The 144,179-nt window shown below is 45.4% G+C and overlaps 1 protein-coding gene across 1 annotated transcript; it reads left to right on the top strand.

Annotated features, from left to right (window-relative positions):
• The first annotated feature begins 40,511 nt into the window (after positions 1-40,511).
• LOC137348050 (integrin beta-3-like) lies at positions 40,512-134,567 on the top strand. The gene is made up of 15 exons (XM_068013165.1): positions 40,512-40,719; positions 58,188-58,270; positions 66,543-66,744; positions 74,240-74,492; positions 76,868-77,030; positions 78,993-79,154; positions 81,260-81,355; positions 85,290-85,379; positions 86,465-86,599; positions 99,982-100,414; positions 112,381-112,600; positions 113,578-113,678; positions 119,902-120,021; positions 129,176-129,342; positions 130,110-134,567. The coding sequence occupies exons 1-15, from the start codon at positions 40,650-40,652 to the stop codon at positions 130,179-130,181; spliced, it is 2,367 nt and encodes a 788-aa protein (XP_067869266.1). The 5' UTR covers positions 40,512-40,649; the 3' UTR covers positions 130,182-134,567.
• Positions 134,568-144,179: the final 9,612 nt, after the last annotated feature.

The following is a 144,179-nucleotide window of genomic DNA, read 5'->3' as shown; positions in this document are numbered from 1 at the left end:
ACCCCTGGTGTGGTAAGCAACACCCAACTTTAAAATGGGTATAAAGATTGCTTTGGTTAACGTGCGTAGTGTTAAATCCACTACGCGATGTGTTTCGACCTTGGGCTACCTCACCAAGGTCAAAGCCGACCTGCTGTTTCTGCAGGAGCGTGGAATCCCACACCTCAGCACCTACAGGCAGTGGTCGCGATGGTGGTCCCACAGGCCATCGATCTGGTCAGTGGGTAATGATTCCCGTTTCTCCAGCCTGGGTATTCTGCTGCGGGGAGGCAACTTCACCATCTCCAAAGTTAAGAAGGTGGTGGGCGGTCGCCTCCTCGTAGCAGATGTAATGTACAACAACGCTCTGCTCCAGTTGATCAACACGTACGCACCGGTTCAATGCAGCGAGCGGCTGACCGTCTTCCAGCAGCTCCCGCTGCTGCTGGCGACGTCCAGGCCGGTCATCCTAGGCGGTGACTTCAACTGCATCATTGATGCGGCCGGACGATCCGGCAGTGACAACAGCAAACTGGACGCTAATAGAAACAGTAAAAGATGCCAAACTGCACGACGTCTTCAGCAAACCTGCAGACGGAGCGCAGCGCAGATACACATGGTAAAGATCGGTCGGGTCTGCCTGTTCCAGGATTGACTTCCTGTTTGTGTCCCGTGCTGTCACGGTCAGATCCACCGACATCAAGCCGGTGTTCTTCTCCGACCATTGCCTCTTACTGGCCGACTGTCACTTACAGGATGACCAGCGGGTTGGCATGGGGATATGGAAGCTCAATGCTACACTGCTAACCCCAGAGAACATTGAGAAACTCAAAAGGGATTACAAAGGGTGGAGAATCGTGAAACCCCTCTTTGAGTCTCCAGTTCACTGGTGGGTGGCAACCAAGGAGAACATCAAGAGGTTCTTTATCTTCAAAGGTGTTCAGAGGACGAGAGAGAGACAGCGGGAAATGTCCCGACTCCAGAAAAGAATGCAAAATCTGCTCCAGCTGCAGGCGATGGGGGTTAAGATCAAGGAGGATCTCCAAGAGGTGAAGAGCCAGCACGCTTCGCTCTTTGCCACAGAGGCCTCCAAGATCATCTTCCGGTCCAGTGTCTGCTCCGTTGAGCAGGATGAGACGTGCTCACGTTTCTTCTTCCAAAAGTTACAGAGAGAGAGAGCTCTGTGATCAGCAACCTGAAGGAAGAGGATGGCTCAGTAACGTCTTCGCAGTGCGACATACTAAGGATCAGCAAATCCTTTTATGCTGGGCTGTACGACATGAATTCCATGGACAGCACGACCTCCCAGTCCTTCCTGTCATCTATCACGGAGGTCTTAGATGACAGCATGCGGGAGAGACTGGACAAACCGCTAACTCTGGATGAGCTGACAAATGCCGTCAGGTCCTTCCAGACGAGTAAAACTCCCGGAAGTGACGGCTTACCGGTTGAGTTGTATTCGGCTCTGTAGGACTGGACCGGCCTAGACCTGCTGCAAGTATACGAGAGTATGCTTCTGGCCTGCAGCATGTCAGAATCCACGAGGAAAGGCATCATCACCCTCATCTACATGCGGAAGGGGGAGAGGGCGGAAATCAGAAATTGGCGGCCCATCTCACTGCTTAATGTTGACTACACGATTCTGTCCAAAGTCATTGCCAGTCAGGTCAAGTCTGCTCTGGAGTTGGTGATTCACCCTGACCAGACCTGTACTGTACCCGGCAGGAAGATCTCTGATAGTCTTGCACTACTCAGTGATACGATCACCTATGTACGGGACAGGAGGGTGGACACCTGCCTCATCAGCTTGGACCAGGAGAAGGCTTTTGACAGGATATCGCACACCTACATGATGGTCCTGCTCTCCAAACTGGGGTTTAGCAAGGGAATCCAAAATTGGATCAAACTGCTCTACACAAACAGCAGTACAAAGAACAAAGAACAAAGAAAATTACAGCACAGGAACAGGCCCTTCGGCCCTCCAAGCCTGCGCCGATCCAGATCCTCTATCTAAACATGTCGCCTATTTTCTAAGGGTCCGTATCTCTTTGCTTCCTGCCCATTCATGTATCAGTCTAGATACATCTTAAAAGACGCTATCGTGCCCGCGTCTACCACCTCCGCTGGCAACGCGTTCCAGGCACCCACCACACTCTGCGTAAAGAACTTTCCACGCATATCCCCCCTAAACTTTTCCCCTCTCACTTTGTAGTGCAGTCTCAATCAATGGGTGGGAATCAGAAAGTTTCCCAATCCAATCTGGAGTCAGACAGGGCTGTCCTCTCTCCCCGGTCTTGTTTGTTTGCTGTAACGAACCTTTTGCTGAGTCCATTAGGAAGAATTCGGGCATAAGAGGGGTGACAATCCCAGGCAGTGGAAGCACTCAGGTTGAAACCTCCCTGTACATGGACGACGTCGCCGTCTTCTGCTCGGATCCGCTGTCCATTCGCAGACTGATGAGCATCTGCGACTAGTTCAAACTGGCCTCGGGAGCCAAAGTAAATCATGGCAAGAGCAAGGCCATGTTCTTTGGGAACTGGGCTGACCGATCCTTTGTCGCTTTCACCGTCAGGTCAGACTACCTGAAGGTGCTGGGGATATAGTTCGGAAGGGCTGGGGCGTGCACCAAAACCTGGGAGGAGCGAGTAGCCAGGGTACACCATAAACTGAGCATGTGGGAGCTATGATCTCTCTCCATTGTGGGTAGGAACCTGGTCATCAGGTGCCAGGCACTCACGTTGTTGCTGTATGTGGCGCAGGTCTGGCCCATACCCCACTCCTGTGCTGTGGCGGTCACCCGAGTCATTTTCCGCTTTGTCTGGAGATCTGGACCGGATCTGAAGGGACACCATGTTCAGACCTCTGGATAAAGGGGGAAAAACGTACCCTACTTCGCCCTCATCCTGATGACCACCTTCGTGTGCGGCTGTATCAAGCTGTGCGTAGATCCCCAGTACGCAAACACCAAGTGTCATTAGGTGCTGAGGTTCTACATGTCCCCGGTTTTGCGAAGGATGGGTCTGGTCACATTGCCGCAGAACGCTCCATCCAGTTGGACCGTGCCGTACCACCTATCCTATGGAAAGGTTTGTGCAGAAAAACACCTTTGACCACCAATCCATCAGGCAGTGGTCTGCACGAAATATCCTCAAGGCCCTACGGGAAAAGGAGATGGTGGTTCCAGTCAGATGGTTCCCTGAGCAGACCGCCAAAGTCATTTGGCACAATGCCTCATCACTAGAACTTTCATACAAGCACCAAGATGTAGCTTGGCTGATGGTTATAAGAGCCCTTCCTGTCAGATGCTTCATGCATGCCCGAAATCTCACCGCCTCTGCATGCTGCCCTCGAGGTGGCTGTGGTGGGGAAGAGACGGTTGCCACCTCCTTCTGGAATGTGTCTTTGCAAAGCAGGTGTGGAAAGAGATGCAGTGGTTTTTGTCGAGGTTCATCCCAAGCAGCTCTGTAACACAGGAGTCTGTGCTCTACGGGCTGTTCCCAGGGACGCACACCGAGACAAACATCAACTGCTGCTGGAGGACTTTCAATTCGGTGAAAGACGCCCTTTGGTGTGCCCGAAACTTGCTGGTCTTCCAGCGCAAAGAGTTGTCCACGACTGAGTGTTGCAGACTGGCACATTCCAAGGTCCAGGACTACGTGCTGTGGGACGCACTAAAGCTTGGGGCAGCTGCTGCAAAGGCTCAATGGGGAAAGACCACTGTGTAAGGCCCTCCCACCAAAGTGAACTCAGGGGCTGGACCCATGGGAAACTCTTCGGGCTGTATATACCAAATATGGGTTTGCTGTAAAGTGTACATGGCTTGTAAAATGGAATGGAAGGGTTGTGAGGCAACACATTCCTTTATTGAAGAAGATTGATTTCCTTTACACTTTTTGGAATGTCAACTTGGAGCTGTTTTGAACTGTTTTGTAATGTATATTTTTACAGATTTTTATGAACGAAGTATATTTTTGGGAAAAAAAAGATTGTCAGGTAAAATCCAGCAGCAAGAAAACCAGACAATGGAGATAAAATAAAAGCAAAATACTGCAGATGCTGGAAATCTGAAATAAAAACAAGAAACACTGGAAATACTCAGCAGGTCTGGCAGCATCTGTGGAGAGAGAAACAGAGTTAACGTTTCAGGTCAGTGACCCTTCTTCAGAATGGAGATAAAATACTGAGAGCAATTTTAACCCCAATGAGATCAGGTGCTGAGTTTACTGCGCACCTGACTTTATTCTCCAGTGAAGTAGGAAAATGGAACTTAAAATTAATCCCATTATGTTCCTTTTTAAACTGGTAGAATATTTTTTCTGAGATAATGTTTTTGAACATAGAATGGGAGAGGAATTTGGACTGAAATGCTGCCGTCCTCAGCCCCTTTAAGTGTCGGTAAAGGGTGAAATGTTGGAATATTTCGAAAATTATAAATCCAATAACATCCAAATTGCCACCTCAGGTGAGATCATCAAATTGAGCTGCTGTCTTCTGCTGAAGCTGGGACAATCTGCTCTGTGAGATTTATGTATCACATTGTTCAGGCACTGAGCCACTGGAGGGAGCTGCGTAACTAAAGGGCTTTAACAGCTGCTCACAGCAATTCCACCCAGCGTGAGCTTTTATACCAGTGCAGACACATTATCCATTCTGAGTGCATGGCATAAACTTGTCAGCTTGGCTCAGTGAGTAACACTCTTGCCTCTGCTTCAGAACATTGCGGGTTCAAAGCCCACACCCAAGTCTTGAGCGCATAAGGTATTAATTGTGGTTAATTGTATGCAGGGTCTTTGTGAGTATCTTCTTTGGTCCCCTTGTCTCTAGAGACAATGGGTAAGCGGCTAGAGGTGGTCAGTGGTTTGTGGAGCAGCGCCTGGAGTGGCTATAAAGGTCAATTCTAGAGTGACAGACTCTTCTACCGGCGCTGCAGATAAAATTGGTTGTTGGGGCTGTTATATAGTTGGCTCTCTCCTTACACTTTGTCTCTTTTCCTGCCAACTGCTAAGTCTCTTCAACTCTCCTCTCGTTAGCCCCACCTTTATGTCTGCCCGCCAGCTCTGGCGATCACTGGCAATTGACTCCCACGACTTGTGATCGATGTCACAGGACTTCATGTCGCATTTGCAGACGTCTTTAAAGCGGAGACATGGACGGCCGGTGGGTCTGATACCAGTGACAAGCTCGCTGTACAATGTGTCCTTGGGGTTCCTGCCGTCTTCCATGCAGCTCACATGGCCAAGCCATCTCAAGCGCCGCTGGCTCAGTAGGGTGTATATGCTGGAGATGTTGGCTGCCTCAAGACTTCTGCATTGGAGATACGGTCCTGCCACCTGATGCCAAGGATTCTCTGGAGACAGCGAAGATGGAATGAATTGAGACGTCGCTCTTGGCTGACATACGTTGTCCAGGCCTCGCTGCCGTAGAGGAAGGTACTGAGGACACAGGCTTGAAACACTCGGACTTTTGTGTTCCGTGTCAGTGCACCATTTTCCCACACTCTCTTGGCCAGTCTGGACATAGCAGTGGAAGCCTTTCTCATGCGCTTGTTGATTTCTGCATCGAGAGACAGGTTACTGGTGATAGTTGAGCCTAGGTAGGTGAACTCTTGAACAACTTCCAGAGCGTGGTCGCCAATATTGATGGATAGAGCATTTCTGATGTCCTGTCCCATGATGTTCATTTTCTTGAGGCTGATGGTTAGGCCAAATTCGTTGCAGACAGCCGCAAGCCTGTCGATGAGTCTCTGCAGGCACTGTTCCGTGTGGGATGTTAATGCAGCATCATCAGCAAAGAGGAGTTCCCTGATGAGGACTTTCCGTACTTTGGTCTTCGCTCTAAGACGGGCAAGGTTGAACAACCTGCCATCTGATCTTGTGTGGAGGAAAATTCCTTCTTCTGAAAACTTGAACGCATGTGAGAGCAGCAGTGAGAAGAAGATCCCAAACAGCGTAGGTGCGAGAACACAGCCCTGTTTCACGCCACTCAGGGTAGGAAAGGGGTCTGATGAGGCACCGCTATGCTGAATTGTGCCTTTCATATTGGCATGGAATGAGGTGATGATACTTAGTAGCTATGGTGGACATCCGATCTTTTCTAGTAGTCTGAAGAGACCACGTCTGCTGACGAGGTCAAAGGCTTTGCTGAGATCTATGAAAGCAACGTAGAGGGGCATCTGTTGTTCACGGCATTTCTCCTGTAGCTGGCGAAGGGAGAACAGCATGTCAATGGTGGATCTCTCTGCTCGAAGGCCGCACTGTGCCTCCAGCTTCTGGAGTCTGTTCAAAACGATTCAAGTGAAGGCTTTCCCCACTATGCTGAGCAGGGAGATTCCACGGTCGTTGTTGCAGTCACCACTGTCGCCCTTGTTCTTATAGAGGGTGATGATATTGGCATCGCGCATGTCCTGTGGTACTGCTCCCTCATCCCAGCACAGGCAAAGCAGTTCATGGAGTGCTGAGAGTAGAGCAGGCTTGGCACTCTTGATTATTTCAGGGGTAATGCCGTCCTTTCCAGGGGCTTTTCCACTGGCTAGAGAATCAATGGCATCACTGAGTTCCGATTTTGTTGGCTGTTCGTCCAGCTCATCCATGACTGGCAGAGACTGGGCTGCATTGAGGGTGGTATCAGTGGCATCATTTTCCCTGGAGTACAGTTCTAGGTAGTGTTCCACCCAGCGGTCTATTTGCTTGCATTGGTCAGTGATCGTTTCCCCTGATTTAGACTTGATGGTTGGCCCAAAAGCTCTCTTAATTCCATCATACATTCCTCTATGTTTCTGGTGTTGGCGGCCAGCTGAATATGACTGCATAGGTGTTGCCAGTAGTCATTTGCGCAGTGCCTGGCTGTTCTTTGCACGGTGCTTCTGGTGGCTTTAAGTGCTAAGGATGTTAACTCGCTGGGGGCTTGCTTGTAGTTCAGCAGTGCAGTGTGCTTAGCGGCTGTGACAGGTTCCATCTCTTCAGAGTGAGATTGAAACCAGTCTGCATTCTGCTTCTCACGTTTGCCATAGGTGGTCATTGCTGAGTCATAGATGGCGTCTCTGTTGTGGGCCCACTTGGTCTCTGCATCCCCTGCTGGAGTGATTTGAAGGGCTTTTTCAAGTGAATCAAGAAACTTTTGTGACTGCTGTGGGTAAGAACTTCTGTTAGTGTTGATGCGTGGGCGGCCATCCTGCTTGGAGTGATGTAGCTTCTTTGGTTTGAGTCTAGTCTGCAGGGTCTTTGTGAGTACATATAAGGAGATACTTACTGAAACTGGGTGAAAGTTTGAGTAAGGAGCTGTATGTTTGTAATCTCTTTACTTTGTGAAATAAATGCAAGACTGAGTAAAGATTGGCTCCAGCATAATCCTTCAACAAGAAGCTTTCTGGAGTATAACATAAGGCAGCGGAGAATGGTTGCCTGAAGGTGAATGTTGGAAACTAAGAAAAAAAATTCACATTGTAAACTAAAATCCCAGTGGCTATTGTGGAAAATGGCAGAGAGCAAGTTAAATTGACAGGGTATGATTACCCTCCGATGTTGAGTCGGAATCATATGACCAGTGGAAGAATGAAGTGGATATGTTTGCACGAGTTACATCCCTACCAAAGAGGGAACAAGGTATGGCCTTGGCGTTGTCACTAACTACCAAAAGTAAAATCAGAACTGAAGTATTTTGTGAGCTGGATGCTTGTTAATTGGATACTGATGAAGGTTTGGATCTTCTAATTCTTGAATGAAATTTATAAAAGAAAGATGATTTATTAAATGTCTATGCGGCATGGTCAGACTTTGATAGATTTCAGAAAACAGATGGTTATTCAATGGAGAAATATAGCATAGACTTTAACATACTGTATTGAAGATTGAGGAAACTCAATTTGGAGATCCCTGGTTCAGTGCTAGCATTTAAATTGTCGATTGTGCTAGGGTGTCGCATATGAACAGGCTCTTAGCTCTAACTGGGGTCCATTTCTGGGATAAACACTCCCTGGTGGATTAGATATCACCTGCCTTCAAAAAAAATCTGGGTAAACAGTCATTTCTTGCTGCCTTGGTAGAACAAATGGGACATTTTGTGGTGACACAAAGAATGGAAGACACAATGATTGCCGGATTTCGAAATGGTCCATATTCTTGACGCAGGCACCCGTATAATGGAAAACTTAAAGACAGGAGAAATGAGGATGAAAGCACCTTTAGCAGGTTTGGCTATTACAGCAGAAGACAGAATTTGAACAGCAATAATAAGGGAATGAATCCCAGGAATGCCCAAGGAACTGTTAATAGGTGCTTCAGGTGTGACTCGAAGTATCATTATGTAATGAACTGCCCAAAGCGGAGAGGCAAGATCCTCAAAATGACACATGACACAGAGAATTCTGAGGCAGATGACGAAGATAATAATGAAACTGAACAAATTGTACTAGTCTCAAGGAGTTTTAGTCCTGTGATGAATGTGATAGTTGCAAATTCATTCAATTGTGCTATGTTAGATAGTGCTTGCATTTCAACAGTATCTGGAGCAGATTGATTAAAATGTTATCTGGATTCACTCAGTAGTGAGGATTGATGCAAGATTAAGGAGTATTACTTGCTTTGGGTTTGGTGATGACAATACATTGAGGTCACTAAAGAGTGTTGTAATTCTATGTAAAATAGCTGGGGTAAGCCACTTTATCAGTACTGATGTCGTCTCTAGTGAGATTCCTTTACTGTTGAGTAAACCTTCTATGAAAAAGGCACAAATGAAACGTGATATGGAGAATGATAAGGCAATTGTTTTTGGAAAGTCAGTAAATTTGCAGCTTACCCAGTCAGGGCATTATTATATCCCTTTACCAAAACCAGATGTTTCTAGTCAGAGTGTTGGAGAAGTACTAATGGCACCGGTGACAAGAATCAGAGAGAAAAAAAAGTAAGTTGCCTTAAAGTTATACAGAAAATTTGCTCAGCCTTCTTGTCAAAGATTAAAAACTCTGTTAAAGGATGCAGGTGTGATTGATGAAGAGTATACGAGAATAATAAAAGAGATTAACAAAAAGTGTGAAATCTGTAAAAAGTATAGGAGGACGCTGTGACGTCCTATTGTAAGCCTTCCATTGGCATGTGACTTTAATGAGATAGTTTAGTGATACAGCACTGAAACAGGCCCTTCGGCCCACCGAGTCTGTGCCGACCATCAACCACTTACACTAACCCTACACTAATTCCATATTCTTACCACATCCCCACCTGTCCCTGTACTTCCCTACCACCTACCTATACTAGGGGCAATTTATAATGGCCAATTAACCTATCAACCTGCAAGTCTTTGGCATGTGGGAGGAAACCAGAGTACCCGGAGGAAACCCACGCAGACACAGGGAGAACTTGCAAACTCCACACAGGCAGTACCCAGAATTGAACCCGGGTCGCTGGAGCTGTGAGGCTGTGGTGCTAACCACTGCGCCACTGTGCCGCCCCTAGATTTAAAGGTATGGGACAAAGACAGAAATATTTTCTTTCTCCATTTTATAGACCTGGCAACCGGATTTAGTCTCTCTACATAGCAAGGACAAAAGGGTGATCATAGGTAAAATTATGGAGAAATGGATAGGGGCTGGACTTGGGGAACCAGCTAAGTTTCTAACTGATAATGGAGGAGAATTTGCCAATGATGAATTCAGAGACATGCGTGAAAATATGAACATATGGCCATGAATACTGCAGCTGAAAGTCTGTGAAAGGAATCACGTGATGATCGATGAAATGCTGTATAAAATCTTAGCTGACCAACCAAAATGAAAGTTGACAACCACCCTGGCACGAGCAGTTCATGTGAAGAATTTGCTTCAGGTGGTTGGAGGGTACAGTCCTTATCATTTGGTCTATGGGCGAAATCCCAAATTACCTTCTGTGCAAAATCTACTGGCAAGTTTAAATATTAGTTGAATGTTTGAGTTGATGGCCAAGAAGCAAGGTCCATGGACTGGTAGAATGGAGTGAAAGAGTGGAGAGTAAGAAGAAAGTTGCAGTGCAACTTCTAATAGCGGGCCTGGAAGTGACTTTTGTGTCAGGAAACGATCACGTACTGGAGAAAGAGCCTCCGCTAGTGAGAGGGAGATCATACAATAGTAGTCCTGAAAGACATCAAAGTGCGAGTAGAGGCCATAGTTTAAACAGATTACACAATGAAATGAAGGCTGAAGAATAGTCTCGCAATGGAACTAGAAACTTCATGACTGTGAAGTTTTGGTTCTGCCAATAAATTTCAGGATAAAGTAAGAGAGGCAAAACAAAAGGAATTAGAGAGTTGGAGAGAGTTTGGTGTTTATTCTGAGTTACCAGATAAGGGACAACCAGCCTTGTCACATACTGAAAAAGTCCTCCCCAATGGGACTTATAAGGCTAAAGTGAGGCTAGTTGCGAGGGGTTTTGAAGAGTGACTAGGTGATACCGATGTTAGTGGACTGTCCTACAGCTGGAAAAGTAATCTTGAAAATCCTTTTAGATCTTTTGACCACATATTCATGGGAGTGTAGATCAATTGATATAAAAGACATGTTTCTGCAGTGAACTTTTCAGAGAGAAGTGTTTCTGAAACCACTCAAAGAGACAGCAGATGCAGAAGGAAAACTATGAAAACTTAAAAAATGTATCTATGTCCTTAATGATGCTTCCAGTATGTGGTATTTCTCTGTGAGATCTGTTTAGCTGAAAATTGGCTGTATTCTGCAATGTTTTATTGGTATTGTAAAGAAAATCTTTCTGGCATCTTCATGATGCACTTTGATGATTTCTTATAGGTTGGTCCTGCAGAATTTGAGAAATGTGTTTTGAGGAGGTAACAGAGAGGGTTAATGAGGGCAATGCTGTTGATGTGATGTACATGGACTTTGAAAAGGCATTTGATAGAGTACCACACAACAGACTTGGGAGCAAACTTGTAGCTCATGGAATAAAAGGGACGGTAGTAACATGGATACAAAATTGGCTGAGTGACAGGAAACAGAGAGTAGTGGTTAATAGATGTTTTCCAGGCTGGAGGAAGGTTTGTAATGGAGTTCCCCAGGGATCAGTGTTGGGACCTTTGCTTTTCCTGATGTATATTAATGACCTAGACCTTGGTGTAAAGGGCACAATTTCAAAGTTTGCAGATGGCATGAAACTTGGAAGCATTGTGAACTGTGAGGAGGATAGTGTGGAACTTCAAAAGGACATAGACAAGTTGGTGGAATGGGCAAACAGGTGGCAGATGAAGTTCAATGCAGAGAAAAGTGAAGTGATTCATTTTGGTAGGAAGAACACGGAGAGACAATATAGAATAAAGGCTACAATTCTAAAGGGGGTGCAGAAGCAGAGGGACCTAGGTGTATATGTGTAAAAGTTATTGAAGGTGGCAGGACAGGTTGAGAGAGCAGTTAATAAAGCATACAGTATCCTGGGTTTTATTAATACAGGTATAGAGTACAAGAGCAAGGAAGTTATGTTGAACTTGTATAAGGCACTGGTTTGGCCTCAGCTGGAGTATTGCGTCGAATTCTGGGTGCTGCACTTGAGGAAAGACGTGAGGGCATTGGAGAGAGTACAGAAGAGATTCACGAGAATGGTTCCAGGGATGAGGAATTTCAGTTATGAAGATAGATTGGAGAAGTTAGGACTGTTTTCCTTGGAGAAGAGAAGGCTGAGAGCTGATTTGTTAGAGGTATTCAAAATCATGAGGGGTCTGGACAGAGTAGATAGAGAGAAACTGTTCCCACTCGTGAAAGGATCGAGAACGAGAGGCCACAGATTTAAAGTATTTGGTAAGAGAAGCAAAAGCGACATGAGAAAAAACTTTTTCACACAGCAAGTGGTTAAAGTCTGGAATGCACTGCCTGAGAATGTGGTGCAGGCAGGTTCAACTGAAGCTTTCAAAAGGGAATTAGACAGTTATATGAAAAGGAAGAATATACAGGGTTACGGGGAGAATGGGACTGAGGGAATTGCTCTTTCAGAGAACCAGTGTGGACACGATGGGCTGAATGGCCTTCTGCGCTGTAACAATTCTGTGATTCTGTGTTATTAATAAGATTAGAGTAGAATTGAAAATTGAGAGTCAGGCTTGTGGGGCTTTTAAATATATTGGTTTAGATATTAAGCAGACTAAGTCTGGAACAAGCTTAAATCAACAATCCTATTTAGAGAGTGTTACTCCCATCCTGGATAATCATGTTAGATCATCACAGAATGATGATGATATATCTAAAGAAGAGACAGAGCAATTGTGAAACTTGATTGGTCAATTAAACTGATTGTGCACTCAGACTGGACCTGATGCTGGTTTTGATGTGTTGGAGTTAGTACTACAATGAAACATCTGAAAGTTGACAATGTTTTAAGGGCAAATAAAACATTGCAAAAACTAAATCTGGAGAAATGCATACTTAAGTTTCCATCCTTCGGTGGCCCAAAGAATATGAAACTGTCATTTTTAGTGATGCTTCACATGCTAATCTTGCTTATGGGTATTTGAGTACAGCTGGTTTCATAATATTTTTAATGGGTGAAGATGAGAAATGTCCTATAGTTTGGGAAGCTAAAAAAAAGGGTTGTTAAAAGTACTTTAGCTGTAGAAACACCGGCTCTTATTGAGTCAGCAAATATGGGGATCTATTTGTCAAATATTTTAGGTGAGATGCTGTACAGGGGCATACTGAAGATAGTATACGCATTTAATGTTATGTAGATAGTCATTCCTTGTGATATAATGTACACTCTACAAAAGGATTGAATGAGATTAACTTTGCTGGATTGGCGAGAAAGGAATTCTCCAAAATTAAATGGGTACATGCACATCATCAACTATCTGATTGTTTTGCAAAAAGAAATTGTTAGGGGTCCCAGAGCAGAGGCACCTCGCAATACAAAGCTTTGTACAGAATATGGAATTTTATTTTGATTTGTTTTGAAATGTTTGCACATATTAAACTGTTTTGAAATGTTTGTGCATGTTAAACTCAAGTTTTATTTTAAAAAAAGAAGGGAATCAGTTAATTGTGTTTCATCTTATGCAAATGGAAGGTGTTAATTAGGGTTACAATCACCTGATTCATTGATTATATTAATTTTCTAGAGGTATCTTTTAATTTGGAAATTGATTTTTTTTAAGGCAAGACAAATTAAAACACCAGGTTTGAGAAGCTGACAAACAAACCTAGGGTGGTTACAAATCAAAGGGTGGCCCATGTTTATTTAGTAAGGTTGTAATGGGAAGTGTGAAGACCCTAAATAATGGGAACCTCTCTGAACTTCTTGATGGAGATGATGTATCTGCAGCTGCCTCAATCAGGAGTTTAAATTATTCATATCATTTCCCAGAACAAAGAAGGTTTGAATTTGAAAATAATTAGTTTAAATTGATATCTGGGACATCCATGTGTACTGCATTGCTATGTGGATAGATGATGCAGGGGGTGCCTGTTGGTGTTTTTGATCTGCATGCTTGCTGACAGACTTATCTCAGGATAAGTTAACAAACCACCAAGATCCTGTAATGTATAGAGGAACTCTTGGGGTGGAAGTAACAATTAAACAGAAGTGTTTTATTGAGACTTATAGTTTAAAGTATTAGTCTTCATGTTCTGTTAAGATCTGAAGTTTAAAGTATACGTGTATCCAAATTGTAGTGTTGTTATTAGTGTTTTGTTTTGTTTAATTCTTGTGCAGTAAAGTTTTTGTTTAAAACATGAAATCTTGTGATGTAGTTCTTTCAGTAATAACTGGGAATTTGACTTTCTCTTTTTAAAAGTTAACAGTCCCTAACAGGATCCTAACACTTACTTGAGTATATATGTAAAGAGACACTTACTGAAACTGGGTGAAGACTGGAGTGAGGAGCTCCATGTTTGTAATCTTTTTACTTTGTAAAATAAATGTAAGACTGAGTAAAGATTGGCTCCAGCATAATCCTTCAACAAGAAGCTTTCTGGAGTATAACATAAGTTAGAGTGATGCTTCAAGTGTAGAGCTGGACCTGTTTCTGGCTTGGGTTGTCAGACTTTTCTTCGTCCTAACAGGTTTTAGAGTTCTGACTCGAAAATTACAGAAATAATGATATCACACTCAAAAAGCTTCGTTAACCAGGAGTTGCTAATTCTAGCACATAAGCATGTACAATTCAAGCTCCAGATCATGCATGGTCTTAAAAGATTCTCCAGCTCTCCCTTCACCTGCATCCATCTTGTGAATAATTCTTACTAAGTATTATTTCCTCCTAGACTTTAATTGTCCCAATCCAAATCCCTTTTACCTTAATTTTACTCCCTCTGACCATTACCAGTGTGCTTAGTTCTATCTTAATTATTTTAAAGTCAATTTCTCTATGGAGTATGTGTCAATGCCTTGATGATTTTAAAATGCTGTCTCACAAATGGAGTTAAAGAAGACAGAGCTTGCCACAGCTCGTGAGCTCTGAAACATTCATACCAGCTTCTTAAAGAGATAACACTACAACCTTGCAGTGTTTAACAGGAGAAAAGGGGACAGAATCATTCCCATATCTCCTTTATTTATCCTTCTTCTTCCTTAAACCAATTTTCAATTTCTGATGTTTGCTACTTAACCTCATTTGGAGAAACAAGTCAATGAGACATGCCTTTAATTAACACTGTGAAAAGGCAATAGCAGCTTTTTAAAAACTCTGGTACAATTAAAACAAAGTGTTTTGAAAAGTTCAAATTGGATTTCTGCCACACATCTTAGCAAACTTACCATCAAGGCTTCAAGGCTGAAGCTTATCTCTTATAAAACAAACTCTCCACTGTCTTTCACTGTTGCAAAACTAAATTTTCAACTAGTTACAAGTAACAAAATATGCTTCCAACATTGAAGCAGGGCTACTTTTAGCTCTGCAGGGTGTATACTGCTGGAACACAGTCAAAGACAGACCTTCATTCACAGGTCAGGAAGCTTCTGCATACTCGCATGCACTCTCAGAAACTGAAAACAAAATCCCATTGCCTTTCTCTTCAAAACAGACATGTTTATTCCTTTTCTCACAGCAGTTTTAACTTTTACTGTGGGTATTTTTAAACGTATTTCTTTTCCTCCTGACTATTTTCCCTAACCTAGCATTTTCTTTTATGCAACTGTTTTGCAACATTTGGCTGCAGTGATTCCACACCCTAGTGCACCATCTCTTCCTCATAATTCTTTCCCTGCCATCCTGTATGGATCCATGGATCACTGTTCTGTCTCGCACACTGGGCCATCACCATTGCTTATGATGTGTGCCCACCTCTTCCCAAGAAGAACTTTCCCTATAACCTATTTCGTAACTGGTCCAAAGTTTTCCCTTTAGTATTTGAATGTGCCATTATTCTCGCTTGGGTCCCTCATGTAGTCACCAGTTAATCTGTAAGACTTTTCTTAGTCTTAACAGGTTTTAGAGTTCTGACCTGAGAATTACAGAAATAATGAGATCACACTCAAAAAGCCTCAGTTGACCACAAAAGCTTTACTACTCTTTTACAATGAAATATATTCTATATAATGTTAATCAAACGATAGAACACACAGAAATATGGAGATACAAGGAGCTTATAACTACAAATCACCCGGGGATGGTCAGTTCCACGTTGATTGTAGACTTCAGTGATTGAGCAGATCACCTCGCTCTCTCCATCTCTCTGTTGACTGCAGTACCAAAATTCAAAAGTTACTGTCTTTTATACAGCTAAAGTTCCATCAGCTATGTTGCGGGCAAATCTTCACCTTCTGATGTTCTTCAGCTGAACTCAGCTCAGATCGACTAAGTGGGCAATTTTCTAGATATGAAGCTGAGTTATTCATTTGTTAGCTAGTAATTAGTTGTGCTTATCAAGTCTCAGGGACACTGACTGACACACATCTGCTATTCCAGACGCTCAAGGTCGTGTTTCCAGCCTTTTTAATAACTCTTCTTTGTCCTCGTCTGATAACAGTGTCTGGCTTCAATATGAGAAAAATTACTTCACTAAGACATTTCACAGTTCAACAGTTTTGAGAAAAACAAAGTGTTTCCCACCAGCCCTGCTCCTAATGTCTCTAAGCATGACAGTCAGATATTTAGTCAAGCTTCAGCATTTTATATCCATATCCCGGTTGGATAGCCGATGCAAATATCTACCATAAGCTACGGTTCTTCTTTCTAAAAATTCCATATCCTACAGGTGGTGGTGACTTTGTACAAGAGGGATGCCCTACATTGTAAATCAGGGACACTGTGATGTCCTGGACCAGCTCTGGTCACTAAAGAGAGTCAGAGGAATTTTCCAGATTTCTTCCCCTACTTTGCCTGAGTTTTTAAAAATCTGTTTTTTTGCCTCTCTCAGGAGATAACAGGGCTCTGGGTTGGGTGGGGAGTGTCTGTATTGAGGTGCATAAGGCATCACAACTATGTGGGATGGGCTGGATAGACCAAGTAGGTCTTTACCTGTCCTTCTTTTTCATATGTTCACAGTGCTGAGCGGCTGCTGCATAGTGAGAGGTTTTTTAATAATGGTTCTTGGGATGTGGGTGTCACTGGCAAGGCCAGCATTTGTTGCCCACCCCTAATAGCTCTTCAGAAGATGGTGGTGAATCACCTTCTTGAACTGCTGCAGTCCATCTGGTGCAGATATGCCTACAGTGTTATTAGGGAGGGAGTTTCAGGATTTTGACCATGCAACAGTGAAGGAAAGCGATATAGTTTCCAGTCAGGATGGTGTGTGGCTTGGAGGGGAATTTACAGGTGGTGGTGTTCCCCTGCATCTGCTGCCTTTTTGGTTGTGGGTTTGGAAGGTATTGTCGAAGGAGCCTTGGTGAGTTGCTACAATGCATCTTGTAGACGGTACACACTGCTGCCACTGTGCACTACTAGTGGAGGGAGTGAATGTTTAAGGTGGTAGATAGGATGCCAATCAAGCAGGCTGCTTTGTCCTGGATGGTGTTGAGCTTCTTGAGTGTTGTTGGAGCTGCACACATCCAGGCAACTGGAGAGTATTCCATCAGACTCCTGACTTGGACAGGCTTTGGGGAATCAGGATGTGAGTTACTCGCCGCAGAATTCCCAGCCTCTGACCTGCTCTTGTAGCCACGGTATTTATGTGGCTGGTCCAGTTAATTTTCTGGTCAATGGTAACTCCTAGGATGTTGATATTGGGGGATTCAGTGATGGTAATGCTGTTGAATGTCAAGAAGAGGTGGTTAGATTCTCTCTTGTTGCAGATGGTCATTGCCTGCCATTGTGTGGCGCGAATGTTATTTGCCATTTATCAGCCCAGGCACGAATTTGTCCAGGTCTTGCTGCATGTACGCACAGACTGCTTCAGTACCTGAGGAGTTGCGGACGGTGCCAAACATTGTGCAATTGTCAGCGAACATCCCCACCTCTGACCTTATGTTGGAGGGAAGGTCATTGATGAAGCAGCTGAAGATGGTTGGGCCTAGGACACTACCCTGAGGAACTCCTGCAGTGATGTCCTGGAGCTGAGATGATTGTCCTCCAACAACCACAACCATCTTCCTTTGTGCTAGGTATGACTCCAACAAGTGGAAAGTTTTCACTCCTTGACTTCCATTGATTTCAGTTTTGCTCGGGCTCCTTGATGCCACACTCGATCAAATGCTGACTTGATGTCAAGGGCAATCACTCTCACCTTACCTCTGGAACTCAGCTCCTTTGTCCATGTTTGGACCAAGGCTGTAATGTGGTCTGGAGCTGAGTGGCCCTGGCAGATCCCAAACTGAGCGTCACTGAGCAGGTTATTGCTGTTTAAGTGGCACTTGATAGCACTGTTAATAACACCTTCCATCGCTTTGCTGGTGATTGAGAATAGACTCAATAGGGTGGTAATTGGCTGGATTGGATTTGTTCTCCCTTTTGTGGACAGGACGTATTGGGCAATTTTCCACATTGCAGGGTAGATGCCAGTATTGTAGCTGTACTGGAACAGCTTGGCTAGGGGAACGGCTAGTTGTGGAGCACAAGTGTTCAGTACTACAGCCAGGATGTTGTAAGGGCTCCTAACCTTTGCTGTATCCAGTGCCTTCAACCGTCTCTTGATATCACATGGAGTAAATCCAATTGGTTGAAAAATGACATCTACGATGGTGGGGACCATCAAAGGGCCTGAGAAACTGGTTGAATTTCCTCAGAGCTTCCCCCGCTGCACTGCTGTCACTGTGGTGGAAATTCGGTGGAAACACCACTTACAACCCAACAAACAGTTCTGAGATAATTCGCCGTGCTAAAACAAGGTCTCACCCGTAAAGGCAGGTGGACTTTAATAATCCCAATGCGCTATTTGAAGAACGGCAGGACGCTCACAGTGGTCCAGCCAACACTCTTCCCTCAAGCACCGTTATCAAAAAATAGACCAATTGGCCATTCATTTTGTTGGAACTTGTGGAATCTTGCTGTGTTCAAACCTAGCTACTGTGTTTGCCTACATAACAACTGTCACTGAACTCCAAAGTAATTTGGTGATGTAATAAGGATCTATATCAATATAAGTCTTTTTTTATGTAGTTCCTCAGTTTTTGATTCGCTGAATTTATTCATGCACATAGGCAGTTGTTTAATCAACATCTGCATCACAGATAGAAAAGTGTTGTAATTTGATCACATGCTCTGGGACAGGTTTAAAGTTACAGCTGGCAATGTCAATAGGATGGTAAACATTCTCAAAGTGTAAACTTTTTTTTTAATTTCCAAAATATACTTTATTCATAAAAATCTGTAAAAATTACATTGCCAAACAGTTTCAAAACAGCACCAAAAAATACAAACATTGCAAGGGAGATCAGTTTCCTTCAATACTGTCATGAGTTTCTTCCCAACCCTTCCGTTTCACAATTGTCATGCCAATTACAGTTTTACATTTACAGCAATTGAGAATATTAACGATACAGTTCGAGGGGTTTCCCATGGATCCAGCCCCTCAGTTCAGCTTGGTGGGGGGGACCTTACACTGTGGTCTTTCCCCATTGAGCCTTTGCTGCGGCTGCCCCAATCTTTAGTGCGTCCCTCAGCACGTAGTCCTGGACCTTGAAATGTGCCAGTCTGCAACATTCGGTCGTGGACAACTCTTTGCACTGGAACACCAGCAAGTTTCGGGCAGACCAAAGGGCGTCTTTCACCGAATCGATAGTCCTCCAGCAGCAGTTGATGTTTGTCTCGGTGTGCGTCCCTGGGAACAGCCCGTAGAGCACAGACTCCTGTGTAACAGAGCTGCTTGGGATGAACCTCGACAAAAACCACTGCATCTCTTTCCACACCTGCTTTGCGAAAACACATTCCAGGAGGAGGTGGGCGACCGTCTCTTCCCCACCACAGCCACCGCGGGGGCATTGTGCGGAGGGGGCGAGACTTCGGGTGTGCATGAAGGATCTGATGGGGAGGGCCCTTTCACCACCAGCCAAGCTACGTCTTGGTGCTTGTTTGAAAGTTCTGGTGATGAGGCATTCCGCCAAATGACTTTGACGGTCTGCTTGGGGAACCATCCGACAGGATCCACCGTTTCCTTTTCCCGTAGGGCCTTGAGGACATTCCGTGCAGACCACTGCCTGATGGATTGGTGGTCAAAGGTGTTTTCCTGCAGAAACTGCTCCACGAAGGATAGGTGGTACGGCACAGCCCAACTGCATGGAGCGTTCCGCGGCAATGTGACCAAGCCCATCCTTCGCAACACCGGGGACAGATAGAACCTCAGCACGTAGTGACACTTGGAGTTTGCATACTGGAGGTCTACACACAGCTTGATGCAGCCGCACACGAAGGTGGTCATCAGGATGAGGACCGCATTGGGTACATTTTTCCCGCCCTTGTCCAGAGATTTGAACATCGTGTCCCTCCTGAACCGGTCCATTTTAGATCCCCAGATGAAGCAGTAAATGGCTCGGGTGACTGCCACAGTGCAGGAGTGGGGTATGGGCCAGACCTGCGCCACGTACAGCAACAACGTGAGCGCCTCGCACCTGATGACCAGGTTCTTACCCACAATGGAGAGAGATCGCTGCCCCCACATGCCCAACTTTTGTCGTACCTTGGCTACTCGCTCCTCCCATGTTTTGGTGCACGCCCCGGCCCTTCCGAACCATATCCCCAGCACCTTCAGGTAATCTGACCTGATGGTGAAGGGGACAAAGAATCGGTCGGCCACCACCGGAACATGGGGGTTGTAGAGGTGAATCGTCACCACCCGGTCCCGTTGTGACGGATGCGTGAAGAGCGGCTCCGTTGTGAGGATCGACAGTGGCGCCCGGTCCCCTTTCTCCTTGAACGCCTTCAGGAACTTGATGCATCCCGCCATGTTCCGGAACGTCACGTTGAAGTATCCACTGCTGGCGAAATCCTGCAGGCAGAAGACGTCTGTCGCTTGAAATCCGCAGCAATCGAAGAGAATTTTCTTGATGAAGAAGGTGCGATCGACCGGTGCATCTCCTTCCTTGTCCTTCACCACCACCCGAACGGTGTTGCGCACTCCCTGGCCCGAAGCTCGAAAATTGGTTATAGCCATTTTACTCAAAGCTTCCCCAGGATCAAAAAGCAATGATCATGGTCTCTTCTCAATCAAATAAGCACTCAAAGTGTAAACACATTTTATCCCTTGGATCTTTGAAAGGACAGGCCCCAACTTCAATAAGTCATGGGCAACTGTTCATTGTTGTCACCACTTCAGGGTGAACCTGCTAAGCAGCTTTATAATAATTTTTCCTCACACTCTTCCTCCTTGCACTTTACCCCCTCTCCTCTCACTCTCTTCCTCCTGTCTTTGGAGTGGGAGACTGGCCCTCCATCCATTTCAAAGGCTGTGAGTTAGAGCACTGTCCCTTTAAATAGTATGTGATGGAATGTAAAAGCATGACGTGCTGTGGTCTGCCAGTGAACTGGACTTGCCAAATGTCGAACTGAGATAAGGGTTTGCTCTTGTACGTGGTTTTCTGAGAGGTACCTCATGTTTCTAAGTTAAAATAAGCTGTATTTCTGATGGAGATAGTACTGTTAAACAGTAGAACAAATGGAAGCCGTCAAGCTAGAATGAATAAAACCAGGACCCAATTTTAAAAGGAAGGTGGGAATGGTGTGTGTAAATCTCAAATGGGGCGGTGCGCCCAGGGAGCTTGACAATGTCAATGTTCTGCTGATCCTAATGACTGACCCTCACTTCAATAAATGTACTTGGAGCCCCACCCACACCCAGCCAATGGACCAGATCCTACCCAGACCCAGCCAGCGGACCAGGTCCTACCTACACCCAGTCAGTGGACTAGGTCCCACCCGCACCCAGCCAGCGGACCAGGTCCCACCCGCACCCAGCCAGTGGACTAGGTCCCACCCGCACCCAGCCAGCGAACCAGGTCCTACCTGCAGCCAGCCAGCGAACCAGGTCCTACGCACACCCAGCCGGCGGACCAGGTCCTACCCACACCCAGCCGGCGGACCAGGTTCTACCCAGACCCTTCCAGTGGACTTGGTCCCACCCGGACCCAGCCAGCAGACCAGATCCTACCCGCACCCAGCCAGCAGACCAGGTCCCACCCGCACCCAGCCAGCAGACCAAGTCCTACCCGCACCCAGCCGGTGGACCAAGTCCTACCCGCACCCAGCCAGCAGACCAGGTCCCACCCGGACTCAGCCAGCGGACCAGATCCTACCCGCACCCAGCCAGCAGACCAGGTCCCACCCGCACCCAGCCAGCAGACCAAGTCCTACCCGCACCCAGCCGGTGGACCAAGTCCTACCCGCACCCAGCCAGCGGATCAGGTCCCACCCGGACTCAGCCAGCGGACCAGATCCTACCCGCACCCAGCCAGCAGACCAGGTCCCACCCGCACCCAGCCAGCAGACCAAGTCCTACCCGCACCCAGCCGGTGGACCAAGTCCTACCCGCACCCAGCCAGCGGATCAGGTCCTACCCGCACCCAGCTGGTTGACCAGTCTGGAGACGATCAGGGTGGGAGCAGTAGTTCCACTGTAATCAAGGGGAGGCTGGGGCTGGGGAGGCACAAAATCCCGTGTGCAGCCTGGTGGGGGAGAGTGCTCCTACTTCTCCTGGCTCTGACCGAATTAACTTTGTAAAACTTACCTTGGTCTTGTCTGACCACCCAATTCCTCCTGCCTAGTTTGAGCTATTGGACCTCAGGCAGTGTGGGACTCCCTCCAGACAGTGTGGGACTCCCTCCAGACAGTGTGGGACTCCCTCCAGTGTGGGACTCCCCTCAGACAGTGTGGGACTCCCTCCAGACAGTGTGGGACTCCCTCCAGACAGTGTGGGGCTCCCCAAGACATTTTGTAAACATCAGTCATAGCACCGATGATGTCATCCCTAGCAGGAGCCTCAGCCGACAATGAAATGGCACCAGGCAGGAACAGAGTGGCTTCAGGCAGTGAGTGGACTCAACCTGATCTTAACCCCTCCCCAGCACCATTCTCACTGGGTAAACAGGGGTAAAATCGAGGCCCACATGTTTGCTGGTCACTGAGAGAGTGGTGAAGGGATGAGACCCAAACTGTAGGGTAGAAAGAGTAAAAAGAGAGATGAAATGAATCATGAAATAGTGATTAGGTGACAGCAATCTTGGGTTTTAAAAGCCTGTTGATTGTAGAGGGGGTGGAAGGCGATCCCTCTAAAAAATTCCATAGTTTTGAGAATGACAACAAAGCCAACAACTTGCATTCAAATAGCACCTTTAACATCAAAAAAATCCCAGGATGCTTTACAGAAATGTATCAGGAGCCGCAGTGGGTGATATTTGGAGGCCTTAAAAGAGGAGGTGGGTAGGTGGTGAGGTGAAGGAGATTAGAGCATGAGGCCTAGACAGCGGAAGCATAGCCATCAAAGGTATTAAAGGATTTAGGTCAAAGGTGGGTATCTGGAGTTAGGTCACAGATCAGCTATGATCTCATTGAATGGTGGAATGGGCTCAAGAGGCAAAATGGCCTACTCCTGTTCCTATGTTCCAATGGTATGTTAAAAGCAGGTGCATGATACAGATGAGGTTACAGGAATAGGGAGGCAATGAGGCCATGAAGGGCTTCAAACACAAGGATGAGAGTTTTAAATTGGAGGTGTTGGGGGAATAAACAGCCAATATCAGTTGGCAAGGACAAATGTGATAGGTGAGCAGGACCTGCTGAGGGATAGGATTTTTTTAAATATTCATTCATGGGATGTGAACGTCACTGGCTATGCCAGCATTTATTGCCAATCCCTCCATGACGGAATGTTGCAGACTGGCACATTTCCAGGTCCAGGACTACGTGCTGAGGGACGCACTAAAGCTTGGGGCAGCCGCAGCAAAGGCTCAATGGGGAAAGACCACAGTGTAAGGTTCCCCCACCAAGCTGAACGGAGGGGCTGGATCCATGGGAAACCCCTCGAACTGCATCGGGAAAATTTAGTCTGCTGTAAAATGTAAAAATGTGTCTGGCATGACAAATGTGAAATGGAAGGGTTGTGAGGCAACTAATGATTGTATTGAAGCAAACGGACCTCCTTTGTACTGTTTGTAATTTTTGACTTGGTGCTGTTTGAAACTGTTTGGTAATGTATTTTTTATAGATTTTTATGAATAAAGTATATTTTGGAAAAAAAATTTTTTATTGCCAATCCCTAATTGCCCTTGAGAAGGTGGTGGTGAGCTGCCTTTTTGAACCGCTGCAGTCTATGTGAGGTAGGGACACCCACAGTGCTGTTAGGAAGGGAGTTCCAGGATTTTCACCCAGCGACAGTGAAGGAACGGTGATATAATTTCAAGTCAGGATGGTGTGTGACTTGGACGGAAACTTGCAGATGGTGATGTTCCATGCATCTGCTGCTCTTGTCCTTCGAGGTGGTAGAGGTTGCGGGTTTGGAGGTTGCTGCATAAGGAGCCTTGGTGCATTGCTGCAGTGCATCTTGTAGATGGTACACACTGCTGCCACTGTGCGTTGGTGGTGGAGGAAGTGAATGTTTGTAGATGGTGTGCCAATCAAGCGGGCTGCTTTGTCCTGGATGGAGTCGAGCTTCTTGAGTGTTGTTGGAGCTGCACCCATCCAAGTGAGTGGAGAGTATTCCATCACACTGCTGACTTGTGCCTTGTAGATGGTGGACAGGCTTTGGGGAATCAGGAGGTGAGTTACTCGCCTCAGGATTCCTAGCCTCTGAGCTGCTCTTGTAGCCACGGTATTTATATGACTACTGCAGTTCAGTTTCTGGTCAATGGTAGCCCCTAGGATGTTGATAGTGGGGGATTCAGCGATGGAAATGCCATTGAATGTCAAGGAGAGATGGTTAGATTCTCTCTTGTTGGAGATGGTCATTGCCTGGCACTTGTGTGGCGCAAATGTTACTTGCCACTTATCAGCCCAAGCTTGGATATTGTCCAGGTCTTGCTGCATTTCTACACGGACTGCTTCAGTATTTGAGGAGTCACGAATGGTGCTGAACATTGTGCAATCATCAGCGAACATCCCCACTTCTGACCTTATGACTGAAGGACGGTCATTGATGAAGCAGGTGAAGATGGTTGGACCTAGGACACTACCCTGAGGAACTCCTGCAGTGATGTCCTGGAGCTCGGATGTTTGACCTCCAACAACCACAGCCATCTTCCTTTGCGCTAGGTATGACTCCAGCCAGCAGAGAGTTTTCCCCCTGATTCCCATTGACTCCAGTTTTGCTAGGGCTCCTTGATGCCATACTCGGTCAAATGCTGCCTTGATGTCAAGGGCAGTCACACTCGCCTCACCTCTTGAGTTCAGCTCTTTTGTCCATGTTTGAACCAAGGCTGTAATGAGGTCAGGAGCTGAGTGGCACTGTCGGAACCCAAACTGAGCATCACTGAGCAGGTTATTGCATACAAATGCTGCTTAATAGCACTGTTGATGACACCTTCCATCACTTTACTGATGATTGAGAGTAGACTGATGGGGCGGTAATTGGCCGGGTTGGACTTGTCCTGCTTTTTGTGTACAGGACATACCTGGGCAATTTTCCACCTTGCCGGGTAGATGCCAGTGTTGTAGCTATACTGGAACAGCTTGGCTAGGGTTGCGGCAAGTTCTGGAGCACATGTCTTCAGTACTATTTCCAGAATATTGTCAGGACCCATAGCCTTTGCAGTATCCAGTGCCTTCAGTCATTTCTTGATATCACATGGAGTGAATCGAATTGGTTGAAGACTGGCATTTGTGAAGCTGGGGACTTCAGGAGGGGGCCGAGATGGATAATCAACTTGGCACTTCTGGCTGAAGATTGTTGCAAATGCTTCTGCCTTATCTTTCACACTGTTGTGCTGGACTCCCCCATCATTGAGGATGGGATATTTGTGGAGCCTCCTCCTCCAGTTAGTTGTTTAAGTGGATACAGGAGTTTGGATGTTGACACAGCATGAGGTTTGAGAGACCCGCCATTGGAGCATTGGCCAGTCTGGAGGTAGCAAGGCGTACCTTCAGTATAAGATTGAGTAGAGGACAATGAGATGAATCTTGACATTGAACATTCTAAAGTTCGTGATATTGGGGTGGAAATGGTATATAGTGGCACACCCTCCAGAGTTGCTGTGCATGGTCATTCTCATCAAAACCTCCAGGATTTAGGATATTTAGGCACGTAAAATGAGTTCTCGCTCTCACAGCCTGCCTGTGAGAGTGTACATGTATGAAAGCAGAAATTGAATCTCAGCTGCCACTATTTAAAGGGCTGCAGCAGCAAAGTTTGCCTTGGCTAGCAAGCAGAAAATGACAGAGGAATTAAATAAATGGCTGATATCATGTAAGAGTTATGGTAATATTCCATGAAAATTGCCAAGGGAATTTGGGACCAATCTTTCTTGGTGTGAAATTTGTGTGGCCATGAAATTTCTTGATACTAATATCTGTTGGTGGCCAATGGAGATAAGGCTTATTTCCACATGACCTAAAAATAAGAGTCCAGCCTTGGAGCTCTTTCCTGCCATCACAATTGAGAACAAACCAGCAGAAACATATCACCAATGTGCACCAGCACTCTTAAATCCAGTCCCGAGGTCAGGATAATAACTGGTTGGATCAAGGAGATATCAAAATTCCTGCTGACTCAGTATCTTGCAGGGTTGGGTAGTTACCCTTTGTTGCTGGTTGGGGCCCCACTCTGACTATCTTGGGGTGGATTAGGGTGGATGTGGTAGTCTGAGGAAAGGTCCTAAGGTAATGCTATCCAATAGATTTCTGGAGGATTTATTGATTCCAAGTCTGCAAACCACGAAATATGTCCTCTGGACCCAGCATTCGTATTACTCCTCCCTACAAAGCTTTCATGCATTCTTGTATTGCTTGAAATGTTTGGTGTGCACATAGCCCTCCAGCAGTGTGGCACAAATACAAGTTGCAACTTACACTTAAAATCCCTGCTTGTAGGCTAGCATTTTCTGAGTATAGAAGATTAAGGCAGAATCTAATCGAAGTGTTTAAAATGATTAAAGTATTTGATAGTTTCCCTCTATCTACCCTATTTCCTCTGGTGGATGAGTCCAGAACAAGGGGGAATAATTGTTAAATTAGAACTGCACCATTAAGGGACGATGCCAGGAAGCACTTCCTCACACAAAGGGAACTGGAAATCTGGAACTTTCTCCCCTAAAAAGCAGTTGAGGCTGGGGGTCAATTAAAAATTCCAATACTAAAATTGGTAGACTTATGGTAAGTAAGAGTATTGAGTGATATGGAACTAAGGCACGATCTCCTCGAATGGCAGAACAGGCTTGGGTGGCTGAATGGCCTCCACCTGGTTCTGTGCTCCTGCTGGAAAGTAAGTGTATTATTGTATGTGGGCACCTGGGTGATGCCCTGTGCAGTGTGTTGCTGTTTACTGTCGAGATGCACAAGAGATGGGGATGATGGGGGCAGAAAATACTAAATAAATGAATGTGTCTGAGAGTCAGAGATATTTTTACAGCCAACTGCTCTCAACATATCTGCTGTCTCATTGTTTCACAGTGCGGACAACAGCTTCTCGAATTCATGGAGCAGAGGGAAAGCATAGATGTCAGACATGTATCCTGCAGGCTGATTACTTTGCCTGGATGACTCGACAGCTGTCACAAGCTTTAACTTTCTTTTTCCATCTAATTATACTTAATCATTGTTTTGTTCCTCAGTAAGTCCTTTATCTCAAAGAAGCACATTGACTTTAAAAAGCTGTGTTTAGATATTTAATTCCAGCTCATCATTTCCCTATTGTCTCTCGACCAGAACCATCCCCTCTCCCGCCGCCCCCTCCCCCCCCCCCCCCCCGAATCCACCCTGTCATCATCAGCCATGGGGCCAGAGCAAAACAGTCCAGTCTGAAGAAATCTCCATGGAAACTGTCACTATAGTTCTTTGGTCAAACCATCAGAAGTAGGGTTACCACCTGCTTGACTTCCAGACGACCTGGATAGATTATCCCACCCAAAATCAGTATTGGTGGAAAAAGCATCAAAATTGAGTGGGAGGCTGACCACCATTTCATCGTGCTGATCTGAGTTTCGGTCTCACTGTCCCTCCAGGACTCTCACCGGCTGCTCCTTCCCTGCCCACCACAGGCTTCACCATAGGTGAAATGAATGAAAAGTTTACTACGGCATGTACTGTTCATTCTCCTCCAGTCCCAGGCTGGCATAGTCTTTGCTGTGGTCCAGTCCAAAGTTGTTGCCAATTCACTCACTACTTTTGAGGAAATTACTGTAAGGGCTGAATTTAACGAGAGGCGTCGGGGCCCCGATGTAGGGGTGCAAAGCAAGTCCCAAGTCCGCACTTGCCGGCAGCGGGACCTGCTCGGCAATTTTACCACAGGCTGCGTTCTAGTTGGCCTCAGCAGTGCCACCAGGAATGATGGTTAGAGCTGGGACTGCAGGAGACCTGAGGCCTACAGGAGGTGATTACAAATTCATGGGACCCAGAGTTGAGGAAAAGTCCTCCAGGCATATCATTCAGGCTGTAGAGGCTGCTTCCCTGTGTGCAGCCCCTTCTTTCTTCCATAAAACATTCCCCCTCAACCCAAGTTGCTGCAGGGAGGCCACCTCCATTTAGCTGGCAGCCTCCCCATGCAGTGGGGGAGGGGAGCTTGTCCCACCATCGATAAAATGCTATTGGCACCATAAAATGGCCCTAATTGGGCCTTTAATTGTGGAAATTATCTGCCCGCCTCAGCAGACAGTCTTTCTGTTTCCAGTCCCCCCATTAGTAAACTTCCAGCATCCAGTAGCAGTATCCAGTGCCTTCAGCTGGTTTTTTGGATGCAAATGCTTCAACCTTGTCTTTTGCACTGATGTGCTGGGCTCCCCCATCATTGAGGATGAGGATATTAGTGGAGCCTCCTCCTATTAATTGTTTAATTATCCACTGCCATTCATGACTGGATGTGGCAGGACTGCAGAGCTTAGATCTGATTCGTCATTTGTGGGATTGCTTAGCCCTGTCTGTCGCATGCTGCTTCCACTGTGTGGCATGCAAGTAGTCCTGTTGTAGATTCAGCAGGCTGCAACTTCATTTTTAGGTACTCTGGTGCTGCTCCTGGCATTCCCTCCTGCACTCTTCATTGAACCAGGTTTGTCCATTGGCTTGATGGTAATGGTAGAGTGGGGGATATGCGGGGCCATGAATTTATAGATTGTGGTTGAATACAATTCTGCTGCTGATGATGACCCAAAGCGCCTCATGGATGTCAAGTTTTGAGTTGCTAGATCTTTTCGAAATCTATCCCATTTACCACAGTGGTAGTGCCACACAACATGTTGTCTCCACAAGGAATGTGCGGTGGTCACTCCTGCCAGTACTTTCGACCGACGCATTTGTGACAGGCAGATTGGTGAGGACGAGGTCAAGTAGGTTTTTCCTTCTTATTGGTTCCCTCACCACCTGGTGCAGACCCAGTCTAACAGATCTGTCTTTTCGGACTTGGCCAGCTCGGTCAGTAGTGGTGCTGCCGAGCCACTCTTGGTGATGGACATTGAAGTCCCCCACCCAGAGTACATTCGGTGCCCTTGCCACCCTCAGTGCTTCCTCCAAGTGGTCTTCAACATGGAGAAGCACTGATTCATCAGCTGAAGGAGGGTGGGGGAGGGTCACGGCAGGAGGTTGCACTGGGCAAATGCAATGACAGCAGCCTCACTTCAGATTGCGGATCAGGATGGCCAAATGAGTCAGTGGAGTGTATCTGACTTCTCTATCCTTACACTGCAGGAGAAATGGTCACACAAAGCATGAGAGAGGAGTCTTTTAGGGGGTGGAGTAGCCAGCCTGCCAATCCTGATGGTGATGGAGGAGGAGGCCCTTGACATTGCAAGGGTGGCAGCAGTGTAAGCAGTTGGGGCTGGCAAGAGTTTAATTAATTCTCCATGGAAGTGCGTCAAAGCAGCTTCAAACTCTGTGAAGTATTTTGCAATGGATGTCACTTGATGTGTTGATGTTGTAATGGAAACCCTACATGCCAACTGGAAATATTAATTTCCCCGTATGGAACTTTGCCTGAGACTTTTGCTGGATATTATTACAAATAACTTTTAAAAAGCAGAACAGAGCAGCTAAAGATGGCCATGCACGCATTTTCATATGAAAAGTCAACTGGAGACAGTGGTGATTACCCTGGCTAGCCAGAACAATGGGGGTGCTCCCTGATTAAATTACCTAGAATTGTTTTGTCAATGTTGATCATCAAAAGCCATTGACACCCATTGATTTGAAAGAGCCAAACCCTCCCCCCCACCACCACCAAACAAGTATGTCTGAACAGCCTTGAATTTTAAAGATCATTGCAGAAGGTGCTGTTTCAAACAAAGAGGTAGTCACATGATATGACTGTCTATGTAACTCTGTGAGTTTGTGAATTCTGCCTCAGAAAGAGAGTAACTAAACTCCAGGGAAGGAACATCTCTCTCTCTCTCTCCAGCAAAGTCCCAGGGAAACCTCGGTGGCAGCTACTAAACCTCAAGACAACAGATCCTTGCAGTCAACAACCAGGGGACACGGAACTAGAGAAGCAAGCCCAAATTGTGCACGTGGCCCAGCAAGGACTTCAAGACTTTAACTGCAACTAGTGACACGGAGACTCAGTATATCAATTCCATTTACTACGGACTTTGCTTCAACCTCCCAACTCTGTTTCCCCTCTGTAGTCTATTTGTATGTTTGTGTGCCTCTCATGTGAATGTGAGCATGGATGCGTTGTATATTTTAGTAATTTTAACTGGTTTAGAGTGATAAGGTTAATAAACTTACATCTTTCTTGTTTAAACTCAAGAAAACCTGCCTGATTGGTTCATTTGCAAATATATATTAGAGTAACAGGAGCGAGTACTCACTGAGTTGGTAAGCTAAATCACTGTGTTAAAAGAATAAACCCTGTTGCGGTCAAACCAGAGAAGGGGCAAAAGGAGAGCCTGAGACTCCCTTCCTCACCTGGTCATAACAGAAATTTGGGGGCTCTCGCCCAGCATTCAGCATTGTACCCACAGGAAAACAAGAAACTGGAAGTGGGAAACTAAATTGATCCCAATCAAAAAAAAAGACCTCAATACAGTTTTTCTTGTGATTTGTGTTGCTAGAATACGAACATGTCTGCATCCGAAGCCAGCACGTTCCCAAGCCAGGGTGAAGTAACTTGGGATGAGTTAAAGGCACTATCTATGGAAGAGTTGAGGAATGTAGCTGGGCAGTGTGGGATTACTTTACGTACAAAGCTAAGAAATCCAAAATCCTAAGACTTATGGCCAGCCATTTTTTCCCTTGAACCAGAAGAGTCAGAGGAAGAGTTGGAATTAGATTCAGACAGGGTAATGTTACCTAAAATACAATTAGAGCAGAGGAGACTTGAATTAAAAGACAAGGGGAAAGAGAGAGAGAGAGAAGAGAAAGAAAAAGAGAGACAGGAAAGAGAAAGAGAAAGAATTTTCCAGAAGGAGCAGGAGGAAAGGGAGTTATGGTGGCGACAGGGTAACCCCAGTGAAAGCGTGGCCAATATGGAGGCAACACTTAACTCAAGGCCATGTGCTGAGCTCTTAAAATTCTCCCAATTGATCTCAAAGTTCAATGAGGGAGACGTGGAAGCATTTTTTGTAACTTTTGAAAAGCTTGCTAGACAGTTAAAATGGCCGGCCGAGAGCTGGACACTACTGCTACAAAGCAAGCTAACTGGAAAAGCCCATGAGGTTTATTCCCTGTTGCCAGATGAAAGTTCAATAAATTATGAATTGGTTAAAAATGCTATCTTCGGTGCATATGAGCTAGTACGGGAAGCATACCACCAGAAATTCTGAACCCTCCAAAAACAAGCTGATCAAACTTACCTGGAGTTTGAGAGAAGTAAACAGCTGGCTTTTGACCAGTGGTTGAGGGCCCTTAAAGTGCAGCCCACATAGGAAAACCTCAGAGAGGTGATCCTACTCGAGGAATTTTAAAACTCTCTCCCACTCTCTATTAGTTTAGTTTAGTTTAGAGATACAGCACTGAAACAGGCCCTTCGGCCCACCGAGTCTGTGCTGACCATCAACCACCCAATTATGCTAATCCTACACTAATTCCATATTCCTACCACATCCCCACCTATATTTCCTTACCACCTACCTATACTAGGGGCAATTTATAATGGCCAATTTACCTATCAACCTGCAAGTCTTTGGCATGTGGGCGAAAACCGGAGCACCCGGAGGAAACCCACGCAGACACAGGGAGAACTTGCAAACTCCACACAGGCAGTACCCCGAATTGAACCCGGGTCGCTGGAGCTGTGAGGTTGCGGTGCTAACCACTGTACCACTGTGCCGCCCTATAAAGACCCATCTGGAGGAACAGAAAGTGCAAAGAGCAAGACAAGCCGCAGTTTTGGCTGATGAGTTTGCTCTCATTTACAAGTCGGTTCCCCAGGGGAAAACCTTTCCTAGTCACACCCACAACCCCGAAAAGGATAAGAGGTGGGAAGGTGATAGCAGCCCAAACAGTCCTGGGAGAGAAAGAAAAGCAGGACACACAGGGGCCCTGCTCAAGCCAAAAAAGATATCACAGAAAGCAGGAGTGAGACCCGGAGAACTATGTGTTTCCATTGTAACAAGACAGGTCACCTCAGGGCTTACTGTTGGAAACTACGGGGAAAGCCTGTAGGGTTAATCAGGGAACACCCGACCAGTGCAGGAGAAGGGAAACTGATGAAAAGTACAGCAGAGCAGGCCGTGGCTTTAACTGCAACTGCAGCAAGACCCAGGAAAAATACTGCTGCAGGAAAATTTAATGAGATCCCTGAAGGCTATCAGGATTTTGTGTCCAAAGGGAAAGTAACCCCATACCCCTCAAGTGGGGCAAGCAAGCCCATCACCATACTCAGAGATACAGGGGCCACCAGATCCCTTTTGCTGGGAAAAGGCATGACCTTTCCCCAAGAGAGTGCAGTGAATGCGAGGATGGTAGTGAATAGTATTGGAGGGCAGTGTAGACCCGTACCTTTACATCGGGTGCACTTGGAATGCGACCTAGTTTCGGGACCAGTGACCGTGGGGATTATCCCTAGTTAGCCTGTGGATGAGGTTGACCTGCTCCTAGGTAATGATCTGGCGGGGACAAAGGTGGTAGCTTACCCCGTAGTGATAGAGAGACCGAAGGAGGTTAGAGAGACAGGGCAATGGCAGGAGACGGTTCCCTACATTTCCCCTGATTGTATAGTGACTCTGGCTATGATCAAACGAGCTCCCCCAGAGGAGACTGAATTGGCAGTACAGATACATGACCATGCTGTCTGATTGTCTGAAACTTTCTTTGGGAAGTTAGAGGATCCAGGGAGTGAACTAAATGAATCTTCCCTAGTTGAGGCATAGTAAGCCTACCCAGTATTAAGGAAGTTAGCACAGGCTGCTCGAATTGAATTGAAGCGGGGGAGTCCCTGATTGCTGCTATGTAAAGAATGAGGTACTGATGAGGAAGTGGAGCTCTCCTCACAGACCTGAGAGCAAGGAGTGAGCAGTGATTCACCAGTTATTGGTGCAGCCGAGGTACTGGAGAGAAATATTAAGAATGGCCAATGAGCTTACAATGGCTGTACATGTCAGCCCGCATAAGACAGCAGTTTGACTGGCCAAAACTCCACAAAGATGCAGTGGAGTACTGTAGAGCTTTCCACATGTGCCAGGTTGTGAGGAAGCCCCAACCTGCAGTAAAATCTGCACCCCTAATTCTTGTGTTGGCTTTTGGGAACCCTCCAGCAGAGGGCTGGTGAATGGTGAGGGCCCCCTGCCGAGAACAAAAGAGGACAGACAAGCACAGGGCTGGCAGACAGTTAGAAAGGAAGGGGATGAAAAGGACTGTGAGGACAAGTCAAAGAGGTCCAGGAGGATTCCCAAACGAAACCCACTATTGTCTGGTCAGCCAACCCTGAAATGTTGAGAAAATTAGCCCCCACGCCCTCCAACATAAATGTAGACAAAAGGAGCACCCTACCAGGGCTGCTTGACATTATTACAAATAACTTTTAAAAAGCAGAACAGATCAGCTAAAGATGGCCACGCATGAATTTGCACTTGTAAAGCCAAAGGCCAACTGGAGACAGAGGTGATTATCCAGGCTAGCTAGAACAATGGGGTGCTCTCTCATTAAATTACCTAGAATTGTTTTGTCAATGTTGATCATCAAAAGCCATTGACACCCATTGATTTGAAAGAGCCAAACCACCCACCATCACCCACCCCCCCCCCCCCAACCCACCAAGTATGTTGAATGTTCTGAGCTGAAACGATGGAGCTTTAATGGCCACAAGTGTACAGTCAATCACACCCTGCACCTGAGGGAGTTCTGACATTGAGGTAAAACCAATGGCCCGCTGTACCTGACTAGCCGCATCTGTTTTGAAGGCAATGATGTCAGATGCCCTCCTAAAAAGTGCATCCGTCGTGAGATATGCAGCTGTGGGTGGCATTTGCGAGATCCCACAGAGGTCAGCTGCTGATCCCTGAAATAAACCCGAAGCTAGAAAGTTCAAGGTCGCTGTCAGCTTGACAGTGACTGGCATAGGATGTCCCCCTGAGTCTTGAGGCATTAGGTCATTCTCCAGGAGTGCAGCTCTTACATGCTCGGGAAGCTGTTCCTCTGGCAGTACACTCAATTCCATGAGTATAGCCTTCTAGCCCCTTCTACCCTTCGACCAGCACCTCTGCATCCATGTGCGTCATATGACTGCCTTTGTTGTTGGAGCCGCAGCTCCTCCCCACTGCTCCAGCTCACCTCTTGAGTAGGTGGTCGCCATTAACATACAGTGTCAGGCACTAGGACTCAGCTGACAAACTTCTCTTGCACCTTGGGAATGAACAATTTCTCCAAGACCCTCCCAGGAATCAATCTAGTGAACCTTTGTTGCACTTCCTCCCAGGCAAATATATACCTCCTTAGGTATGGAGACCAAATCTGTACACAGCACTCCAGCTGTGATCTCACCAAGGCCCTATATAATTGCGGTAAGATGTCTTCACTTTTATAGTCCAATCCCTTTCTGATAAATGCTAACGTATTATTTGCCTCCCTAATTTTACCTGCATGTTAACTTTCTGTGATTCGTATACAGGATATCCAGGTCCCTCAGAATACCAACATTTCCCAGTTTCTCACTCTGTAAAACTATTCAGCTTTTCTATTTTTCCTACCAAAGTAGATAACGTAACATTTTGCCACATTAGGGGGAATTTTATCTCTCCCTTGCCTTGGGTTTGCAGGCGGAAGAGCATATAATCCGGTGGGATGGTGGCAGGGAGGGACCCCGCCACCTTCCCGCCTCCGCCCAAATTAAGTGTGAACAGCCTTCTCGTCCTGCCACCAATTAAGGCCCTCAAGTGGGCAATTAATGCCCAAATAAGGGACTCATCCTGCCACCACCAGTATAGGCCCAGCAGCGGGCGGGCTTGTCGCCACATGGGGAGCACATCAAGCAAACCCATACAGCTTGCTTGCCGCTCCACGGGGGGTGGGGGGTGCGGGAGGGTGGGGCAGGGTGTCCCTCGTTAAAAGGCACTTAGAGCCTCAACAAGGGGCAGGGCATCAGGAAGATGGGGCCCACTGAGAGCTACTCCTCCACCTTTGCTGCCATCCTCCCCCCACATTCCCTACCCCTCAACTCCCACCCCATGAAACCCCTCCCACTGACACTTATCTGTGGCCTGGGTCCAAGGCCTTGGGTGAGCCAGTACTGGCAGCAGCCACTGCCTCCGTGGTGGCACTGTTCAGTTAAAGAGCTGCCAGCCTCTGATTGACCGACAGCTCTCAGAGGGCGAGACTTCGGCTGCCAGGTCCTTGATCCCAGGGAAGGCCCACCACGGTCCACTTAAGTGCCTAATTGGCACTTGATTCAGCGGACCTTCCTTTGAGGAGGCAATGCGGGGCTCTGAGCAGCGCTTTTGCCAGTGGTCGAGACCCTCGTCACCCGGATAAAATCCCAGCAATTGTATTCCAATCTGCCATGTTCTTGCCCATTCACCTAACCTGTCCATATCCCTCTGCAGCCTCTTGATGTCCTCTTCACAGTTTACTTACCCACCTAACCATATATAGTCAGCAATGTTGAGTGTGTCTATAGTTCTGTATATGTGTATGTGAGTGTGAACTCCCTTTGAGTATATGTATGTGTGTATACTCCCTGTCTGTGTATTTTTGAGTGTGTGTGTACTCCTGTGTATATGTGTATGCTTCCTGAGTGTATATATGTGTGTGTATACTCCCTCTGTGTACATGTGTATGTGTGTAAACACGCTCTGTGTATATATGTGTCTGTGTGTATACTCTCTATGTGTATGCTGTAGAGGACGAGTTTCTGGAGTGTGTTAGGGATGGTTTTCTAGAGCAGTATGTTGAGGAACTGACTAGAGAACAGTCTATTTTAGATCTCGTATTATGTAATGAGAAAGGGCTAATTAATAATCTTGTTGTAAAAGAAGCTTTAGGGGTGAGTGACCATAATATGATAGAATCTTACATTATGCTTTAAAGTGAGGTAGTTCAAGCCAGGGTGTTAAATTTGAACAAAGGAAATTATGAAGGTATGAGGGGTAAATTGGCTGAGGTGGATTGGGAAAATACATTAAAAGGTATGACCGTACATAGGCAATTGATAGTCTTTAAAGAAATATTACATAGTTTACAGCAACTATACATTCCTTCAAGGCACAAAAACACCAAAAGTAAAGGCAGTCAGCCATGGATAACAAAGGAAGTTAAGGATTGTATAAGATTAAAAGAAAAGGCCTATAAAGTTGCCAGAAATAGTAGTAAACCTGAGGATTGGGAGGATTTTAGAATACAGCAAAGGAGAACGAAGAAACTGATAAAGAAAGGGAGAATAGAATATGAATGTAAGCTAGCACAAAATATAAAAAAAGACTGTAAAAACTTCTATAGGTACATAAATAGGAAACGTTTGGTTAAGACAAATGTGGGTCCATTACAGGCAAAGTCAGGAGAATTTATAATGGGGAATAGAGAAATGGCAGAGAAGCTAAATGATTATTTTGTGTCTGTCTTCACTGAGGAAGATGCAAGAAATCTCCCAGAATTAGAGATCCAAGGGATTAGGGGGAATGAGGAATTGAAGGAAAATAGTATTAGTAAGAAGGTTGTATTGGAGAAATTAATGGGGCTAAAGGTTGATAAGTCCCAGGACCTGATATTCTACATCCAAGAGTGTTGAAAGAAGTAGCTATGGCAATAGTGGATGCATTGGTGATCATCTTCCAAAATTCTATAGATTCTGGAGCAGTTCCTGCAGATTGGAAGGTCACAAACGTCACCCCACTATTTAAGAAGAGAGGGAGAGAGAAAACAGGGAATTACAGACCTGTTAGCCTTACATCAGTCATTGGGAAAATGCTAGAATCTATTCTAAAGGATGTGGTAAACGGACACTTGGGTAATAATGATCTGATTGGGCATAGTCAACATGGATTTATGAATGGAAAATCATGTTTGACAAACTTGTTGGAGTTTTTTGAGGATGTTACTAACAGAATTGATAAAGGGGAGTTGGTGGACGTGGTATACTTAGATTTTCAGAGGTCTTTTGATAAAGTCCGCCACAGGAGGTTGGTTAGCAAAAGTAAAGCGCATGGGACAGGAGGTAATATATTGGCATGGATTAAGGATTGGTTAACAGGCAGAAAGCAGAGAATAGGAATAAACAGGTCATTCTCGCATTGGCAGGCTGTGACTAGTGGGGTACAGCAGGGATCAGTGCTTGGGCCCCAGCTGTTCACAATATATATCAATGATTTGGATGTGGGGACCAAATATAGTATTTCCAAGTTCTCGGATGACACAAAACTAGGTGGGAATGTGTGTTGTGAGGAAGAAGCAAAGTGGATTCAAGGGGAGTTGGACAGACTTAGTGAGTGGACAAGAACGTGGCGGATGGAATATAATCTAGAAAAATGTGAGGTTATCCATTTTGTTAGGAGGAATAGATGTTCAGAGTATTTCTTAAATGGTAAGAGATTAGGAAGTGTAGATGTACAAAGGGAACTGGGTGTCCTTGTCAATAAGTCACTGAAAGCTAACATGTAGGTGCAGCAAGCGATTAAGAAGCCTAATGGTATGTTAGCCTTTACCGCAAGAGGATTTGAGTACAGGAGTTGTGACGTCTTGCTTCAATTGTATAGAACATTGGTTAGACCGTACCTGCAGTACTGTGTGTAGTTTTAGTCCCCTTACCTTAGGAAGGATATTATTGCCATAGAGGGAGTGCAACAAAGGTTCACCAGAAACAAAAACAAGAAATGCCGGATTCACTCAGCAGGTCTGGCAGCATCTGTGGAAAGAGAAGCAGAGAAGGTTCACCAGACTTGTTCCCAGGATGGCGAAACTGTCCTATGAAGAGATATTGGGAAAACTGGTCCTGTATTCACTACAGTTTCGAAGAATGAGAGGTGATTTCATTGAAACCTACAAAATACTTAAAGGGATAGACAGAGTAGATGTAGCTAAGGGGACACAATTTTAAAATAAGGGGGAAGCCACTTAGAACAGAGATGAGGAGAAATTTCTTTACTCAGAGGGTTGTGAATCTTTGGAATTCTCTACCTCAGTGGGCTGTGGAAGCTCAGTTGTTGAGTATGTTTAAAGCAGAGATTGACAGATTTCTAAATACAAATGACAAGAGGGGATATGAGGATAGTGTGGGAAAAAGGCATTGAAGTGGATGATCAGCCATGATCATATTGAATGGCAAGGCAGGCTCGATGGGCTGAATGGCCTACTCCTGCTCCTATGTTCCAATGTGTATATGTTTATGTGTGTATACTCCCTCTGTGTATATGTGTGTATACTCCCTCTGTATATATTTGTATGTGTGTATACTCCTTGTTTATGTATATGGGTATGTGTATACACTCTCTCTGTGGTTATGTGTGTATACTCCCAGTCTGTTGTAAAGAAAACCCTATATGCCAATGGGACATATTAATTTCATTGGTTGCAAACTTACCACAGACTTTTAATGGCAAAAACCCTACAAGTAACTTTTAAAAAACTTGCAGCCAAGATGGCCACTGCCATCTACATCTGAAATACCAGGAGGTTGGACTGGTGACAAAAAGTATAACAAGAAGTCCAGCCAGGACAATGGCTGGCTCTAAATTATTGAATTACCTAGAATGGCTTCATTAGCCATCCCCACCCATTGACTTTGAAAGAACCAACCTCCTCCAAGTGTAAATGGACATCCTGGGGCATGTAGGACCTTGAATTTCATTAGAAGATTCCAGAAAAATCTCATTAGAAAAAAAGGGGATTGAGAAGAACCACATGACCACTTGTTCATCTCTGAAGAAACAAGTTTTCTTTCACAGTCAAGCAGTAACTGAGTGGACAGCAGCCAAGAAGGCTGCTGCTCCCCTGTCTCTCCTCTCTCTCTCTCCCCAGAAAACATCAAGTGAAAACTATCTGCGACTGGGGGATCCTCCAAGCCTACAGACCACTACAGCCAGCAACCAGGGGAAGAGAGCCAACTACAGATTCTGCCTTCAGGAAAACCCTGAGCAAAGCAAGCCAGTCAAAATACACTTTGACCAACCAACAACTTCATGAATACAGCTTTAGCCGAGGACTATTGCATCACCCACTTTACAGACTGTATTTAAATCCATTTATTCTGGACATTAATCCAATCACCAATTCTATTTTCCCTCCTGTAATCTACTTGTGTGTGTGTGAGATTCTCGTGTGAATGTGTGCATGAATATGTAGCGTATTTTTAGTATTTTTAAATTGGGTTAGAGTGTTAAGTATAATAAACTTACCTCGTCCTTGTTTAAACTCAAGAAAACCTGTCTGATTGGTTCTTTCTCAATCACAGTAAAGGAAAAAGGTAAAACACTCACAAAGGAATAAGCTCTGTTGCGGCCAAATAAGAAGGGGCAAGCGGGAAACCTGAGACCCCCTCCTCACCTGGCCCTAACACTGCATATATGTGTATGTGTGTATACTCCCTGTCTGTGTAGATGTGAACATGTGAATACTCCCTCTGTGTATATGTGAATGTGTGTATACTCCCTCTCTGTGTATATGTGAATGTGTATAAATTCCCTGTCTGTGTATATATATGTGTATACTCCCTGGCTGTGTACATGTGAATATGTGTCTACTTCCTCTGTGTATGTGTGTATACTCCCTCTCTGTGTATATGTGAATGTGTATAAATTCCCTGTCTGTGTATATATGTGTATACTCCCTGGCTGTGTACATGTGAATATGTGTCTACTTCCTCTGTGTGTGTGTGTATACTCCCTGTCTGTGTAGATGTGAATGTGTGTATACTCCTTGTCTGTGTATATGTGAATGTGTGTAAATTCCCTTGGTGTATATGGGAATGTGTGTATACTCCCTTTCTGTGTATATGTGAATGTGTGTATACTCCCTTTGTGTATAGGTGAATATGTGTAAATTCTCTTGGTGTATTTGGGAATGTGTGTATACTCCCTTTCTGTGTATATGTGAATGTGTATAAATTCCCTGTCTGTGTATATATATGTGTATACTCCCTGGCTGTGTACATGTGAATATGTGTCTACTTCCTCTGTGTATGTGTGTATACTCCCTCTCTGTGTATATGTGAATGTGTATAAATTCCCTGTCTGTGTATATATGTGTATACTCCCTGGCTGTGTACATGTGAATATGTGTCTACTTCCTCTGTGTGTGTGTGTATACTCCCTGTCTGTGTAGATGTGAATGTGTGTATACTCCTTGTCTGTGTATATGTGAATGTGTGTAAATTCCCTTGGTGTATATGGGAATGTGTGTATACTCCCTTTCTGTGTATATGTGAATGTGTGTATACTCCCTTTGTGTATAGGTGAATATGTGTAAATTCTCTTGGTGTATTTGGGAATGTGTGTATACTCCCTTTCTGTGTATATGTGAATGTGTGTATATGCCCTGTCTGTGTATATGTGAATGTGTGTATACTCCTTTTGTGTATATTTGAATGTGGGTATACTCCCAGTTTGTGTCTATGGGACTGTGTGTATACTCCCTGTCTGTGGTCCCCAGGCGGCGCTCCCGTGCTCTCTCTAATGGTGTTGGGGAGATTCGGGCGGGGCTTCTCCCGGGCTTTAACTTGTGAAGGTTTTGCTCTCTGACTCGCTGTTCAGTGTTTCAAAGATCCCTGACTTGACAGCTGCTTCCTTCAGTCTCCGGTTACAGTCTCTGAGCGGCAGACACTCGGTCACACACTATTCAGAGCCACAGCAATGGGAACACACAGCCTGCGAGCGGGGCACATCGCACTGATCGCTGCTCTCTGCATCAGCGCCGTCTGGGGTAAGTGGAGATCCCTCGGGAAAGAAGAAGGTATCCCTGGGGGTTAGTGTGAAAGACCCGGCGGTAGGGAAAAGAATCCCTGGATGTGTCAGTATCCTGGGGGACAAGGGAAGTGTCCCGGGGGTATCAGGGATCCACAACTTTTTTTCCCCTAAACTTTTTTTAAATTTCCAAAATATACTTTTATTCATAAAAATCTGTAAAAAATATATTACAAAACAGTTTCAAACAGCACCAAATCAAAAAATACAAACATTGCAAAGGTGATCAGTTTCCTTCAATACAACCATGAGTTGCCTCACAACCCTTCCATTTCATTTGTCATGCCATATACATTTTTACATTTTACAGCTCACAAAATTTTCCCGATACAGTTCGAGGGGTTTCCCATGGATCCAGCCCCTCAGTCCAGCTTGGTGGGGGAACCTTACACTGTGGTCTTTCCCCATTGAGTCTTTGCTGCGGCTGCCCCAAGCTTTAGTGCGTCCCTCAGCACGTAGTCCTGGACCTTGGAATGTGCCAGTCTGCAACATTCGGTCGTGGACAACTCTTTGCGCTGGAAGACCAGCAAGTTTCGGGCAGACCATAGAGCGTCTTTCACCGAATTGATAGTCCTCCAGCAGCAGTTGATGTTTATCTCGGTGTGCATCCCTGGGAACAGCCCGTAGAGCTCAGACTCCTAAACTTGGTCTGACTACTGACAAACTGGGACCAATGTCATGAGTGAGATACCTAATCAGTAACAGACAGACTGGTGCAACCCCAATTTATAGACAATTGGGTTTTTAGAGATTGGGCTTTATCCCTGAAATAAATATTGGTAACTAAGAGGTGTTTAAAATCATGCTTGATCGGGTGGTGAATACAGATTCAATAGTAGCCTTCAAAAAGGATTTGGATAAATACTTGAAGGAGAAAATATTACAGAGACATGGGGAAAGAGCAGGTGGAGTGGGACTAATAGGATTGCTCTTTGAAAGCTAGCACAGAGTCAGTGGGCCAAATGGTCTTGGAGGAATTGTTCTCTCCCCCACCCCTTCCCCTTCACTTGCTTAAAACCTAATTCTTTTCTAACCTTTGCCAGTTCTGATGAAGGGTCACTGACCTGAAACCTTAACTCTGCTTCTCTCTCCACAGATGCTACCAGACCTGAGTATTTCCAGCATTTCTTGTTTTTATATTATATGGAATCCTTTCCTCTATTCGCCGAGGTACAGAATACAAGAGCAGGGAGGTTATGCTGGAACTGTAAACTCATTGGTTAGGCCACAACTTGAGTACGATGTGCAGTTCTGGTCACCTCATTACAGAAAGGATGTAATTACATTAGAGAGTTCAGAGGAGATTTACAAGGATATTGCCAGGACTGGAAAAATGCAGCTATGAGGAAAGATTGGATAAGCTGGGGTTGTTCTCCTTGGAACAGAGAAGGCTGAGGGGAGATCTGATTAAAATGTACAACATTTTGAGGGGCCTGGATAGAGTGGAGGTGAAGGGTCTATTCACCTTAGCAGAGAGATCAGTGACGAGGGGCATAGATTTAAAGTGATTAGTAGAAAAATTAGAGGGGAGATGAGGAAAAAGCTTTTTCACCCAGAGGGTGGTGATGGTCTGGAACTCACTGTCTGAAAGGGTAGTTGAGGCAGAGACCTTCAACTCATTCAAAAGGAGTCTGGATATGTAAGCTGCAGGGCTACGGACCAAATGATGGAAGGTGGGATTAGAATAGGTGGATTGTTTATCGGCTGGCACAGACACGATGGGTCAAGTGGCCTCTTTCTGTGCCTTAAACTTTCTATGATTCTATAATTGCAAATCTGTTTCGAACATATGGGAGAGGGTGATTTCCTCTGTTATACAATTGGGGAGAGATGGTCACCTGGGAGTAATTCCACCTTCGTTGGGTTACAGAGTATGAATTCTGACTAATTTCAACAAAACAACATCATTTGAAGAAAGAAAACAAAACAAGTAATAGTTGTAAACATAATTTTTAGATCTCCCACTTCCATTTATGCACTGTTTTTAACTGAAGGGCAAACTATACACAGAAGTGCAACTATTATCTCTTCAGCACAACTTGTCTCCAAATGTATCTGAAATGTTTAAACCCCTTTCCTGTTCCAGCTAATCTTTGTTTAAATGCTTGCAAAAGCAAAATTTGTAACAAATGTGGAATTATATTTGTAACTCTTCTGTGAAAATATATGGAGAATATTGGAAATCTCGGATAAGGTGTTAGATTGTAATCTCAGACGTAAAGTGGTGACAGAAGCATAGATTACAAGAGTGAAACTCTGCTGCATGTACCCTATTACTAAGCCCCATTCACCCATTGCCCTGTCCTCATTGACCTGCATGGGCTCTTGGTTCCACCAAAGCTTAAGATTTAAAATGATCATCCTTGTGTTTAAATCCTCTCATGGCCTTTTACTTCCCTCTGTAACTTCCCCCCTCCACCCCAAACCCAGTTTTTCCATTCTTTTGACTCCTGTGCATCCACCCTCATCCTTTGCCCCACCATTGGCGGCTGTACCTTAAGCCTAGGTCCCATGCTCTAGAATTGACTCCCTGAACTTCTACTTCTCCACTAACCCTTTTGTCCTGCAAGACTTTCCTTAAAACATACCTTTTTGACCATACTTTTTCCCACCCATCATAATATCAACGTCCATTTGTTTTCATGACATGACTGTGAAGTACCTCGGGTTTTTTAATGTTCAAGGTGCTAAGGTGTTGTTGATGATGATAATGAAGAAACCCATGCAGGTCAGAACCACAAACTGTATTGCATCCTTAAATTCGCACTCTGCTATCTGCTGTGGGAAATAGTTGTTGCTGTCATTTGACATGTGGGTATTATCCAGTTTGTGGTGCATTTCTGTGCAAAGATTTCAATTGTCAGTGCATTCTGTGTCTCTGACTCATGATGGGGAAAGACTGAAGTATCAGTAATCGTGACCTCATCACGGCAGATTTGTTGGTATATGCATGTGTCTGGGCAGGTTGTATTGAGTTTCTGCCTTTACCACAGATCCCAGCACTGGGTAGAAACCTGCCTGGACGTGTTGCTTGATTCACCAGCTCACATCATTTTTAACGGTACGCTCACCTTTGTACCATTGAAATCCAGTAGCTGTGGTGGGGAGCTTTTGAACTGTTAAAGATGCTGGAATTTTTTTTTGCTTCAAAGATATATTTAATAAAATTCATAAGGACACATTACCGTGCAATTCAAATGTCGTAATTCACATAGTGCGTTACAAGTCAATTAGGTTAAGTGCAATACATGGCATTCTAGGATGTCTCAACTCCACTTATGTCGGCATTTACATTGCATTAAACATTTCCTGATACTTACAGCCTGAAAGGTTTTACATGTGGTTCAGCCCCTTGGTGTGCAATGATGGGAGGGCCCTAAACTGTGGCCTTTCCCCATTGAGCCTTTTCAGTGGCTGCTCCAAGCTTTAGTGCGTCCTCAACAGGTAGTCCTGGACCTTGTAATGTGCCAGTCTGCAATACTCAGTTGTGGACAACTCTTTGCACTGGAGGACCAGCAAGTTTCGGGCAGACCAAAGAGCATCTTTGACTGAGTTGATGGCTCTCCAGCAGCAGTTGGTGTTTGTCAAGGTGTTTGTCATGCTCCCTGGGATCAGCAAACTGTGTTATGGAGCAGCTCGGGATGAACCTAGACAAAAACCTCTGCATCTCTTTCCAGGCATTCTCTGCAGCATGTATTCCAGAAGGAGGTGGGCAATGGCCTCCTCTGCACTGCAGCCACTGCGAGGACAGTGTACAGTGGCACTGAGACTCCGGGTGTGTAGGAAAGACCTGAGGGGAGGGCCCTTTTCACCACCAGCCAAGCCTCGTCTTGGTGCTTGTTTGAAAATTCTGGTGATGAGGCATTCTGCCAAATTACTCTGATGGTCTGCTAAGGGCACCATCCAATAGAATCCATCATCTCCTATTTTTAAAGAGTCCCAAGGACATTACGTGCAACCACTGTCTGATGGACTTGTGGTTGAAGGTGTTTTTCTGCTCAAACTTTTCCACGAGGGACACATGATATGGAACAGTTCAACTGAATGGAGTGTGGCTAGACCCATCTTTCACAATACCGGGGACAGATAGAACCTCAGCACGTAGTGACATTTATTGTTTGCATACTGAGGGTCTATGCACAGCTTGATGCAGCAGCACACAAAGGTGGCCATCAGGATGAGGGCGATGTTGGGTATATGTTTTCCCCCTTTATCTCAAGATCTGTACATTGTGTCCCTGTGGACACGGTCCATTTGCAGTCTCCAGATAAAATGGAAGATGGATAGTAGTGGGGTATGGCCTAGACCTGTGCCATGTACAGCAACACCGAGAGCGCCTCGCACCCGATGACCAGTTTCTTACCTGCAATGGAGAAGGAGCGTCTCTCCCACATGCCCAGTTTCTGTTTGATTGTTGGCTGTTCGCTCCTCTCAGTTCTTGGTGCACGCCCCTGTCCCTCCAAACCACATCCCCAGCACCTTGTATGAAGAAGGTGCCTTCCACAGGTGCACCTTCATCCATGCTCTTCACTGTTCCCTGACAGTGTTCCATACCCCCCGGCTCGATGCTTGGGTGCTCTTCCCCACCATGCTGACACATTTGGTTCTCCTCCTGCTATTAGTGTTAAGCCAGCATAAGGATCAACCAACCACAGGGAAGATTGCATGTCGCAAGGGCATTAGGCCAATGCCAGCATTGCGATCCATCCAACTAAAGAGAACCAAGATTCACCACCCAATATCAAGTGATAATGGCTGAGATAGGCTGATAGTCTGCAAAGCTTTACAGCATATCCAATAGGGGCAATTCTCTGTCTGGTACTGATTTCTGTTCCTATCACACAGAAGGTGGCATTTGGCCAGCATTATACCCAGATGTATATATTGATTTTGTTTGATAAAAGTGGGAACATTTTATTTGCTGGATTATATGGAAAGTAAGTGAGAACATTGCAGGTGCTCTAACAATAATCTTCCAAAATTCAAATGATTCAGGAATTGTTCCTGTAGATTAGAAAATTGCACATATCAACCTGCTATTTATGAAATGCAACAGAGGGAATTCTAGGCCAGTTAGTCTAACATCTGTTGTTGGGAAATTACTCGAGTCTATAATTAAGGGTAGAGTGACTGAACACCTTGAAAATGTTCAGCTGATCAGAGGGAGGCAGTATGGATTTGTAATGGGTAGGTAATACCTGACAATCCTGATTTTTTGAATAGGTGACTAAAGTAGTGGACAGGGGAATGTCTATGGATGTTATGGATGTGGACTTCCAGAAAGCATTTGATAAAGTCCCTCATAAGAGACTGTTAGCTAAAGTTGAAGCTCATGGAACTGAAGGCAAATTATTGACCTGGTTAGGAAATTGGCTGAGCAGCAGGAGAGAGTAGGGATAATGGGTGGGTACTCTAATTGGCAAGATGTGACTAGTGGTGTCTGCAAGGATCTGTGTTGGGGCCTCAACTATTCACTTGTATTCATTAATGACTGAGGTGATGAGATGGAAAGCCACATATCCAAATTTGCCGATGATACAAAGATAGGCGGCATTGTAAGCAATGTAGATGGAAGTGTAAAATTATAAAGAGATGTTGATAGATTAAGTGAATGGGCAAAACTGTGACAATTGGATTTCAACGTAGGCAAATGTGAGGTCATCCACTTTGGACCTAAAAAGAGCATTTTCTAAATCAGGGTTGTCCAACATACGGCCTGCGGGCCAGGATCCGGCCCACCAAAGGTTTCCATCCAGTCCGTGGATATATTTCAGAGATGAGAAATTTTCCACTGTTTTCTTCTTTCAGCCCGGCTTTTTAAAAAAATCGCAAGTGTCAGTTTCAAAGCTGACAGTTGCTGACATCGGGAACAACAGCGATTTCCCAACTTCGGACAAATTCAAGGTTTTCCGGTGGGTTCTGACTTTTTTTAAAAGCCTGCCGGAAAACCTTGAATCTGTCTGAAGTTCAGAAACAGTTGTTCCCGATGTGAGCACTTGTCAGCTGTCAAACTGACTTGAGATATTTTTTAAAAACTGATCAACCACAAAGCTGCTGTGCTGAGTGCTCCTGCTTCCAGCAACTGGAGAGAGAGGGGGCAGAGAGAGGGGGGGCAGAGAAAGAGGAGAGAGAGAGAGGGGGAGAGAGAGGGGGGAGCAGAGAGAGGGGGGCAGAGAGATAGGGGGCAGGGAGAGAGGAGGGCAGAGGGAGGGAGAGAGGGGGGCAGAGAGAGAGAGGAGGGCAGAGAGAGAGAAGGGGGCAGGGAGAGAGAGGGGGGCAGAGAGAGAGGGGGCAGAGAGAGAGGAGGGCAGAGGGAGGGAGAGAGGGGGACAGGGAGAGAGAGGGGGTCAGAGAGAGAGGAGTCAGAGAGAGAGGAGGGCAGAGGGAGGGAGAGCGAGGGGGTCAGAGAGAGAGGTGGGGCAGGGAGAGGGAGAGAGTGGGGGGCAGGGAGAGAGTTGGGGGCAGGGAGAGAGAGGGGGCAGAGAGAGTGGGGGGCAGAGAGAGAGGGGCAGAGAGAGAGCAGGGCAGTGAGAGAGAGAGGGGAGACAGAGAGAGAGGAGTCAGAGAGAGAGGAGGGCAGAGGGAGGGAGAGCGAGGGGGTCAGAGAGAGAGGGGGGCAGAGAGAGGGAGAGTGAGGGGGGCAGGGAGAGAGAGGGGGGCAGAGAGAGGGGCAGATGGGGAGAGGGGAAGAGAGAGAAAGAGTGATCAAGATAACTCCTGACAGATGGACATCTATCTGGAATACTCTGCATTGCTACAAAAAGTGTGCAGGCAAATATTGACTACTTGTGCAAGCAAAGAAATGTGAGGTATCTCACTAAATCAATGTCCATCATCGTGATGAGAAAGTAAGTCAATAAATTAATCTAATTTAAAGCTTCTTCACAAAAATGCACATTTGTTGTTGTTTTGATTAATAGAAAGATAAATCTTTAATGCCTTTATCCTTCCAAAATTGCCTCACCAGCCCTCTGTGTAAGACAAAAATTGTTACGTGGCCCTCCACACGAAAAGGTTAGACAACCCTGTTCTAAATGGTGTAAAGCTACAAACATTAGAAGTCCAAAGAGACTTGAGGGTCCAGGTACATAGATCATTAAAATGTCATGAACAGATACAGAAAATAATCAAAAAGGTTAATGGAATGCTGGCCTTTATATCCAGAGGACTAGAATAGAAGGGGTTAGAGTCATGTTTCAGATAGTCAAAGCCCAGTTGGACCACACCTGAAGTCCTCTGGTTTGGCGAGGTGTCCCAAATTCGAAAAGTTGGGCAGTTCTGGGCACCACACCTTAGGAAGGATATATTGGCCTTTGAGGGAGTGTGGCGTAAGTTTACCAGAATAATACCTGGACTCCAAGGGTTAATTTACACAAACTAGAGTTGTATTCCCTGGAATTTCAACGGTTAAGTGGTGATTTGATCAAAGTTATCAACATATTATGGGGAACAGATAGGGTAGATCGAAACTATTTCTACTGGTTGGGGAGTCTAGGACTAGGGGGCATAGTCTAAACATTAGAGCCAGACCTTTTAGGAGTGAAATTAGGAAACACTTCTGTACACAAAACGTGGTAGAAGTTTGGAACTCTTCCAGAAATGCAAATTGATGCTGGATCAATTGTTAATTTCAAATCTGAAATTGATGGATTTTTGTTATCCAAAGGTATTCAAGGATATGGGGCATACGGGGCTATAGGGAGTTAGGTTGCAGATCACCCATGATCTCATTGAATGGTGGACCAGGCTCGAGAGGCTGTATGGCCTTCTCCTGTTCCTATGTAGAAAGCAGAAATATGCCCATTTATCGGGAAGCTGAGGAGTATGGATCTAATTAATTTTAGTCATGGTGGCAGTCACGATAGAAGTGACAGGCAAAGTAACTTCTGCCCTAAACTGTGGAAAGGCTGCAGATTAGACTTGAGAGAGGTCCAACAGGTTAAATCATGGGGAAAATAAAAAGAAATTGGAAATCTGAGGTAAAAACATAAAATACACAACAGGTCATAGAATATTACAGCACAGAATGGGTTCATTCGGCCCATCATGCTCGTGCTGGCCCTTTGAAAGAGCTATACAATTAGTCCCATTCCCCTTATCCTTCCCCGGAACTCTACAATCATTTCCTTTTCAAGTACTTGTCCAATTCCCTTTTAAAAGTTATTTTGAATCTGCTTCCAGCACCCTTCAAGCAGTGCATTCTGGGTCATAACAACTCACTGCATAAAAATAATTGTCATCTCCCCTTTGGTTCTTTTGCCAATCACCTTAAATATGTGTCCTCATGACCCTCCTGCCAGTGGAAACAGTTTCTCCCTATATACTCTGCCAAAGCCCTTCATAATTTTAAACACCTCTATTAAATCTCCATTTAACCTTCTCTGCTCTAAGAAGAACAACCTCAGCTTCTCTTGTCTCTCCACATAACTGGCCCTCATTCCTGGTCAGCCAGTCTAATAAGAGGAGATAGATTAACATTTTGAGTACAGTCCCATTACCAGATAAAGAGGCCACACCTGAAGCAATAACCTATCTTTTCTCTTCACTGATGAGGATGGACCAGCCATGTATTTCCTGTTTCTGTTGGCATGTGGCGAGTCAATGGACTCATGAGGCCACCTGTCAGATTACACATTGTCACCAGTCTGTTAAACAAGAGCACGCCCTCTTTTGCAGGGGTCCTAGGATGTTGGGAGCAGCGACAAAGCGTCTGCGCCGTCACTGACTCTTGCATATTTGTTGTGTGGAAGACATAGCAACAATCTCTCCACCTTTCAATGGTACAATGCAGACTCCTCTCTCTCGGTAGTAGCTCCAGTGCCTCATTGCTGCTGTTATGAATGGATAGTGATGCTGGATGAAGACAAGAAGAACGCTCTGATTTTATAACACAAGCGCACACATGCACTGGAAATGGAAAATTTTTGTTTAATCATTCGTAGGATGTGACATCGCTGGAAAGGCAAGCACTTATTACACATCCCTTTTTGCCCTGAGAAGTTGCTGGTGGACTGCCTTCTTAAACGATAGAAGTCTTATGGTATTGTTTGCAGCGGTTTTTGATATATCTAAATGGCTGGCTAGGCCATTTCAGAGGGCAGTTAAGAGTTAATCATGTTTGTGTGGGACTGGAGTCACGTTTAGGACAGACAGAGCGAAGATAGCAGATTTCCTTCCCTAAGGGACATTACTGAACCAGTTAGGTTTTTATAACTATCTGACAGCTTCACTCTTACATTTTAAACTGAATTCAATTTCTCAAACTGCAATGGCCAGATTTGAACTCTTTCTCTGGATTATTAGTCCAGGAACAGAACCATCACAAGAGAAAGGCTGCTGCAGACACCATATAGACAGACGATCACACATACAGGTGAAGTACAGCTGTAGATAACCAGTACTTCCCAAAGGTGAAAATATGTCAGACTGATAAGGCTTTCGGCTGAAAGCATGACATATGCTCAATGTATCTTAAGTATTGGCAGACTGCATAGCTGCTGAGACTTGTGAGATGTGATTTTACCCTCAGGCACTGTCTTACTTCCATGTCCTTGGGTGGCATGCATTTTCTTTTGCTGAGACTGAATCTGCTTATCGAACCTTCGAGCATCTGAATCAGTCTTCTTTCTTGTCAACGAGGCACAGATTTTCAGTTGTTATGGAAGATTAATGGACAGAATTGTGGACTTCAATCCTTTAAAACAATGATGCAAATGCTCGTTTTTCTGTATTACAGAAACCAACCGTGATTTCATTCAGTCACTGTGAACCAGTGGCCCTGTCGTAACGTGTTTTGCAATCTGGGTGTTCAATCTACTTTTATTGACAGCGTGTTTCTGTGGAGCGATGGTGCCATTTGGATTGTAAAGAAAGAGGCCTAAAAATTGGATAGCGCATGAATTGGTGAAAACTGTTCTCCCCTAATAAGGCCGTGAAAGGACCATGGGAAATTGGGCTGCTGGTCCCATTGGTTAATTATTTGCTAACTAAATCCTGGACCGGTGAGCCGCGGGCACCAGTCAAGGCCCCAGAGGCAGCTCGGCGGTCCAAGAGGTACCAAGGTCGGCTGGCTAGATTGCCAGCTAAGGTGGTAAAGGGTCTGGCAGGGGATACAAATGGAGGTGGAGGGCTGAGCAACGGCATCAGCGGCTCACTGATTTAATGTGGAGCCTGGCGGAGACCTCTTGCTCCCTCTTTTTAGCTCCGCGGTAAGTAGAAAAATTAAATCTTGCCTTTCCAGCAGCAATGATCACTTTGAGGACCTATGTCTTCACTGCTAAACACCTGAGAATACTGACCACATGCAGTGGTCATGCACACTCAGTTTTATAAAGAGGGCCTCAAACAGATGCTGGGCTTCCTATTTTCATATGCAAGGGCCTAACGGCTGTTTCAGGCACACACCCTGGATGCCTATGGAAGAGCCTTTGTCATTATGGCCATATTGAGCCAATGACTTTCTGATTTAGTGGTGAAAGTGCACCCACAGAACTAAGGCTGTCATGGCTCTTTATTGGTGGTTGTAACACCTTCCTGCCATTGTAACTGTCTAAAGAGCTTCATTGCCTTCATGTCAAGCAGAATATCCCGTTGTTTTGTCTTTTGTAACATCTTTGATTGTCACTGCTGCTGTTAGTTGTAACATAGTTTTGCCAAGGTGTGGGATGGTCATGATGGGGAATTTGACTTTTTTCTGGTCAGTCAAGTGTTTGACATGTGCAGAAATGCATCATGTTCAGGAGTCTTCAGACCAAATACAATGAGCTATCTACAGCTGTAGAGTTTCTGTTTGCTTGTTATGGAGTGTGCACTCTTTTCCGAGAGGGACACTCCACATTTACCTAAATCAAAATCTTAGTTAAGGAAGAGCCAAGGTTTAGGGGGACCTAAACCCATTCAAGGGAACTGTAGGAGTTTAAACAGTAAATTACTCAACTGCTTATTCAGCCAAGAACGCCCAACCACCTACAGGGCATTGAGTTTCAGGATTATCTGGAGCCAAGCTGGGAGATTCTCAGTCACTGGTGACAGGCCTGCACCTCTATTCCTATCAGCAAGGTAGTCTGTTCAATGAGTAACAGTGCTGTGGAGTACTGGAGGCCCAGCTGGCTCAGGTATCAGATTGCTAAATCTGGCAAGGAGAGACAGGAGAACTAGAGCTACTCCACTCTTGTCTGGGTGATGTTGACTTGGGTCAATACTTTTGTGCTGCCCAGGCTGGAGGGTGATGAACCCCTATCTTTCCTTTTGTCCTACCTTCTGTGGGAATGGGTGGACTTGTGAGTTGGTCTTGTTATGAATGTCACCCAGAAAGTGAACCAAACAATTTTTAAAGCGGGCCCTACTTTCAAACCGGAGCTTCCCTGATCCTAGCAGCAATCAAGGGGTTAAACAAGCAATGATCATTCCGGCATAAAGAATTATACAGGTGTAGGTATCAGAAAGCATGTGTGAGCGAGTAGGGAGCTGGAGAAGAGGCAGTATAAGTGCCAAGGGCTTGGGGAGATGTAGCGACTTGTCAACTCTGTATCTTTGGGTTGTTGGGAAAAAGAAAAATGTAGAATAACAGGAGTTAAATTTCTCATTCCTCAAAGACTGCGTGAACACTGTTCCTGTATATTTCAGTTTATTACAAAATACAGCCTGGTGGATGAACCTTGTGAATACCGCAGGACTGTCCAAGTTGCAAAATCATATTTATTGCACTGTCACTTTCGCAGAAATGATTTTCATGATAAGGTAGAATATGAGAAACGGACAGGACTTTTACAAATGTTGTCATTGAGGAAGCAGTCTGCTGCGCTTCAGCCATTGAAGTTTCTAACACTGAGCACACACAGCGTTTGATTGACCACCAAGGCTGAGAAGGCAAATGTAGATCAGAACACAGTGGCTTCAATCTTTTCTACAGTGCCGCGGGCAGGTTGTGAGCTCAGTTATTTTGGTTCAGCAATCTACAACCCCTAATGGGCTCAGTGAAGTCTGTGAATTTAAATCTAAATTACATCGAATTCCTTTCTCCCTCATGTGTTTGTCTGGCTTCCCCTTAAATTTATCTCTACTGGTCACTGCAACCACTCCACACTCTGGGCAAAGAGGTTTCTCCAGAGTTCCTTATTGGATTTATTAGTGACTATCATATAGATTCACATTGATGACAAAACACTGTTTATCATTCACATATCTCAGCAGCATTATTTCAAATGACACCTCCAACAGAAAAGACAGTGACAATCGCTTGTCCAAAGCCAACAGCTCTTTTGGTTGCCTCTCTAAATCAGTTTGGAAAAATAAATCACTCCTTCTGCATTTCCATGAAAATCCAGGTGTACAGAGCTGCTGTCATCACTACCATCTTATATGGCTCAGAATCTTGAGTCCTGCACAGTAAGCAAATTAAGCTGCTTGAACACTTCCACCAACGCTGCTTATGTTCCATTATATCAAATGGCAGAACTACAAAACAAATATTGAAGTCCTTAGAAGAATGAATTTACCCAGCATTGAGAGCATTCTCCTACAATGACAGCTGTGCTGGACAGGGCATGTGTCATGTATCAGGGACCCCAGAATGTCAAAAGCAGTGCTGTATGGAGAACCGTGCCTCGGGAACCAGAATTGAGGTGCTCTGCAAAACCATTTCAAGGACCAGCTGAAGAAACAACTCTCCTTGGCTGACCTTGAACAACAGACATGGGAGCAGGAAGTTGGTGACTGGGACAACTGGCGTTCACAAATCAGGAATACTACGCGCAGGTTTGAGTCCTTAAGACATGAAGCTGTAGGAGAGAAATGTCAAAAATGGAAGGAAGCTGTTTCTGCCTGGGCTTCCCCAGGTCGAGAATCACTATGCCCCTAATGTTCAAGAACCAGCAGATCTAGAATTGGATTGTTTAGCCACCAGGGAGCGTGCCAGCACCCATAGAGCTGAATCTTCCCTTCATCGTCGTCTGCAAAGATCTAGCCACCATCATCATCATCTTATATTTCTGATGCCTAGTTTTGGTGTCCCCAACAAATAGAAGCATTTTCTCTACATCTACCCTTTCAAACTCTTTCATAATTTTTATGACCTCTATTAGGTCACCTCTCATCCTTCTCTTTTCTAGAGAAAAGATCCCCAGCTTGTTCAGTCTTTCCAGATAATTATAAGCTGTCAGTTCTGGCATCATCTTTGTAAATTATGTTTGTACCTTCTCCAGTGTCTCTATATCTTTTTTTTATAATATGGAGACCAGATCTATACAGAGTACTCAAAGTTGTTTTGCTACATGAGGTGTAGCAAGAGATAAACTTCCTGTACTTAATTTAATTGAGCTTTACTGGAAATTAGCCTGTTTGTATCATTGATACTGTGTTGTAATTAACCCAAGGAGCAAGTGGATGATTTGGATTCCTTTTGGCTGAAGTTTTCAAGCTTGTGAAGAAAATGTGTATCTTTTTTGGCCTCCTTGTCTCGGGAGACAATGGATAAGTGCCTGGAAGTGGTCAGTGGTTTGTGAAGCAGCGCCTGGAGTGGCTATAAAGGCCAATTCTAGAGTGACAGACTCTACCACAGGTGCTGCAGATAAAATTGGCTGTCGGGGCTGTTACGCAGTTGGCTGTCCCCTTGCGCTTCTGTCTTTTTTCCTGCCAACTGCTAAGTCCCTTCGACTCGCCACACTTTAGCCCCGCCTTTATGGCTGCCCGCCAGCTCTGGCGATCGCTGGCAACTGACTCCCACGACTTGTGGTCAATGTCACAGGACTTCATGTCGCGTTTGCATAAGTCTTTAAAGCGGAGACATGGACGGCCGGTGGGTCTGATACCAGTGGTGAGCTCGCTGTACAATGTGTCCTTGGGGATCCTGCCATCTTCCATGCAGCTCACGTGGCCAAGCCATCTCAAGCGCCGCTGGCTCAGTAGGGTGTATTTACTGGGGATGTTGGCTACCTCGAGGACTTCTGTGTTGGAGATACGGTCCTGCCACCTGATGCCAAGGATTCTCCGGAGGCAGCGAAGATGGAATAAATAAGTAAATGAATTGAGACCCTGCGCCATTGCTGCATCGTTCACATGATGCTATCTTCATATGGAGATGCGTTAATTGGGCCGGTGATGAGATCGGCGCCCAAGCAGTGATGCTGGGCTCTGTCCGGCGGTGGGAGCTGCCCACTGAGTATGATTCTCAAAGACAAACGGCAGCAACGGGGTCTGCCACTGCTTTGCAGAAGAGAGGAGGCAGAACAACGGGCGACCAGCAGCCTCATGGCGCAGAGAAGTGGCCAAGTGGCCGACTAAAAGGTACTGCGCATGATCTGAGACAAAAACCCTTCGTGCCAAAACTTTTTGATTGGAGGAAACATTGCTTGATGGCTCCCCACATTGCACCCGGCAGCTGTGCAATAACGTGCACCACACTGTTTGGGTTTGGCAATCTGCGAATTGAAGGTCATCTGCCGGCCCTCCCCAGCCTGGTAACAAGCTCCTCAGTGATTGCACTGGAGAGGGTGCAGAGGAGATTCACCAGGATGTTGCCTGGGCTGGAGCATTTCAGCTATGAAGAGAGACGGAAAAGGCGAGGGTTGTTTTCCTTAGAGCAGAGTAGGCTGAGGGGAGAAATGATTGAGGTATACAAAATTATATGGGGCATTGATAGGTTAGATAGGAAGAACTTTTTTCCCTTAGCAGAGGGGTCAATAACCAGGGGGCATAGATTTAAGGTAAGGGGCAGCAGGTTTAGAGTGGATTTGAGGAAAAGATTTTTCACCCAGAGGGTGGTCGGAATCTGGAATACACTGCCTGAAGAGGCGGTAGAGGCAGGAAGTATCACAACATTTAACAAGTATTTAGATGAGCACTTGAAACGCCATAGGCTACGGGCCAAGTGCTGGAAAATGGGATTAGAATAGTTAGGTGCTTGATGGCCGGCACAGACACAGTGAGCCGAAGGGCCTGTTTCTGTGCTGTATAACTCGATGACTCTATGACTCAAGGAGATTAACGGGCAGTTAATTGTAGGCGCGCAGGTTCCTGGCTCCCACTTGGCACCCAACCCCCACCCCCACCACCCTCGCTTTGAAAATAGCAGTCCGTCCCGGAGGTGTCGGAACACTGTCGCCATCCAGGAGTGCTATTTTCAAAGTGCACCCACTGCTGTTCTCACCCCTCTGGGTGATTGAAAATCCCAGCCACAGTGTCAGTATCAAGCACTCCTAGGACAGGCTTGGTGGAGTTAGATGCAGAATAAAGCTCCTTCTACTCCTGTTTTGATCACAGGCCTCAGTCTCAGCTTCACAGAAGTGCACCCTATACTCCACCAGTGTGGTATCTGTACTTACAATGTCTGTCATCTTATGGCCTCTGGGAGTAAGATTGCCAACTGGTGCCAAATTAAGGAGCAGTTTTATACTGAGGTGCTAGTCAAGAATAGCCAGACTCATTTTATAGAGTTGCCATTGCCATAGAGGCAGGAGTTTTAATCCCATTAGCCTACTGTGATGGGTGTTGAGAGGGTGTTGTAGTATAAGGATTAAAAGGGTTAATGCTGAAGACAGTGAAAGCAATCCCTCCCACCGTAACAGCGATGATATAACAATCACATGGGCATAGGCTTGGAGAAGAAGAGAGAGCAGCACGAAGGATGCTAGCTTAGGAGGCTTGATGAGAGTGTATATAGTTTTCTGTAAATAGTCGAGTTCTCAGTTGACCTTATCCTGAGTCTGAGACTTTCTCCAGAACGCCCCTGCTCGGCTACTAAATACAACAACACACAACTGGTGTGAAAGCAAACAATGAAAATGGTTCTGGTTTACAGCAATTTTAAGTTCTGAGGAATGTTTAAGGGAATTGGTCCCTGTCCCATTTTGACAAAGGAAGTTTTTCAAGTAACGTAATTGATGGTTTCAAGATTACGAGTGGAATTGGCAAAGTTGATCCAGGGAACTTGTTCACCTTCAAGATGGACTCCAAAGGGTGCAAATTAAAATAGAGAAGTGTTGAGAGTAAGAAAGTGAGTCGGGCAATACGTTTTCAATAAAGGTAGTAGGTTCATGGAACAAATGGCCAAGGCAGTTTGAAGCAGGCAGTATAAATGAGTTCAAGAAGTAACAGAAAGTGTTTTTTAGACTTGAAAAGGATTGAGAAATATGGGGCTTGATTTTCAGTCCAGGCTCGGGAACCTGATGCCCAGATAATTTCCAAGTCCCGATCCCGCACCTCCATTGTATCGGTCATGCAACGCTAATTTTAAATGCTTGAGAGTGGCGCAGTGGTTAGCACTGCAGGCTCACAGTCCAGCAATGCGGGTTGGTAGGGGAATTGAGGGAAGGTGAGGATGTGGTAGGAATATGGGATTAATGTAGGATTAGTATAAATGGGTGGTTGATGGTTGGCACAGACTCGGTGGGCTGAAGGGCCTGTTTCAGTGCTGTATCTCTAAAAAAAAATAAATAAATAATGCCCTGATTGGGCAGGAGGTATGCTCGGCCTCCCATTAGAGGCACCAAGTACCTCCAGGAGACAGGATCTGCCTGCCTGGTGCCAGAGGCAAAGGCAAGCGGCTGCCATAATGGGGCCTGCCACTGCCTTGCCAAGAAGAGCAGGCAGCTCCTCAGAGGGACAGCACTAAATATTGAATGGAGCGGAGGGCAAAATCACCAAAACAAAAGTACTGCACATGTCTGCGCGCCGGATACAGGGGCTCCTGATAATTTTAAACATTTAACGGAACACTTTCCCTTTGCTCCACCGTGATCCTGACCGCTGTACACCAACGTATACCAGACAGTTCTGGTTCACCAGAATCCTCTTCCACTATCCTGGTGCTGACCACCCCGGCCTTTAATTGGAGGCGAGCAGCTTTCCTGGTTCCCTCCCGCAGCCCCCTCCCCCACAAGACCTGGCATTAAAAATCACAGAATGTTCCAGAGAACCTCCAGGACTGCAATCTTCAAATTATGGCTGCTCTGTCTCCTGACATCACCCCTCTGCACCACACCCCCCACCCCCCCCACCAGTACTTTGAATATCTGGCCCATGATGAGAAACCAGGAAAATGGGGTAAATATTCATCCAAAGGGGACATGCTGAATGAAGAAGATATTATGAGGGTCACAATTTTTTTTTACATTCACCTTTCCAGTGTCACCATTTTATTTTGTTTCCATGGCGACAGCAGTACACTAGGTACCTGATGGAAACTCACCTCATAAACTCGTCATGAGGCGAAAATACCCAGAATCCAAAGCTGCCCACCACACCCTGCAGTCTCATGCTGGTTAGACCTATACCAGTTACCATCTAGGATTTTCCCCATTGTCACTTGACCTTTCAGGGCTGGTTTTTAGCTTTGGTGGGAGTTGGGTACTTTTATTCACAGGGTATGATCAAAGTGGAGAATTTATACATGTATGTGTACATTTTGTTGAAAAATTCTCTTTTTCCCAGGTAATAAGTGCCACTCACGAGGGGCAGTGACATGTGCAGAGTGTCTGCAAATAGAACCATTCTGCGCCTGGTGTTCACAAGAGGTAAGAGGGATGAAAGTGATACCATCTCACTTTTTAGTAACCATATGTTGTTTCATTCTTCATTGAGCCTTGGATTGTGTGGTCCACTGTCAGTGGAGAAATTATTAATAATTGTTCTGGAACAAGTACCTAATTAATTTACTGACATAATGTTGAAGCAAATGACTTCCCTGCAACCTCTAAATGTGAGCAAACACTGGGGTTTATTTGGGTTTGGTCTTGGGGCTCATGTGGTGAATGCTGACTCACTGAATTCCTTCATGCGAGAGCTGAACCGGTTGCTGACTGGGACAGAGATCATCTCGTACAAGAGCTCGGTAGTTTAGTTTAGTTTAGTTTAGAGATACAGCACTGAAACAGGCCCTTCGGCCCACCGAGTCTGTGCCGACCATCAACCACCCATTTATACTAATCCTACACTAATCCCATATTCCTACCAAACATCCCCACCTGTCCCGATATTTCCCTCCCACCTACCTATACTAGTGGCAATTTATAATGGCCAATTTACCTACCAACCTGCAAGTCTTTTGGCTTGTGGGAGGAAACCGGAGCACCCGGAGAAAACCCACGCAGACACAGGGAGAACTTGCAAACTCCACACAGGCAGTACCCAGAATTGAACCTGGGTCGCTGGAGCTGTGAGGCTGCGGTGCTAACCACTGCGCCACTGTGCCGCTTGTGCTGTTGATTCGGGAGAGGGAGAGCTGTCTGCTGGACTAATTTTGATCATCTAAGGAAGTTGGAGAGGAATTTTCCAGATTGCCATTCTCCTAGTTGGCCTGGGTTTTAGTCTAGTTTTCTACCTCTCCCGTGGCTCCGAGGAGGTGGGGAGTATATGCATCATGATGTACAAGACATTACAACTGTACAGGGCAGGCTGGATGGACCAATAGGTATTTTCCTGCCCGTTATTTTCTGTATGCTCATAATAATTGAATGACTGCCATATTTGCTGGGAAGTCCATTATTCAGAAAATATACAGGAATGTGTACAGAAAGGGAGCAATTGGCAAATATTGTTTAGTGTGGATCAAGGTACATTGATGAGATTTGGAGAGAACGAGCAGAGGGACGATAATGCTAGAATAGAAGGCACCACACAGGAGCAGGGTCTGGGAATACCCATGGGATAGTCAACGGAACCACTGACAGTAGTAAAGAGAGCATCAGTCCCAGAATGTGGCACTGAGTTTATACAGACTCTTGATCTGGCCCAATTGTGTATTATTCCAGTCACTTTGGGAAGGGGACCATGAAAATCAATTGAGTTAATAGCTGTACTGTGAGGGAAGCTAGGGAAACTAAGATTGTTCATGTACAGGAAGAGAATGCTCAGTAGACCTCAATGTAAACTGGTCAAATTTGCAGATGATGTTGAATTGGGAGGCGTAGTGGGATCCTTAGTTCACTGCTCTCAGTGGTTCCATTGACTATCCCATGGGTATGCCCAGACTCTGCTCCTGTGTAGTGTCTTCTAGACTAGTATTATCTTCCCTTTGCTCGTTCTCCTCTCCAAATCTCATTTTATAGCTAGAATCACAGTTGATTTGGTTTAATAGTTACACGGTAAGATCAGGTTGTTCAGGGTATTTTTTGGCTCACCATCATGAAGGATCTTCTTGTTTGCAGTATTGAACCCTTTACCATTTCAGGCAGCCTGTCTCAACTTGCAGATAAACCAGAGCATTATGAGCCAACTAGAAAGCAACACTCACAGAATTTAGCATTAATTATATATCTGAGTGTATAAGGATAGTGTTTAACCCCTTGAGCCACCTAAAAGAGGTATTAACAGTGATTGTCTATAAGTTGCCTGAGTTAGATTATTTTAATTAGTTGCTAATAGAGGATTTCACAGGCTGGGATGATTTCCAAAATCTACATTCACTTTTGGTATTCTCCGATTGAAATAGCCTGAACATCCCCTCCGTCCACCTCCAGCGCATTGTTGGTGCAGTGTGTGCTATCGACAGGATGCACTGCATCAACTCAACAAGGCATCCTCGGCAGCAGCTTCCAAACATGTAGCCCCCACCACCTAGAAGGACAAAGACAGAGGTGCATGGGAACACCATCACCTCCAAGTTTCCTTCTGATGCACATACCATCCTGATTTGGACATATATTGGCCATTCCTTCATCACTGTCGGGTCGAAATCCTGGAATTCCCTACCTAACAGCATGGTGGGAGCCCTTTCACTTCACAGACTGCAGCATTTGAGGAAGAAGAACGCCCACCACCACCTTCACAAGGGCAACAAGAGATGGTTGATAAACACTGGCCTTGCCGGAAACATCCACACCCCAAGAATTAATTTCAAAAAAATGAGTAGATTCAATGAATATGCCCTTGAATTGAGTGAAGATTTATTAATGCCTGCACAAACAATGAATGCGTCAGAGCAAAGGAGGAAGTCGGATCTGTATTGTTAAAAATTATTGAGGCAGTTTGGACAGGTTATACATTTGGAAAAGTAAAATACTGTGGGTGTTGGAAATCCGAAATAAAAACAGAAAATGCTGGAAATATTCAGCAGGTCTTGCAGCATCTCTAGAGATAGAAATAGAGTTAACATTGCAGCCTAATGTCCTTTCATCAGAACTGCAAGAACAACAAGGAAATCTGCTGCTGATTGTAACATATCGCCCTCCTTCAGCTGATGAATCAGTGCTCCTCCACTTGGAAGAAGCACTGAGGGTAGCAAAGGTGCAGAATGTAATCTGGGTAGGCGATTTCAATGTTCATCACCAAGAGTAGTTTGGTAACACCACTACTGACTGAGCTGGCCAAGTCCTGAAAGATATATCTGCTTGAAGGATATATCTGGGCCTGCAGCTGGTGGTAAAGGAACCAATAAGAGGGAAAAATCTATTTGACTATGCCCTCCCCAATGTACCTGTCACAGATGTATCTGTCCATGACAGTACTGGTAGGAGTGACAACTGCACAGTCCTTGTGGACACAAAGTCCCATCTTCATACTGAGGATACCCTCCATCGTGTGGTGTGGCATTAAATGGGATAGATTCAGAAAAGATCCAGCAACTCAAAACTGGGCATCCATGAGGCGCTGTGGGCTATCAGCAGCATCAGGATTGTATTCAACCACAATCTGTAACCCCATGGCCAAACATATCCTTCACTGTACCATTACTATCAAGCCAGGTGATCAACCCTGGTTTAATAAGGAGTGCAGGAGAGCATGTCAGGAGCAACACCAGGTATACCTCAAAATGAGTTGCCAACCTGGTGAAGCTACAACACAGGACTACAAGCATGCTAAACAGCAGAAGAATCATGCTATAAACAGAGCTCAGCAATCCCACAACCAACAGATCAAACCAAAGCTCTGTAGTTCTGCCACATCCAGTCATGAATGGTGATGGACAATTAAACAACTAACCAGAGTAGAAGGCTCCACAAACATCCCAATCCTCAATGATGGGGGAGCCCAGCAAGTCAGTGCAAAGACCAGGCTGAAGCATTTACAACCATCTTTAGCCAGAAGTGCTGAGTGGATGATCCATCTCCTGAGGTGCATCACAGATGCCAGTTTACAGCCAATCCGATTCACTCCACGTGATATCAAGAAATGGCTGAAGGCACTGGATAGAGCAAAGGCTATGGGCCTTGATCAGTTCCCGGCTGTAGTACTGAAGACTTGTGCTGCAGAACTAGCCACACCCCTAGCCAAGCTGTTCCAGTACAGCTACAACACTGGCATCTACCTGGCAATGTGGAAAAAAAAAACTTTTATTTCCAAAATATACTTTATTCATAAAAATCTGTAAAAATTACATTGCCAAACAGTTTCCAAACAGCACCAAAAAATACAAACATTGCAAGGGAGATCAGTTTCCTTCAATACTGTCATGAGTTTCTTCCCAACCCTTCCGTTTCACAATTGTCATGTCAATTACAGTTTTACATTTACAGCAATTCAGAATATTAACGATACAGTTCGAGGGGTTTCCCATTGATCCAGCCCCTCAGTCCAGCTTGGTGGGGGAACCTTACACTGTGGTCTTTCCCCATTGAGCCTTTGCTGCGGCTGCCCCAAGCTTTAGTGCGTCCCTCAGCACGTAGTCCTGGACCTTGGAATGTGCCAGTCTGCAACATTCGGTCGTGGACAACTCTTTGCGCTGGAAGACCAGCAGGTTTCGGGCAGACCAAAGGGCGTCTTTCACCGAATTGATAGTCCTCCAGCAGCAGTTGATTTTTGTCTCGGTGTGCGTCCCTGGGAACAGCCCGTAGAGCACAGACTCCTGTGTTACAGAGCTGCTTGGGATGAACCTTGACAAAAACCACTGCATCTCTTTCCACACCTGCTTTGCAAAGGCACATTCCAGGAGGAGGTGTGCGAGCGTCTCTTCCCCGCCACAGCCAACGCGGGGGCACTGTGCAGAGGGGGCGAGACTTCAGGTGTGCATGAAGGATCTGACGGGGAGGGCCCTTCTCACCACCAGCCAAGCTACGTCTTGGTGCTTGTTTGAAAGTTCTGGTGATGAGGCATTCCGCCAAATGACTTTGACGGTCTGCTCGGGGAACCATCCGACAGGATTCACCGTTTCCTTTTCCGTAGGGCCTTGAGGACATTCCGTGCAGACCACTGCCTGATGGACCGGTGGTCAAAGGTGTTTTCCCGCAGAAACTGCTCCATGAAGGATAGGTGGTACGGCACCGCCCAACTGCACGGAGCGTTCCGCGGCAATGTGACCAGGCCCATCCTTCGCAACACCGGGGACAGATAGAACCTCAGCACGTAGTGACACTTGGAATTTGCGTACTGGGGATCTACACACAGCTTGATGCAGCCGCACACGAAGGTGGTCATCAGGATGAGGGCCACGTTGGGTACATTTTTCCCGCCCTTGTCCAGAGATTTGAACATCGTGTCCCTCCGGACCCGGTCCATTTTAGATCCCCAGACGAAGCGGAAAATGGCTCGGGTGACTGCCACGGCGCAGGAGTGGGGTATGGGCCAGACCTGCGCCACGTAGAGCAACAACGTGAGCGCCTCGCACCTGATGACCAGGTTCTTACCCACAATGGAGAGAGATCGCTGCCCCCACATGCCCAACTTTTGTCGTACCTTGGCTACTCGCTCCTCCCATGTTTTGGTGCACGCCCCGGCCCTTCCGAACCATATCCCCAGCACCTTCAGGTAATCTGACCTGACGGTGAAGGAGACAAAGGATCGGTCAGCCCAGTTCCCAAAGAACATGGCCTCGCTCTTGCCGTGGTTGACTTTAGCTCCCGAGGCCAGTTCGAACTGGTCGCAGATGCTCATCAGTCTGCGCACGGACAGCGGATCCGAGCAGAAGACGGCGACGTCATCCATGTACAGGGAGGTTTTGACCTGAGTGCCTCCGCTGCCTGGGATTGTCACCCCTCTTATGCTCGCATCCTTCCTAATAGACTCAGCAAAGGGTTCAATACAGCAAACAAACAAGACCGGGGACAGAGGGCAGCCCTGTCTGACTCCAGATTTGATTGGGAAACTTTCAGATTCCCACCCATTGATTGACACTGCGCTACTGATGTTTGTGTAGAGCAGTTGGATCCAATTGCAGATTCCCTCCCCAAACCCCATTTTGGAAAGCACGTCCATCATGTAGGTGTGCGATATCCTGTCAAAAGCCTTCTCCTGGTCCAGGCTGATGAGGCAGGTGTCCACCCTCCTGTCCCGTACATAGGCGATCGTATCCCTGAGTAGCGCGAGACTATCAGAGATCTTCCTGCCGGGTACAGTACAGGTCTGATCGGGGTGAATCACCAACTCCAGAGCAGACTTGACTCGACTGGCTATGACTTTGGACAGAATCTTGTAATCAACATTAAGCAGTGAGATGGGCCGCCAATTTCTGATTTCTGCCCTCTCCCCCTTCTGCTTGTAAATGAGGGTGATGATGCCTTTTCTCATGGACTCTGACATGCTGCCAGCCAGGAGCATACTCTCGTATACTTCCAGCAGGTCCGGGCCGACCCAGTCCCACAGGGCCGAGTACAACTCGACCGGTAAGCCGTCGCTCCCGGGAGTTTTACTCGTCTCGAAAGACTCGACGGCCTTTGTCAGCTCGTCCAGAGTTAGCGGCTTGTCCAGTCTCTCCCTCCTGCTGTCATCTAGGACCTCTGTGATAGATGACAGGAAGGACTGGGAGGCTCTGCTGTCTGTGGGCTTCGCGTCATACAGCCCAGCATAAAAGGATTTGCTGATCCTTAGTATGTCGGACTGCGAAGACGTTACCGAGCCATCTTCTTCCTTCAGGCTGCTGATAACAGAGCTCTCTCTGTGTACCTTTTGGAAGAAGTAACGCGAGCACGAAAATTGCCCAGGTATGTCCTGTGCACAAAAAGCAGGACAAATCCAACCCGGTCAATTACCGCCCCCACCAGCCTCTTCTCAATCATCAGCAAAGTGATGGTAGGTGTTATTGACAGTGCTTTCAAGTGGCACTTACTCACCAATAACCAATGCTCAGTTTGGTTCCGTCAGGGCCAATCAGCTCCAGACCTCAATGTAGTCTTGGTCCAAACATGAACAAAAGTGCTGACTTCCAGAGGTGAGATGAGCGTGACTGCCGTTGATATCAAGGTAGCATTTGACTGAGTATGGCATCAAGGAGCCCTAGCAAAACTGAAGTCAATGGGAATCAGGGGAAAACTCTCCACTGGTTGGAGTCATTCCTAGCACAAAGGAAGATGGTTGTGGTTATTGGAGGCCAATCATCTCAGCCTCAGTATGTCACTGCAGGAGTTCCTCAGGTCAGTGTCCTGGGCCCAGCCACCTTCAGTGCTTCATCAATGAGCTTCCCTCTGACATAAGGTCAGAAATGGGGATGTTCACTGATGATTGCACAATGTTCAGCACCATTCGAGATTCCTCAGATAATAAAGGAGCCACTGCCCACATGCAGCAAGACCTGGACAATGTTCAGACTTGAAGTGGCAAGTAACGTTCATGCCAGGCAATGACCATCTTCAACAAGAGAGAATCTAACCATCTCCCCTTGACATTCGACAGCATTAGCATCGCTGACATCATCGACAAAGCGGCGCGCTTGATTGGCACCCCCATCTACTAATCTAAGCATCAACATCAACGTACAGTGGCAGCAGTGTGTATAATCTACAAGATACACTGTAGCAACTCACCAAGGCTCCTTCGACAGCCCCTTCCAAACCTGCGACCTCTACCACCTAGAAGGACATGGGAACACCACCACCTGCAGGTTCCCCTCCAGGTCACACACCATCCTGACTTGGAACTATATCACCATTCCTTCACTGTTGCTGGGTCATAATCCTGGAACTCCCTCCCTAACAGTACTGTGGCTGTACCTACACCAGATGGAGTGCATCGATTCAAGGAGGCAGCTCACCACCACCTTCTCAAGGGCAATTCGGGATGGGTAACAATTGCTGGCCTTGCCAGCGATGCCCACATCCTATGAATGAATTTTAAAAATGTTCCCATACCAAAAGTTGATGCCTTATAATTACCAGGCCATTTTATAATACAGCTAATGTAAAACACTTTAAAGATAATTCTGGGGTATTGCAAGCCATGATTCTGGTCTGAGGACCCCTGTGATCTCCACACACCTGCCATCAACCATTATGTTAGTTCTGCTCAGTAATGATGGTCCCCATTCTAAAGGACTAACAATGATGGTTCCCATTCTGAAGGGTTATTAATCATGGTTCCCCATTCTAAAGGGATATTAATGATGCTCTCCCATTCTAAAGGAGTATTTGTAATGGTGCCCAGTCTTAAAGGGTATTTGGGTGTTTGTCAGTCGATAAAGGGGTATTATGATGGTGCCCGCACTAAAGTGCTATTGAGGATGCCTGCCACTTTCTAAAGGGTGCTAATGATGGTCCCCTATTTTGAAGTTATGTTAATGAATGTGCCCACTCTAAAGTGGTATTAAGAGTGATGGCCTGTCTCTGTAGGGATATTAATAAAGATGGGCTATCTGTGCATGGGGCATTAATAGTGATGGCCTGTCTCTGTAGGGGATTTAATATCGATCACTTGTTTCTGGAGGGGTATTAATAGAGGCGCCCACTCCAAACATGTATTGAGAGCAATTCCCACTCTAGGGGGTTTGGTAAATCTGATCGGTTGTCAAGCCACTTTTGTCTCAGCACCAGACTACAGCCCCTACAATTCCTGCCATTATTCACAAATGTTGCTTTTAGCGAGCCTCCCTGCTACAAGGTTACGTTTTGAATTGAAAAAGGATTATTTTGTGATTTGTTTCAGGATTTTGGTGGAGGCGGCTCTTCAAGATGTGATCTAAAAGAGAATTTAATTCAAAAAGGTTGCAAAGAGAATTCGACCGAGTTTCCCCAGGGCTCCATCCAAATAAAAAAGAATTTGCCCCTCAGTGAGAAAGGATCAAGTGACAAACCAGACCGGATTGTGCAATTCACTCCTCAAAAGGTCACCATCAACTTGCGTCGAGGTATGGATCACCCAAGGGCTGTGTCTCTAGTTTTTTCTGTCTCTGTGTCTCCAGTCCCATGTCTCCCCTCTGCTCGTCCCTCAGCCTTCCACTTCCAATGTGGTCCAGCAAACAACTCCAGAACACCCCTCACACTGTTTAGCAGCTTGGAAACTGTGTGTTACATTTCTAATGTAAGCACCACTGCAACTGAATTTGCAATTGATAAATCTACCTTTGTCTTCCTGTATAAAGCAGCAGCCACGATCTTTGATTCTCCCAAAAACAACAGAATCACAGCACTTGTACGAGTAAGACGAATACAGATGGAATTTCCTCTCAGTAATTTTTTGTTATTCATTCATGGGATGTGGGCGTCACAGGCAAGGCCAGCATTTGTTGCCCATCCATAATTGCCCTTGACAACTGAGTGGTTTGCTGGACCATTTCAGAGGGCAGTTAAGAGTCACCACACTGCCATGGGTCTGGAGTCACATGTAGGCCAGACCAGGTAAGGACAGCAGATTTCCTTCCCTAAAGGACATTAGTTAGGTTTTTTACCACAAGCGATGATAGTTTTATGGCACGATTACTGAGACCAGCTTCCTATTCCAGATTTTTAAAAATTAAATTCTGCACTGTGACATTCCACTGTCCACGAAAAAAGCGTTTGCATAAATACAGTACCTTTCATCGCCTCAGGACATCCAATGAATTAGTATTGAAGTGTAGACACTGTTGGAGGAATCGCAGCAGCCAATTTGCACACAGCAATATCCCACAAATAGCAATGAGATAATGGGCAGTTTCTTTATTTTAGTGATGTTAGGTGAGGGATAAATATTGCCTAAGACACTGGAGAGAACTCCCCTACCCTATCTTTCACCTCCACCTATGAGATCAGGTGGGGCCTTGGTTTAACATCTCACCCAAAAGACAGCACCTACCTCACCTGGAATATCAGTCCAGATTTTATGCACAAGACCCGGGAGTGGGCCTAGATCCCATAAGCATTGGATTAAAAGGGGAGAATGACATTGACTGAACCATGGCTGACACCAAGATACAGCTCTGTAGACTTCTAGCTTCCATTCTGCCTCAGGATGTCAGTTACTAAATGTCAGCTTTAGGATCCGTAAGACATTGTCATTGCGCTCTCCCTCCACCAATTAGCCAATTACCCGCTTTACAGATACAAGAACGAGATGGACTTCAAACAGTGACAATCCAACAACAAATTATATTTATAAAGCACCTTTTAATGTAATCACACATCCCAAGGCTCTTCACAGGCGCGTTACAAAACAAAATATGACACTGAGCCACATATTGGGTCAGATACCAAAAGCTTGGTCAAAGAGGTAGGTTTTAAGGAGTGTCTTAAAGGAGGAAAGTGAGGTGGAGAGGCAGAGAGGTTTAGTTTAGAGATACAGCACTGAAACAGGCCCTTCAGCCCACCAAGTCTGTGCCGACCATCAACCACCCATTTATACTAATCCTACACTAATCCCATATTCCTACCACATCCCCACCTGTCCCCATATTTCCCTACCACCTACCTATACTAGGGGCAATTTATAATGGCCAATTTACCTACCAACCTGCAAGTCCTTTGGCTTGTGGGAGGAAACCGGAGCACCCGGAGAAAACCCACGCAGACACAGGGAGAACTTGCAAACTCCACACAGGCAGTACCCAGAATTGAACCCGGGTCGCTGGAGCTGTGAGGCTGCGGTACTAACCACTGTGCAGGGAGGGAATTCCAGACTTGGAGCCTAGACAACTGAAGGTGCGGCCACCAATGGTGGAGCGATTAAACTCAGGGATGCACAAGAGGCTAGAATTAGAAGAGCACAGATATCTTGGAGGGTTGTGGGGCTGGAGGAGATGACAGAGATAGGGAGGGGTGAGGCCATAGAGGGATTTGAAAACAAGGATGAGAATTTTAAAATCAAGACCAGGAGCCAACATAGGTCAGCAACCACAGGGGTGATAGGGGAACGGGACATAGTGTGAGTTAAGACATGGGCAGCAGTGTTTTGGATGACCTCAAGTTACGGAGAGTAGAATGTGGGAGACAAGCCAGGAGTGCATTAGAATAGTCAAGTGTAGAAGTAGCGAAGACATGAATGAGGGCTTCAGCAGCAGATGAGCTGAGACAGGGGCGATGTCGGGCGATGATATGGAAGTGGAGTAGCAATGGATGGGATAAAAATGGAGAGGGGGGTGGTCCTAAAAAGGCTGGCTATGCTTAGGGTTGATGAGTCACCTGGTCCAGATGGCTTGCATCCCAGGTTGCTAAAGGAAGTGGGGATGGAGATAGCAGAACGCCTTGCCATAATCTTCCAATCTTCCCTGGATACAGGGTGTAATGAGTTTTTTATGTTGCCTGATGCATGGAGTCCAGTTATGCTGAAGATCTCTAACAGGTTTATTGACAGCAAAACTATTATATACGGTACAGAGCAAATTATTTACAGAACCTTCATCTAGGCGTTACAGTTGCAGAGTGACCCTGGCTTGTAGCCATATGACTACATAGTTGTACTTAGTTTATTAGCATACTGAGCTCTTAAAAGGATATCACTCTTAAATGCAATCATACAACACGGGGGAGGTGCCAGAGGATTGGAGAGTGGCAAATGTGACACCTTTATTCAAGAAAGGGTGTAGGGATAGTCCTAGCAACTACAGGCCTGTTTGTTTAACATCAGTGATGGGTAAGGTTTTAGAAGTAATGATCAGGGAAAATATCAGTGGACACTTGAGAGGTTCAAGTTAATTAAAGATAGTCAGGCATGGATTTGTAAAAGGCAAATCATGCTTGTCTAATCTAATTGAATATTTTGTTGAAGTAACAGAGAAGGCTGATGAAGGGAATGCAGTGGATGTTGTTTATATGGATTTGAAGAAAGCAATTGATAAGGTACTACATAAAAGGTTGGTTAACAAAATTGGGGCTCATAGAATAGGAGGATCAATGTCCAATTGGATAAAAAATTGACTTAAGGACAGAAAACGGTGAATCGTAGTAAATGGCTGCTATTCAGACTGGAGGATGGTGTTCCCAAGGGTCAGTGCTGGGACCACTGCTTTCTTTTGCTATATATAAATGACTTAGATCTTGGAATAAAGAGTAGAATCTCAAAATTTGCTGACAACACCAACTTGATGGTGTGGCAAATGGTGAGGGTGATATGAACCACCTGCAACAGGGAATAGGCTAGCAGAATGTGCAGAGAGGTGGCAGATTGAATTTAATACTGACAAGTGTGAGGTGATGTATTTTGGCAGAAAGAATAGGGAGAGGCAATATATACTTAATGGCACAGTTCTAAAGTTGTGCAGGAACAGAGGAACCTGAGGGTGCATGTGCATCGATCTTTGAAGGTGGCAGGACATAATGAGAGAGTGGTTACTAAAGCTACGGGATCTTGGGGCTTCATAAATAGAGGTATTGAGTACAAAAGCAGGGAAGTTATGCTGAGTCTTTAAAAAGCTCTGGTTAGGTCCCAACTGGAGTACTGTGTCCAGTTCTGGGCACCACACCTCAGGAAGGATGTGAGGGTCCTTGAGAGGGTGCAGAGGAGATTTACCAGAATGGTTGCAGGGATGGGGGATTTTAATTACAAAGTTAGGTTGGAAAAGCTGGTTCTCCTTAGAACAAAGGAGATTGAAGGGAGATTTTATGGAAGTGTACAAGATTATGACAGGCTTAGATAAGTTAGACAAGGAAAAACTGTTCCCATTAACAAATGGTACAAGGACTAGGGGACATAGATTGAAAGTTTTGGGCAAAAGATGCAGGGGGAATATGAGGAAGCACTTTTTTACGCAGTGGGTGGTAATGACCACAATCATGGTGGAAGCGGAGACGCTCAATGACTTCAAGAGGAAGTTGGATGGCCACCTGAGAGAAATAGACTTGCAGGGCACTGAGGATCAAACTGGGGTGTGGGACTAACTGCATAGCTCCGTGGAGAGCTGGCGTGGACTCGATGGGCCGAATGGCCTCCTTCTGTGTCGTAAATGACCCTATAACTCCAGTGATGGCACAAATATGAAGTCAGAAACACATCTCAGGGTCAAATGTTGCATCAAGGTTGTGAACAGACTGGTTTAATCCCAGACTGTTGCCAGGGTGAGGAATGGAATCGATAGCTAGGGAATGGAGTTTGGAACGGGGACCGAAAACAATGGCTTCAGTCTTCCCAATATTTAATTGAAGGAAATTTCTGCCCATCAAATACTGGATGTCGGTAAGCAGTTTGATAATTTAGCAACAGTGGAGGAGTTGAGAAAGTGGTGAGGTTCAGCTGGGTATCGTCAGCATACATGTGAAAACTAACGCTGTGCTGTCAGATGATGTCACCAAGGGGCAGCATGTAGTTGAAAATCCAAAGTAGAAAATGGTGGACACCCACAATAGGTTAGTCAGCATCAACAAAGAGAGAAAAAGGTTAACATTTCGAGTACAACTATTCATCAGAACGGATTGCTGAAAGGTTAACAAGCATTTTAATGGAGTTGGAATAAAGCAAAGATGAGGAGGGAATGAAACATCAGATCCAATCAGGGAGAGCAAGTTAATGGGTTGATTGACCAGCAAATTGCATAGTAGCAATGGACACCATTAGTGAGTTGAGTAGTGCAACCTTGCCAGTAGAGTTGCATAAAGCATAGTCTATTGGCACTCCTGTGTGGCATCTTTAATGACGTGGATGGAACAGCAGGGTTCCTGGTTACCTGTTGTGTCTCTGATGCTTTCCCAGTATTGGCTGATGAGACATCAGGTACTGGATAAGGTTGGTAAAGGCCATGGGAGGAGTGAGAAACACCAGGCAAGGGAGGCAGGGATGTCAGGGAGGGAGGACTAAACTCATGGGTGCTTCAATTTTCCACTTATACTCCACTGGAGTAGGGTCGGTGAGGGAGGAGAGTGGCAGCATTAAATAGAAGGGACCGGTGAGGGGGAATGCCAGCATTAACTGCTGGGGTTAGAGAAAGAATACCAGCTTGAATTAACTTGGAGAGGCAGGCATAACAGGTAAATTGAGGGGAAAGAGCGTCAATGTGAATGGGGTAGGTTGGAGTTGGAGAGAGTATCTCTTTTTGAAAAAATGGCATGATGGCTGGGCTGTGGTGTTTTTGAACTGGATCCAGAGGAGTTAACATACCTCTGTAAACTGGGGACAGGGGGCCGGATTGAATATGAGTAACCGACTGTTGAGGTAACTTTGGGGAAGTGATGGTCTATTTGTTCGCTTGAAAATACTTATTTTCCTTTATTAAGTTCAAAAATCTATCAATTGTCAAGCATAAAAGTGCTTAAAGCTGGCTTATAAAACTCTGCCAAGGGCAGCTTTTGACAATGCTTTCCCTTATGCAGTTCAGCTGATAACTCGCAGTGATATGGCCCTCCCTGTTATAGATACTCTGTGAACTAAGTAGAAACACATTGTCCTTTGTAACCTGTTGCTGAAGGAAGCAGGCTCATTGGTATTTACTTTATCTCCATATAATTCTCTACAGCTTAAAGTGTCAGGAAATACACTAACTGCTATCAGTGAGAACAGCTTCCTTCCAGCGTGTGCACATTACACCCTAACCCACTAATGTGGAACTTGAAACCACATAAGGAAATTCATCTGTAGCACCACCTGGCTGCTCAACAGTTTTAGAGATAACCGGCTCAGATTTTTCACATGTATGACTTTTATCTCCAAACCTGTATAAAATAATAATTCTCTGCAATTATTAAGAATGCGTTGGAGCCAGTCACTAGGGGAGTCCTGCAAGAATTGATGTTTTTCAATATACATAGCACTTTTCACAACCTCAGGATGTCCCAAAGTGCTTTACAGCCAATTAAGTACTTTTAAAGTGCAGTCACTGTTGTAATGTAGAAAACGTGGCAACCAATTTGCTCACAGCAAGCTCCCACAAGCAGCAATTAGATAAATGACCAGATCATCCTTTTTAATGATGTTGGTTGAAGAATAAATATTTTCCAGGACACTGGGGAGAACTCCCCAGCTCTTCAAATAGTGGCATGGGATATTTTGCATTCACCTGAGGGGCAGGCATGTAGTGTCTTATCTGAAAGAGGTACATCTCAGACGGTGCACAATTCCCTCAGTACTGCACTGGAGTGTCAGCCTAGATTATGTTCTCAAGTTACTTGAACTTGCTGACTCTGAGGTCGAAGTATTAACACTATGCCAAGACAGATAGCTTATAAAAAAAATCTGTTGCAAACAAGGTAGGATTAGGACACACACAACTTTGCACTGTGACATCTTTTTTTAGAATTAGAATTAGAATTAGAACATTACAGCGCAGTACAGGCCCTTCGGCCCTCGATGTTGCGCCGACCTGTGAAACCATCTGACCTACACTATTCCATTTTCATCCATATATCTATCCAATGACCACTTAAATGCCCTTAAAGTTGGCGAATCTACTACTGCTGCAGGCAGGGCGTTCCACGCCCTTACTACTCTCTGAGTAAAGAAACTACCTCTCACATCTGTCCTATATCTATCACCCCTCAACTTGAAGCTATGTCCCCTCGTGTTTGCCATCACCATCCGAGGAAAAAGACTCTCACTATCCACCCTATCTAACCCTCTGATTATCTTATATGTCTCTATTAAGTCACCTCTCCTCCTCCTTCTCTCCAACGAAAACAACCTCAAGTCCCTCAGCCTTTCCTCGTAAGACCTTCCCTCCATACCAGGCAACATCCTAGTAGGGCGGCACAGTGGCGCAGTGGTTAGCACCGCAGCCTCACAGCTCCAGCGACCCGGGTTCAATTCTGGGTACTGCCTGTGTGGAGTTTGCAAGTTCTCCCTGTGTCTGCGTGGGTTTCCTCCGGGTGCTCCGGTTTCCTCCCACATGCCAAAAACTTGCAGGTTGTTAAGTAAGTTGGCCATTATAAATTGTCCCTAGTATAGGTAGGTGGTAGGGAAGTATAGGGATAGGTGGGGATGTGGTACGAATATGGGATTAGTGTAGGATTAGTATAAATGGGTGGTTGATGGTCGGCACAGACTCGGTGGGCCGAAGGGCCTGTTTCAGTGCTGTATCTCTAAGCTAAGCTAAAAAAAAAAGCTAAGCTAAGCTAAGCTAAGCTAAGCTAAGCTAAGCTAAATCTCCTCTGCACCCTTTCCATAGCTTCCACATCCTTCCTATAATGCGCTGACATATGATCCTCCCCCTACCAGTTTTCCTTTATGTACTCCACCCAATCACTGCATTAGACTAAACTCGACACCAATGTTTGGCTATTCTTTGGTCAACAGACAATGACCTCTGATATAAAATGGTGCATGACAGTTTGAACTGAAGTGATTTAATTTGCAAAATAGGAGCAGAACTTAAAATAAGTGAACAAATGTGAAGAAAAGAGGTGTTTTTGCTGCTGATACGGATGCAGGATCTGGTCCTGTCTTGCACGAGGGATGTTGAATCCTAATGTTCTATTTATAAATTTCTCCTTTGCCACTTCCCGCAGGGGAAACCAGGTCGTTTAAAGTACAGGTGCGTCAGGTGGAGGACTATCCCGTAGACATCTACTACTTAATGGACCTCTCTTTCTCAATGGCGGACGATTTGGGAACCATCCAGCAACTCGGCACAAGGGTAGCTGAAGAAATGCGCAAACAGACCAGCAACCTGAAACTGGGCTTTGGAGCTTTTGTGGACAAGCCCGTATCTCCATACATTTATATGTCAACAGAAGCAGAAATCAGAAACCCATGTGTGAGGTAAGGAAAGAGGAACAGGCATTTATATATTTATAGTCTTCATTAATATCATCGAAGAAAATTGCATGGGCCTTGCAAGTAATGGCCCGCAGTGCTCCCTGCCCCCAGGGAATCGCTGCAATCTGCATATCACTGCTCGAAGCATGGCTATACGCACAAATTTCTCCCCCAAAGAGACTAGAAAAATGAGACTTGCGCACACCAGTCTAGGCTGATGCTGCATTGCAGTACTGAGGGTGTGCTGCACTCTTGGACATGCCATCTTTCGATGAGATATTAAACTGAGGCCCCGTCTGCTCTCTCCGTTGAACATAAAAAATCCTATCGTACTATTTCAAAGAAGAGCAGGGGAGTTATCCTCAGTGTCCTGGCCAATATTTATCCCTCAAATAATGTCACCAAAAAAAACAAATTATCTGGTCATTATCACATTTCTGTTTGAGAGAGCTTGCTGTGAGCAAATTGGCTGCTGCGTTTCCTACAACAGTGATTACACTTCAAGAAGTACTTTATTAGCTGTAAGTTGCTTTGGGATGTCTTGAGGTTGTGAAAGGTGGTATCTAAATGCAAATCTTTCTTTATGGAAATATTGACCATATGAAAATAAGGCCACATTTATGACTTTAAAATGTAGACTGAATTACGTCTGCACATCCTGCTCCAAGTTCAGATCTCTATTGATAGAGCTAGCAGTCCGGAATCATCCTTGTCACTTTCTCTGAACCCTCTCCAATCCATCAATAATCTTTTAAAGGAAGGTTGCTCAATATAGCACCAAATTGATGATATCACTGAGGTGTACAGGATTGTACAATCCCATTCAGGTCTTACCAAACTGCTCAGAAGTACCCATTCTATAATATCTTCAATAAAAACAGACAATGCTGGAAATACTCAGTAAGTCAGGCAGCATCTGTGGAGAGAGAATCAGAGGTAACATTTCAGGTCGATGCCTCTTCATCAGAATTATGAAGTCATCGACCTAAAGCATTAACTCTGTTTTTCTCTCTCTCCAGAGATGCTCTCTGACCTGCCGAGTATATCCAGCATTATCTGTTTTTATTTCAACTTTCCAGCATCTGCAGTATTTTGCTATTGTACACAATAACTTCGAATTGGTCATCCACCCCAAACTTTGCTAATTGACATTCTTTCATCATCAACAATAACATCTACATATCTGGTGCCTTTAATCTAGGAAAACAATAGCCCAAGGTGCTTCACAGAGATGTAAATGGACACTGAGCCAAAAAAGATTACCAGCAGCTTGGTTTGAAGGAGGAGAAATAGAAAGATTTAGGGAGGGAATTCCAAGTCTTAACCCATAGGATTCATGTCCACTTTTATTTTTATGATTTCATTGTGTCTTCCCATATGTTTATCTACACTAAATTCCATCTGCCCTTCCTTAACCCATCTGTTTAATTGGCACAGGCCCCTTTTAATGGTAACAGTCATCCTTATGGTAATCACCTGGTGTGTTAGTCTAGCTTTTGCACTATGGTTGAAGCCCTCAGCCTTTCTGACTGAGGGGTGAGTGTACTACCTACAGGATCACAGCTGACACTTGGTGCAATCTTGGAATGTTTTTGCAAGATTGGGATTCAGGCACGTTGTTTGGGGGCAGAGTAGAGGAAGTTTTAATCAGTAACCAGATCAGAAAAAGTTGGAAATACTCAACAGGTCAGTGAGCACCTGAAGAGAGATGAGAGTAGTTACTATTTTAGGTGTAAACCTTTTGTTAGCCCAGTGTGTAACCTTCATTGCATTTGAGCTGGGGAGAGCTCATTGTTCACATAGAAACAGAAAAAATGTCCCCTCCCCAGCATGGCAAGCCTCAGCACTGATGAGCACCTGGAATGAGGGACTTCAGTTGTGTGGGGAGACTAGAGAAGCTGGGATTGTTCTTGTTGGCACAGAGAAGGCTAAGTGGAGATTTAATAGAGATGTTCCAAATTATGAAGGCTTTTGATAAAGTAAATAGGGAGAAAGTGTTTCCACTGTCAGGACAGTCAATAACCAGAGGACATAGATTTAAGATTAATTGCCAAAAGAACATTTGGGGGAGGGGGGGTGGGGGGTGCAGGTGAAGAGTTTTATTTCATGCAACAAGTTAAGATCTGAAATTTACTGCCTGAAAGGGTAGGCAAACCAGGTTCAGTACTAACTTTCAAAAGGGAATTGGATATGTACTTAAAAAGGAAAAGTTTGCAGGGCTATGGGGAAAGAGGGGAGTGGAACTAATTGGACAGTTCTTTCAAAGAGCCAGCACAGGCACAATGGTCCAAATGGCCTCCTTCTTGGTGTGTGATTCAAAGTAAAAATCGTGACTCAAGACCAATGCTTATTGAGATTTTGGTGATTTTTTTTTAAAGAATTTCAAGTTCATGCTCACCTGTATTTGGATTTAAAAATGCACTCAAACTGACAGAAGAAGTGAACAAGTTTAATGAACAAGTGATCAAACAGCGCATCTCACGAAACCGCGACACACCGGAAGGGGGAATGGATGCTATACTTCAGGCCTCAGTGTGCAAGGTGAGTAGAGCAAGATCTTCCCCACCCATCTGCTGGAAGCGCTGCTAAAGTGGATTATCAGAGCACTTCCATTCATAGTTCTTCTCCCAGCGATGTCCCGGCTTTCACTAACCCGTTCCTGATGCTGATGCTACTTTCATTGGTAGGACTGAACTATCAACACCCAACTCACTCAACAACACTCCTCTAGGAAGGGAATTCGTACACTTGGCTGGAGAGACCAGTAATAGACACCATCTACATGAGGAATTATAAAGAAATTACAAAACAAAAATAGGCCATTCACACTAACAAGTTTGTGTTGTTTATCCTGCACATTTGCTCTGGTACAAATTGGATGCACCCCATGTGCCTGAGTGTTGAGTCCTGAATATTGACAATGCCAATATTGGCATCCGCAGGTTTTGGCACATTATTTGACCATGGAGAGTATCCCAGTCACCCAGATTCCATTTCCATCTGACATCCACATTAAACCAGATGGGTCACTGAACTGTGATCAGGAACGTGAACTGGAGCTGATTTCTTACCCTTTCTTACCCAGGACACTGAAGCCAATAGTAGAGGTCTAAATATTACACCCAGTTGAAGTGAGCTTACTCTAGACACAGTAGGAATTGAACCTGGAACTCCCTCAGTCTGTGTGGGGGTGTCTTTGACTATGAGACCACCAAGGAGGTCAGGATTTATGAGGCCAGATCTTTCACCCTGTTCTCTCAGTAACTTCCTGGTTCATAAAGAATTGATAGGGAAACTGTGTTGGTTTCTTAAAGAATGGCCGTGCAAGCCACACAGTCATATAGGGATGGGCAATAAATGATGGCCTTGCCAGTGAGGCCATTATCCTGTGAATTTAAAAAAATCAACCGAGTGTCTTTCCAGCTAAGAGGACACTGTCTTTTCAGCCCCGGAATGTCGGTCTGCATCCAGCCTAAACTGATGCCAGCGAGGTGCGATCCCAGAAGCTGCCAGGGATCTGTCAGTTGTCAGTGAGGCTGATGAAGGGGGTTGGGGGGAATCTGTATGTTGACAATGTGAGGAGCAACAGGATTGGCTGACAATGTCTGCACCCTTGCCCCCTCCCCCCCCCCCCCCCCCACCGGTATGTCATGGGCTTTGTACGGCTGTTCGCAGTTGATGCTGGGAATTCTGAGAGTTAAATTTCCTCATTCCTCTGGCTCACAGAGGACCTGTGGTGATGAAAAAAGAATGAGGAGAGAAAAGCAAATCAAAGGAGTAGGAATAGGAAAAGGCCATTCAGCTCATGGAGCCTATTTCGACCATGTTAGATCATAGGTTTAGATTAGATTAGAGATACAGCACTGAAACAGGCCCTTCAGCCCACCGAGTCTGTGCCGAACATCAACCACCCATTTATACTAATCCTACACTAATCCCATATTCCTACCAAACATCCCCACCTGTCCCTATATTTCCCTACCACCTACCTACACTAGTGACAATTTATAATGGCCAATTTACCTATCAACCTGCAAGTCTTTTGGCTTGTGGGAGGAAACCGGAGCACCCGGAGAAAACCCACGCAGACACAGGGAGAACTTGCAAACTCCACACAGGCAGTACCCAGAATTGAACCCGGGTCCCTGGAGCTGTGAGGCTGCGGTGCTAACCACTGCGCCACTGTGCCGCCCTGGGTTATCTGCATATTAACTCCATTTACCCTCCTTTTGGTCCTTATTCCCTGATACCCTTTGCCAACAAAAATCTATCAATCTCTTTTAATTACTTTAAATGGAGCAGATTGTACCAGTAGCAGTGTTACTGCATCCGGTTTTTGAATGTCCGTTCACAAGTGTAAGACAGCCATAATCCACAAGGTTTTCAATGAAAAGCGTAATATAGAGCTGTTCTATTTATTTCTTTCAGAATGTTTGCAACATTTCACTGTGTTGGGGAAAATTTCCCTTTAAATGGCTCTAATGAATCCCTTATTTGCTTCAGGAGGACATCGGTTGGCGTCAAGAGGCCACGCACATGCTGGTGTTTGTCACTGATGCCACCTCACACTTCGCACTGGATGGGAGGCTGGCCGGCATCACTCGCCCCAATGACGGAGAGTGCCACATGGGTCTGGACAACCAGTACAATGCCTCAGCTATCTTGGTATGTTCATAAAGCAACATGGTTCTAGTGATATGAGCACGTGGAATCAGAAAAGTCCATTGGTCCCATGAAGTCCATCCTTCTGCAGACAATCCATAATTTCCCACCACAGCCTCAGCCATTTAATTGCCTGGGTGAAAATTCTGTATGAACACTCCATGATACTCTCCTCAAAAAACTAACCCTTGACCCCACCACCCTCGCAAACTACTGTCCCATGTCCAAGCTCCCTTTTCTCTCCCAAATCCGTTCCCATCTTTCCAGGGGAAACCTCTCCAATGAGGTTTCCACCCCTGCCACAGTACCAAAACAGCTCTTAGCAAAGTCAGAAATAACACCTTATGTGACTCCTCTTTCTCGCCCTGTTTACAGCCTTTGCCACGGTTGACCACACCATCCTCCTCCAACGCCTCTCCACTGTTGTCCAGCTGGGTAGGACTGCTCTCACCTGGTTTCATTCTTCTCTGTCTAATCATAGCAGAGAATCACTTGCAATGGCTTCTCTTCCTGCTCCTACACTGTTACCTCTGGTGTCCCCCAAGGATTTATCCTTGACCCCCTCCTAATTCTCGTCTACAAGTTGCCCCTTGGCAAAACCAGCATTAGTTTTCATATGTACGCTGACAACACTCAGCTCTACCTCACCATCACTTCTGGCAACACCTCTACTGTTGGTAAATTATCAGAGTGCTTATCTGACATCCAGTACTGGATGAACAGAAATGTCCTCAATTAAATAGACTGAAGCTATTGTTTTCAGACCCCGCTCCAAACTCTGTTCCCTAGCTACCAACTCTTCAGCAACAGTCTGAGATTAAGCCAGTCTGTTCACAACATTGGTGTCACATTTGACCCCAAGATTATCTTCTGACCTCATTTTCGTGTCATCACTAAGACCGCCTCCATAACATCACCTGACTTCGCCCCTGTCTTAGCTCATTTGCTGCTGAAACTCTCATTCATGCCTCTGTTACCTCTAAACTTAATTATTCCAACACATTCGTGGCTAGTCTCCCACATTCTACTCTTCGTAAACTTGAGGTCATCCAAAACTCTGCTGCCTATGTCTTAACTCACATAAGTCCCATTCCCCTATTACCCCTGTGATCGTTGACCTACATTGGCTTGCGTTCAAGCAATATCTTGATTTTAAAATTCTCCTCCTTGCTTTCAAATCCCTCCGCGGCCTCCCTGCTCCCTATCTCTGTATCTCCTCCAGTCCGCAACCCCCTAAGATCTCTGCACTCTTCTAATTCTGGCCTCTTGTACATCCCTGATTTTAATAGCTCCACCATTGGTTGCCAAGCCTTCAGTTCCCCAGGCCCCAACTCTGGAATACCCCCCCTACACCTCTCCACCTCACTTTCCTCCTTTAAGACACTCCTTAAAAGCTACCTCGTTGACCAAGTTTTTGGTCATCTGGCCTAATATCTACTTTGTTGCTTGGTGTCATACTTCATTTTATAATGCTTCTGTAAAGCACCATGGGACGTTTTATTATGTTAAAGGCGCTATCTAAATATATGTTGTTGCTGTTGATTTCCAAAGAGTATTCATCCATCCTGACATCCCTGGTCTATTATCCTCCCCTTCTGCACCCATCCCCTTCCCAACGCCACCATCTCGTCACCACATCCCGCAAACCTCCACCCCCCCCCCCCACCCCCATCACCCACTCTTGCCTCTGAGTCAGAAGGTTGTAGGTTCAAGTCCCACTCCAATACAGTGCTGAGGGAGTGCTGCACACTTGGAAGTACTGTCTTCTGGATGAGATGTTAAACTGCGGCCCCTTTTGCTCTCTGAAGTAGATGCGGCACGATTTCAAAGAGTTCACTGAGTTTGCTTTCCAATCAGTGAGAGAAGACAGTATACTGTGAGGATGGACTTGTCAGGTAACCAATGGCAGGAATGTGGGGGCAGGGCAGTTGGAAGGATGAGGTCATATGATATGTGAATAACACCCAACTGGAGTTGGCAAACAAAGTCAATCAGCCTTTCAATTTCTTAAGATCCAATAATGGATATTGAAATTAAACTAGGTCTAAACAGATGGGTTTTCAGTGTAAAAAAACTATTCTCTCATCTTCACATGTTTTATATTTCAGGATTATCCATCCCTTGCCCAGCTGGCCGAAAAACTTTCAGAGAATAACATCTTCCTGTTCTTTGCCGTAACCAATCGGGTCACTGACATATACAAGGTAGGCTTTAGAGAATTGAAAAAACCTCTCCCAAGGAAGAACTCACACACCTAGAGGCCTATGTAGTTACCACTGTTCTTGATTGCAACGCCAATTCTGTTTATGGGCTCAAAATGTTATTTTCTGCTCACGATGCTCAGTTTAGTTACTGCCAGGGCCACTCAGCTCCTAACCTCATGACAGCCTTCGTCCAAACATGGACAAAAGAGCTGAATTCTAGAGGTGAGGTGAGAGTGACTGCCCTTGACTGCCCCTGCCCTAGGCAGCATTTGACCGAGTATGGCATCAAGGAGCCCCAGCGAAATTGAAGTCAATGGGAATCAGGGGGAAAACTCTCCGCTGGCTGGAGTCATATTCAGCACAAAGAAAGATGGTTGTGATTGTTGGAGGCCAAACATCTAAGCCCCAGGACATCAATGCAGGAGTTCCTCAGGGTTGTGTCCTTGGCCCAATCATCTTCGGCTGCTTCATCAATGACCTTCCCTCCATCATAAGGTTAGAAGCAGGGATGTTCGCTGATGATTGAACAGTGTTCAGTTCCAGTCATGACTCCTCAGATACTGAAGCAGTCTGTGTCCACATACAGCAAGACCTACATAACATTCAGGCTTGGGCTGATAAGTGGCAAGGAACATTCGTGCCACACAAGTGCCAGGCAATGACCATCTCCAACAAGAGAGAATCTAACTATCTCCCCTTGACATACAATGGCATTACCATCACTGAATCCCCCACTATCAACATCCTGGGGGTTATCATTGACCAGAAACTGAACTGGTCCAGCCATATAAATACTTTAGTTTCTTTTTTATTTGTTTATGGAATGTGGGCATCGCTGGTAGGACAGCTCCAAGAGCAGGCCAGAAGCTGGGAATTCTGCAACATGTAACTCACCTCCTGACTCCCCAAAGTCTGTCCACCATCTACAAGGCACAAATGAGGTGTGTGATGGAATACTCCCCAATTGTCTGGATGGGTGCAGCTCCAACAACTCTGAAGAAGCTCAACATCAACCAGGACAAAGCAGCCTGCTTGATCGGCACCCGATCGACTACCTTAAACATTCACTCCCTCCACCACTGCCGCACTTTGGCAGCAGTGTGTACAATCTACAAGATGCACTGCAGCAACTCACCAAGACTCCTTTGACAGCACCATCCAACCCTGTGACCTCTACCACCGAGAAGAACAAGGGCAGCAGACACACGGAAACACAACCACCTGCAAGTTCCCCTCCAAGCCACACACCATCCTGACTTGGAACTATATTGCCGTTCCTTCACTGTCACTGGGTCAAATTCCTGGAACTCAGTTCCTAACAGCACTGTGGGTGTACCTATAGTAAATGGACTGCAGCAGTTCAAGAAGGCAGCTCACCACCACCTTCTCAAGGGCGATTTAGGATGGCCAATAAATGTTGGCTTTGCCAGCGATACTCACATCCCAAGAACAAATAAAAAAATCACTCCTTAACCTTCTAAATTTCAGGAGTGAAAATTGCAAAGGCACTGGCAATAATCTTCTAATCCTCCTTAGATAAAGGGAGGTACCAGAGGATTGGAGAATTACAAATGTTACACCTTTGTTCAAAAAAGGTGTAAGGATAAGCCCAGTAACTAAAGGCAGTCAGTTTAATCCCAGTGGTGGGAAAGCTTTTAGAGATGATAATCCAGGACAAAATTAACAGTTACTTGGACAAGGTGGATTAATTAAGGAAAGCCAGCATGGATTTGTTAAAGGCAAATCATGTTTAACTAACTTGACTGAGGTTTTTGATGAGGTTAACAGAAGGAGGCTATTCGGCCCATCAAGTGCATGCTGGCTCTCTGTAGAGCAATCCAGTTAGTCCCATTTCCCACTCTGTTCCTGTATGCCCTGCAAGTTAATTCCCCACAAGTACCTATCCAATTTCCTATTGAAATTAATGATGGTCTTCACTATCACCACCCTCATAGGCACAAGTTCCAGGTCATTCCCATTCGCTGCAGTAAAAAGCTTTTCGTCTCACCTCTTCCCCCTTTATTTCTTGCGCTGTGTCCTTGTACCATCAGCTAATGGGAAAAGCTTTTCTTTGTCTACCTTATTTAAACCTGTCATATTCTTGTACATCTGTATCAGATCTCCCCTCAACCTCCTTTCCTCAAAGAAGAACAACCTCAGCTTCTCCAAACTAACCTTTTAGCCAAATTCCCTCATCCCTGAAACCATTCTGGTAAATCTCCTCTGCACCCTCTCAAGGACCCTCACATTCTTCCTGAAGTGTGGTGACCAGAAATGGACACAATACACTAGTTGTGGCCTAACCAGAGCTTTAGATAGGTTCAGCATCACTTCCCTGTTTTTGTACTCAATACCTCTAAATATGAAGCCCAAGATCCCACATGCTTTGCTAACTATTCTCTCAAACGCCATGTGCACCTCCCCACTGTTCAAAACTGTCACAGATAAGGATAATGTGGTTGATGTGGGATATGTGGACTTCCAAAATGTGTTTGATAAAGTGCCACATATTAGGCTTGTTAGCTCTCAGACACTTCTTCCTACCTCCCCCTGGACCATGAGCCCACCACCGAACATCAAGCAACTGTCTCCAGAGCTGTCACTGACCTCATCTCCTCTGGTGATCTGCCCACTACAGCTTCCCAACTCATAGTCCCACAACCGCTGACAGCCCGCTTCTACCTTCTTTCCAAAATCCACAAACAGGACTGTCCTGGTAGACCCGTCATTTCAGCCTGTACCTGCCCCACTGAACTTATTTCTTCCTATCTGGTTCTATCTTTTCTCCCCTGGTCCAGTCTCTTCCCACCTACATCCGTCGCTTTTTTGACGCCCTACGCCATTTCGACTATTTCCAGTCTCCTGGCCCTAACCGCCTCCTCTTCACTATGGACGTCCAATCTCCCTACACCTCCATCCCCCACCAGGACAGTTTGAGGGCTCTTCACCTCAACGCAAGCTCGAGAAGCAGCACCTTATCTTCCAATTAGGCAGTCTACAGCCTTCTGGACTGAACATTGAATTCAACAATTTCAGACCATTGCCACTTTGATTGTTTTTCACCATGTGCCAGTCTTAAACTTGCTTTTCATGTTTTTGCTTTTGGACAGAACTGTTCATTATTCTGCCATTAACACTGGACAAATGCTTTGTCTTTTACTATGGCCTTTACTACTCCCTTTGCCTTTTATTCCATGACATCTTTGTCATTTAATTTCTCCTGCCATCTGCCCTATCATAGACCTTCCCTTCTTCTTTCCCCCTCCTCCCCTTTCACTTGCTCAAAGTCTATTACATTTCTAACCTTTTCCAGTTCTGTTGAAAGGTCACAGACCTGAAACATTAATTCTGTTTCTCTCACCACAGATGCTGCCAGACCCTGCTGATTATTTGCAAGACTTTGTTTTTAGTTCTTATTTTAAACTTGTTTTAGCTTTTACATAGTCCAAGATTGATTAAAAAGATTCATTTTATTAAGCCATAAAACGACATTAATTTACAGCAGCATTCAGAAGTTCAGCCTATTGTACCAAACTCCATCTGCATCTTCTGCCAGCTAGTTTCCATCAAATCAGTTGCCTAATTAATACATTCAATGATACAGATTGTTAAAGGAATGTCTCTACATTACACACAGAAAACTTCTGGGAAACATTAATGCTTTCTGAAGTAAGGAAATGTGTGTCAATGTCCCCATTATTTCCAATGCAGGTCACTAACAACAACCTGGAATCAGAGAATGTATCAACACAAGGGATTGACTTGAGAGTGGTGCACTGATTGGGTGAACTAATAAAAACTAGTTGACAGTAAAATCAGTGTCGTGGGTTTAATGTGAATGCTTGGATTAATTGTCAACAGGGGGGGCATATTTTTAAGGTTTGAGATTACTGAAATTGTGTAATCATATTGTGTAATCTTGTTGTCTCTACAGAGTTACAGTAATATGATTCCTGGTTCTAAAGTCGGGACTATTTCCAGCGACTCCAGCAATGTCTTGGAGCTCATTGTGAATGCTTATCAGGTAAGTGTAAACAGAACGCAGTGAGCAACTCAGGGGCAGTTGTTCAACTCAATGGCATCTTTAACTCGAGGAGGTATGATTCTGGCTCCAGTAACTGTTCTTGTATGGTCCCCCACCACTGAGGCGGGGTCAAAGGCAAGGGAGCCCATAGAATTGTGACAGGAGGCAGGAACGGAGAGCATGTCGCTCCCCACCGCCAAGCAATTTTGTCCAGGGCAGGATAGGCCAGCTATGGGTCTTCCTGCCCAGAGGCCAATTGAGGCCCTTAAGTAGCATATTAAAGGCCTTTTCCCCTCTGCCACAGGAGCTCTGGAGGTCACCCAGTAACACAAGGCGCCCTCCTTGTGGGCTTTTGGGGGGGGGCCTCCTGCATGGACAATCCGTGGCCCACGGAGGACCCCTACCAGGAAAAACTTCACCTCCCTGGACCCCTCATGCCCACCTTCCAACCCCGCCCTTCACCAGGGCCTTCCAGACTGGCCTCGGCGACCCCGTCTCACCTACCTCTGGCCCTGGGTCCAATGTCTCTGCAGTACCAGCTGTGGCCACCTCTACCAGTGGTGCTGCCAATACTGCTGAGCTGCCGGCCCTGTGATTGGCTCGGAAAGGCTGAGGCAGGGTTCCCCCCACCTTTTCGGCCTGGTGCCAGGAGCCCCATCGGCGCCACAAAATCTACCCCCTAGTCTCTGCATCAGTTCCAGACCTGGCTCCAACTCCAACTCCAACTCCTGTTCCCAACCAGCTCCATTCAAAGTGGCATACATCCTGCTAGAAGGAGGTTGGGAAGGAGGCGATAACCCGAATTTTCCAACTATGTTTAGAAATGGGAAAAGTGCTACCAAGAGGATTTGGAGGGTGGGAATTTTTTCACCCGTGTTCAAGATAAGGGAAGGAGATAAGGGAAGGGGAAAATAGAGCAAGGAAATATGGGCCAGACAACTATACACCAGGAAACTGTAGTCCAGGGAACCACAAGCCAGGGAACCTCAGGTTGGGCAATGATAGGCCAGGGCCAACAATTGACATGCAATTAATAACAAAACATGTCTTGAAACTAATCTACGTGTTCTTTTCTTTATCTTCAGCAAATTCGCTCCCAAGTAGAATTGGAGGTTTTGGATCTGCCAAAGGAACTGTCATTGTCCTTCGATGCTTTCTGTGGGAATGATGAATTTATTCCAGGACAGAAATTTTGCTCAGGACTAAAGATTGGAGATACAGTAAGTATAGTCAAAGTATCTCACTGTGCTGAGCTGGATACCAGCTTGCCAGCAAGGAAACCCATCACAGCTCCTTCCTCATTTAGTGCCCAAGAGGTCACAGGAGAGCTAGTTTGAGATCAGAAATATTGCATTGCTACAACTGGGCACTGCGACACCCAAAGTCCTAAAACTACGTTCTGGGATTTGTTTTGTGGGGTTATAGTCCTTATGCAGTCAATCTGTAGCTTTGTATTTTGTCGTATGAGCTGAATCTTAACGTGTCAGTAACATTAAAGACAGGATTCTTGGTAGTGTGGAGGAACAGAGGGATCTTGGGGTCCATGTCCATAGATCGCTCAAAGTTGCCACCCAAGTTGATAGGGTTGTTAAGAAGGCGTATGGTGTGTTGGCTTCCATTAACAGGGGGATTGAGTTTAAGAGCCGCGAGGTTATGCTGCAGCTCTATAAGGCCCTGGTTCGACCACACTTGGAATATTGTGTTCAGTTCTGGTCGCCTCATTATAGGAAGGATGTGGAAGCTTTAGAGAGGGTGCAGAGGAGATTTACCAGGATGCTGCCTGGACTGGAGGGCATGTCCTATGAAGAAAGATTGAGGGAGCTAGGGCTTTTCTCATTGGAGCGAAGAAGGATGAGAGGTGACTTGATAGAGGGGTACAAGATGATGAGAGGCATAGATAGAGTGGATAGCCAGAGACTTTTTCCCAGGGTGGAAAGGGCTATCACCAGGGGGCATAATTTTAAGGTGATTGGAGGAAGGTTTCGGGGAGATGTCAGAGGTAGGTTCTTTACACAGAGAGTGGTGGGTGCGTGGAATGCGCTGCCAGCGGTGGTAGTAGAAGCAGATACATTAGGGGCATTTAAGCGACTCTTGGATAGGTACATGGATGATAGTAGAATGAAGGATAGGTAGTTAGTTTGATCTTAGAGTAGGTTAAAGGTTCGGCACAACATCGTGGGCCGAAGGGCCTGTACTGTACTGTTCTATGTTCTATGTTCTATTACAGAATATCAAAGGAGAAGATATCCCTAGAATGAGTCACTGTTATTGTCACATTCGTATTGCCATTGAATGTCAAGGGGAGATGTTTAGATTATCTCCAAGAAGAGAGAATCTAACCATCTCCCCTTGACATCCCTCCTACTCCCTCCTCAATCCTGTCCGTCCCTCCTGCTCCCTCCTCAGTTCTGACTCTCAGTCCTTCTCCCACCTCAGTCCTGTCTCATTCCTTTGTCATCTCTTGCTCCTCAGTCCTGTCTCACTCCTGTTCCCTCCTCCATCCTGTTTCCCTCCTGTTCCCTGCTCAGTCTGAGGGGTGACCTGTTAGAGCTCTTTAACATTATGAAGGAGTTTGATAGGGTAGAAGTAGAGTAGAAGTAGAGAAGATGTTCCCACTTGTGGGAAAGTCCAAAAACTGAAGAACATAAATATAAGGTAGTCACTAATAAATCCAATACGGAATTCAGGAAAAATATCTTTACACAATGAATGATTAGAATGTAGAACAGGGGTGTCCAAACTTTTCGTGTGGTGGGGGGGGGGCACTTTACAATTTTTGTCTTACGTGGGGGGCCAGTGAGACAATTTCAGAAAGATAAAGGCATTAAAAAATTATCTTTCTATTGAGCAAAACAACAAATGTGCATTTTTGTGCAGAAGCTTTAAATGAGAAGATTAATTTATCGACTTACTTTCTCATCACTATGTTGGACACTGATTTAGTGAGATACCTGGCATTTTTTTGCCTGCACAAATAGGCTATGTTTGCCTGCACACTTGTGGCGCTGTAGAATATTCTGGATAGATAGCCATCTGTCAGGAGTGATGCTGGTCACTCTCTCGCTCCCTTTCTCTCCCTCACTTCCCCTCTCTCTGTCCCCCACCCTCTCTCTGTTCCCCTTTCTCGCTGTTCCCCTCTCAGTCACTGTCCACCCTCTCTCTCTCTCTCCCCCTCTCAGTCACTCTCTGCCCACCCTCTCCCTCTCTGTCCACCCCCCCCCCCCCCCTCTGACAGTTGCAGAGAGTGGGACACAGCAGCTTTTTGGTTGGTCTGTTTTTTTAAAATTGCAAGTCAGTTGACAGCTGACAGGTACTGACATCAGGAACAGCGGTTTCCCAACTTTGGACAGATTTGGGGTTTTCCGGTGGGTTCTGACATTTTTAAAAGCCGCTGGAAAACCTCGAATCTGTTTGAAGTTCAGAAACCGTTGTTCCCAATGTCAGCACCTGTCAGCTGTGAAAGTAACGCTTGTGAATTTTTTTATAAAGCCGGTCTGAAAGAAGAAGACAATGGAAAATTTCTGATCTCTGAAATACATCCACGGGCCGGATGGAAACCTCTGGTGGGCCGGATCCTGGCCCGCGGGCCATATGTTGGACAACCCTGAGATAGAACTTCCTACCACATGGAGTAGTTGAAGTAGCTAGTATATTCAAGGGGAAACTGGATAAACACATGAGGGAGAAAGGAACAGAAAAATACGCAAATTGGGTGAGATGTAATCGGCGGGGAGGAGGCTTGTGTTGAGTATAAGCAGCAACATAGATCAGTTGGGCAGAGTTGCCTGTTTCTGTGCTGTAAGTACTATGGCCGGGATTTTGTGTAGCCCCCTGAGGAGGGGTTGGAGGTCGGGAGAGCATGGAGTATCATGACTGGGGGGTGGTGGAGGGCCCATCATCTCCCCGTCGCCCAGTGATCTGCCTGGGAGTGAGATAGGCCGACAACGGCCTTCACGGCCAGAGGCCAATTGAGACCCTTAAGTGGCTAATTAAGGGCCTGATACCACCGCTGCTGGGATCTTACCGGGGCGGGGAGGGACGGGGTGCCCGCCGCGCAGGGAGGACGCCTTGGAACATGAGGCACTCTCTCTGTGGGCTTGGGGGTTCCCTCCTTCATGGGCAATTTGTAGCCCACTGAGGACCCTGCCGAGAAACAGTTCATCCCCGGGAGAATCCCACCCCGGGACTGCACAACCACCTCCAGCCCCCCATCGCTGGGGCCTTCCAGACTGGTCCCGGCAAACCCACAACATTTACCTGAGGTCCGGGGTTCCAGCAATGGGCCTGGATTTGAGGCCTCTGCAGTACTGGCCAGCAGCTCTTAGAGGTGGGATCCCTGTCTTTAAAGGGACAGGGATCCTGACTCCTAAAACTTTGATAGAAAAAGACCCTGGAGGGTCAGAGGGTCACTCCTGGGGGGGTGGGGAAAGGCCGAGGCAGGGATCCCCCCACCTTTTCGGCCTGATGCCAGGAGCCACAGATACAGCACAAAATCCAGCCCTATGTAACAGTCAAAACTCAATTCTTCATCAAATGCAATAAACCAACAAGCTGTTCTTTTCAGCACAACCATAAGTTTTTTTGCTTTCTCTAGTTGGGGTAAAACATCATCTATGGTGCTTTTCAGTATCACAACAGATATTGGTGTCTCCATAGACAAGTACAGGAGGTTCCCCAGAATATCTGCTCTAAACTGGAAGCGATCTTGAAGTAAGGAAGAATGTGCAGGGCAAACTGCTCCTTTGGAGAGCCAGCACGGACATGATGGGCTGAATGGCCTCCTTCTGTGCTGTAACAATTCCGTGATTCCATTTGCATGATTGACCGGCTCATAAAATTCCTAGGAATAGCAGAGGCAGGATGGGGGCAGAGAGGAACTGCAGCCCAATCTGTACTGAACTCCCTGAGCCTGTCAGAATTCCTGGTAATTTAAATATTAAAGTCGGGCATCCTGCTTCATCCAAAGCCTGACTGGGGGTTGTGTTGGGGGGGGTGGTGGGGGTGGGGGTGGGATCCCACATGAACTGGACGTGCAATTTTGCTGCAACACTATAGCATTTGCAGTCTTGTAGGCCTCTGGGAGGGAGGAGGAAAAGATTGAAGTAGGTTTTTAAGTTCACCCTCTTCCTCCTGCAAACCCCCCATCTCCCCAGCCCCAGCAACATGGACACCTCTGACATCGAGCATTGCAAAGTCGTGAATGAGGAAAATAGGTCTAGTGACGTATCTAGTATTAGTCTGCCTCATATTTTCACCCCCTGCTAACAGCCCATAACAACAGGACCAACTGACCGCAGGAATATCAGGGCCTACGTGGCTTTAAGCTCTGGAGCCTTTTGCCGTTTGTTACTGGCTGACCTTAGTAACAGATGCCATAGCCACAACTGTCACCCTGTGTGTAAGCAGCTGGTGTGGACGCTCTTCGAGTAGTGTTGCCCAAAGAGCAGCACCAGCTATGACATCACATTCCTGCAATAACAAGTGCAATTAAGTCTTAAATTCTTTCTTCGCAATAAGGTATTATACAGGATATAATTGCAGCATTTCCCAAATTGCAAAAGCGTGCCTAATTAAAACAGTATCCCATCGCCGAAGCCAGTGATTAATTAATATGATTAAAAGGCAACAGGAAGTTTGTGTGAACCTTCATTCCAACAAGATCAACAAAATATCTTAACACATACTGTGTCAGGCTCTTCTTTGTTTTGCTTTACAAAGTATTGCAGAAGTAATTACAGCTCAGAAACAGGCCATTCAATCAGCATCTGCTCCTCAAGAGCTTCCTCCTACCCTTCTTCATCTAACCCCATCAACATATCCTTCAATGCCTCTCTCCCTTAATTGCTTACCTGGCTTCCCCTTAACTGCATCTACGTTACTCTCCTCAACGACTGCTTGTGGTACACGACTTGTATCAATCAAGGACACTGAGCACTTGAGAAGGTTTTTGAAGAAGGCGGGAAAGGTGGAGAGGCTTAGAGAGGTCATATCAAAGACTAGGGCTTCAGCAGCTCAAGACCTAGCCACGAATGGTGCAGTTCAGAGGATGGCGGAGGGTAGGGTGGTCACACAGGAGGTTAGGACCAAAGGATACATAGGAATAGGACAAGGCCATTCAGCCCCTCAACTCTGTTCTGCCGTTCAGTTAGATCATAGCTGATTTGTCCATCTAGCTTGGTTCCATAGCCATTAGTATCCTTACCCAATAAAAATCTATCAGTCTCAGTTTTGACATTTTTAATTGATCCCCAACCCCAACAGCTTTTTGGGGAGAGAGTTCCAGATTTCTACTACCCTTTGTGTGAAAAAGTATTTCCTAACATCACCCCTGAAATGTGCAGACTCTAATTTTTAAGGTTATGCCCTCTTGTTCTGGACTGCCGTACCAGAGGAAATAGTTTTTCTGTATCTATCCTATCAAATCGGCCAATCACCTTAATCATCTGAATTGGATCACACCTTAATCTTCTAAGACTACAAGGCACAGACTGAGCAATTGGGCTGAAGCTCGGTGCAGAGCAGGTATGCGGTGAGGATGTGATGACTTTTTAAAATTCGGACAATGTTTTTGGATTTAATGCATTGCGTGAGAAGGAGTGGCAGGGAGCCAGTGTACTCAAAGTGGACAGGGATGACTTGTACTCGTGGGTATTGGAGATTTCAATGAGTGTCTATGCTCCCACATCTGTTCAAAATTGTGAGGAGTTTTAAAAGAGTAAATTGGAAAAAAACTGCTTCTCACAGAATCATTACAGTGCAGAAGGAGACCATTCGGCCCATCATGTCCGCACTGGCTCTCTGAAAGAGCAATTCCCTCAATTCCATTCCCCTGCCTTCTCTCCGTAACCCTGCACATTCCTCCTTTTCGTATAACAGTCTAATCCCCTTTTGAAAGCTTCAATTGAACCTGCCTCCACCGCACTCTCAGGCAGTACATTCCAGACCTTAACCACTCACTGCGTGAAAAAGTTTTTCCTCTTGTCACTTTTGCTTCTCTTACCAAATACTTTAAATCTGTGCCCTCTCATTCTCGATCCTTTCACGAGTGGGATCAGTTTCCCCTATCTACTCTGTCCAGACCCCTCATGATTTTGAATACCTCTATCAAATCAGCTCTCAGCCTTCTCTTCTCCAAGCAAAACAGTCCTAACTTCTCCAATCTGTCTTCACAACTGAAATTCCTCATCCCTGGAACCATTCTCGTGACTCTTTTCTGTACTCTCTCCAATGCCCACAGGTCTTTCCTGAAGTGCGGCGCTCAGAACTAAACACCGTACTCTAGCTGAGGACGAACTCGTGTCTTATATAAGTTCCACATAACTTCCTTGCTCTTGTACTCAATGCCCTATTAATAAAGCCCAGGATACTGTATACTTTATTAATCCCTCTCGAAACCTGTCCTGCCACATTCAATGACGTGTGCACATATACACCGAGGTCCCTCTGCTCCTGCACCCCCTTTAGAATTGTACCCTTTATTTTATATTCTCTCCATGTTCTTCCTAGCAAAATGAATCACTTCACTTTTCTCTGCATTGAACTTCATCTGCCACCTCTCTGCCCATTCCACCAACTTGTTGATGTCCTTTTGAAGTCCTACACTATCCTCCTCACAGTTCACAATGCTTCCAAGTTTCATATCATCTGCAAACTTTGAAATTGTGCCCTGTCCACCAAGGTCTAGGTCATTAATATATATCAGGAAAAGCAAGGGTCCCAACACTGATCCCTGAGGAACTCCATTACAAACCTCCCATCCATTGACCACTATTCCTTGTTTCCTGTCACTCAGCCAATTTCGTTTCCATGTTGCTACCGTCCCTTTTATTCCATGAGCTACACCTTTGCTCACAAGTCTGTTGTGCGACACTGTATCAAACGCCTTTTGAAATTCCATGTACACCACATCAACAGCATTGCCCTCATCAACCCTCTCTGTTACTTCCTCAAAAAACTCCAGCAAGTTAATTAAACATGATTTTCCCTTAAGAAATACATGCTGGCTTTCCTTAATTAGCTTGCATTTGTCCATGTGACTATTGATTTTGTCCCTTATTTTTTCTAGAAGTTTTCCCACCATCGTAGTTTAACTGACTAGCCTGTAGTTGCTGGGCTTATTTTTACACCCTTTTTTGAACAAAGGTGTAATGTTTGCAATTCTCCAGTCCTCTGGCACCACCCCGAATCTAAGGAAGACTGAAAAATTATGGCCAGTGCCTTTGCGATTTCCACCCTCACTTCCCTCAGTATCCTTGGATGCATCTCATCTGGTCTTGGTGCTTTAGCCACTTTAAGTACAGACAGCCTATCCAATATATCCTCTTTATCAATTTTAAACTCCTCTAGTGTCTGACTTACCTCCTCTTTCAACATTGCCTGGGTTGCATCTTCATCCTTGGTAAAGACAAATGCAAAGTATTCATTGAAGACCTCAGCAAAACCCTCTGCCTCCATGTGTAAATCCCCTTTCTGGTCCCTAATCGGTCCCAGTCCTCCTTTTACCACTTTTTTACTATTTATATGCCTATAGAAAACTTTGGGATTTCCTTTAATGCCAGCTAGCTGCCAGTGTCTTTTCATGCTCTCTCTTTGCTTCTCTTATTTGCTTTTTCACTTCCCCTCTGGACCTTCTATATTCAGCCTGGTTCTCAATAGTATTTTCTACCTGGCATCTGTCATAAGCACACTTTTTCTTCTTTCTCTTAATCTCTACCTCTTTTGTCATCCAGGGAGCTCTGGATTTGTTTGCTCTACTTTTCCCCTTCGAGGGAACATACCTTGACTGTACCCAAACTCTCTTCTTTGAAGGTAGCCCACTGTTCATTTACCAGTTTTCCTGCCAGCTTTTGACTCGAGTTTATTCGCCCCACCTCCATTCTTACCCCATTGAAGTCGGCCTTCCCCCGGTTAATTATTCTTACCCTGGATTGCTCTTTGTCCTTTTTCATAGTCAGCCTAAACCATATGATACAATGATCACTCTCCCCTAAATGCTCTCCTACTGATGCTTGATCCACTTGGCCCACCTCATTCCCAAGAACCAGCTCTAGCAGTGCCTCCTTTCTCATTGGACTAGCAACATACTGTTGCAGAAAATTTTCCTGAACACACTCTAGGAACTCTTGCCCCTCACTTCCCTTCACACTACTATTATCCCAGGCTATGTTTGGATGATTAAAGTCTCCCATTATAACTATCCTATAATTTTTGCACCTCTCTGTAATTTCCTTGTTCCTCCACGTCCTTCCCACTAGCTGGAGGCCAATAGACAACACCAAGCAATGTAACTGCACCATTTTTGTTCCTTAGCTCTAGCCAAATTGATTCTGTCCTCAACCCCTCTGGGACATCCTTTTTCTCCAGCACTGCAATGCTCTCCTTAATCAATACTGCCACCCCTCCCCCCTTTTTTCCCATTCCTATTTTTCCTGAACACCTTGTATCCAGGAGTATTTAACACCCAGTCCTGCCCTTCTTTGATCCAAGTCTCTGTTATAGCCACAACATTATATTTCCACATGGCAATCTACACCTGTACCTCACCAGTCTTATTAACCACACTCTACTGGCAGGAAGGTCGGTAACCAGAGGACACAGATTTAAGGTAATTGGCAAAAGAAATAGTGATGAGAGAAGGAGTTTTTTTTAACGCAGCAATTGTCACTGCCTGCAAGGGTGAAGGAAGCAGATTCAATAATAACTTTCAAAGAAGAAATGGATAAATTCTTGATTGGGAAAATTGCAGGGCTATGAGGAAAGAGCAGAGGAGTGGGACTAATTTGATAGCTCTTTCAAAGAATTAAAGGGAACCAACACCCCAGTGTCACCCAATGCAATGGAAGGAGATACAAGAAATCTCATCTAATTAGATGGCAGCTCTTCAAGGAGCTGCCTCTGTCAACATAGCTGCACAAACAAGTGAGTACAGGCAACTTAAATAGGGATTCTGTTTCTTGTCTAGCAACCTAGGACCAGGTAATTTCAGAACACGACCCATTAGTATCAGCTCTGCAAACCACCTCAGCCAGTTGATTCCAATTCCCATCATCAGGTGTTCTGACCAGAGTGTGCATCATGTTGTTTGTCACCTTGGTGGATTTCTGGTACTTCCTGTTGGGATCTTTGCCATGCTTAGCTTCCTTTCTCAGGGTGACATCATCAGTGTTGACTGCTGGAGACATACCTGGAGACACAGTTTGGTGCCAGTCAACGTTGATGATGTCACCCTAAGAATGCCCTCCTGAGGAATTTGTCTCGTGCACCTGGAGACACAGCTCAGTGCTGGGAAAGTTCCTCAGTTGCTCTTCACATTTTGTTTTTAGCTGGTTTATCACTTTTTTGGATGCTGAGATGGCAGCAACATGAGCGTGTAGACCCTGGACCTCCTCTCTTAATCCATTCCTTCCTCTCTTAGTCCTGTCCTATAAAAGGCCCAATCATCTTCAGCTGCTTCATCAATGACCTTCCCTCCATCATAAGGTCAGAAGTGGGTATATTTATTGATGATTGCACAATGTTCAGCACCATTCATGACTCCTCAGATACTGAAACAGCCCATGTCCAGATGTAACAAGACCTGGACAACATCCAGGCTTGGGCTGAAAAGTGGCAAGTAACATTCGTGCCACACAAGTGCCAGGCAATGACCATCTCAAACAAGAGAGAATCTAACCATCTCCCTTCAGGTTCAATGGCATTACCATCGCTGAATCCCCCACTATCAACATCCTGGGGGTCACCGTTGACCAGAAACTGAACTGGACCAGCCACATAAATGCTGTGATTACAAGAGCAGGTCAGAGGCTGGGAATTCTGTGGCAACTAACTCACCTCCAGTCTCCCCAAAGCCTGTCCACAAGTCAGGAGTGTGATGGAATACTGTCCACTTGTCTGGATGGGTGCAGCTCCAACAACACTCAAGAAGCTCAACGCCATCCAGGACAAAGCAGCCCGCTTGATTGATACCCCATCCACCACCTTCAACATTCACTCCCTCCACCACCGACGCACAGTGGCAGCAGTGTGTACCATCTACAAGATGCACTGCAGCCACTCACCAAGGCTCCTTTCACAGCACCTTCCAACCCACAGCCTCTACCAACTAGAAGGACAAGGGCAGTAGATGCATGGGAACACCACCACTTAACTTGGAACTATATCGCTGTTCCTTCGCTGTCACTGGGTCAAAACCCTGGAACTCCCTTCCTAACCGCACTGTTGGTGTACCTACACCCTAAGGTCTGCATTGGTTCAAGAAGGCAGCTTACCACCACCTTCTCAAGGGCAATTAGCCAGCAATGCCCACACCCCCCAAACAAATAAAAAAAAGGAAGACAATGTTGAGGATCTTACTTATGTGGACAACATCTCTTTGGGCAACTTGTCTTCAGGAGCAGAGGAGAAGGGACAAACATTATGGAGACACTAACAAACTGGGCCAGCACAAAATAGAGTAACCCAGACCTTCATCAGTCTATGGTTGTTCAAGCTGCTCCCCACCACCTTTGTGCACTCCATGCAAATCGATTTCCAGATGCCAACAACAACAACTTGTATTTATATAGTGTCTTTAACTTAGTAAAAATGCCCCAAGGTACTTCAAAAGACCTTTTTCAGATAATATTTGATAATGAGCCTACACGAAGATCTGAAACTAGGGCTCCAAGGTGAACAGTCTGGTTCAGCCTCAGACAATGGCCAGGGAGAGGTTTGGAGTCAGCAGCTAGTGAACAGAGATTGTGGCTGGGATGGAAGATGAGAAGGATACTGGCCCTCGCAGCATCTCCACTTGCCTGGCTGAAACCCCGTCGAATAGAGATCAGAACCCGTCAAAGCTTCCAGCAGATAAACTTGCTCTCGCACCCATGGGAGGGGTTAAATCTGCAGGACTTGCGTAGAAGTGGCTCAGTCACCAGACAGTGACTAGAAGGCGGGAGAGGAGGAAGATGATGCTATGCTGGTTTGCCATTTGTTTGATCAGAGGGAAACTTCCACAGAAAATCCAACCAAATGTACATCACAAAGAATGCCAACTCACAGAAGATACTGTCGAGCTGGAGTCCAATCCCTGCAATCCCTACAGGCATCTGACGGACATAATACTCAAGTGATAATACTTTACCAGGTGAAGCCAGTTCAAACTAGAGAAAGGCAAGATTAGGTCTAATGTAAAAGTCCTGCTCCACTTAAGGACCAATACTTGAAATGAAACATCAGATCGATTGGAGACTACAGCACTGGAATCATCTTTGTGAGAGTTTGAGTCAGCACTTTCAGATGGGAAGGGCATGTTGTTCGGAGAGGCAGGCAGCTGAGGGCTGTATTTCCTTTCACCCACTGATGGCAAATTGGGACAGGAGTTCTGCCCACTGCCGTGACCCTGCTGCAACCCTGACTCAGTTTCCTTGGTAAGGGGTCATTATCTAGGCAGAACAGATACCTGGTGGTATCCTGCCACCAAGAAGCCCGAGCCAAGTTACAGTTGTAAAACCTGAGGAGAGAAAGAATTGCCCCTACTATGCTCTGTCCCTCCAAAAGAGCTTTCCTCTACTGCTCCCGAGATTAATGCCCTCTCCCCAAACCCTCCTTCCCTGACGACCCAGTGCCAGGAGGTCAAGGCATGTAAATCAACTGGGATTCCAGACCCTACCTCCATGCAGCAAGGTGGTGAAGGGCAGTTGGCCTTCCCTGCTGGGGAGAAGGAGGAAAATCCATGATGGGCAGGAATGTGGCAGTAGGCCTCTTTACCCTGATTTTCCTCTGATTTCAGGAAGTGTAACCGAGGAAAATCCAGCTGAGGTGCAGTGGGATGAATTGCTTCCCACATCTGTGATTTATCTTGTGAGCCTGTGAATAAATTAAAACCTTCTACTTGTTTCAGTAACTGACTTTCCTATTATCTGTTTCCAGTTTCCCCATATCACATGACTTAGTAAGATCAGCTACTAATTTAAAACTAGGATAAGAAGTTTGGCAGCAGGGCAGCCCGACTATATTTTTCCCAATAATTTTTGTCCTCCCAACAGCGGATTCCGTCGTGGAGGGAGCCGGAGAATCAGAGTGGCAGCGGCTGCCATGGAACCCGACGCCGGGAATGCCAGGCCTGCTCTTCCCGGGGGCAAGAAAGGCTGACAGCCACCTTCCCGCCCAGAGGCCAATTGAGGCCCTTAAGTGGTCTATTAATGGACACTTAAGGGCCTCGTCCCGCCGCCTCTGTGATTTTACCAGCGGCCGGTGAGGGTGCCTCTGCCACGCGGGGAGGACGCCTTGGAAAATGAGGCGCCCTCCGTGCAGGCTTGGGCAAATTGTGGCCGACAGAGGACCCCCACTGGGAACAAATGTACCCCCCCCCCCCCAGGATCCCCTCCCCCTGGACTGAATGCCCAGCTCCTAATCCCCCTGCCAGGGTCTTCCATACTGGCCCCGGTGACCCCGCCTCACCTACCTCTGCTCCAGGGATCCACCGCTGAGCCTGGGTCTGAGGCCTCTGCAGTACTGGCAGTGGCCACTGTTTGTGGTGGCGTTGCCAATACTGTTAAGCTGCTAGCCCTATGATTGGCCGGCAGCTCTTGGAGGCGGGGTCCCTGTCCCTATTAAGTGTTTAAAGGGACGAGGATCCCGGCTCCTTAAACTGTGACCCCAAAAGACCAGAGGGTCTCTCCAGGAGTCAGAAAAAATGCAGAGGTGGGGCTTCCCCCAACTTTTCAGCCTGGCGCCGGGAGTCCCGCCTCCTGCAAAAATTTCCAGCCCCATGTATGTAGGGTCAAGGCATCAGTTCAGATTACAATTTGTGTAAGTTCAGTGCCTCTTGTGAATGGTGTCCAGGTTTCAGTCTTCTCTAATATACTGTCCAACCTTACTTTGCCCCATATTTGAATGATTCTGTTCCTGTTATATCCCTAACTTTGTTCGTGATAGATTACTTTATATTTACAAGTCATGTTGTTTAAAAAATAAACTACTTATTTAAAAAAAACTTACAAATCTGAACTCAGTAGTCTCATTGGTTAATAGCAGAGCCCAGAGCACTATCACCCAGTACAGTAATAACAATCGAAAAAATCAGTAGCAACCTTTATTATAGTAGCGAGCCATAGAGTAATAGCAACCCATATAGTAATAACGGACTGTAGACTAATAGGAACCCATAGAATTATAGAGATCTATAGAGTGAAGCAATCCATAGAGTCATGTAAACCATTCAGGTAAGAGCAATCTACAGAATGATAGCGATCTATAAAGTAATGGCAAAGTTCCGAGTAATAGCAGTCATTATTATCAGCCCAAGCAGAATAAAAACTTATTGAGTAATAGTAACCTATGAAGTGTTACACTTGGTGTTCAGATAGACTTTAAAGATTTCATGGTACTGTTTGTAGAAAAGCAGGGAGTTCTTAACCTGTTCTGGCCAACATTCTGCCTTCAATCAACATCACCAAAAATAGCTCTGGTCATTTATCTCGTTGCTGCTTGCTCTGTATAAATTGACTGCCACTTTCACCTTATATCCAGACTACGCTTCAAAGTGATCTGTTCGTGCAAAGCATTTCAGTACATCTTGAGCTTTATGTAAATGCAAGTTCTTTGTTTTCTTTGTCCCTAGGTGGAATTTACTGTGAAACTGGAGGCCAGAGATTGTCCGAAGGATGGGAAAGTGAAGACATTTACGCTGAAGCCGATTCTGTTTAAGGATTCTCTGGAGGTGACCGTCAATTTCAGCTGTGCCTGTGAATGTGAGAGTGATGCAATGGAGAACAGCACTCAGTGTACCAACGGCAACGGGACCTACGAGTGCGGAGTCTGCAAGTGCCTCCCAGGTCGCCTTGGACCTCACTGTGAGTGCACAGACGGGGATTACTCAGTGACTACACAGGACACCTGCTCTCCAAAGGAAGGCGACCCCTTTTGCAGTAACCGTGGGGAGTGCCTTTGTGGACAGTGCGTTTGCCACAGCAGTGAATTTGGGACCATATCTGGCAAGTTCTGCGAATGCGATGACTTTTCTTGTGGACGATACAAGGGGAAGATGTGCTCAGGTGAGTGACATAATACTCTGCTAATTTAAAGTGTTGGCTACTGGCCCATAGGAGGTGCTAGTTGAGTTTCCTAGTCATTGCATTTCCTGCATTCTTCTCTTCAATGCTTCCTCCCATGATGAAGCCAAAGATCTTGGATGAAACACATACAATCTCAAGTAATGCCTAATGGTGCTGGAACTGGCAAACTACTGGTTTAGAGTCAAATTCTGAAACCAGGGCTTAAACGTGCTCTATTTTAATATCATCTTGCTGTGCGCAAAATGACTGTCATGTTTCCTACATTACAACAGTGACTACACTACTAAAGTACTTCATTGGCCATAAAGCGCTTTAGAACCTCCTGAGACCCTGAAAGGTGCTATATAAATGCAAGATTTTCTTTCCCTTATTTTATCATACACATTTGTTCCTTATTTTACAGAGTTTTGCCACCTATACCCCTCTTTAGGTCAGACAGCTATAAATAATTGGAATTTTAGCAACTATTTAAAATCTTGTTCTATAAACCTTCTTTAAGACGAACCTAATGGTATGAATTAAGTAGGCCCCGGATATTTACAAGGAGGCAGAGAAATAGGGAAAGGTGGACAAATTTAACAGGACTTCATTTGAATTTTTCTCTGATCAGTTTTCCGGCTGGCAGCCAACCAGATTGAGAGGCCGGTAGGCGAGAAAGCCTGATTTCTGAGGCCCCAGCTGAGGACTGGAAAGTGAGGAGGGAGGAAGGAAGGCAGATAGTAGGGTCTACGGGGAAGCACTCCTGCTTCTGCACCCACAAGCAATGCTGGAAACGTAGTTATCTGGGATCTGGCTGCTCTGGACTCCCTTTAGCTGCCGGGTTTCCTGAGCCCTGGAGTACTCAGCCAGCAGTAAATTCAAAAGGCTGCTAAAATCTGAGGAATGCAGCCTCATTAACATAATTATTGTTTTCCTCTCGCGAGCGAATTACTTACCCGACCCCCAGCCTGACCAGATTAAACCAGAAGTAAGAACATACACAATGCATTGAAGTTCAGTTTCCCATTTTATATATCTGATTTATCTCAGAGCAATGCAGATATCACACTTGTTTTAAATCACCAACTGCTTTATTTACAGTTCTCTAAAATATCTCAGCACTTAAGAGATTTCAGAACACTGTGTTTCTCAGAACAGTCTCTGTTTCTCTAGAACATTCCAGCCTGTCTCTTTTAGTTTCAGTTTCAAACCAGGCTTTAAAAAATCAAACACAGTGAACACTGATCAGTAGACAAACTAATACAATCAAACCTAGATCAATTAAACACTCCAACCCCCACTCCCGACCCTCCACTCCCCAGCCCTCGCCCCCCCCCCCCCCAACATCTCCTTGGCAATGTTCCATTGTTAAAATTCCCCCATTGTATTTCTAGCACTGAAACAGGCCAGGGCTTGAAAGTTGCAGCTATGAGGAAAGATTGGATTGGCTAGCGTTCTTTTCCTTAGAACAGAGAAGGCTGAGGGGTGACTTAATTGAGGTGTACAAAATTATGAGGGGCCTAGATAGAGTAGACAGGAAGGACCCATTTCCCCTAGCGGAGAGGTCAATTACCAGGGGGCACAGATTTAAGGTGATTGATAGAAGGATTAGAGGGGACATGAGGAAAAACCTTTCACCCAGAGGGTGGTGGGTGTCTGGAATTCACTGCCAGGAATGGTGGTGGATGCAGAAACCCTCAACCTGGACATGCACCTGAAGCGCTTTAACCTGCAAAGCTACAACGGTGCTGGAAGGTGGGATTAGATTGGGTGGCTAGTTTTTTTCAGTTGGCGCAGACACCATGGGCTGAATGTCCTCCTTCTGTGCTGTAATTTTTCTATGGTTCTGTGACCCAACAGGTCTATGCCTGTGTTTTTGCTCCACACCAGCCTCCTCCCACCCTGCTTCATCTCACCCTATCAGCATATCCTCCTATTCCTTTCTCCATTATGTACTTATCTAGCTTTCCCTTGCATGCATTTATGCCATTCACCTCAACCACACGATATGGGGACAGGTTCCACCTTCTCAATGCTGCTGGTGGGTGGGGCAGGAGATGTTGCACTCTAAGTCAGGTACATGTGGAGATCGCACAGGTGTCCAGGCTGAAATTATGACCTGGGCCTCTAAACATCAGGACACAAGGTAGTCTTTAAATATTACAACCGGCATGCCTGGGGTCAGGCTGTTGCCTGATCTGTGGAGCTGGGTGGGGGGAATCTCGTCATCCCTGTGCTAGCACGGCGCACTTTACCCAGCAGTTCCAGCCTCTACAGTGACCCTCAAACTGCCAAAGGCTCACTATATGTGGGCTGCTCTCCATGAACTGAGGCACTTTCCCCAGGATACAGCCCCACTCTGCAAATTATCTAGGTCTGAGTCTGTACCCAATGGGGGAGAACTAGCACAATCTCCTGTGGATGTTATGATGGGATCGAGAGAATCTCCCATGGAAATCCAAGGCTTATGTATAAAAATTCAACTTGGAACACAGGGATCCCTGTCAGAAATAAACTTCCGTCACTGACAAAGGATGAATGCAACGCTTCTACTTTAAAGTATTGCTCTTTGATTGGAACTTAGCCACACAACTGTCATGTGTTTTTAGCAATTCAGAGCACGTTGAGGAATCGACAACTCCAGATAGGGGGAACTCAGAAACCTGTCAATTATGTTTGACTTGTATATTACCTCCTCCTCCTCCGACACTGCATTTTGAAGCTGCTACTTAAAACCCATCTCATTGGCCAAGCTGACCCCTCCCAATGTCTTTCTCTCAGTGTCCATTTTTGTCACTGTGAAGCGTATTGGGGCATTTTTCCACTTTGTAACCACTATATAAATGCAAGTTGTTGTTGTTGTGGGGACTTTAGGAATCTCCGAAGAAGTGAATTTAAATTACATGGCTCATGTAGGAAGTAGGAATAATGAGAATATTGTAAAAATCACCTGGTCCTATGCATCGTCTATATCAAAGTGCCTATGTACATAATGGCTTTTTTTAAAGAATTAGAACTATGGTGGAAAATTATACATTTCCTTTACTTTCTTTGAAAAAACAATAATCACAGGGAAAAAAACAGACTCTGTGGAAATTCCAGTCACGAGTTGTTTGTATTGGTTACTTGGCTGTGGATAGGAGATTGGGGGGTGTGGGGATGTGTGGCTGGTGATCTGATCAAGGATGTTAACAGGATTTGGTAAGGTAGATACAGAGAAGCTATTTCCTCTGGTGGGGGAATCAAGAACAAGGGGACATAACCTTAAAATTGGAGCTAGGTCATTCAGGAGCAAAGTCAAGAAGCACATTTTCACACAAAGGGTGATGGAAATCTGGAACTTTCCCCCTGAAAAGCAGGAGATGCTGGAGGACAGTTGGAACTTTCAAGACTGGTATTTTTGTTGGGTAAGAGCATCATAAGATGTGGAGCAAAGACGGGCAAATGGAGCTGAGGTACAGATTTAATACGATCTCATTGAATGCTCAACGGGCTGAATGGTCTACTCCTGTTTCTATCTTCCTCTATCACCATTTTGCCACTTCTTAGTGATGTGACGAAGCGTTTCATGACAATCATTACACTGAGCAACAAACCAAAAATGTTTGCCTTTTTTTCATGCAAGCCACAGCTTTTTCGTAATTTAGCAGAGTAAGTGCTGTCTGTTAAATTAACTAAACCAGCCATATTCAGACCTTCCTGCCTTAGTCCATCTCAACTTCTTCTATTCCTTGTGTTATTTTCAATTAAACAGCTTTCTCAGTGTGATCTGCAGCTCCCTAAGATGTTGCTGGTGTGAAAAACATCCTCTGGTGTTCCTTTAAACACCATTACTTCTAGAATTACTTTAAGTAGATTTTAACATGTATCTCTTTTGACTAGATTAGAAATAGTTAGGAACTACCAAACCAGGACCTTGCATGCTCAATATTCTGTAACTACCAGTTGTTTCCAGCCCTCCTAACACTACTCATGGAGCTATGCAAATAGCTAACCTTGCTGTCTCACTTCCACCTGGGCTTACCTGTTCTGCACATGTGCTGAAACATCACATGGAGGAGGTGAGCCACAATTCATTATGAGGCAAGTTCAAACCCACCCTAGATCAGCCCCCCACACAAACAGTGCCACTGGGGGCGGAAGAAAACATTGTCCACTCTGAAAGTGGACGCTGGGCAACTATCATCCTGTCCTCACATTTTGGCCTATTGTGTCCGTCCTACCCCAGCCCAGCATAAGAAACTTGTCAACCCTTGGGGACGTTGAAGCATCTCAAATAGGATAAGCAGATGCTAAATGGAGGTGTAACCAGGCATCACTAAGTCAGCAATATTTAATCTATCAGTGAAATACCATATAAAGCCCATTGCACTGGAACAGACCGAACCTAAGTTTGGAGGAATCACTCAGAAAATGCATGTCCCACAGGAAAGATATAATGCTAATTTGGAAATATTGCACTAAAGGCCCCATGTAAATATGAATTTGGAATAGTGTCAGTCCATTCTCCATAAATACGAGTACTCAGAGAGACAATATTCCTACTGAGTTGGAACATTATTATCAGGGCAGAGTGCAGCTATGCAACCTATACTCCTCCGAGTGGAATGTTTGACATTGCCTCATGCTGATACCACGTACAACACACAGGCTTGGCCTTCCATATGAAATGGCTTTAATTAGCGATCACAGACAACTGGTGTTTCATAATACTCAGCAAACAACACAGCCTCAAAGATAAGGTACACAGAAAGTGCACCATTGCCCAACTCCTGAAGCTCATGTTTTCAGAAAGCATCTAGTTTGTAGATATCAGACAGCCTCCACTTGTTCCTTTTTGCCTCCAACAGATTAGAATTAGAGGCCTGCTCAAGTCACAAAAAAAAACCCGACATCGGACCCAAGCCCGACCCGGCCCGAGTCCCTCCATTTTCCCCCCGAGCCCGACCCAACCCGAGCCCGACCCGATCCGAGCTGACCACCGCAGTGTTCCCTTGACTTACCTTCCAACTCCCAATCTTCAGGAAGCTGCAACATGAGCGTGATGACGTCATGGAGACGCTCACACACTCACTGCGCAGACTCAGAGTTTCCCTGCTTGACATCCCGGTCTCGCAGCTCAGGTAAGTTTTTTTTCCTTTAAGCACTTACTGGCAATTCTTACTGCGTGTGTCCGACGCAGACCCAGCCCGACCCGCCCCGAGCCCGAAGGCCGGATCTGAAAGTGCGGCCCAACTCGACTCGAACCCGACACATATCGTCGGATCCCATTGGGTTCAGGTGGGGTAGCAGGCCTTTAATTGGAATTGTACCTTCCCCACAGTCTCGCTCACCAGACTGGAGCCTGGCTCAAACCAAAGACATTTCTGGAAAAGATCCCAGTAAGATCTTGGCTCAACTTCAAGGTTTTATATATTCTGGGTCGGAGACCTCCATTCAATGGTGAGATGTTGTCATTTACCCAAATAGCCCAAATTCAAAGAGGAAGGAAAGTCTAGGGCAGCAACTTTCTATTCAAAATCCTCATCCAATGTCCATCTGAAAAAAGTCTGCTCCCTCTCCAAAGACATTGTACCAGTGGCTATCTCCTTCAGAGAGAGGTGAGAGTGGTCTCTTTGGGGTCAAGGTGGCTCCAAGATGACACACCTGGCAATTAGAGCTCAGAATCAAGTTCACCTCCTACAATCCTCTACTCAGTAATCCTATGCCTGAACTAGACAGGTTCTCATTTTGTGGTTGGCCAGCTAAATTGGCTCACAAATATATAAATCATAGAATTATAGAATAGTACAGCACAGAAGGAAACCATTCGGCCCATTGAATCTGTGCCAGCTCTTTTAAAAAGCAATGCAGTCAGTCCTGCTCCCCTGTTCTTTCCCCATATCCCTGCATTTTTTTTCTCCTTAAAGTATTTATCCAACTTCCTTTTGAAGGCTACTATTGAACCTATATCCACCACCCAATCAGGCAGTTCATTCCAAATCTGAACCACTAATTGCATTAAAAAGTTTTTCTTCCTGTCACCTCTGGTTCTTTTGTCAATCATCTTAAATCTGAACCCTCTGGTTATTGACCCTTCTGCCATTAGAAACAACATCTGTTCATTTATTCGATCTAAGCCCTTCATAGTTTTATCTCTATCAAAAATCTCCTATTAGTCTTCTCTGCTCTGAGGAGAACAATGCCAACTTCTCCAGTCTATCCATGGAACTGTAATATATCATTTCTGGAATCATTCTAGTAAATCTGTTCCGTACCCTCTCCAAAGCCTTCGTGTCATTCCGAAAGTGTGGTGCCCAGCATTAGACACTATACACCAGCTGGAGCCAAACTGCATTTTAAGTGGTTTATCATAATTTCCTGGCTTTTGTACTCCATGCTTCTATTTACAATGCCCAGAATTCCATATGTTTTACTAACTGCTTTGTTAACCTGTCCTTCTAAGATTTGTGCACAAACACCCCCAGGCCTTTCTGTTCTTAATCCCCTTTAAAATTGCACATTCCTGCAGAGGCAGCCTGGCAATCTTCCCATTCCACTCCAGATAACCATGAGAGCTACTGGTCAATCGGGTAGGACCAGGCAAGCAGCAGGAGATATAAACATAGTTGGGGCTCCCTAGCCTTGACTTTGTCAAAAGTGGGATGTGCCCCTTTGAGGAGAGATCATGCATTCCATACTGAGCAAACAAAACCCACAAGGTGGGTCGGCATTTCTAAGTAGGTTAAATTTGGGTCTGTCCAACACGGTGTTGGATTGTTGTGCTGAGCAACTGTGCTGTGTCTGAATACTAATGACATTGAGGGATATGGGGATAGCGCAGGTAAGTGGCGTTGAGGTAGATAATCCGCTATGATCTAACTGAATGGTGGAGCAGGCTCGACGGACTGAATGGCCTACTCCTGCTCCTATGTTCCTATAAAAAATATATACCGTCATCGTAGCATCTTCAAGTAGCCCCATCGTATTGAGTCTCCGTCCTTCTCCACAATGTATCATATGGGAGTGGAGTGACTCCACCTCACACTGGCCTGAGAAGTGACCCAGAGCTGGCTTGGGCCCTGGGAAGCCTGCCTGCCACTATTATGTTTATCTGGGGGGATCTAACTGGCATGCAGATGAATCAGAAAAGCAAGTCCCCATTGCTGTTAATGGAGCCATTCCCATGATGTCACAAGCAGAACACCTAATTGCTAAAGTGTGTGGGCTGGAGACAGTTCCAACTTAAAATTCTTGCGATATGATTCAACACCACGATGTAAAGATTAACCAGAAAGAAAATTTCGTCAGCGCTATTTTTAGAATTCTTTTCTTACTTCACTTATAATGTGTTTTCTCCTCTCCGTTTAGTTGTTTTGTCCTAACTGCCCAGATTGAGGAAGCCTATATTTGTCAAAACAGTGTGAAACAGAAAATCAACCCATTTAAAATAAGGGGAAGCTAGATAAGTACATAAGAGAGAAAGGAATAGAAGGTGCGGTTAGATGAAGAGGGGTGGGAGGAGGCTCGTGCAGAGCGTAAACACTAGCATGGATCAGTTGGGCCGAATGGCCTGTTTCTGTGCTGTAAATTCTATGTAAATACATTGGCCAAAACTATGAGGCTCCAATGCCTCATAGTCGGAGAATAGTGCTAGCGTTACAGTCCGGTTTCTGACCCATGTTTGGTATTGTTGAAGCTGTGTTTATTTTTTAAAGTGAGAGATCGCAAAATGTTTTAAAAATTAAATGAGTGCAGACTTTCCAGGTGCACATACACAGCTAAGTGATCCCATAATCAACAGATCAGATCTAAGCTCTGCAGTCCTGCCACATCCAGTCATGAATGGTGGTGGACAATTAAACAACTAACTGGAGGAGGTGGCTCCACAAATATCCCCATCCTCAATGATGGGGGAGACCAACACATCAGTGCGAAAGATAAGGCTGAAGCATTTGCAACAATCTTCAGCCAGAAGTGCCAAGTGGATGATCCATCTCGGCCTCCTCCTGAAGTCACCAGCATCACAAATGCCAGTCTTCAGCCAATTCGATTCACTCCGCGTGATATCAAGAAATGACTGAAGGCACTGGATACTGCAAAGGCAATGATCCCTGACAACATTCCAGCAGTTGTGCTGAAGACCTGTGCTCCAGAACTTGCCGCGCCCCTAGCCAAGCTGTTCCAGTATAGCTACAACATGGCATCTACCTGGTAATGTGGAAAATTGCCCAGGTATGTTCTGTACACAGAAAGCAGGACAAATCCAAACCCACCAATTACCACCCCATCAGTCTACTCTCAATCATCAGTAAAGTGATGGAAGGTGTCGTCGATAGTGCAATCAAGCAGCACTTGCTTAGCAATAACCTGCTCACTGACACTCAGTTTGAGTTCCGCCAGGGCCACTCAGCTCCTGACCTCATTACAGCCTTGGTTCAAACATGGACAAAACAGCTGAACTCGATGAGGTGAGAGTGACTGCCCTTGACATCAAGGCAGCATTTGACCGAGTATGGCATCAAGGGGCCCTAGCAAAACTGGAGTCAATGGGAATCAGGGGGAAAACTCTTAATTGGCTGGAGTCATACCTAGCGCAAAGGAAGATGGTTGTGGTTGTTGGAGGTCAATCATCTCAGCTCCAGGACATCACTGCAGGAGTTCCTCAGGATAGTGTCCTGGGCCCAACCATATTCAGTTGCTTCATCAATGACCTTTGTTCAATCATAAGGTCAGAAGTGGGGATGTTCACTGATGATTGCACAATGTTCAGCACCATTCGCGACTCCTCAGATACTGAAGCAGTCCGAGTAGAAATACAGCAAGACCTAGAGAATACCCAGGCTTGGGCTGATAATTGGCCAGTAACATTTGCCACACAAGTGCCAGACAATGACCATCTCCATCAAGAGAGAATCTAACCATCTCCCCTTGACATTCAATGGCATTACAATCGCTGAGTCCCCCACTATCAACATCCTGTGGGTTACCATTGACCAGAAACTGAACTGGAGTAGCCATATAAATACCATGGCTACAAGAGCAGGTCAGAGGCTCGGAATCCTGTGGCGAGTAACTCACCTCCTGACTCCCCAAAGCCTGTCTACCATCTACAAGGCACAAGTCAGGTGTGTGATGGAATTCTCTACAGTTGCCTCGATGGGTGCAACTCCAACAACACTGAAGAAGTTCGACACCCTCCAGGACAAAGCAGCCCAGTTGATTTGCAGCCCACCTACAAACATTCACTCCCTCCACCACTGATGCACAATGGCAGCACTATGTACCATCTACAAGATGCACTGCAGCAACGCATCAAGGCTACTCTGGCAGCACTCAGGCAAACCCGCGACCTCTACCACCTAGAAGGATAAGGGCAGCAGATGCATGGGAACACCACCACTGCAATTTCCCCTCCAAGCCACACACAATCCTGACGGAACTATATCGTCGTTCCTTCACTGTCGCTGGATCAAAATCCTGGAACTCCCTTCCTAACAGCACTGTGGGTGTACCTACCCCACATGGACTGCAGTGGTTCAAGAAGGCAGCTCACCACCACCTTCTCAAGGGCAATTAGGGATGGGCAATAAATGCTGGCCTGGCCAGTGATACCCACATCCCAGGAATGAATAAAAAAATACACTTTTCTCGGGCTGGGAATCCAGCCTTCAGTATAAGCACTACATCCACTCAGTGCCAACAATAACAGGAGTAGGCCATTTCGCCCCTTGAGCCTGTTCTCCATTCAGTCAGATCGTGGCTGATCCATACCTCAACTCTCATCCGTCTCTTGATACCCATAGCTAAAATAAAACTGTCAATCTTAGTCTTGAAAATTTCAATTGCCCGGCCCCCCCACCCCACCCCCTGGCATCCACAGCTTTTTTGGGGGAGAAAGTTACAAATTTCCATAAACCTTTGTGTGAAAAGGTGCTTCTCAATTTCCCTCCTGAACGACCTTTAATTTTATGGTTGTGCCCCCTTGCTCTGTACTCCACTGCAAGAGGAAATCGTTTCTCAGTATCTGCTCTTTTTGAATCCTTTTATTGTTTTAAACACCTCAATTAGGTCACCCTGCAACCTTTGAAGGGATAACAAAGTTTAAACACACACAAGCCCAGTCCTGTCCCCATCCAGCACCACAGGCTAGCATTTCCCAGCAGTACAAAAGGGCTGATTTAATTAACACATGCTAATGGCAAGGAGACCCATGAAGAAAACTGGCCAAGAATGCCCATCCATTAATGGGTGTCTGTGATTTTGCAGTGAGCTGAAAGGCCGTTAGTGAGCATTTGAAAGCCCCAGAAATCGGCAATAGAATATTCTGGAAACACGCAGGTCCTCTTCCAGCATTTGAAGAGAGAGAAAAGACAGATTTATATTTTAGGTAGAGATCCCAGTCAGAACGGGGAAGGGAAAGTTAGGACAACTGCTTTACAGGACTGAGCAGAATAAAAGGACAGGGAAAGAGCAAAGGGCAAAGGTCAATGGTCAGGGGTGCCAATTGATTAGATTAGAGATACAGCACTGAAACAGGCCCTTCGGCCCACCGAGTCTGTGCCGAACATCAACCACCCATTTATACTAATCCTACACTAACCCCATATTCCTACCACATCCCCACCTGTCCCTATATATTTCCCTACCACCTACCTATACTAGGGGCAATTTATAATGGCCAATTTACCTACCAACCTGCAAGTCTTTTGGCTTGTGGGAGGAAACCGGAGCACCCGGAGAAAACCCACGCAGACACAGGGAGAACTTGCAAACTCCACACAGGCAGTACCCGGAATCGAACCCGGGTTCCTGGAGCTGTGAGGCTGCGGTGCTAACCACTGCGCCACTATTGTAGTTATTGTAGTTCTTTTTGGTCAGCCCAGGTGTCTGACATGGTGAAACCCATCTCCATGTTTACCAGTAGGGTTTCAATTTGCCCAATACAGAGTGTGTACTTCCTCCCTATGGAGACACACCCCACTTACCTAAAACCAGACAACTTAGTCACAGCATGGTGACGGCTGAAGTTTTGGAACACCGAAACTAAACGATTAAAAACAAAATCTCTCCCCTAACCACCAAATCACACAACATACCTACATTGGGACGGTAAGTGGGTGGACTCACAGGGTTGTCTCTCTAGTGGTCTACAAGCATGTGAATGAGAAGAGATACGAGGTCTCATTTTGCGTGTCTATCCATGTGCATGAGAGCAGAATCATTGCTCAATCAGAATATTAAAGCACGGCTGCTAATGGTCTTGAAAACCTCAATTGCCCCCACCCCCACCCCCCCCACCCCCCACCTCCTTTTTTTTTTCTTTTACCCTTTTTCTTTAAATAGATACTATATACAAGTAACTTGAGACATGACATGTTGTAAGTATAACGTGCTTGGGAGGAACATGTGACTTTGGACCTAAGGTTCCCAAAGCTCTTCACCACTGGGGTTTTCCTCACCTTGTGTGTGGTCTGTTGGAGACTCATTGATAGAGATTGATTGCTAAGATTAGTCAACATCTGCATCATGCAGATACCGGGATAGCATAAAGTGAACTCAGTTGACCTTGATCTTTTCCCTTCGAGCAATTCCTTGTTCTCTTTCTTTCATTCTCTCATCCTCTCTTGCAGTTTTGCTCTTACCCATATTCTCTTTCTTATGCCTTTACTCTTTCTAAGTCATTCTCTCTCACATTCTCCTTTTCTCCCTTCTCTCTCTCCTGTTTTTTTCTTCCTCTGCCTTATTCTTTCTTGCTCATTCTCTCTGTCCCATTCTTTCTCTTCCAAAGATGGACAGTTCCAGCCCATTTGCCCATTTGCCCATTCTCAGTTTCTTTGTTCTGTTTAGTATTGCCCTTTCTCCTATGTGTCCCCTATATTGGTGAAAGAGGGTGGAGGGTGCTGCACAGGGGGTGATGTTAATCTTCAGAGTATGTTGTGATGTTTGCAGCTCTGAGTCTAACCGCCATTCTGCATTGACCACAGGGAATGGGAAATGTGAGTGCAGCGAGTGCAGGTGCTTCCCGGATTGGACTGGAAGTTACTGTAACTGCACCACCAAGACCGACAACTGTGTGCCCGCTTTCGGGTTCATCTGCAATGGGCGAGGATACTGCGAGTGTGGAAAGTGTGTCTGCACAGGTGGGGCGTACGGAGACCAGTGTGAGAAATGCCCCACCTGCCCTGATGCCTGCACGTTCAAAAGGTTAGTCCAGCTCCCCAACCACAACATGGCAAGCACCATGGAGGAAAGAGTCTGGTAGCTGCAGCTCTTCAATGTTGGACTCCATTCCACATTCCAATCACAGGCCTGACTGGCATTCACACTCTGGCTTCCTTTTCAAGGAGATAAGGGGGAATTTGCCCATCTCAAGTTGGAGTCATCCGAAGGAGGGGAGATGTTGTGATGAAGAATCATGGAGAGAGGTCTTTGATTAGCTGTGGCTCAGTTGGTAACACTCTCACCTCTGTCAGAAGGTTCAAGTCCCACTCTTGAGACTTGAGCACAAGATCTAGGCTGGCATTCCAGTGCAGTACTGAGGGACTGATGCACTATCAGAAGTCCTTCAGATGAGATGTTAAACCGAGACCCTGTCTGCCCTCTCAGATGGTTGGAAAAGATCCCACGGCACTATTTCAAAGAAAAGCAGGGGAGTTCTCCCTGGTGTCCTGGCCAATATTTATCCCTCACCAACAGTACTGAAAACAGATTATCTGGTCATTATCTCATTGCTGTTTGTGAGACTTTGCTGCATGCAGATTGGTTGCCATGCTTCCTGCATTACAACAATTACTACACTTCAGAAGTACACAATTAGCTGTAAAGTGCTTTGGAATGTCCTAAGATAGAAATGAAGTCTTTCTTTAAAGCAGGCAGGTTGAAGAAAAATAAATATGAAACTTAACTGAAAAGCACATTAAAGAGACAACAAATTTCTAAGTACACACGCATGCACCAGATCACGACAAGATTAGGCTTGGCTGTGATGTCATTCATGATGCAATAGCCTGCTGATGCTTAACTGTCCAAACTCAACTCAAACCCAATCCTGGCTAGCACCAGTAAAGGCCAAGAGAAGGAGGCGAGAAAATTTGAGAATGATTTGCTGAAAAAATTAGTTGAGTTTCACAGACGTGTAAAATCTCTGTTTTTGTTGAATCTCTCTTCCCCATCCCTCACAGGGGCTGTGTCGAGTGCAAGGTGTTTGAAACTGGGAACCTGATGGAGAATGGCACTTGTGACAAGGTGTGCAGAGACGAGATCCGAATTGTGAAGACGCTGGGTAAGTGCACAAACTGGCACATCGGGTAAGACTACCAGCAGTCCTGCCTATTGGTTCTCTGATCAGAACAGGACCCTGTGAAGGAATCCAAACAAAATAAGGGGTTATAAGGTTAAAATAGTTAGTTTTCTATGAATTAGCGATTAAAAAATTAAAAGCAGGGTTCATCTTCCTAAAAGGTTAAAAGATGTTCATAGGCATGCCTCTGAGGTGAAGGGCTTGTCTCATCTTCAAGCATAGAGGCAGCTTCTGATAAAAAAGGATGCACTCCTACAGAGTCACAAACCTCATTTTTTTATATTCGTTCATGGGATGTGGGCGTCGCTGGCTACGCCAGCATTTATTGCCCATCCCTAATTGCCCATCCCTAATTGCCCTAGAGAAGGTGGTGGTGAGCCGCCTTCTTGAACCGCTGCAGTCCATGTGAGGTAGGTACACCCACAGTGCTGTTAGGAAGGGAGTTCATCATACAGTAAAACATTGATAACACAGTTTGCAACTGATCACGTAAGCTACCATAGGGTAATAGTTGATAAGATTGTCTGATGCAGACAGCGCTAAACCACAGTCAACAGAAATTTTGACAAAACTGATCAAACCCAATTGAATTATAATTTTGAAACATAGGTAACTAAGGAAGTGGCCACCATGAGAGGCTGCCTTTCTTAGTAATCAAAGAAGGTGGATCTTAACCAGAAATTAACAGTTATACAGCCTTATTTGGGAAATAGAATGGGACGAACCTACTTGCAAAAGAGGTAACATGCCCATGCATAAAAAAAACTTGTTATGCAGCTTAGAAACAATATAAGTATTGGCACCACACAGTGAATCTTTAGATTCATTGGATTCACTCCAGCGCTTCTCATGGTAAAGGTACAAGCTACTATGGTGCAGCAATGATAGTTCTCTCCTTAATTGGAAGAGGTAGCAAGTAACATTCATGCCACACAAGTGCCAGGCAATGACCATCTCAAACAAGAGAGAATCTAACCATCTCTCCTTGATGTTCAATGCCATTAGCATCACCGAATCCCCCACCATTGACCAGAAACTGAACTGGACCAGCCATATAAATGCTGTGGCTACAAGAACAGGTCAGAGGCTGAGAATTCTGTGACAAATAACTCACTTCCTGACTCTCTATAGCCTGTCCACCATCTACAAGGCACAAGTCAGGAGTGTGATGGAATACTCTCCACTTGCCTGGATGGGTGCAGCTCCAACAACACTCAAGAAGCTCGACACCATCCAGGACAAAGCAGCCCAATTGATTGGCACCCCATCCACAAACATTCATTCCCTCCACCACTGACACACAATGGCAGCAGTGTGTAACATCTACAAAATGCACTGCAGCAATTCACCAAGGCTCCTTCGACAGCACCTTCCGAACCAGCGACCTCTACCATCTAGAAGGACAAGGACAGCAGATGCATGGAAACACCACCACCTGCAAGTTCCCCTCCAAGCCACACACCATCCTGACTTGAAACTATAATCGCCATTCCTTCACTGTTACTGGGTCAAAATCCTGGATCTCCCTCCCTAACAGCACTGTTGGAGTACCTACACCCCAAGGACTGCAGCCGTTCAAGAAAGTGGCTGACCACCACCTCCTCAAGGGCATTTAGGGATGGGCAATAAATGCTGACCTAGCCAACGACGTCCACATCCCATGAACGAATAAAAAAAATGTATCGCACTAAACTCTGTAGCTTTCTACTCAGGGATTTAAGGTAAATGCTGCTTTAAATCGTGGTGGATATCTCAAATATTTACTGTAACAATATTTAGACTTAAAACTTGAATTCTCTATGAGAAATAACATCAAACTTTCTTTCTTTTCCTAAAAGTTTTAAAGTTGCGATTGACTCCCCATCACCTGTGAATTGTATGCTCGGTCTTTAATAAACTTTTATATATTTTAGAAAATATATTGTCTCATACAGTCGTCTATATCGAAAACTCGAGAACCCATCTCCGTACACTCTTCAGTGGGGAGGTACATTATTGAGGAGTGATGCCCAAATCCTTATAATATCCAGTTTGTTATATTCTGGCTAAAACTTGTTAAAAAGGCTATCCGGATGATGGTAATATCCTCAACTGGTTTCTTTGTTTTGGGGAGAGTTAGATCAGTTCCCTAGACTCATTCAAGTGTCTGTGGCTTTCTCAACCTTAAGTGAGAGTGATCATCTGGGGAGTGTGCCTGATCCAGGATGGTCCCAAAAAGGGGCTAGGATTATAATCCACTTCAACCCCTCCCCGGGCACAGCAGTAGGAAATAATGAGACCTTTCCCACCCCCCACCACACCCCAAGCTGGGCACAGCATTAGCCAATAAATGAGCACCATGTGCACAGCATTTCCTGATAATCCCTCCCCATGGGCAGAGTGCTACTTGATAAATTCTCACCACGGGCACAGTGTTAACCACCACAACCCCTCCCCCCCCCCCCCCCCCCCCCCGGCCCCCCAGACACAATGTTACCCAATAACCCCTCCCCCCAGCACAGAGTGGGGTAGAATAGCACCTTGGGCGCTGTTACAAATTGGATTGTATCAGATCCGACCATTTTTGTCAATGCAATCAAATACCAAGCTCTGCGCATAATGGCGGCCAAAACGATACTGCATATCATGTGCTAGAGCCCAGGACAAATTTCTGCCCAACTGTTTACATGATAACCCCTCCCCCGGGCACACAGCGTTACCTGACTGATTCCTGAGTCAGTGCTACTCTATAACTGACTGAGCTTCCTGGTAAGGAGGCAGCTCATCTCCCTTCAGTGCTGCCTCCTGCCAGCTGGACCACTATGAGGCGTATAGTGAGCACAAAAACCCCACCCCCAAACAGCCCCTCCTCTCTGAACTGCAAACTTCTAGGCTTGTATCCACTGGAATTTAGAAGAGTAAGAGGTGACTTGATTGAAACATATAAGAACCTGAAGGGTCTTGACAGGGTGGATGTGGAAAGGATGTTTCCTCTTGTGGGTGAGTCCAGAACTAGGGGTCACTGTTTAAAAATAAGGGGTCACCCATTTAAGACAGAGATGAGGAGATTTTTTTTCTCTGAGGGTGGTGAGTCTTTGGAATTCCCTTCCTCAAAGGGTGGTGGAAACAGAGTCTTTGTATATTTTTAAGGCAGTGGTAGATAGATTCTTGATAAGCAAGGGGGTGGAAGGTTATTGAGGGTAGGTGGAAATGTGGAGTAATCAGTTCAGCCATGAACTTATTGAATGGCGGAGCAGACTCAAAGGGCCGAGTGGCCTACACCTGCTCCTAATTCCTATGTTCATATGTTCTATTCACCAATTTTCACAATTCATCAAATTAGTCTGCTTGAAGGTGGAAAAAAAATCACTCAAGGTTAGTTTTTCAATGAAACACAGAAGGAAAGGACTCACTTTAGCAGCTGACACATCACATCCTATAGAAGCAAAGTTAGTGCATGTTGTAGAACATTGGAATGGGATGAGCTCACATTGGCTCTGAAGGGTGTGTTTGTGTGTGTATATTCATCAGCTTTCTATTCCTGCTCTGTCCCACGCTGCCCAGAATAGATATACAGGATATCAACATCAACCATACAATACCTGGTACAGTCTGAGTCTAACACTGAGTGATAGGAGACATGACTCAAAGCTGTATTGAGCCCTTCTCCATTAACTGAGGCAGTCTGTGCTGCTATTTGAACCACAAACTGTGAAGTGAATTGCTGACAGCCAGTCTATCAGAGCCTTTTATCTGGGACAATTCCATCTGTGATGTAACATCAGACCAACAGGCTTGTACATGTTGACATTTGTCAGCTGGAAGCTGGGCCACTCTGCTGAGCAGGGTGTGGCACTGACAAACATGGCAGGCAGCTTCAACCCCAGGAGCTGAGGGGAAGAAAGAGACTCTATACTGTCTCTAAGGTTATGCCCCTCTCTACCCTTTCTTTAAGCATCTTCTTCGACTGCTCCTGTGTTCTTCTGAAGGAGCCAGAACTCGTGCTGATGCCCACTGCTTCTCGGTAGTTTGGCCAGCGATTAGGATGGTAAATGTCCATTCTATGAGCTTGAGTGTATGACACCGTGGGGTGGGGGCTCTATCCTGTCTGACCTGGAACCCCTGCACTGATCAACAGCAGCAACTTTCTTCCTGTGTGCCCCCTCCCCCCAGATCAGGGATCCTAAGGCCATTTGCAGCACCCAACTGGGGTTAGCTAACTGTTCTGGACCCCTCAGTACTGCTGGACATTCATGGGATGCCATAATTGGCCCAAGATCCCCACTTTCAAATTCTTATCCAGCAACGCCTGCTGGCAAGTGTGAACAAAGGGAGTGGGCAGAACTGGCCTGGGATTTGGCACCCCGCTCACGCCATGGCTGAATATCGTCCCCATCTAGGCCCACAGCTGAAACATGTCCACATGGGTAAGATACCCCGTGCCTTTGTTTAGTGAAACCAAAGCTTTGAACGAGTTTAGTACTGAGGAGAGAAGGGGAGATACTGGGGAAATAAAACAGCGGGCCTGCAAGGAAATTATTTATTATTGAAAATACTCTTTAGAAATATTCCATATGAAAATAACAAGGTTGTGTCAGGTAAACCGCCTGGCAAACAAGCAGCTTCCCACTTCGCACTTTCGCAGTCTTGTTCAGGAAAGCTTGGTAACTAACCATAACCCTGAGTCTCCCATCCCAACCAGCTCCTGTTAGCTCACCACTTTACTACCTCACAGTCAGATTAAAAATACCTCATTTTAGTGTTCAGTACATTATATTCAATAAGTGCATCACATGACTGTATTTGCTGGACCATAAGACACACATTTTTTCCCAGAAAAAAGTTGCCTAAAATTGCCCTGTGTCTTGTGGTCCAGTAAATACGGTGCATCTTATGGTCCGGTAAATACGATACATCCCACTGGCCCAGTACATTACATTCAACAGGTTCAGTAAATTGCATTCAATAAATGCAGTCCATTATACTCAGTGAATACAGCACACTTGTGAATGTAATACATTACCATTCAATTAGTACAACTGTTTCATCCATGGGTTCAGTACATTGCATTCAATGAGTATACTGCAGTCTGTAAAATTTTTTTTATTTTAGAGATACAGCACTGAAACAGGCCCTTTGGCCCACCGAGTCTATGCCGACCATCAACCACCCATTTATACTAATCCTACATTAATCCCATTACCCTCTCGCATCCCCACAATTCACCTACCACCTACCTACACTAGGGTCAGTTTATAATGGGCAATTTACTTATCAACCTACAAGTCTTTGGCTGTGGGAGGAAACTGGAGCACCCGGCGAAAACCCACGCAGTCACAGGGAGAACTTGCAAACTCCGCACAGGCAGTACCCAGAATCAAACCCGGTTCGCTGGAGCTGTGAGGCTGCGGTGCTAACCACTGCGCCACTGTGCCACCCTTGCGCCATGATTATGACCCATATTATTGTATAAACACTGAACAAACTTGTATCAATTCCTCTCTGTTACTTTCACTGCACTTATTTCACTTTGTTTAATGCCCCTTTTTTAATTCTTTCATGGGCTTCCCTTGCAAGACCAGTGATGTTGCCCATCCCTAATTGCCCATGACAACTGAGTAGCTTGCTAGGCCATTTCAGAGGATAATGGTCTGTAGTTACATGTAGGCCAGACCAGGTAAGGACAGCAGATTTCCTTCCCTATAGGGCATGAGTGAATCAGATACGGTTCTACAATAATCAATGAAAGTTTTCATGGACCATTACTGAGACTGGCTTTCAATTCCAGATTTTTATGAATTAATTGAATTTATTAATTAATTGATTTTAAATTCCACCAGCTGACATGGGGGGATTTGAACCTGTGTCCCCAGGGCATTGGCCTGGGCCTCTGGATTACTAGATCAGAGACATTACCAGTATCTCCCCCTGTTCAAAAGTTTAAAGTGAAGTGCAGAATTTGAGAATGTGTTAAGTATTAATTTGATAACTGTTCTTAAAGTCTACCCAAACTTCTAGTGAAGAATGATAACACATACACCTGACATGACAGATTGCAGGCATAGTTACATAGGGATTGTGTCAAGGGAGTACAATGAGCATTGTGGTGTGCTGCTGCAGTGGCCAATGAGGAACTTATGCCTGAGTTTTGGTTGGCTCACCATTTCATTCTGAATTACACTGGTTGATTCTTTGGTCCTGCCTCTCTCTCTCTCTCTCTCTCTAGATTCAGAAACTACAGATGGTGTCAACTGTAGCTACAAAGACCAGGATGGCTGTACTGTTCGGTTCCGTTATCATGAAGAGCCAAATGGAAAATCCGTTCTGTCGGTTATTGAATATCCAGGTTTGAGAAACAGCTATTCCTTGACCTGAATTGATTGCTTTGTTCTACGTGTTTATTTAATTATATTTTCCTCCATTTTTGATGGTAATAAATACCATTGTAGAACAAAGAACAAAGAACAGTACTGCACAGGAACAGGCCATTCGGCCCTCCAAGCCTGCGCCGATCTTGATGCCTGCCTAAACTAAAACCTTCTGCACTTCCGGGGACCGTATCCCTCTATTCCCATCCTATTCATGTATTTGTCAAGATGCCTCTTAAACGTCGCTATCGTACCTGCTTCCACCATCTCCCCCGGCAGCAAGTTCCAGGCACTCATCACCCTCTGTGCAAAGAACTTGCCTCGCACATCGCCTCTAAACCTTGCCCCTCTCACCTTAAACCTATGTCCTCTAGTAACTGACTCTTTCCCCCTGGGAAAAAGCTTCTGACTATCCACTCTCTCCATGCCGCTCATAACTTTGTAAACCTCTATCATGTCGCCCCTCCACCTCCGTCATTCCAGTGAAAACAATCCGAGTTTATCCAACCTCTCCTCATAGCTAATGCCCTCCAGACCAGGCAACATCCTGGTAAACCTCTTCTGTACCCTCTCCAAAGCCTCCACGTCCTTCTGGTAGTGTGGCGACCAGAATTGTACGCAATATTCTAAGTGTGGCCGAACTAAAGTTCTGTGCAGCTGCAGCATGACTTGCCAATTTTTATACTCTATGCCCCGACCGATGAAGGCAAGCATGCCGTATGCCTTCTTGACTACCTTATCCACCTGCGTTGCCACTTTCAGTGACCTGTGGACCTGTACGCCCAGATCTCTCTGCCTGTCAATACTCCTAAGGGTTCTGCCATTTACTGTATACTTCCCACCTGCATTAGACCTTCCAAAATGCATTACCTCACATTTGTCCAGATTAAACTCCATCTGCCATTTCTCCGCCCAAGTCTCCAACCGATCTATATCCTGCTGTATCCTCTGACAATCCTCATCACTATCCGCAACTCCACCAACCTTTGTGTCGTCCCCAAACTTACTAATCATACCAGCTACATTTTCCTCCAAATCATTTATATATACTACAAAGAGCAAAGGTCCCAGCACTGATCCCTGCGGAACACCACTAGTCACAGCTCTCCATTCAGAAAAGCACCCTTCCACTGCTACCCTCTGTCTTCTATGACCGAGCCAGTTCTGTATCCATCTTGCCAGCTCACCTCTGATCCCATGTGACTTCATCTTTTGTACCAGTCTGCCATGAGGGACCTTGTCAAAGGCTTTACTGAAGTCCATATAGATAACATCCACTGCCCTTCCTTCATCAATCATCTTTGTCACTTCCTCAAAAAACTCAATCAAATTAGTGAGACACGACCTCTCGCTTCACAAAACCATGCTGCCTTTCACTAATAAGTTCGTTTGTTTCCAAATGGGAGTAAATCCTGTCCCGAATAATCCTCTCCAATAATTTCCCTACCACTGACGTAAGGCTCACCGGCCTATAATTTCCTGGATTATCCTTGCTACCCTTCTTAAACAAAGGAACAACATTGGCTATTCTCCAGTCCTCTGGGACCTCACCTGTAGCCAATGAGGATGCAAAGATTTCTGTCAAGGCCCCAGCAATTTCTTCCCTTGCCTCCCTCAGTATTCTGGGGTAGATCCCATCAGGCCCTGGGGACTTATCTACCTTAATGCTTTGCAAGACACCCAACACCTCCTCCTTTTCGATAATGAGATGACTGAGACTATCTACACTCCCTTCCCTAGCCTCATCATCCACCAAGTCCTTCTGTTTGGTGAATACTGATGCAAAGTACTCATTCAGTACCTCGCCCATTTCCTCTAGCTCCACACATAGATTCACTTCTCTGTCCTTGAGTGGGCCAACCCTTTCCCTAGTTACCCTCTTGCTCTTTATATACGTATAAAAAGCCTTGGGATTTTCCTTAATCCTGTTTGCCAATGACTTTTCATGACCCCTTTTAGCCCTCCTAACTCCTTGCTTAAGTTCCTTCCTACTGTCTTTATATTACTCAAGGGAATCGTCTGTTCCTAGCCTTCTAGCCCTTACGAATGCTTCCTTTTACTTTTTGACTAGGCGCACAATATCCCGTGGTATCCAAGGTTCCCGAAACTTGCCAAACTTATCCTTCTTCCTCACCGGAACATGCCGGTCCTGGATTCTAATCAACTGACATTTGAAAGACTCCCACATGTCAGATGTTGATTTACCCTCAAACAGCCGCCCCCAATCTAAATTCTTCAGTTCCTGCCTAATATTGTTATAATTAGCCTTCCCCCAATTTAGCACCTTCACCCAAGGACTACTCTTATCCTTATCCACAAGTACCTTAAAACTTATGGAATTATGGTCACTGTTCCCAAAATGCTCCCCTACTGAAACTTCGACCACCTGGCCGGGCTCATTCCCCAATACCAGGTCCAGTACGGCCCCATCCCTAGTTGGACTTTCTACATATTATTTCAAGAAACCCTCCTGGATGCTCCTTACAAATTCTTCCCCATCCAAGCCCCTAGCACTAAGTGAGTCCCAGACAATATAGGGGAAGTTAAAATCACCCACCACTACAACCCTGTTACCTTTACATCTTTCCAAAATCTGTCTACATATCTGCTCCTCTACCTCCCATTGGCTGTTGGGAGGCCTGTAGAAAACCCCCAACATCGTGACTGCACCCTTCCTATTCCTGAGCTCCACCCATATTGCCTCACTGCATGACCCCTCCGAGGTGTCCTTCCGCAGTACAGCTATGATATTCTCCTTAACAAGTAATGCAACTCCCCCACCCCTTTTACATCCCCCTCTATCCCGCCTGAAGCTCCGAAATCCTGGAACATTTAGCTGCCAATATTGTCCTTCCCTCAACCAAGTCTCTGTAATAGCAACAACATCATAGTTCCAAGTGCGTGGAACGCCCTACCTGCAACAGTAGTAGACTCGCCAACTTTAAGGGCATTTAAGTGGCCATTGGATAGACATATGGATGAAAATGGAATAGTGTAGGACAGATGGTTTCACAGGTCGGCGCAACATCGAGGGCCGAAGGGCCTGTACTGTGCTGTAATGTTCTATGTTCTATGTACTAATCCAAGCTCTAAGTTCATCTGCCTTACCTGTTATACTTCTCGCATAGAAACAAATGCACTTCAGACCACCAGTCCCGCTGTGCTCCGCAATATCTCCCTGCCTGCTCTTCCTCTTAGTCTTACTGGCCTTATTTACTAGTTCCCCATTTATTTCACTTGCTGTCCTACTGCTGTGGTTCCCACCCCCCTGCCACACTAGTTTAAACCCTCCCGAGTGACGCTAGCAAACCTCGCAGCCAGGATATTTGTGCCCCTCCAGTTTAGATGCAACCCGTCCTTCTTGTACAGGTCCCATCTGTCCCTGAAGAGATCCCAATGGTCCAGATATCTGAAACCCTCCCTTCTACACCAGCTGTTCAGCCACGTGTTTAGCTGCACTATCTTCCTATTTCTAGCCTCACTGGCACGTGGCACAGGGAGTAATCCTGAGATTACAACCCTAGAGGTCCTGTCTTTTAACTTTCTACCTAACTCCCTAAACTCCCCCTGCAGGACCTCGTCACTCTTCTTGCCTATGTCATTGGTACCAATGTGTACCACAACCTCTGGCTGTTCACCCTCCCCCTTCAGAATGCCCCCTGTCCGTTCAGAGACATCCTTGACCCTGGCACCAGGGAGGCAACATACCATCCTGGAGTCTCTTTCATGTCCACAGAAGCGCCTATCTGTGCCCCTGACTATAGAGTCCCCTATAACTATTGCTCTTCTGCGCTTTGTCCCTCCCTGCTGAACAACAGTGCCAGCCATGGTGCTACTGCTCCAAAACGGTATACTTGTTAGAGAGGGGGATAGCCACAGGGGATTCCTGCACTGACTGCCTGCCCCTTCTAGCAGTCACCCATCTATCTGCCTGCACCTTGGGTGTAACCACTTCTCCAAAACTCCTGTCTATGATGCTTTCTGCCACCTGCATGCTCCTAAGTGCATCCAGTTGCCGCTCCAACCGATCCATGCGGTCTGTGAGGAGCTGCAACTGGATACACTTCCTGCAGATGTAGTCGTCCGGAACGCTGGAAGCGTCACGGACCTCCCACATCTCACTTCACCCCTCTAACTGACATTTCTAGCACTAATTAATAAATTAATTTAAAATAAATAAATACTTATTAAATCCTTACTAAATTGTTATAATAACTATATGGTCCCTAGTGCTAGATTCCTACTATAAATATTAAATGCTAACTAAATATAATAATCTCCTCCCTCTGGTTTAGTTACTCTACTTATTAATTAGTTAATTAGGGTTTTAATCAATTTTTATCAATGTTTTATTTTCAAATTCAGTAAAAAGAATTCCCTATCAGCCAATCAGGTCACAGCTTTCCTGTGACTCACTTTCAGTTTTTTTACCAGAGGTAAGTTTTTTATACTTACTGGTCTGGAACTACGCCCTCCGAGTCTTCTCCCAGTCAGCTGTGCTCTTTGGAAACATAGAATCTTCGAGCAGAGAAGCCCAACATTCCCTGAAAAGGAATGACAACTGGTAGTTACAGTACTTGGCAGTCGGACTCCTGGTTAGTGAACCTGAGCTGTAATCTTAATCTGATGGATATTTGCTCCCAGATTCCTCTGAAGTTTGAGTGAAAAAGCTGTTTGTTCAAGTCTCACTCCAGAGACTTGAGTGCAAAATCTAGGCTGCTACTCTATTGCTGTGCTGAGGGAGTGCTGCACTGGCAGAGATGCTGTCTTTCAGATGAGATGTTAAACTAAGGTCCTGTCTGCCCTCTCAAACGGACGTTAAAGATCCCATGGCAAGATTTTGAAAAAGAGCAGGGAAGTTCTTCCTGGTGTCCTGGCCAGTATTTGTTCCTCAACTGACATCACTAAAACAGATTATCTTGTCATTTATCTCATTGCTGTTTGTGGAATGTTGCCGTGTACAAAATTGGGTACCACATTTTCTGTGTTTCAGCAATGACTGCATTTCAAAAATAAAGTGCGTTGAAACGCAGAATCCTAGAAAAAAACTTACAGCACAGAAGGAGGCCATTTGGCCATCGTGCATGTGCTGCCTCTTTGAAAGAGAAGTGTCCTTAGTCCCACAACCCAGCTTTTTGTTCGTAACCCTGTAAGTTCCTCATCTTCAAGGACCTGCTCAACTTCCTTTTAAAATTATTTATTGCATCAGTTTGCACTGCCTTTTCAGGTCGAGTGTTCCAGATCCCAAAAACTCTCTGAATGAAAATATTTCTCGTCTTCCACTTAGATCTGTTGCCAGTGATTTTGAATTTATGACCTCAGGTTATTGACTCACTTGCAGAAGGGATAGTTTTTCTCTATCTATCCTATCAAAACCTCTAATCATCTACAAACCTCTATCAGGTCATCTCGTTGCCTTCTCTATTCCAAGGAGAACAGTCTGAACTTTTCCAACCTCTCCTGATAATTCTGTTTATCGATCCAAGTAACACATATGCTTTTAAACCACCTTATCAACTTGTCATGCCCCTTTTAAGGTTTTGTGTATATGAACACTAAGGTCTCACTCTCACCTACACTTTCAAAGTCAGGCCATTTATAGTATACTGTCTCTCCATGTTAATCTTCCCAAAGTGCATCACTTCACACTTCTCCACATTGAACTCTATCTGCCATGTTTCTGCCTATTTCACCATCCAATGCTATCATCATCACTACCTACTATATTGCCATGTCTTACATCATCTCCAAACTTTATATTGCTGCTCTTTATACCCGAGTCTTTCTTATTTATAAAAATTGAAAAGAGTCTTGGGCCCAAAGCTGACCCTTGGCGAACACCACTGCAAACCACCTCCCAGTCTGAAAAACATCCATCAACCACCATCTTCTGCTCCTGTCACTGATCCAATTCCATAGCTATACCACAACTTTCCCCTGAATTCATGGGCTTCTATCTTCTTAACAAACCTCCTGTGGCACTTTGGCGAATGCCTTCTGAAAGTCCATATATTACATCAACTACACTACCTTCGTTGTTACTTCATCAAGTTAGTGGGATGCAATTTGCCTTTAACAAAACCATGCTGGATCTCTAATTTTTTTTGTCCCTGATAATGGTTTTCAATAACTTGCCCACCACCGAGCTAAGGCTGACTGGCCTCTCGTTTCCTGGTTTATCCTTCTTCCCTTTCATGAAAGGTGGTATAATATTAGCAACCCTGCAGTTCTCTGGTTTGTGGCTGCCTGCAACAAATTTGGCCTAACCATCAGCCTCAAGAAAACGAACATCATGGGACAGGACCTCAGAAATGCTCCATCCATCAACATTGGCGACCACGCTCTGGAAGTGGTTCAAGAGTTCACCTACCTAGGCTCAACTATCACCAGTAACCTGTTCTCTCGATGCAGAAATCAACAAGCGCATGGGAAAGGCTTCCACTGCTATGTCCAGACTGGCCAAGAGAGTGTGGGAAAATGGCACACTGACACGGAACACAAAGGTCCGAGTGTATCAAGCCTGTGTCCTCAGTACCTTGCTCTGCGGCAGCGAGGCCTGGACAACGTATGTCAGCCAAGAGCGACGTCTCAATTCATTCCATCTTTGCTGCCTCCGGAGAATCCTTGGCATCAGGTGGCAGGACCGCATCTCCAACACAGAAGTCCTCGAGGCGGCCAACATCCCCAGCTTATACACCCTACTGAGCCAGCGGCACTTGAGATGGCTTGGCCATGTAAGCTGCATGGAAGATGGCAGGATCCCCAAGGACACATTGTACAGCGAGCTCGCCACTGGTATCAGACCCACCGGCCGTCCATGTCTCCGCTTTAAAGACATCTGCAAACGCGACATGAAGTCCTGTGACATTGATCACAAGTCGTGGGAGTCAGTTGCCAGCGTCTGCCAGAGCTGGCGGGCAGCCATAAAGGCGGGGCTAAAATGTGGCGAGTCGAAGAGACTTAGCAGTTGGCAGGAAAAAAAAGACAGAAGCGCAAGGGGAAAGCCAACTGTGTAACAGCCCCGACAACCAATTTTTTCTGCAGCACCTGTGGAAGACTCTGTCACTCTAGTATTGGTCTTTATTGCCACTCCAGGTGCTGCTCCACAAACCACTGACGACCTCCAGGCGCTTACCCATTGTCTCCAGAGACAAGGAGGCCAAAGAAAGAAGAAATAAAGAAAGAGAAGTCCTCTGGCACTACTCCTGTATTCAATGAGGACCGAAAGATTGTGGCCAATGTCCCAGCTATGTCTACCTTTGCTTTCTTCAGTAACTTAGGATGCAGTCCATCTGGACCATGTGACTTACCAGCTTTCAGTAATGCTAACCTTTTTAGTACATTTTCTCTATCTATTACTGTCCTGGCCATAACTTCCCTTTCCTCTTTTAGCATATCCTTCGCATCAGCTGCTACCCTTGTGAAGATAAAGTACTCATTTCTATTTTAACTGCATCCTCTGTTTCTACATGAAGACTTCCCTTAGGTCTCACTTTAGATGTTTATAAAATCTTTTACTGTTCAATTTAATGTTGGCTACTAATCTTGACTCCTAATCTCTCTTTGCCTCTCACATTAACTTTTTCACTTTCCCCTTGGACTTTCCATAATCTTTCTGCTTGTTAACTGGATCTTATTCCTGACATTTGTTGCAAATTTTCTTTTACTGTTTTATTTTAACATTTATTTCCTCGGTCATACAGGGCACATTAGCTTTGGATGCTCTACTTTTTCCCTTCAAAGGAACACTGCCTAGTTTCTATCTGAACTATCGCTTCCCAAAGTCTTCCAGTGCTCCATTACTGTTTCACCCTGTAATAAACTTTTCCAATCTACCTGTGCTAGGTGCATTCTTAAATCACTGGAATTAGCTCTTTCCCAGTTAAGCATTTTTACCATTGATATTTTCTGGTTTCTTACCATAATTACTCTCATCCAAATTATGTTGTGGTCACTGTTAGCGAGATGAATTAGATCCAACACTACTTTTAACTTTATTTAGGCCAGAGACGTGTTGATCAAGAAAGTTCTCCTGCGCACAGATCGGAAATTCCTCTCCTTCCCTTCCCTTAACACTATGTTTTTCCCAGTCTAGATTAGGTAATTAAAGTGTGCTAATATTACTCATCTATTTTTGTTACACCCCTTTGAAATTTGCCAACAAATTTGCTTATCTCATCTCATCTTTCTGAAGCTCTTTAAAAGACTATCGCCAATGTAACAGCTCCCTCTCTGTTCCTTAACTCAAGTCAAATAGATTCAATCCTAGAACCATCGCATAAATCCTTTCTATTTAGAACTGTATCATCATCCTTAATCAATACTGCCCCACCTCCTCTTTTTCCTTCTCTATCATTCCTGAATACTTGGTAACTAGAAATATTAAGAGCCCATTCCTGGCCTTGTTTGACCCATGTTTCTGTTAATACAACCAAGTCATACGAACATAGGAGCAGGAGTAGCCCATTCAACCCATCAACCCATTCAATTAGATCATGGCTGATCATCTACCTCAAAGCCACTTTTCCGTGCTATCTCCATATCCCTTGATGTCATTATACTGCAGATATCTATCGATTTCTATCTTGAACATGCTCAGTGACTGAGCTTTCACAGCCTCTGGGGTAGAGAATTCTAAAGATTCACCACCCTCTAAGTAAAGAAATTCCTCTTCATCTCAGTTTTAAATGGCTTACCCCTTATTCTGAGACTATGTCCCTTGGATCTAGGCTCACCAACCAGGGGAAACATCCTATTTACATCTGCCCTGTCACGCCCTGTAAGAATTTTGTAATTTTTTCCTGTATTTTTCATAATTCCATGTAGCAATTTGTGCTTGCAGCTTACCAACTTCAAACCAAGCTTCACCATGGACACTGTCATACATACAATTTAATACCTCCTTTGTCACTTTTTCTATTTTCCTCACTCCCTACAGTTTTTTGGGGGATATTTCTTGTTTCACTGCTGTTTATATCTCTCCATCCTTGGATCTCATTGCTGCTTCTTTCTGCTATTTTCTGGTTCTCCCCATCCTGTTTTTGCAGAGCTCCAAACAGTGAGAAGGAGATAGACATGTCCTGAGGTCATGAAAGGCGCTATGTAAATGCAAGTTCTTCCTTTTTTTCACAGAATGTCCCCCACCAGTGAATCTCCTGGTCATTATCCTGCCTTTGATGGGGGCTATCCTGCTCTGTGGTCTGATAGCACTACTGATCTGGAAGCTGCTGGTGACAGTCCATGATAAGCGGGAGTTTGCAAAGTTTGAGGCAGAGCGAGCCAAGGCGAAGTGGGACACGGTAAGGAAGGGTTTGCATTTACTGCCTGTGGCACAGAGTTTGGGGATTACACACACTGCACTAAAACTGACAGAAACTTCCTGAGAGCTCAACTCAAAGACATCCTTCCCTTGTGCTGCTATTATTCTAGAAACTCCAGCAGCCCTGTCTACTGCAAGGAATGGTTTGACACAAGTACCTGTTATAGACAGCTGTGAGGTGGCACACTTGTCTATACTGCTGGCTCTGCAATGCTTATGGAAAGCGGAGTTCTGTGTATGCATTCACAAATGCATTTGCAGTGCCTGCGAAATAATGTCCAAATGATGGTCAGATTTGGCCTTATTTTAGTTGTGACAATGTGTTTTCTGACATTAAAAGCTTGTTTACAGTTAGAGAGAGAAGGAAAGAGAGAATTATTCATTTGCATTTATATAGCAACTTTCATGACCTCAGGCCATCCCAAAGCACTTCACAACCAGTGAAGCATTTTTGAAGTGTAGCCATTTTTGTCATGTAGAAAACGCAGCAGTCAATAGGAACTTCAGAAGTTCATGTTGTGCCAGTTTCAGTTACATTACAGCCAGTGCCAGCTGATGCCTACCTCACATGCTCTGCCATTGCTTTTGGTAGACTGAATCACGCTGAGCTTAATGTGGCTCTATAGCAACTCCTGTCACCATTTCACAATTGTCCCGTCAGATTGGCACAGCGTGCCACTATTCTGTAAGTGCACTCAGTAATCAAGAGATCTGCCTCACTGTGTTTCCAACTATGTCTCGTTTCAGGCCAACAACCCGCTGTACAAAGGGCCAACATCAACCTTCACAAATTTCACCTACACTGGCAACACAAATTGAGGGGACCGTCAGCAGGCGAGGGTTACACAAACCACAGCATCGGAGAGTTTCAGATGGGCTACACTGGGCACAAAACCAAAGGGGCTTGGGGTTTTATTTTTTAATGATATGGCATTCCTTTTACTGGCCTATTTTGAGCTACAAACAGCCACAACTTCAGTCTGTAAAATCTATCTTCCCTCAACGCTGGATCTCTCAACCTAGAAACTGCAATGAGCCACAGCGAGGTGGCATTCGTCTCTTTTACCAAGAGGTGTTTGAACCTGTATCATAACCAGTGCTTCAGACACTTAATTGCAGTGCTGTCTGTGAGCACTTGTTATATCTGAATGGTGTCTCTGATAATTCCAATGGGTAAATGCACTGTGGCATGCACCCCTTTATGAAGGGTTTTGAGAGAGTAGACAGGGAGAAATTGTTTCCACTGGCAGGTGTGTCAGTCACCAGAAGACACAGATTTAAGGTAATTGGTAAAAGAACCAGAGGGGAGATGAGGAGAATTATTTTTACCCAGCGAGTTGTTATGGTTTGAAATGAATTGCCTGTTGGGGACAGATTCAGCAGTAACTTTCAAAAGGGAATTGGATAAATACTTGATGGAGAAAAGTTTACGGGGCTATGGGGATAGAGCAGGGGAGTGGGACTAATTGGCTCTTTCAAAGATGGGCCGAATGGCCTTCTGTGCTGTAAAAATCTATGATTCTATACACAAACCAGAGACTCTCTGATTTGAATGCTGCTGAGTGTTACGATCGATGATCTGAGTTGGGGTGTCTGCATTGGGCCCCAGTGCTCCTGGGTTTAAGGAGAAGGGAATAAAATGCTCCTGAATGTATTCCCATTACTCCTCCTGGAAGTGGGCATGTGAGAGTATTCAATGGGTGAGGGCAGGATCACGCTTCAATTTGATGCCCTTTCAGGGTGTTTGGTCATTTTGAGGAGGACACAGAGATATGGCAATTGTAGGAAAGGAAGAGAGAAAGCAGTGGATCCAATTTTTCTTCTTGGGACACCAGATGCTTGCATAGCTTTAACCTAATTCCTGTTAGATTGAATGTATCCTACAGATACTGTGGGAACTACATGTTTGGCCATTGTGGGTACCCGTACTTAGCACCAGCTCGATTGAGTTGCTTATCCCCGTTTTCCAAAGACTGAAGATTGTCTGGTTCCACCCAGGACAGCATGCGACTCACTGAACCCACCTCCATTCACATTCATCCAACTGTTACCCCTAGTGGCTCAGAGGCTGAAGACACTGCCCAGGATAGAACTGAGCCATGCAGACTGCAAGGCCCTGGGTTGAATGAGTTCACTGGGGTCAGAACGGTAATGGCAGCTCTGCAGCTTGTGTCACTCACCCATTACCCCCTTGGGCTAACAAGGCTGGAGGGAGGGAGCTGGGGAATCAGCCAGGGTTCTCACTCCTGACTTACTTCCCTGAATCCCCTGCACTCAAAATCTAGGTATGTTGCTATGGAAATAGTAAGAGACTGAAGCCAGACAGAAATGTAAGCAAGTTCTACACTATTAATCGGTTTCTTTTCATTCATTTTTATTGACTGTTGTTTAAAATGCTGTTAAAGTGCCTTGTGTTATATGTATATATTTCCCTAATTACCTGGGGTCTGGTGAAGGAATACTATTTCATTTTATTGACTTTTTCTAATTGCACGCACTGAACGTAGCTCAAGAATTATTCATGTCAGACACTGTCAGCTCAATACTGACTTGGTATTGATAATCACTTCCTATATCAGGAGCCGCAGTTTGACAACTCGTTCTAGAGTTTAATGCCTCTCTGCGGAAAGAACGACTTCCTAACAGCTAACCTACAACACCAAGTTGCATTTGCATAGCACCTTTGACAGAGGAATAAGTGGAAAAAAATTGACGCTGAGCCAAAGATGGGGATGTCGAGGGGCAGGTTGGGCAGGGTGAACAAAAACTTGGTCAAAGAGATGTGTTTCAATGAGGAGGCCTTAAAGAGGGGGAGGGTTCTTTACAAGGCACCTGCCTTTATCATGCTGTGATTGGGAAGTGGAAGCAGTTGCACAACCTGACAATGTGGAAACTGCCTAATTTAACTGTGGTTGTTGCAAGTTGGAGGTCTAACATCCCGCCGCAGTAGGATGTGGGCTAGCAAACAGACAGCAAGCCCAGGGATTGGTGATTCAGAAAGTGAATTGTGCCCCACCCACTCACTCAGCTCTCCTGAAGTTACAGGGAGCATTTATGGCACAGCTCAGTTTGCGTGGCCGGTTCGTCCTGTTGGCTGAAGCATTAGGTGTTGCACAGCAGCATAATATATGGAAAGTAGGTAACAAAGTAGACCATCCTTTCCAGGGCCAGAAGGCAGGAATAATATAAAGTGAAATCACCCAAAGATGGCCCAGCTGAGTTTGCTCATCTTATCTGGGCCTCAGTTGAGATGCTACTTGGCCTCAGTGTCCCAGGATTTGGGGGTGGAGGGGGTGTGTGCAATGCCAGTTATTCAGCCACGACACTTGCTGCTGCTCACTGCACTGTCTCCCCCACTGGTGCATGAAGAATGGGCACTTAGCCGCTTATGAAACCAAATCCTGTGTCTGTCAGTGCCTGCAGGACACAAAGTAAAGAAGTTGGATTTATTTGGTGCCTTTCACCCCTGCGGAATGTCCCCAAAGTGCTTCACAGCCAATGAAGTACTTTTGAAGAGTGGTCACTTTCGTAATGTAGGAAATGTGGGTGCCAGCATATTGTGCACAGAAAGATCCCACAAACAGCGATGTGATAATGACCAGGTAATCTTTTTTTTTATTATATTAGTTGAGGGATAAATATTGGCCAGGATACGAGGGATAACTCCCCTGCTCTTCTTTGAATAGTGCCAAAGAATGTTTTATGTCCATCTGAGGGGGCAGATGGGACCTCGATTGAACATTTCAGAAGAAGAGGAAGGGAGAATAGGGGAGAAAATTGGTTAAGAGAAAAGGAAATCGTAAACTCTCACTGATCACAGATATCCCCAACTCTCAACTCCCTTTGTGTGAATTGGCGGCACCTTTTGATCAACCCTGGTTACTGCATCTAATGCATTTTTAAGCAAAGTACTTGGCATATTTTTGGCAGATATTTTACTTAATAGGAATTCAGGGTAAGAAAAGACATCAGTGCTTTAGATACATATTTGTAAACATTAATGAGCCTTTGACAAGCTTCCAGTCCAGAATATCATGTGTATTCTGTCATCTAGAGTCAATATCAATCACTCCCAGGTCAGCTTTAACAGAGTAAAGCTCTCTCTCCACTGCTCCAGACCTTAGTATTGTAATCCTACATAAATGTGGGTAATACTGCGCCAGTGTGATGCCAGCAATGACAGAGTAACAGTTCAAGATGAATTCAGCACAGTTCTGTACTATAGGGCTGTGTCCTTTTGGCCAGACTCCATTCACATGGGGCCTAAGGTGGAGACTTTCACCCCAGCAGTCTGAGCTGGCCTTGGTATGCAGGGTTGCCAATACCCCAGGATTGCCCTGAGGTCTCCAGGGATTAAGGACCTGGACACTGCTGCAAACCTGGGAGAAGCATCAAAGGGACATTTAAAAAATTGCGTATAATTTTTTCCATTTTCATTGAACATTTTCATTTATTAGTTACAAAAATATTAGAAATGAGCTTTTTCGGGAAAAAAAGCTGCTTCACTGATGAATCAACCAATCAGGTAATTAAGAGCTGGTTTGCTTTCCAATTGGGTGTGGGAAGGCGGGGCATTGTAGGGATGGACAGTTCAGGTGACCAATAGCAGGAGTGTGGGGGCGGGGCAGTTGCTGGGATGTGGTCATGTGATGAAATCTCCAGGAATACATCCAGAGATGGCAGGCATTAACTAGGTCATTTATTATTCTGTCACTGAACATACATTACAACAAAATGGGTTAAAAACACAATTTAGGGTCATTCCGGAGAGCCCTGCTGGACAGAAAGGTGGGTTGAGGAATTGGGGATCAGCCCACCACTGCCCCAGATTGTCACGGATTATTGGAGTGTAGCCAGTGTGTCCATAATAATGGAAGGGTCAGTTCTCCTCTCTGCTGGGAGGAAAGTGTCTGTCTGAAAAGTAAAAGCAAAATACTGCAGATGCTGGAAATCTGAAATAAAAACAAGAAATGCTGGAAATACTCAGCAGGTCTGGCAGCATCTGTGGAGAGAGAAGCAGAGTTAACGTTTCACGTCAGTGACCTTTCATCAGAACTCCTGAAAAGTGTTTGATTTCTGAATTCTACAAAGTGTTGATAAACAGGACAGTTCAATATAATTTTTCGGGGCTTTCAACTTTATTTTTTATTAATAAAAATGTAATACATTGTGACTGCTGATGTAATAAAGATACTAATTTTATAATTTCTCTCCGCTTGATGTTGCTCGAGTAGATCATGGTTTGCGACAAGCTATGTGAATATCCTGCACTAACCTGGGATTCTCTGTAAAGCTTCATTGTTTTTAATCTCAGTTTTGCCTGGTTAATATTACAAAAGTGAAGCTGCTGCTGATATTTGAAAGGCAAAATGAAATGACAAAACGCAGCAAGATTTCAGGTTGAAATAAAGTAAGAGAAACTATAGCGAGCTACTCCTCCAGTTAATAATATTAGCCGGGCAGAATCCGGTAAACTGCTCTAATGTTGATCCTTCTATTCACTACATACTCCACACTCGTTCCAGTACGTTCCAGTGATAAAGTGAGTGGTACTACTTAAATTAGTGTAATTTATTAAGGACTTTAGATTGTAGTGGATAGTGTTTGGAGTAGAACAAGACCCCTAGTGTAATTAGTATTTTTTAAAGGGAGTAACTAATTTAAAGGTAAGTCATGGCAGGAGAGCTCGCACCCGTGGTATGCTCCTCCTGTGCTATGTAGGAAATCAGGGATGCTTCCAGTGTCCTTGACAACCATGTGTGCAGGAAATGTATCCATCTGCAGCTACTGACTACCCGCATTACGGTGCTAGAGCTGCGGGCGGATTCACTGTGGAGCATCCGCGATGCTGAGGACGTCGTGGATAGCGCGTTTAGAGAGGTGGTCACACCACAGGTAATGACTGCACAGGCAGAAAAGGGATGGGTGACCACCAGGTAGAGTAGTCGGCGCAGGCAGGTAGTGCAGGAGTCCCCTTTGGCCATCCCCCTCTCAAATAGATATACCGCTTTGGATACTGTTGGGGGAGATGACCTCCCAGGGGAAAACAGCAACAGCCAGGTTCGTGGCACCAAGGATGGCTCTGCTGCACAGCAGGGTGGAAAAAGGAGTGGAAGAGCTATAGTGATAGGGGATTCTATCATAAGGGGTATAGATAGGTGTTTCTGTGGCCACAAACATGACTCCAGGATGGTATGTTGCCTCCCTGGTGCTAGGGTCAAGGATGTCACGGAGTGGCTGCAGGACATTCTGAAGGGGGAGGGGGGTGCAGCCGGAGGTCGTGGTATACATTGGTACCAACGACATAGGTAGAAAAAGGGATGAGGTCCTGCAACAAGAATTTAGGGCGCTAGGTAGCAGATTAAAAAGCAGGACCTCTAAGGTTGTAATCTCTGGATTACTCCCGGTGCCACGTTGCTAGTGAGTTTAGAAATAGGAGGATAGAGCAGATGAATGCGTGGTTGAGGAGATGGTGCAGGACGGAGGGCTTTAGTTTCCTGGATCACTGGGTCTGTTTCTGGCAAAGGTGGGACCTGTACAAGTTGGACAGGTTGCACCTGAACCGGAATGGGAGATTTGCTAGTTCTGTTGGAGGGGGTTTAAACTAATTTGGCAGGGGGATGGGATACAAAGTGGAGGTACAGTAGGGGTAATATAGAACAGAAAGTGAGTCTGCCTGGAAGTCGGCGCAAATATAGACCTGGTAAGGCACAATGGAAAATTGCAAGGCTGGATTGCATCTATTTTAATGCAAGGAGTCTTACTAATAAGGCAGATGAATTGAGGGTGTTGATTAGCACATAGGATTATGATATTATTGCTATCACAGAGCCATGGTTGAGGGAGGGACAGGACTGGCAGCTGCTCAATATTCCAGGGTGTAGAATCTTCAGGCGCGACAGGGGAAGGGATAAAAGAGGAAGTGGCATTGCACTGTTGATCAAGGAGTCAATTACTGCAGTAAGGAGGGATGACGTCTTAGAAGGTTCCTCAAATGAGGCCATTTGGGTAGAACTTAAAAACAAAAAGGGGGCAATCACCTGGCTGGGAGTGTACTACAGGCCTCCAAACAGTCAGGGAGAGATGGAGGAGAAAATATGTAGGCAAATCTCTGAGAGGTGTAAAAATAATAGGGTAATAATAGTAGGGGATTTCAACTTCCCCAATATTAACTGGGATAGTCTTAGTGCAAAAGGCTTAAAAGGGGCAAATTCTTAAAATGCACACAGGAGAGCTTTTTGAGCCAGTAAGTAGAAAGTCCTACAAGGGAAGGGGCAGTACTGGACCTAATCCTAGGGAATGAAGCTGGACAAGTGGTAGAGGTGTCAGCATTTCGGGTATAGTGACCATAACTAAGTAAGATTTAAGGTAGTTATGGAAAAGGACAAAGATGGACCAGAAATAAAGGTACTGAATTAGGGGAAGACCGATTTCAATATGATAAAACAGAATCTGGCTAAAGTGGACTGGGAGCAGCTACTTGTAGGAAAGTCTACATCACATCAGTGGGAGTCATTCAAAGAGGAAATAGTGAGAGTTCAGAGCCAACATGTACCCGTTAAGGTGAAGAGTAGGACCAATAAGTCCAGGGAACCCTGGATGTCAAGGGATATAGAGGATTGGATCAGGAAAAAAAAGGAGGATCCCAAGCGCTGAAAACAGCGGATGCACTAGAGGAGTATCGTAAGTATAGGGTGGCACTTAAAATGTAATTAGGAGAGCGAAGAGGGGACATGAAAAAACACTGGCGGGCAAGATAAAGGAAAATCCCAAGGCGTTTTATAAGTATATTAAGGGTAAGAGGATAACCAGCGAAAGAGTAGGGCCCATTAGGGACCAATGTGGCAATCTGTGTGTGGAGACAGAGGACATAGGTGGGGTTTTAAATGATTACTTTTCCATCGGTGTTCACTATGGAGAAGGACGATGTAAGTGTAGAGATCAGGGAGGGGGATTAGATTAGATTAGATTAGATTAGAGATACAGCACTGAAACAGGCCCTTCGGCCCACCGAGTCTGTGCCGACCATCAACCACCCATTTATACTAATCCTACATTAATCCCATATTCCTACCAAACATCCCCACCTGTCCCTATATTTCCCTACCACCTACCTATACTAGTGACAATTTATAATGGCCAATTTACCTATCAACCTGCAAGTCTTTTGGCTTGTGGGAGGAAACCGGAGCACCCGGAGAAAACCCATGCAGACACAGGGAGAACTTGCAAACTCCACACAGGCAGTACCCGGAATCGAACCCGGGTCCCTGGAGCTGTGAGGCTGCGGTGCTAACCACTGCGCCACTGTGCCGCCCTATATACTCGAACAAATTAGCATTGAAAGGGAGGAAATATTAGCTGTTTTAGCAGGCTTAAAAGTGGATAAATCCTCAGGCCCAGATGAGATGTATCCCAGGCTGTTATGTGAGGCAAGGGAGGAGATAGCAGGGGCTCTGACACAAATTTTCAAATCCTCTCTAGCAACAAGAGAGGTACCAGAGGATTGGAAGACAGCGAATGTGGTACCATTATTCAAGAAGGGTAGTAGGAATAAACCAGGTAATTACAGGCCGGCGAGTCTAACATCAGTGGTTGGGAAAATATTGGAAAAACTTCTGAGGGACAGGATTAATCTCCACTTGGAGAGGCAGGGATTAATCAGGGATAGTCAGCATGGCTTTGTAAAGGGGAGATCGTGTCTAACTTGATTGAATTTTTCGAGGAGGTGACTAGATGTGTCGATGAGGGTAAAGTAGTAAATGTAGTCTACATGGACTTCAGTAAGGCTTTTGATAAGGTCCCGCATGGGAGATTAGTTAAGAAGATAAGAGCCCATGGGATCCAGGGCAATTTGGCAAATTGGATCCAAAATTGGCTTCGTGGCAGGAGGCAGTGGGTGATGGTCGAGGGCTGTTTTTGCGACTGGAAGCCTGTGACCAGTGGTGTACCACAGGGATCAGTGCTGGGACTCTTGCTGTTTGTGGTGTACATTAATGATTTAGACGTGAAAATAGGAGGTATGATCAGTAAGTTCGCAAATGACATGAAAATTGGTGGTGTTGTAAGTAGTGAGGAGGAAATCCTTAGATAACAGGGAGATATAGATGGGCTGGTAAGATGGGCGGAGCAGTGGCAAATGGCATTTAATCCTGAAAAGTGTGAGGTAATGCATTTTGGGAGGACTAACAAGGCAAGGGAATATACAATGGCTGGTAGGACCCTAGGAAGTATAGAAAGTCAGAAGAACCTTGGTGTACTTGTCCATAGATCACTGAAGGCAGCAGCACAGGTCGATAAGGTGGTTAGGAAGGCATATGGGATACTTGCCTTTATTAGCCGAGGCATAGAATATAAGAGCAGGGAAGTTATGATGGAGCTGTATAAAACGCTAGTTAGGCCACAGCTGGAATACTGTGTATAGTTCTGGGCACCGCACTATAGGAAGGATGTGATTGCATTGGAGAGGGTGCAGAGGAGATTCACCAGGATGTTGCCTGGGCTGGAGCATTTCAGCTATGAAGAGAGACTGAAAAGGCTAGGGTTGTTTTCCTTAGAGCAGAGAAAGATGAGGGGGGACATGATTGAGGTGTACAAGATTATGAGGGGCATTTATAGGCTAGATAGGAAGAAACTTTTTCCCTTAGCCGAGGGCTGAAGAACCTGGGGGCATAGATTTAGGGTAAGGGGCAGGAGGTTTAGGAGGGATTTGAGGAAGCATTTTTTCACCCAGAGGGTGGTTGGAATCTGGAACACACTGCCTGAAGAGGTGGTAGAGGCAGGAACCCTCATAACATTTAAGCAGTATTTAGATGAGCACTTGAAACACCATAGCAGACAAGGCTATGGGCCAAGTGCAGGAATATGGGATTAGAATAGTTGGGTGCTGTATGGCTGGCACTACACGATGGGCCGAAGGGCCTGTTTCTGTGCTGTATAACTCTATGACTCTACATGCTCTGCTTTCTACATGATCCAGCCTAACACATTACTATTGACACACCACTCGATACAAAGAACTATATATACGCTGCTATACACACTCCACTCTGTACAAAACCCGCACCTTTACCATCTAGAAGGACAAAGCCAGCAACTATTGCCCATCCCTAATTGCTCTCGAGAAGATGGTGGTGAGCAACCACCTTGAATCCCTGCAACTCCTCAGATACTGAAGTAGTCCGTGTCTGGACAACATCCAGGCTTGGGCTGAGGTAAGTAACACTTGTGCCACACAAGTGCCAGGCAAAGACCATATCAAACAAGAGAGAATCTAACCATCTCCCCTTGACATTCAATGGCACTACCATCACCGAATTCCCCCACCATCAACATTTTGGGAGTTACCATTGACCAGAAACTTAACTGGACCAGCCACATAAATGCTGTGGCTACAAGAGCAGGTCAGACACTGGGAATTCTGCAGCAAGTAACTCCCCTCCTGTCTCCCCAAAGCCTGTACACCATCTACAAGGCATAAGTCAGGAGTGTGATGGAATACTGTACACTTTCCTGGATGGGTGCAGCTCCAACAACACTCAAGAAGCTCGACACCATCCAAGACAAAGCAGCCCACTTGATTGGCACCCCATGCACCACCTTCAACATTCACTCCCTTCATCACCAGTGCACAGTGTGTACCATCTACAAGATGCATTGCAGCAAGTCACCAAGGCTCCTTTAACAGCACCTCTCAACCTCCTAGAAAGGCAAGGGCAGCAGATGCATGGGAACACCAGCAACTGCAAGTTCTCCTCCAAGCCCCACACATCCTGACTTGGAACTATATTGCTGTTCCTTCACTGTCGCTGGGTCTAAATCCTGGAACTCCCTACCTAACAGCACTGTGGGTGTATCTACACCCCAAAGACTGCATCAGTTCAAGAAGACAGCTCACCACCACCTTCTCAAGGGCAAGTAGGGATGGGCAATAAATTCTGGCCTTGCCAGCGACACCCACATCCCATGAAAGAATAAAAAATGACTATCTGATCTGAATATACAGCATTGTATCTCCGTCATCCACTTCAGACCCCTAGGGACTTTGTCCAACAGCTCCTCAAGTCCTACCCTCATCCCAAAGTTGGCCATCTTTCCCCTTCCTTTGGCCCATTATTCCTCTCCAGCTGTATAGGGTAGCCACCTCCTGTAATGTGTATCTCAGGAACTCTTCCCTACTACTGTATTGTGGAGTGTGTCCCATTGTTTCTAGGGCTCACACGAGTCCACCCTGGGGGCACTCATTGCATTGGAGACCACCCTACTCCAATTATTCACCAGAGTAAGAACAAAATCTCACTCACCACAGTATTCCCTCTATGGGTCAATCTCTCATAACTGGGGTAACTCAGCAGAAACCATGGATTGAGCCCTGTGCCTCCTGTTGTTTACATAGCTCAAGTGTACACTGGACAGTGCTGGACCACTGGGGAGTCATGAGAAGGAAAGTCACTGAGGATGAACAGAGAACGAAAGAAAAACTAGATGTACAAGAGAAAGCTTTCTAAGGTGACTGAAATTCAGATCAAAGTCAAATTTGCCCACTGATAATAGCTGGGAGGGTGCTGTGAAACAAGAGTAAAGAGACTGATGGGATGATGGCAGTCATCCAGTTTTGGGGGCAGAGAATCCAGGGAGCTATCTGGAGATTTCATATGGTTTTTTAATTAAAAATAAATTGCTGGAAATACTCAGGTCAGGCAGTCTCCTCTTCGTTGGGGACACCAAACACAGATCAGGTGACCACATTGTGGAACACCTTCTTTCAGTCTGTGACCCTGAGCTCCCAGTCATTTGTCATTTTAATTCTCTGCCCCACTCTCACCTCTATTCTCAGCCTCCTACACTGTTCCAAAGAGGCTCAACGGAAGCTCGAGGAACAGGACCTCGTCTTTTGTTTAGGCACTTTATAGCCTATCTGACTCGACATTAATTTCAACAATTTCAGATCATTACCTCTGCTTCTATTTTTTCAGACAGCAGCTGTTGGTGGTGATTCTGCTATTTCCATTTACACCTCCTCTAAACCCATTTTTGTTTATTTGTCCCAGTACCATCACCTTTTGAATTGCACCATCATCCCTTTTGTCATTTAATCTCTCCTGCCTTCCTGTCATAGACCTTCCTTCTTGCTCTTTTTCCAACCCACTTATTACATTTCTAACTTTTCCCAGTTCTGATCGAAGGTCATTAAGCTGAAATGTTAACTCTGTTTCTCTCTCCACTGGTGCTACCTGACCAGCGGGGCGCCAAAGCACCACTTCAAGGATGTTTGCAAGCATGACACGAAGGCCCTAAATGTTGACTAGTGCACCTGTGAGTCACGAGCTGGTGAAAGAGGGTAATCTTGACAAATCCTGTGGACTGGTGTGCACTACCACGATGACCAGTGGCTACAGCAGATTGGCAACAACCACCAACGCCGAAAACAGCAACTCACAGCGTCATGTGGCGGCTTCACGTGTGGCACTAGATGGCAGAGGCCGCCTCTCAAGGCTTGGCCTTCACCGCCATCAACAAAGGTGCACCAAGAATACAAGAAATAGGAGCAGAAGTAGAACGTATGGCCCATCGAGCTTGCACCACCATTCAATACGATCATGGCTGATCTTGGGCTTCAATTCCACTTTCCTGCCCACTCCCCATATCCCTTGATTCCCTGCAAGACCAAAAATCAATCTAAACCAGTCTTAAATGTATTCAATGATGGAGCATCCACAACCCTCTGGGGTAGAGAATTCCAAAGATTCACAACCCTTTCAGTGAAGTAATTTCTCCTCATCTCAGTCCTGAATGATTGACCCCTTATCCTGAGACTGTGTCCCCGTGTTCGAGATTCCCCAACCAGTGGGAACAATCTCTCAGCTTCTACCCTATCAAGCCCTTTCAGAATCTTGTATGTCTCAATTGGATCGCCTCTCATTCTTCTAAACTCCAGTGAATATAGGCCCAATTTACACAGCCTCTCATCATAGGACAACCCCCACATCCCAGGGACCAATTTAGTAAATCTTCACTACACTGCCTCCAGTGCAAGTATATCCTTTCTTAAATGTGGAGACCAAAACTGCACACAGTATTCCAGGTGCGGTCTCCCCAAAGCCCTGTCCAATTTTAGTAAGGCTTCTTTATTCCTGTACTCCAATCCCCTTGCAATAAAGGCCAACATGCCAATTGCTTTCCTAATAGCCTGCTGCACATGCATGTTAACTTTGTGTGTTCCTTGTACAAGTATCCCCAAGTTTCTCTGAACATCAAGACTTAGCAGTTTGACATCTTTTAAAAAGTATTCTGATTTTCTATTTTTATGACCAAATTGAACAACTTCACACTTCCCTACATTATACACCATTTCCCATCTTGTTGCCCACTCACTTAACCTGTCTATATCTCTTTGCAGCCTCTCTACATCCTCCCCGTTGCTTACCTTTCCACCGAGCTTTGTATCATCAGCAAACTTAGATACATTACTCTCTGTCTCTTCATCCAAGTCATTAATATAGATTGTAAATAGCTGAGGCCCCAGCACTGATCCTTGCAGCACCCCACTACTTGCCAACTTGAAAATGCCCAATTTATGCTCACTCTCTGCTTCTTGTCTGTTAACCAGTCCTTTATTCATGCTAATATATTACCCCCAACACCATGAGCCCTTATCTTACCTATTAATCTTTTATGTGGTACCACATTGAATGCCTTTTGAAAATCCAGGTATACTATATCTACTGGTTCCCCTGTGTCTACCCTACAAGTTACATCCTCAAAAAGTCTAATGAATTTGTCAAACAGGATCTCCCTTTAGTAAAACCATGCTGACTTGTTTTAATCATACTATACTTTTCCAAGTGCAATGTTAAGACTTCCTTAGTAATAGTTTCCAGCATCTTCCCAATGACTGATGTTGAGCTAACTGGCCTGTAGTTCCCTATTTTCTCTCTACCTCCTTTCTTGAAAAGCAGCGTAACATTTGGGGCAGTACAGTGGTTAGCACTGCAGCCTCACAGCTCCAGCGACCTGGGTTCGGTTCTGGGTACTGCCTGTGTGGAGTTTGCAAGTTCTCCCTGTGACCGTATGGGTTTCCTCCCACAGCCAAAGACTTGCAGATTGCTAGGTAAATTGGCCATTGTAAATTGCCCCTCGTGTAGGTAGGTGGTAGGAGAATTGAGGGAAGGTGGGGAATATGGGGTTAATGCAGGATTAGTATAAATGAGTGGCTGTTGGTCAGCACAGACATGGTGGGCTGAAGGGCCTGTTTCAGTGCTGTATCACTTGATGACTCTATTTGCCAACTTCCAATCTGATGGGACCATTCCTAAATCTAAGGAATTCTGGAAAATTATAGCCAGTGCATCCACTATCTCTTTTAGAACCCTAAGATGTAGGCAATCCAGTCCCGGGAACCTTTCAAATTTTAGTCCCTCAAGTTTCTCCAGTATATCCTTAATTTTCTCACTTTTTAGCTCCTAGGTTACTACCTATTTCTGGTATGGAACTTGTGTCTTCTATCATGAAGACACAAACTATTTGTTCATTGCCTCTGCCATTTCCTCATTCCCCATGATGATTTCTCCTGTCTCTAAGGGACCAACGTCTACTTTAGAGAAGACACCCCAGCTAAATGGATTGTTTGCTGCGTGTCCATCATCTTTCACAGACGGAAGTATGCCAGCCAACCAGTGAGAATCTCCAAGTAGCGCACCCTCCACCTGCTGGAGTTTTATTTCCGGCCCTGCCACAAAGCTCGCACAACCTGCAGCTCCTCCACAATCCCAACATGCTTCTCCGCCTAACCCGGAGCACTTGCAGCTCCTCCACAAT

Source organism: Heterodontus francisci, chromosome 33 (genome assembly GCF_036365525.1).
Source record: "Heterodontus francisci isolate sHetFra1 chromosome 33, sHetFra1.hap1, whole genome shotgun sequence".
In the NCBI taxonomy this organism is placed as follows: domain Eukaryota; kingdom Metazoa; phylum Chordata; class Chondrichthyes; order Heterodontiformes; family Heterodontidae; genus Heterodontus; species Heterodontus francisci.
The sequence above is the reverse complement of the archived record's forward strand: the minus strand, read 5'-3'. Positions and strand labels throughout refer to the sequence as shown.

Bases quoted from the DNA above. Each gene is read 5' to 3' on its own strand.
- LOC137348050 (XM_068013165.1), top strand. From the start codon at position 40,650: ATGGGAACACACAGCCTGCGAGCGGGGCACATCGCACTGATCGCTGCT. The intron at 66,745-74,239 runs GTATGGATCACC...CACTTCCCGCAG, and splicing joins CACCATCAACTTGCGTCGAG to GGGAAACCAGGTCGTTTAAA. The intron at 85,380-86,464 runs GTAAGTGTAAAC...CTTTATCTTCAG, and splicing joins TCATTGTGAATGCTTATCAG to CAAATTCGCTCCCAAGTAGA.